Genomic DNA, 119,986 nt, shown 5'->3' with positions numbered 1-119,986 from the left:
TTTGCACTTTTTTAACACCTTTCCATTCCACTGTTCTATTGCCTATCATGTCGAAATTCATGGGGGTTTCATCCATGTTTCTGATATTTGCCAATGCAAACTGGTGTTTATGCCAGTTACGTGTTAACAAACTGGTGAAGACTTACAACTTTATGATTAAGACCTTTTGGTAGTTTCTGGGCAATTTTTGTCTTTTGTCGTAATATCAGATTTTTCCTGTTCATGAAATGGTTGCACCAGCTGACTGTAGCCTCCAAATCAGTTCTGAGATCTGGGTGTGACTTGGCCCACTGCAGTGCAAATGTTCTTATTTAATTTCAGATGACTATATACCAATCTTGCCTCTGTTCACGCATCCATTCTACAACGTGATTTTCCAATGAGTGATTCCTTTTCTCAATGAACATTGCCTTTTTGGTATTTTTCTTGGAGTCTATTCTTTCTTTCTCCAATCTCATATACATAAAATTTTCTTGCAGCCGTTTCTCTATCACTTTCATCTTAAAGCTTACTTCGTACTTTCATCATGAGTTGTGTTGTTTCGATGGACCCTCCATGATAGAATTCACTTCCAGCCAATGCCCGGCAAATCAATCCACACGATCTTAGGGGTCAACTTATGCACCGGTCAACAGGCCAACTCAGGCATCCAGAAAATTTGGGTTGAATTATATGCCAGATATACCATAAAAACCTTAAAATGAGGCTGAAAAATAGGAGTTGACTTATATGCTGGTCAACTTCTATTTATTTTAAAAAATGGCTTTCTGGCCATTATCACTGAGCATAAACTTAACCAACCAATCATTTAAATGAAGAAACGCAAAGGCTACAGATCCTAGAATCTTGAGCAGATTAAGAATTGCTGAGGGGAACTCATCAGGTCAGAGAGCAACTGTGGGTAGAAGTGGTCAGTCAATGCTTCAAGACAGAACCCTTTATCAAGATTAGGATTTTTTTAAAAAGGTAAAGATCCATATATAAAGGGGGAAAGATGCTGTGGGGGAGGGATCCAGAGGTGACAGGATAGAGGTGTGAGATGTGGAGAGACAAGTAGAAGGAGAAATCATTGGAAGGGGAGGGTGGGAAGAAGAGATATATATATGTAAAATACAGGAGTAGGTAAAGAAGAGATGGAAATAATTGAATCAGATGGAAGTGGGTAACCTCAAAATAGAAACCACAATATTCATAAACCTGTCCTAGAGGAATATGATGTGTGGTTTCTCAAGTTTACATTCAACCTCACTCTTATAAGGGATACAAGGGAAGATCAGGGGCTGGGTAGGTCTCACGTACAATGGACTACACTCTACTTGTTTGATTTAGCTCATCTCCAACAATACTGGAAAAACTTGATGTCACTTCGAATAAAGCACCAAATTTAATTGTCACTCAGTCCTCCAACACAAGTGATAATCCATACACTTCTAGCATACCGTATCTGCAGAGGTTTCAACCTTCACAATGCATGACAGTAACTCGCTATGGCGTTATTAAACAGTAGTTCCATAGAACACTACAGCACAGAAGCAGGCCCCATTTTTTTTTAACCTAATCTACAACTTTGGCCATCTGGAGCTCCAAGGACGCAGAGATGTTGGAATGCCCCCATCTTCAAATTTCCCCCCAATTTACAACTAACAATTTAGAGAAAATATTGCCCTCTCTTTACTTTCATTGAATTTAAATATCAGACACCTTACCCAACAGTATATTCACCATGACTGCAGCAATTCAAAAAGGTGGCTTACCACAATCTCTTCAGGAGAAATTAGCCTTGCCAAGGAAACCCAATAGTCAGTCCACAGTGAGCTGCCATTATTAGTCTATAAGTAACAACTATGGCTATCCTTTAACGGTTCAATAAATCTCCATTCCACACAAAGGCTGCAGTGCACAGAGATTAACAATAGTTTGCTTTAAAGGTGTGGCAGATATTTCTTAGCTTTAAAATTTCTCATATATGAGCACTTGATCGACCTTTCCCTTGATGTCGGCTGGTTGCCATGGCACCAGACAGCTCTGCTTCTCTCTGGGATGCAGATCCAGGTAAACACGAATCATTGCCTTTTTCTTCACTCAACTTCTGATCTTCCAGGTTTTCTTTGTGGTGTTGGATAGACTCTTCCTAATTGAAACCAAGGCTAATAAGCCAAACGTTCCAGTGAACCCAAAGATCTCCTCATATGCTTTCAACTAAACATTTAACTTATTGTATATTTTCCAATATCTGTTGTCAAAAGCCTTCTTACTTTTTGGCATGGTGAATCTAGATTCTATTATAATTCCTTCAGAAACCACCAAGTTCTGGCAATGATCATTCATTTTCCCTGCTATATTCCAGATAGAGCAATGGTCAGGAACTGCTGTTAATTAGTCATGTGCCATCATGGCACCAGCAAGCCACCGATCATGTTTCCAGAATCATAGGGAACAACCCAGTAAAGGTGAAGACTGAATTTTATTCAGAACAGCTATATTTCTAACCACATGGGGATGAAATAAACAGTAATCTACGGTCCTGTTGCTAGACCTGTATTTGCAATTTTTTAATTAGAATAATGAACGGGAGATTCCAATGTCAGCATTTTCTTCGTCCTAATTACTTAAACCTTGATAAAGAGACATACTTAATGATGCCAGCTCTGTTCCAAAGTCTCATTATCTTGTTTCAGGACCACTTTAATCAGTTTTTTAACCTTCATTGATGGGAGGCCAGCTCAAATTATTGTCAATGTGCTAATGAGAAGCACCTGGTGCACTAGAATGTGCAACTCTCTCCCCTGCCTCTTGGACTTCCCAGAACCCAAAGATTAACTGAGGTTACATCTAACAAGAGGTGGAGGAGAGGTCACAGGGCTGAGGGTGGCAGAACCTGTTGCAAAGCTCAGAACTATGGTATCTGAAACTGCAGCTAGACATTCAAAAGGAGCAAAGGAGGCAAAATTAGCATATGGTGCAAGGTGGCAATAAAACTCTGGAACAAATAGCTGCCGAGTGTCACGAAAATTCTAGGTTAAAAAAAAAGGTGCAATTTGCTTAACGATTCACCCCTTTTTGTGTGTACCTCTGTCCATGTTCCTGTCACTCTCTTCCTCCTAATGCCACACTGACCTTTAGTGGGCACAAGAGCAAGAAGCCAAACACTGATCACATAATTGGTAGCAAAACAATTGAAACTGCAAATGGTGGAATCTGAAATAGAAAGAACTCAGCTTTCAAAGTATCCCTGACCCAAAACGTTAACTGGTTTCTCTTTCCTTAGATGCTGGTGGACCTGGCTGAGTTCTTACAGCTTTTTCTGTATTTGGAACTGAAATTACTGTGCGTTTAAATATCTGTGCAAACCTTACCAAATTGCGCTAGGGTAAGCAAATTCAGAATCTGTACACAGTCTGACAAAGTGAACATGAACTGGCTGCTCGTCGCCAATTAGCCCTTTCCTTGAAATTTCAGTTGTGGCCGTGCTCAGGGTCTTGAATTCAGATAACTTGTCATTGAATATTTATGGCCTGAAAATGTGCCACTTGTTTTTTTTTGGTGGCTGAGTCCTTGGGCTTATTGGAAATAGGCTCAATCAGAGGTTGGAGAGATTCCAGAGTGGCAGTTGGGAAAATGGATCGAAAGACTAAAAAGGAGATGAAAAAACTTCTTGTGATTGGCGCCTCTGAAGACGAGGGTTTTTATTAAGGTGGAGTCATGGCTTCACGAAATTTTCTGCTTTGTTCCAGAAAGATAAGGAAGACTTAGTGGAAAATAAGCTTTAAGCAAGGTTAGCAGAGTGAGGACTTTTATCTCTGGAGCAAAGAAGGTCTACAAGATTCTGAGAGGCATGGTTAAGATGGACAGCCAGGGCTTTTTCCCCAAGGCAGGTGTAGCAAACACCAGAGGACATGAGTACAAAGTTAAGGGAGGAAAGTTTAGAGGAGACATCAGGGGTAGGTTTTTTCACACATAGAGCCATGGGTGCCTGGAATGCCTTGCCAGGAGTGGTGGTGGAGGCTGAAGCATTAGGTGCTCTCAGACAGGCAAATGGATTAAATAAAAATAGAGGGTTACGAGGTTTTTATTGGTCGGCACAACATTGAGTACTGTATTGATCTATCTTCTAAAGGGTGGTGCATGGAAAATAATGTCTTTGTGTTTATCCAAGAAGCAGAAACCACAACCAGGGATCAACTCTGACATGCCAAGGGGCTTTAGATTGAGTGGAATAAAATTATGAAATATACCAAAGAGTGTATCAGAAAAGCATGTTTCCATTTGTCTGGAACACATCGATAAAATGTTGAACACATCTGTAGGATAACCCTATACCTCCATTTCTGTACTGTAAGGATTACCAGGTTTGACGTTCAACCCTTCTAATTCAGGATTGTTTTGCAGTTAAAATTTAGTATCGGCTTCCATTTCTCGCGTTCAGAAAGTTGCATGTTAATAGCTGCATCAGTTCACCAAATGAAACCCAGGGGCGCACCACTGGACATAAGTCTCCAATCAGAAAAGTAACCATTCACTACTCTCTCTCTCCTTCCACTCAGCCATTTTTGAATCCCAAGCTCTTCTTAGATCCCATGTGATTAAATCTTCCAAACATACCTGCCATGTTGAACCTTACCAAATGGCTTGCTACAGTCCATGCCCCTCACTTTACAAAACTAGAGCATTCCTATTAAACCTTTCATAAGCTGAAATGGCATAAAGCGAAGACCCGTTCATTACTATTGGGGGCTATTTTCGTAAAAGCGAAAACCCATTCAAATCCTTTCGTAAAAGCAAACACGGCTTTCTTCGTAAAAGCAAATTTTCATAATTCGAGTACCTGTATTTTTAAAGTGGGGTATACCTGTATACAACATCCACTACCCTGCTCTCATCAGTCTTCTTGGTCACCTCTTTGGGAAAATTCAGATTTGTGAGAAAGAATTTCCCAAGGACAAAGCCATGCTCTAATCAGCCTCTGCCTGCCCAAATGCTGGTAGATCTTGTCCCTCAGAATTACCTCATACATCTTTCCCACTATTGACATCAGGCTCACTGGCCTGTAGTTCTTTGGCTTCATCCTGCTCCCTTTTTTAAATAACGGCACATTAGCCACCCTCCAATCTTCCAGCACTTCACACGAGGCCAAAGATTATATAAATATCTCTCCCAGGACCTCTGTAATTTGTTCCTTTGCTTCCCACAGAGTGTGAGGATGGACATGATCAGACACCTTAAAGCTGCCAACACATGTCCCTGTCACTTCATACACAGTCCAGGATATTGTAGCTTGTTTACTTCAGTTCCTTGGCTTTCATGATCTTCTCCTCAGTGAAAACTGATGAGAAATATTGATTTAAAGTCTCACTCATCTCCTATGGCTCCATGCGAAGATGATCATGTTGATCTTTAATGGGGCCAACTCTCTTCCAAACCACCCTTTTACTCTTAATGTAAGTAAAGTCAGCACTGTGAAACTAATAATGTAAGGCACCAGTGTTCATAACTACAGCTTTTCTATTTCATTTCTAGTGACTAGTCAACATAAGAAAGCTGTAATATGCTGGGCAATGTTAGTTAAATAGGAAAATATGAAAAAGGTTTCAACATATACGTGTAATATAACACTTTCTAGAAATTCCAACCAATAAAGAAATTTTGCACTTTTCAAATTTTGCACAATTCTGCATTTCAAATTTCAATCTCATTTATCTTTTTCATTATTGTCGATACTTACTTCTAATAAATCTGAGGGAATAAACAAGATTGAATAACTACCTAATCACTACAGGCAATCATAGTGGGGTTGATATTTTCACAAATCTGAAGTCTACAAGCAGATAAATTCATAAAAGAGGCTGTTTTTCTCATTTTATTTTTATTAAACAATGTTAGAAATTTTATCATACAAGATTAGAAGTTTATTGTTCACATAGTGGTCATGGTCAAACATAATTACTGTTCCACACTCACTAACAGTAAACACACAAGTACTTTAGATGACCTTTATGTAATGCAATGTTCTTTCATTTCTGCACATAATGTAATAACTTGTTTCTTCATTAATTGTTTTTGAAGCTATTTATTTGTTAATTTCCCCAAAAATGGACAAGAATATTTTGTCTTGAGAGAGCATAGAGATGAATAAAAAATAATTCTGGGAATTAAAAAGTTCAATACTTTCATTCATGTACACTTTAATATCACTAGACAACCTTTTTTTTCAAAAGGTTTCCTTCCTGTAAAGAAAAATGGCTGAACATAAAGATAATTTCAAATTTGCTGTATCAGTAGGAAGTTGGAGAAACATTAAATTTTTTTATTGAATGTAGCAACGTTTAATCACATAATGATGCCGACACATTGCGTTAGTTCAACTGACCTAAAAAATGTTTGGCTACTGATTTTCATTTGTACTCAGCATCTGATGCCTCTCATGTCTGTGTCGAACAATAGTCAGCCAGCATTAATAGATTCCAGTTGCCCTGATACTGCTTTTCCATGGTCGCAATGTCCTGGTGAAACCTTTCACCATGTTGGTCACTGACTGCACCAAGATCAGCGGGGAAGGAGTGCGAATGCATTAAATGAATTTTCAATGGCATTTTACACTTCATGGTTTTGTAGGCTTGAAGTAGACTTAAAATATGACAGGGAATCACAAAAATAGGTGATTGTATATCTAATAAAAAGGTACATGATCTAAAATCTTTAGGTGATTTTTATAATCACCATCCCAAAATCCATAAAATACGCCCAAAAGTGTTCAGGAAGTAATATCTTCACTGTTATATCAACCAGCTATATTTGGACTTTTGTTTATTTATCGTGCGAAATTGATACCAGCACAAATGCAAACACCATGAAAAGCTCTCAGAAACTGGCAGAGGGAAAAATCGAGTGAAGTATTTGTACAGTAGATCTGGTGAGAAGCCAGGAATATTACTGTGCCCACTGACCCTCTCCATATTCCCTGTGTCTGAGTATTTTAAACGTCATGAGGGAGTGTGTTAGCCTGTTGTGAACAGATTGGAAGGGGTGGGATGGTGGGGTTAGGAATTTCCACTTGGCAGGAACTCCTTTGGCAGCACTAATTAACTATCCCACCATATAATGCACAGTGGATCAATGAAATACTTAAATAGAGTAAAACCCCTGTTATCCAGAATTCAAGCAACCGGCAAAAAAAAAGAGGAAAATAAATACATTAAAAAATTAAAATAAGCAAGATAAAACAAAAATTTGAATAAAAGTTTAAAATTATAAAAGTAAACGTTCTCTGAAGTAACATGTAAACCTTTGGTGAAGATAGAAGCAAATATTCAGCCAGCGGAGAGCCTTGGTCATGCTTTGCTCGTAGTAGCTGTTCGAATACAGTTGTGTGAAACAGGAATGGTGTCGCCCAGGATAAAAACCTGGTTGATGCCCCTCACCATTGGGGTGTCTCTCTTAAAGTGTTTTCTTATCCCTGCTTAGTAAGAGTTGTTATCCTTATTAGTATATTATTTTATATATATATATATTTTAATAAGGCTTTATCTGTAAAGTTGGGGGGGGGGTGGGTAAACTATCTATAGTTTTTGTTCTTCTTCCAGGCAGCTCCTTGGAGGATAAGGAACCTGAAGATGCAATAAAGGTTAAAAGTTTTCAAAGAATGTAGCTGAATATAACATAAAAAGGTTAAGGTTTATATATGTAAGTGGAGTTTGTTCAGTGCAAGTACAGTATAACATTTTTGTCTTTTAAACTGTTTATTCTTAATGCAGGTGTATTAGTTAAACAATGATAGAGTGAGTCTCAAGCAACTGGAAAACTCACTTATTCGGCATCAACCAATCCCCCATACCAGAGGTTTTACTCTATCAAATTTCATAATAAGGATACAAATGCCACACACATAGAATAAACTTGGACCCTAAATCATTGAGGACAAAAACAACGGCTTAAAGGACTGAAGCATGGTTGACAATGTTTAGTATGCAAAAGGTGAAGTTAAGTTCTTTGAAAGGACTAATACACAAACCCATTGAACTGTAGTTTCTAATGTTACTTGAGGTACACACTGGTATGACACACATGACTTTCCATCAGTATCGGTGCCACTAAGGAGAAATTCCCTCAGATGCAAGGCTTTATGAATCCCAAGCCTTCCATGTGCTTGTGAGCTGTTGAGTAAGAATCAAAAAATTTGAAACACTATGGTGAATTACATGTAAATTGGAAGTCCTCGATTAAAACAATTGTCCCAAAGAGTGAGTTTGGATCTTCTTTGGCTCTTTTTAGGAACGGTGGGCTGGGGAGGGGGGGGGGATGGGATTGTAACTGTCACCAATTACAGGACCTAATAGCCTGAAAACATCTGAGATTGGTAACTAAGCAGGCTCAGGACTGGTCAGGACTTGGAGGGGAACACCAGGTGCTGTAGGTTTCTGTGAGGGGCACTTGACCAAGTGGCGACTCTCTGACTGCCTTACGGTGGATAAAATTTAAAATTCATTCTAAATGTAGAATAATAATGGAACCTCTACCTTTACTTTTATCTCTGGTGGATAATAGGTGACCATGGACTTGAAAACTGAATGATGCTGAGAGCACTGCCCACTCCCTACCAAACATTAGGCCTGGCATTAAACGGTGAAACTATTGCAAAAAAATTATAATCTTGGTGGTAACTGCCCTGACGATGACTCAGGTAAGGAGGCCCTCTGACTTATGGTCAAGTGTGCAGTCCTCCTGCTTCTCAGAACTGCACTTCCAGTCAAAGCACCACGTGACTTTCAAACATCGTGTGTAATCTCAATTGTTGCTGCAGCAACACCAAGCATGCATTGTACATTGATTAATGTTTCTCAGTGTCCTTCATCTGTAAGCTTGAGCCACAAAGGTGCTAATCACATTTACTAATTAGATTTCAGCTTCCAACATTGAATTGTGCAAAAAATGTGTAATATAATAACATTTCTAGCTAAATGCAGAATACGTTATTTTTGATTCTTGATTTCCATTTAAACAAAATAAAATAAAGTGGGTCAAAATATAAAGAGAAAAAAAGCAATAGATGTAAGTCATTAGTTACACCTTAGCTGGAGGTCTGTGACGGTTCAGACCATCATAAAGAAGATTGACTCAGAATCAGAATTTATTGTCATTGACATATCACAAAATTTGCCATTTTGTGGCTGCATCACAGGGCAAACATTTATATAAAATAACCTTATGAGCCAATGCAAGAAAAAAGGAAAAAAAAACAAAGTTAGTACCATAGAACCAGACAACTTTACAGCACATAAACAGGCCCTTCTAGTCCACGCTGAACCATCTTGGCCTCATCCCTATGGGTTTTTTTGTCGAGTATCTATGGTTCATTGTTCAGTCGGGAATCTGACGGCAGAGGGGAAGAAGCTGTCTTTGTGTCGTCGAGTGTTCATCATTAGGCTCCTGTACCTTCTTCCAGGTGGTAGCGGTGTGAAGAGGGCATGGGGTGGGAGGATAGAAGCTTCTTTCTTCATCCCGGCCTCTTGAAGATGTCCTCAATGGAGTGAAGACTGGTGCCCGTGATGTCGCAGGGTGAGTTATTTCTTGTCCTGAGTGTTGGCACGCCCATACCAGACTGATTCAACCAGTCAGAGTGCCCATTGTGCCTTCTCCACCATTCAATCCATCCAACCTTGCCTTAAATACATTTACTGGGGTCACTTCCACTGCTTCAATGGGCAGAAAATTTTACAGATTCACCAGTCTCTGGGAAAAGCCTTTCCTCCCCATTTCCATCCTAAAACAACCACCTTATATCTTGAGGCTATGTAGCAGTGCCAGACCTCTTGTTAACCAAGATGCCTCAAACCTTACACAATCAATGAAGTCTCTGAGCAGGGACAACAGAAACTATCGGCACTCACCCAAGAAACTAGAAATCCACATGAGGCAAAGGGGGAATTGACAGAGAAAAATTGCTCGATTTACATTCGCAACCAGCATTCTTCTCCCCAACGCTTCACAGGAAGCCATGCAATGGTCACGACTGTATCCTGTTGCAAGCCACAGTAAGTAGAATTATGTTTGGATTAAATCTTTGTGGGGGAGATTACAATGGAAATTATCTGACGCTGATGTTTGACTGTAACTGCATTAGCCTCTATCTTGATTTACGTTTTAATTTTTCCCATTGCTGTCAAAGGAAACTGCATCTAAACCTTGCTTGTTATTAGGAAATTGATTTTTAATAAAGTGTACGATTCCCTTTTTCTTAAAGGCATATTCTCATATTTGGAGAACATAAAACACAATTTAATAAGTCATTTGGAAAAGGCACAGTCATGAGATCCCATGAAGGGACCAGTAGTAATATTTTGACATTGAGCTGATTTCCAAACCTTCTGGGGTGGGGTGGGGGGGGGGGGGGGGGGGGGGATGTTCCTTTTCCTGGGTCAGCTCTGTTTTAATTAACTGAACACAATTGCCCGTATCTTAAAAAGTGCTTCTTTACAGACAATCAGCCCTCTCATTGTGTGGAAACGTTTGCATGTTAATTGGTTAAAAAAATTAGAAGGGTGACGTGTTCTAAAAAATGAAACTACTGGTTGAAGAGTCCGTGACGTTCGATGTGCACTTTAAATTTCAGCTCCATGTTGTCATTGTGGGGATTGTATTGGTGGACTCTTCGAACCCAGTGGCTGGATTGCAGCTGGTCTAATGCTCTTTTGAAGAATCGTTTTGTTTCTGCCTGCAGTTCAGTGGGGCTTTCTCTTCCCCCTCCCTTTCCCCCACCCCCCAACATTTGCTCTTGGGTTTTATTTGTAAAGGGTTTTTTTGTGTGTGTGTGAAGAGATCGGGGGGAAAATGACTGGGGAAGAAGTCAAAGAACCTAAAGAACAGCAGGAGGTCACTGAAGCAAAAGAACCCGAGATTTGTTACAAAGCCATTGTGCTCAGTGGCGTCGGGGGTTATGATAAAGTCAAGGTTGAAGTCAAGAAGGGTGTCCCAGCGCTCAAGTCCGATGAGATCCTAGTCCGGGTTCAGGCTTGCGGCTTGAATTTTTCCGATTTGTTGGTCAGACAGGGTGCGTTTGGGAAACACCATTCCCTGGGCACCGAATGCGCCGGTGTCATTGAAGCGATCGGGGATCTGGTGATCGATAGGAAGGTAAGAGGGTTCGCTCGCAAATCTCTCTCTCTCTCACACACACACACACTCTCCCTCGCTCTCTCTCACTCTCTCTGTCTCTCTATCTCTCTCTCTCTCACACACACACACACACACACACACACACACACACACACACACACACACACACACACACACACACCTCACACACACACACCCTCCCTCGCTCTCACTCTCTCTCTCACACACACTCTCTCCCTCCCTCCCTCGCTCTCTCTCACTCTCTCTGTCTCCCACTCTCTGTCTCTCTCTCTCTCACACACACTCTCCCTCCCTCCCTCGCTCTCACTCACTCTCTCTGTCTCCCACTCTCTGTCTCTCTCACACACACACACACTCTCCCTCCCTCCCTCGCTCTCACTCTCTCTCTGTCTCTCTCTCACACACACACTCTCCCTCCCTCCCTCTCTCTCTGTCTCCCACTCTGTCTCTCCCTCTCTCACACACTCTCTCTCCCTCTCCCTCGCACACACTCTCTCTCTCCCACTCTCTCTCACACACACACTCTCTCTCCCTCTCCCTCGCACACACTCTCTCTCTCCCACTCTCTCTCACACACACACTCTCTCTCCCTCTCCCCCCTCTCTCTCTCCTTCCTTCGCTCTCACTCTCTCTCTCCCTCCCTCTCCCCCCCCTCTCCCCCCCCCTCTCCCCCCCCCTCTCCCCCCCCCTCTCCCCCCCCCTCTCCCTCCCCCTCTCCCCCCCCTCTCCCTCTCTCTCTCTCTCTCTCTCATCTTCCCAGTCTTTTTTTTAAACAGCTGCTTTGAGGTGGAGGAAAGCCCTGCTTGGCCAAGAGGGAAAACCGCCGCCGCCCCCTTGTCTTCGTGGTCGAGTTGCCTGCGGAGACGTTCGGCCCTGAACCCAGTGTGACTTATTCGCCGCGTGTTGCTCGGCCCTAACTTCAAATGAAACGTGGACAAAACTTTTTAAAAAATTTCTTTCGTTACCTTCTGCCCTCCTCCCCTCCCCAAATATGTCACCTGGTCACGTTCCAAATCAGTGTCTGTGCTCCCAGCACGAAGCCCTTTCATTGCCGGCGGGGTTTGAAGGGAAAAGCCTGCGTTCCGCGGAATTGACTTGCATCTAAATCTTCAAAGAAAAGTGATAGATGAGCGTTGAAGTATTAAGAAAGTTGTTAAAGGAAAGTGGGAGACCAGATGTTCTGAAATGATACCACTCCCATTTCCTCTCTCTTGTCTAACGGGACCTGGTCTTTGTATTTTCAGCCCCTGTCCCGGTATTTCTGCGAAAGTCTCCTACATTTGGTGCCCTTGTCTTTTTTTCATACTTGTGTCCGAAATGTTCAAGCTCTGCCATACTTCATTCCTTCACCACCCCCCCCCCTCAACCACCCCCCCCCCTCAACCACCCCCCCCCCCTCAACCACCCCCCCCCCTCAACCACCCCCCCCCCTCAACCACCCCCCCCCCTCAACCACCCCCCCCCCTCAACCACCCCCTACCCCTTTCTCTCTCTGGTCGAACAATTAATTTGCTTGGTTTTTTTTTAATCGTTGTTCAATTTAATTAACCTGGAAGGGCAAAAAGGGGCATTTAACTTGCTGTCTGGAAATGAGAGGTTTCCAGTTTTTGAGCATCTTCTGGCCACTCCCTGCAGCAATGCGTTTTTCTCCCCAGAGCATTATGAACGGTGCCTTCGCTGTCACAGGGAAAATGATTTCCACCCCCTCCTCCCCCCACTTGTTGAATTCGTCCTCTTTATTTTCCTCTGATTACTTCGTTGGGTTGGTATGTTGACTCCTTCCTGCTGCATATCTCTGTGGATGTTTGTATCATTTCATGGCCCAAATTGCAGGAATGGCAGTCAGGCAAAATAACCTTGTGGCTGGCTTTTTTTCCCCCAGGGCAGAAATGGCTAACACAAGGGTCACATCGTTTTAAGGTGCTTGGGGTGGATGTAAGAGTTATTTTCTTTCCCCTCCCCCCCACCATCCCACTGACTGATGAGCGCATGGAGTGTGTTGGCAGCAACGGTGGTGGAGACAGGTACAATAATTAATAGTATCAGATCACAAGATGTAGGAGGAGAAGTAGGCCTATTGGGTCTGCCCTGCCATTCTAATCAAGAGTTGATCCATCTTTCCGCTCAGTCCCACTCCCTGGCTTTCTCCCCAAAATGATCCACTGGCAATCTCTTCCTTAAATGCACCCAAGGACCTCTCTTTCTCAGCCGCCTGTAGCAACAAGTTCTACCGACCCGCGACTCCCTGACTAAAGAAATTTAACTGCTTCTCCGTTTTAAATGGATGCCTTTTATCCTGAAGTAATGCCGGCTTGTCCTAGAGTCCCCTCCCATGGGAAACAGCCTTGGGATATCTACTGTGTTCAAGCCTTTCAGCGTTCAAAATGCCTCGATGAGATCCCTCCTTGACCTCCCGTACTCCAACGAGTACATTCCAAGAGCTGACAATTATTCCTCGAATGTTGACCCTTTTGTTCCTGATATCATTCTAGTTGCATTCAACTGAGGAAAAAAAGGGGAGTCGTGCAGAAGGAAAATTCTGGACAGTTGTTAGAGTAGGTTTTGGGTGGCAGATCATTGTGTGCAGATTTCCATGTCCCATTAATGGGTATTGAGGTAGTAGCAGTTGTTGGGAGATGTGCCTCAATGTTACAGGTGGGTTTCGAAAGGGAAATTCAAAGGAGAGTAGAGCTGAGTTTGGGGGAAGAAATTTACAATGAAGTAACCTCCATGGGGCAGCTCCTGCACCTCCTTGTTGTCATTTTTCGTGACCTTCTGCATCTTAAAAAAATTAGCACTGCACCACTGGTTGAGAGTTTAATTGCATTAGATTGAGTTTTGGAGGGATGAGTTATGAGTCTAGAGGTAGTGGAGGAGCAATATTCTATTAAGAGATGACAGCCACTTACTGAGGAAGACTTGGTCTAGAATAATATGATATTGACTGTTGGTTCTCCTTGTTATTGCCACATATCAGTGATTAAAGTTTAGTAGCAAAAACCTAGCTATTTTTCACCTTGTGCCTCCAGTGTCAGATATGGCATTGGGTGAAGATGTCTGCCGTGCTGCTTTGTGGATAATGAGCAAGGAAGAAAAAGGTTTAAATTCATCATCTAATGTTCAGAGTGAGCTAGCAAGGTTCTCATCCACCTGTTGTGGAATGGGCATGTGAACATTTTGTTGGTCAAACCTTTCAAAATGAAGGGAGGGAAAGTACTGGCCCATCAAACCTGATCCATAAAGTAACCTTTACACTATATGGCCCAATATCTTGCCCCTACACCATCCATGCTAAAGTTGTTAATGTCAGAAACTATACTTGAGATTTCACTTTTGCTACTAATTTGTGGAAGATAGTTTCAAATTATAGGTGACATCAATATCTAATTTGTCTGCTGTTTTGAACACTCATGCAGTTCTATTTGAATGCAGTTTGATATTTCTTTATGCGTATTCACACAAACTTTCCTTGAGGATGAATGATGTTAATAATTTAACTATGGAGTGTTAAATTTTGTATCTCCTCTTGGCCTCTTCAGTATTTATTATGTTCCCTTATTTGAGGAAGGGTGAAGATGCTTTGGAACTGTTTGGAGAAGGTTTGCTAGACGATGCCTGGAAAGGGTGGAGGTGGACAATCTAGGCTCGTATCACCTGGAATCTAGAAAATTAAGACTGGACTTGAATGAAACAAGTTTGAGAAGTTTAGACAGGATGGATATTAGGAGGATCACTTGTACTTAAAAATATACAAGATGATCACCAATTTGCTGACCTTATTGAAAGGTTTGAAGAACTCGATAGACTGCTGTTCAGTTTTATGTTGCCCACAATTTTAAGATGGTATTATGTTTGGTCTACACAATGCAATTGGAGAACTGTTTGGAACTTAATTCAATACATAATGGTTTTTATTACATTATAAGGAAGAATTTTAAAAACTCAATTACTTTGACTCACTCCAGTATTAGTGAGACTGGGCTCTGAGTTGTAAAATGTTCCAGTACTTTTTTCACTTTGTGGTTATTGGTAAGATATGAGATTGAACCAAGGATAGTGGTAAAGCTTCTGGTGGCTTCATGTGTTAAGCTAAATGTGGAATGGTCGGCATTCTAATGCTGGAGAAAAGGTTTCATTAGATTGGTTGGGTATTGCTGAACCATTAAAGTCCTGAATATTCAGAACAGGAACATGATTATTTAAAAACCTACATCGTGATCTTTGAGTAAATTAGGAAATTTTTTTCTTTTTGGAAGACGAAGTGTAAGCTCCTTGATTCAAGTGTGCCTTGAGATAGTGAAGTTCTTTTGGATTCTATAACGTAATTCAGGTTGTACCCAAGTTGCCCCAAATTTATTCCATTTGTATTCTCTATTTTTGAAAAGTGTATAATTAAAGTGGCACAGTTGGCGAAGCAGTTAGTGCCACGCCTTTATCGCGCTAGCAATCGGGACTGGACTACGATTCGACCCCCACGCTGTCTGTAAGGAGTTTGTACGTTCTCCCCGTGTCTGCGTGGGTTTTCTCCAGGGCTCCGGTTTCCTCCCACTGTACAAAAGCACACCGGGGGTGTAGGTTACTGGGGTGTAAATTGGGCTGCACGGACTCATGGGCTGAAATGACCTGCTACCGTGCTGTATGTCGAAATTTAAAATTTAAATTTAGTGACTTGGAAGAGGGACAAGATGAAAGCTAGTCTTGTATTTTAATTTCATATTTCTATCATTTGGCCCCACAAACCACCTAATTATAGGCTCATTGTTGCAAACGTGTGCTGGTGTAAGATTCTGAAAAAAATCTCCACAAACTCAAAGGGGATAGAGCCAGTATTGCTAACGCCAAAGTCGTTTCTAAATGTGCAATGGGGTGCAGCTGCTTGGAGGCAGGGCACTGAGAAAATGAAAAGAGCTTTTCTATTTGCATAAACACTTGCTGCTTCAGGATGCTGAATTGAGATGAATTTGCTTTTGGGGGCAGGGTGGGGTGAACTTAACTGTTTTCCAAAACATTTCCTTCTATAGTCTTGTCTGAGATTAGCCTTGTGAATTGTGAATGACCATTTTATCAGTCACTGCAGGTTTATTGTAACTCCGGGCTATAAGTGCTAGTGTTAAATGCTGCTGTCTGGTTTTCTAATGCGACTGATTGTGTCAGATTTGAGTTCAATTATGTTGTACCATCTACAAACAAGCCAATAAAATCAGAATTATGGTTTTCAGACTGCAGACATGTAACGACACAATCAAGGAAGTTTGCCGCTACACGGGCCGTCTAAAAAGAAGCGTGCAGGAATTTTGAGTCAATTCCTGCCCCACGATGTATCCTGCAGGACCCCTACAACTTTTTGGAGGAAGCCTGCAGTGTAAATTGTACTGGAAAAATTAGTCGTCGGTCACCCACTCGACTGCACGTCCAACCACCGGGACTGTTGCACTCAGGTCCTTGCAGCCTAAAAAGGTGCCCAGTGTGAACGGGCAGTAATTATGGTTTTTTTTCCTGGCATTGTAGTCTAAAAACCCGAAATGAAACATTGAAAAGAATGTGGCTTGCATTCTTTCCCCAGGCACATTGTGAACTTTCCATCTTGGGAGTTTTGAAAAACTTACCTGGGCTATCTCAATGTAAAAGAAATGCTGTTACAAATTAATCCCAAGGTCCACCACATTGGCTAAACTTAATGGTTAAATGTTGGTATCTGTTTGATGTAGCTCATGTAGACTGTTGTCTTTACAGTCCATTCTCTGATCTTGCCTCATGGGGTCTCTGAAGAAGGACCAGTGGTACCTGGTTGGAGATCTTTGGAGATCATCACAAAGTTTGGACATTGGGTATTGCTTTTCTGTGCACTTTGCAGCGAAACCACTGACTTTTTAAATGCTGCCTTGTGGCTCTTTGAATAAATATGTGTGGGCAAAGTTGTTTGAGGTGTGTGTGACAAGAACAAAAGGTTGGTAATGACTGGAGCAGACTTGTGTCCTTGGATTCTGATGGATGGATGGACGCTACAGTTGTGCACTAACAAATATTTCAGTCATAAGCCTAGTACTGCCAATGTGTTCTGAGGCCTCTCACTGGTGGGAGGAATCTGGCTATGGGGCAAATTTGGGAGCCAGAATTGTAAGAGATCAGTTAAGTATGGATTTTATAGGAATTTTAATCCACCACTGCATTTGATAAACATTTAAATGTAAGGAATTGCTGCTCCAGGTGCTCGTCCTGAGCTAGTCTACAACAGTATTGCGCAGGAACAGTACAATTCCCTGTGTGACAATTGTCAGTCAAAAGAATTGGAGTATTTCAGTGATGCGAAGTAGCTTGGAAATTTCCATTCAGGGGACCCCCACCTCCCCCAATAATTTATGGTTGCAGATCCTAGAAATGGGAATGCAATTGAAGTCTGATCCCACCTGCTTAAACACCATAGAGAAGCCCATGAAGAAGAAGTCCCTATGCTGATTCTTGGGCCCCCATCCTAGTCTCCAAGCCAACAACTGCCCTGACTGTTTCCCTGGATCACTGTTATTTTCTTAGCGGTTGTTTGCCAAGTCTATTACCTAATTCTGGTTGCTTCTTCTTTAGGTTGGTGACAAGATCATTATGATGAATATTGATGGAGGTCTTTGGACAGAGCTGGTGGTAACTACAGTCAATTGTACATACTTGATGCCTGATGGGATGAGTTTTCAAGAAGCAGCTGCTATCTCGGTCAATTATGCCGCAGCGTACATGATGATCTATGACTATGCAAATCTGCGTCCGAATCAGAGTATTCTCATCCACATGGCAGCTGGTAAGAGCTTTTGTTTTACCTTGGTTTTGTCTAAGTGTATTAAACTATAATCTCAGAGTGTTCCAGAGATGTCCAATACACATACAGGCTATTTAGCTGACTGAATCAATGCCGATCCCATATTTATTCCAAATTTTTCTACTCTCTTCATCTCCAACTCCTCTGCTCCACTCTCCAAATTCCACCTCTTTACAAGGACATATTACTATGGCCAATTACCCTATCACGTCTTTAGAACGTGGGGGAGAGACAGATCTAACCAAAGGACACCTATGTGGTTCAAGCACATTTATTCAGTCATCACAAAATTGTGACATCCTTCTGAGCAACATACAGGAAGAGTTTCTTTGGTAATTTTTGAAATTCCCTTTGTGCTTTTTTTTTCCCCTCCCCACTTTCCGCGCTGTCTAATCTGACGAACATTTCTGGCATTTTTCTTTTTATTTCTCAAAAGCTCTGACCTGCATCTCACAGCTTTAACATCTTGCTTGTTTTGTCTCTAATTGCTGTCATCAAACACAGGGCCCTGAATCTAATCCAGGTCACTGACACCATCGTGGCTTTGCATTATTTGCTGTTTCCATTCTTTGTCGTCTTTCTGTAACTTAAAACTATATTTTCTCATCTTTCCCAGTTCTGAATGATATTTGACCGATAAAGGTGACTCTCCTTCTCCACACCACCACTCCTCCATCTTGCGCTACCTGACCAGCTGAATGTTTCTTGCATTTTATTTTTGGTTTTATTAAAATTGATTTTTACATTGGTGTGCTAAGCTGATGGCTATATCTGCCTTGCATATATTAAAACAATAAAAATGTATTATAAAACTGTCCAACATACCTTAAAATAACAGCACGGTATACCCCAGTCGCCACTTGCAACAGTTGACTTACAATAAACAATCAGCCAGGATCCAAGGTGCATTCTGATTACACTGCCTGGACAGGCCAATCACAATAAACCTTGTAGTGACCAATTACCGGTACTTTTAAAGACAGGGAAAGTTTTTACTCCTTCAAAAACAGCATCACTCTCTCTGGGTAAACATTAATTTCCAGCGGCTGTAAAACCTCATTGCCTCCAACAGAAAAACAGATATGAAGCTAATTTTAAGATGGAAGTGGTAGCCAAGGCCCACCACGGTTGTGCCGCTGCACATGAATACGGTGTAACCAAGTAGATGGTAGGAGCAGCAAGCTCTCAGCCATAAGGGCCAGACTTGGGGTAGTCTGATACAGCAAGCATGGCTCAAAACCTGCACTTTACATGGAAATTCTTGGGTTGTCGTACACCAGTCGTCATCTACACAACATGTACAATCATTTAAATTTGTTTCAGTGATTTCATTCAGACAGGCTCCACCGATAGTTTGAAAATGGTCAGTAACGACTTCTAGGAATATATTTGCACTCTTGTTTCCTGCTTCTAACTTCTTGCCTGGCAATAATACATCAACATCATTTATCTTCATTTTAAATTCACAACTTGGCGATTTTTACTTTTTCCAATTTTTCAACGATCATGGTCTGTAGATGCATACAGAAAACAAATGGTGATTGATGTTTTCCTCCAATATCAGCTGTCAGTGGTTTGCCTCCAGGCATTCAGTTGTATAGTGGGTAACTTCTTTCCTCGTGAACTTTACTGTTAACTGATAAGACCTAGCTTTGTTTGTGAAATGTACAGTGTATCTATTTAAAATCCTGGTAGAATTTGAAAACGGAGTCATTTCTGAAGATGTTGCAATTTGCACGCAGCAAAATGGTCAATTGTGAGGTTGACCTGAAAAGTTGGATCCCTTGCCACAGATGGCCTATTGAGTATTCCAATAATGTTCTGATTTAATACAACTTCAGGCAAACTCTATATCATTTTTTAATTTCTAACAAAGTTTGAATGGTCCAATCTCCACACACGTTGCGAGGCAGGAGAAAATATTTGCACCGAGATTCAATGGGTGACTCACTAGTGGTTAATATAGTACAGTCCCACTTGAGATGTACGGGAGTCACTTGCATTCTCAATGTAATGTCAACATTTGCAGAGTGTTCATTTAAAAGGTAGTAATCCATTAGAGATACTTTCGTGTTTATAAAATGAAAGGGTAGAATACAGGAAGGAGAAAATATTTTGAGGAACAAGTTAGATGTTTAGTGGGATTCCAGGTATGAGGCCATTTCTGATCAGTTTGTTTTGAGAACATAATTGTGTAAGCCAGCGTGGAATGGAGCAATCCAATACAGACTCTCAAATTGGGGGGAAAAAATGAAACTAATGTAAAAATTCTATTAGCATATGGGTGTGCCTCTTGCTGCCTGCCTACAATATCTCTGCCTGCTGTGCCACAGTGTTTTCATTGCCTTGAATGCAAACTCCGAACCTGAGATACCTCTGGTCAATCACTGCAATGGTAAGTATGATAGAGCATTTAGTAGGAAATCCACATTCATAGCGGGATCTATTTAAAAGGAATAGGCCTGCCATTTTAATTTAGATTTTGGTTTTGACCAACATTTTGACAGCTTTGGTTAAGGGAACAGGGCTGTTCCTGTTGCCTAATACATGGGGAAAGCATATTTTGGTCTTGCCCACCTAATTGTATTGCAGAAGGATCAGATGCCACAAGGAGCCCCCCCTCATCCCACCCCACCATCATCCGAAGTTGGCTCCAAGTTTCGCATTGAAGAGCGGTACAAGATCTGAGGTCAATAAGCTGACTCCAAATTATGGTCTTAAAAGATAATAGGAGAAGTGTCCGGTGTTTAATCACCAGACAACGACTGGAAGATCTAAACATTATCTCGACTAAGTAGGATGGATGGTAATCCATCACAATAATGGCTTCCATCAAAGGCGAGGAACCAAATTCTGATCCTAAAAGGTATAATTTAGTATGTCACGTGTTCATCCATCAGCTTTGCTGCCCTATTGTGTAAATGGGCTGATACCAATCATGGCAGCAGTGCTGGGAAAAGGTCTTTCCAATCTTGTGCCAATCATTCCAGCAACATTTCTCCTATCTCCTCTCCTCCTACATGCCCCATTGATTATTATGGGGATTGTTGATGGACAAATGGAACTTTTAGCTTTTAAGGTTGTTTAAAATCTGAAAAGATTTGGCCTCCTATCAGCTTCTGGTAATAGCCTGCCAAGTGTTAGAGAGGGTGTGAGTTCTACACTAAGCTTGCTGTCTGGACCTGGATGCCACAGTTGGGTCTGCAACACCAATAAGAGCAGCCCTTTCTATCCAACCCATCTGTGAACAGGCACGTGGACACTACAAAGATCTCGTGCATTGCCTGAAGGCCATTATTTGCTGGGTTTTTTTGTATGTGACTGAAGCACTTTGTTGCCTCAATGAGATTACTGGTGCCCAATACTACCATTCATAAGCCACTCTATTAAGACACCAGTTGGCAACTATCACTTGGAATTGCAGAAAGAAAGAACTTGGAAGATGGAACCTGGTTGTAAGTGAATACAAGATGGAAATTCTGACCTAATTGCATGTTCCAGCTGCCAAATTATTTTTAAGGACATCTTGAAATCTAGGATGTTTAATCGGCTTCAGAAATTTGTTCCCTTGAAGGAATAAACTTAAAAGATTATAGATTGTATAATTTTTTAAGGTAAACCTACACAAACCAAGATGAGAACTTCAACAAAAAAGATCTCGAGAGCCAATTTAATTTTTTTTTGCCTAGTGACAGTTGGTCATTATGGATTAAGTGTTTTGTTTTCAGACATGTTCTTGGTCATGTGCCATTAGTTTTTCCTGACCCTGTGTTTGCTCCAGAAGTTGTTCAAAGCCACGTTAAAAGTTGGTTATTGCAAAATTAATGGAGCAGCAACTTGTGTCGAGCAAATCTTTCTTAAAGTATGGTCATTTGAAAAGGTGCCCCTGTCGTCGTCTTCTAGTCCTAAAAAGTTGTGCATTACCAGAGTTTTGAGTTGCTTGTAGGAAGGAGACTAGCCTATATTTTGGGTTTTAAAATTATCAATGCCCTAAAACTCTTGTGGAGATGAGTGCAAAAAATAAAAATGAGCAGATATATCAATGCAGTCTTGAGGGAAATTTCTTGTTGCTTTTATTTTTCTACATGGAATAATTAAACCAAGCCCATCTGCTCTTGGATGAACACTACAACTCCCAAGCCTCTGAGCAGGGATAATTAGTTGGTGGAGACCCAACCAAAATCTGCCCTTTACAGGAGATGACCAAGACAGATCTTTTGGCTGTTATTATGATACTGATGTTGGAAATTTGCAGAAGACGTGTCCACAAGAGTGAACAAATGTTGAGTCAACTGTTGCTTGTGAAGGGCTTCAAGACATTATAAAACTTTTTTTGGCTAAATCTCTGTTTAAAAACTGATTACATATTTCCACAAATGGTTTTAAAATGGTCAAAATTGGATGGGAACATACTTGACTCCCAATGAGCCTTCATATGACAGAGAGTTGGGTAATGGCCAAATTATTTTTAATTCCATTGCTGATTGTTCCAGTTTGAAAACCTCGTCCCACATTCCAGTTTTTTTTTTAAAGGTTCTACACCTCCTGAGGGATGTTTGGGTGTTGTGAAAATGGTAGAATGAAGTGTTAATATCCTTTCGTGAAGAATGAAAGGATTTCCTTACCAGTAGAGTATTTTCTGAGGTCTGAATAGTTTGACCAAGGTTTAGGTTATCTAATTGTTTAAAACCAACTGACATGGACTATATTATGCTGGTACCCAGTGGCAAATCTGCAGCCAGTTTTAATTTGAACCTGATTCCAATTGTGCCTTTTAAGCCAAAATACATGAGCCTCATGAGTGACTCGGAAGGGTGTGTGTCTGTCCATGCTTGCGGATTTGTTGGGTTTCAGCTTTTGTATCTGAGCATTCCCCACTTCACTGAAATACTGAACAGCCTTTTCAAGACCAATAAACATTGTTCCCATTTCCATCCCATCCTTGCCAAATCTATATTTTTTCCTAAGTTCTAAACTTTTGGAATGTTTACAACTATGATACAAAAAAGTGAAATTCTGATCCAATGTTCTTGTATATTGTGATTTTTGCCATGTTAAATTGTGTTTCAAAGATCTGCTGGAAAACATATGAACATTTGGGAATAAAGGATGGGTAGTGTCTGCACTCCTTATCTTAAAGCTTGAGCAGAACGTTGACAATCTGGGTTTATGTTCAATAAGTATCTTTCTTGATATCTGTTCATCAGTTTGTAATATTGATCATCTTGCATTGCTCATTGCAGGTGGTGTAGGGATTGCTGCAACACAGCTCTGTAAGCTAGTTCATGATGTGACTATTTTTGGTACTGCCTCTCCCTCCAAACACGAAACTATTAAAGAAAATGGTGTGGCTTACCCAATTGACTACACCACCTTGGATTATGCTGAAGAAGTTCGCAAGATTTCCCCCAAAGGTAAAGGGGTGGACTAAGTGAAGGTAGTTCATTGTCTAATTTAAGTTCAAGTTGATATGTAGACTACCTCTTTCGTGCCTATCGATTTTTAAATGTGCCATCATGAAAAGCATTAAATAGAACAATCGACGTGCAAATCCCCGTATCTGTGGGTTTTCCCAAGGGCTCTGATTTCCTCTCTCCATTTGAGTTAGGTTCATTGGTTGTAAACTCGGCAGTACAGACTTGTGGACTGAAATGGCCAGTTACCGTGCTGCATGTCTAAATTTAAATAAAATTTACATTTAAAGATACAAGTATTAATACATGCGTTCCATTCTTGCCATTATCCTTTAAGTTTTATTGTCCATTGTGTTTCAGCACATTTGAGTAAGTACTCTTTGTAATGCTAGAACTAATCAGTGTTGCTGTGATGACAGTGTACCTGCTTTTCTCTGAAGGTGTTGATATTGTCCTGGATCCTCTGGGAGGAGCTGATGACTCTAAAGGCTTTGGTTTGCTCAAGTCATTGGGGAAACTTGTCCTATATGGTAAGCTACCACTCTGGAATAACACAGCGAGTTATTGCTACATGGAAACCACATCTAAATATTTTCTTGATGCTGGTTTTGTGGTTTTACCATCCTGGCACTCCCAAATGTATTGCCTCTTGTGGCAGTGAAGAAAATGAGGCTGTTTGTATTGAGCCACTATGAGAGAATTTGGCAATCTTGTCCTTGCAGCCCAAGTGACTTAACACGCAAGTTTAAAATGGTGGAAATAGCATTTTTTTTATTTCTCTCTGTGGGAAGGCAGAGGAGAATGGTGCTTCTAGTTTCTAGAATTTTGTAAATATTTGATGTTGGCATTCTTTGAGACTAGTGAAATTTTAAGTCGATGGCTATAATTTTTCTTGTTTTTATTTAAACCAGTATGTTTCCACATATATGAATAAATGCTTTTTTGTAATACTAGATCTAATTATCTCAGATTTACTGTATTTGTTTTTCAGGCAGATATTACAGTGGGATTTTTAAACTTCTTGTCTTGATGGCAGAACAAAGCAGCACCTAGGTCATGATTACAATGAGCTGTAGATAGAAATATTTACCACAACATAAAACAGTAACGTACCCTATTCACATTGTCAATGTAGTTTTGACAAATTGGTGCATTCTCATTTAAATTTATCCTGATTATTGGGGGAGGGGGGGAGAGTGCACATTCCACATGTACCACTATTTTACTTTTGCTTTGCATAGAATTGTTTGATAAATTACTGGATTATCTATTGTCTGGGCAGTTGTATATCTCCATCTCGGCACACGACACTTGATTGTGGATCTGGGCACTGTCCAAATGGATGGCACCAACACCAAATTCTTCGGTTTCTGCTAACCTGCTCTCCAATCTCCCTCCCTTCCCATTTGTCTTTTCCTTGGCTCTCTGCCCCTTTCCTTCTCTATAATCCCTCCTCTTTCCACTTGTTGCTCTGCCCTCCCTCCCTGATCCACTAGATCCATTAACTCTCTTGATATTCAAAAAAAATCCATTTAATATGATGACTGAACTTGCACTTGCATTGATCTCTTGGGTAAAGAATTTTGAAAATGAGGTTGCTCTGAGTGAAGAAATTCATTGTGGTCTCCTCCCAGAGTGGTTTTTGACAATCGATCCAGAAGATATGTCTAGCTATCTATCAAGGACTGAAAATGCTGTGGCTGGGAATGGGAGTTGCTTCTCCTCTTCTAAACTCTAGCAAGCTCAGCCCCAGTGTGTTTAATTCCTCCTTAAGGAAAAATTTTACCCCCCACCCCCCGAACCTTCTGGTAAAGGAAAAAAAAAGTTGGATGGATGTCGTGAATCTTTTGTTGAATTCTCTCAGTACTCTATACTTGTGTAAGGGAGGATAGTGTAAAGTTATTTTTTTTACACCTCGTACAGTAAAACCTCGTTAGAATGTGGTAGTTGGGGTCCAAGATTTCATACCGTGTTACAGCCGAGTCGCGGAACAGATGCATATACGTCATGATTCAGGAAGCAGAAAAACAGAATACTGTGACTCAAACCCTATAATAAGACCTTTATTACCTTTAAACTCCACATATTAACATACACATCTTGTAAATGAGTCCTAAGAGTCCATTTCTGAGCTTGTGGCTGTTAGCCACTGTTAGCCTGGCATCCTAAAATCAAGGTTTGGGGTCCACAGACACCCGCGCTATAAGCGATTCTGCGGATTAACGAATCGCGTTCTAACGAGGTTTCACTGTACTTCCACCTTCCCTGGAAGGAAGGCCAACATTCTTTTTCCCTTCCTGTTGACATGCTATACCTCCATTAGCTTTGTGAAAGGACCTGATCTCTTTTCAATCTCTCAGCATTATTTGTATATTTTTTAAAAACTTCCCTTTCTATTGATACCTAAGCAAATGAACTCTTTTTTTTTCATGCATCTGCTCCATCTTACAAATTCCTAACAACATATCTGGATATTTTACATTTGGTCTCTCCCATACAAATCTTTGCTCTTGATTGTGAACAGCAGGGGTATCAGTAATGCCATGCTGAGTAAAGCCCCCCCCCCACCACCACACACCCCTTTGTTTGTTTTTTACCCCTCCCCGTAAATGACCTTTACCCATGGTAGTGTTCTTCTCCCCAACTGTGCTCTATTTAATTTTTTTTAAATTATGAAAAAAAATCTAGAAATTATATAATTTTCTTGTGTCAGCACATTTAGCCTGTTGTCTCAGTTCTGAAGAATCCCATTCACCCCCAATTCTCTGTAACCTATCCTTCAAAATCCCCATGAGCTTTTCTTCGTCCCTTGTTACCTCCAACCCCTCAAATTTCTCAAGGACAAATAGCATATACCCATGTAAATGTTTTGGAATGAAACTTTCAATTATGTTTGGAATGTTCCTTCTAAACATAAATGGTATTCTTGTCTCCTTCTTTCCTCCCACCCCTTCCTCTGATGTTCACTTCCAATAAAAGGTGGCTTGGTTGTTCAGTCTTGAGTATTCTTGTCTTTTTAGCACATGAGGTCTAATGCACCATCCATGTTTAATAGCAAGAATTCTATGGGAGCTGTTTGCAAAGTTCTGGATCTGCCAGACTCAACTCCAAATTTCACTGGTTAACGATGGATTTAGTCATCGTTTGGAGTAAGAAAAAATCTGGATCCTCTAGTGGACCCATTTTATTTTGCAGAAGGTGGACATTGCCAGACAATATTTATTGGTAGTCTTGACCAGCAAGTATATTTGATACTTGTGCTGTTGAATAGGAATGTGCAGTTTAGTTTCAATAATGAGGAAAACACTGACTTGTTTACCAGTCAGGGTTTAATCTGGGACCTGCAGGTGGTGCATTCTCATTTGGTGTTTTCCTGATGGTCGAGTTCAGTGTGGGAGGTGTTGTAGAGGCCACGGACTGAATAGAATTTGGGAGCCATTCATCCTAACTGACATTCTTTTCCTTTGCTCTGAATTTGCCATTACAAAACCTCTGTTCCTGTTTGCTTAAACACTTGGCTACCGGAACTGTTTTCTACAATTGGGCAGGATTTCCTAAAGCGAAGAGACTTCAAGTATAGGCAGGATGTACGCTGTAAAATGTGCAAGTTTGAGCTTGAAATATTGTATCTGGGACAGACTCTGAAAGAGATAAAAGTCAAAAATTTGTCTGATTTCTTTGTGAGTTGGGAGAAGGCCTTGTGGTTGTAACCAAACACTCTGCTGGGTATTTCCTTGCAGAAATGTTAGATAAATGGCAGTTTATCCATTCAGGTTTGGTCTGTGTATACTACTTCAAGTTTACAATTGGGTAACTCAAAGGCAGATGATTAGCCATGTGCTTTTTAAAAATCAATTCAACCTGAGGAGATGATGGTGGTTATCAATATTGCGAAAACCAGCACAGCCGCAAGCCTGATTTCCTCCTGACCTAGCGTGGAAATTTTACAAAAGCACCATCTAATAACTTCCTTTGCATCTGGCGTTTCCTCTGCAGGCTTAGCCAACATTCATGTGGGAGGGGAGAGATGGGATTGTTTTTTTTTAAATACACAAAAATGATAGGAAAAATGTGGACTGGGATTTCTGCAGCCAGCACTGTATTTGATTCTATGCAAGTGGTTGCCAAAGCTATTAAATTGAATGGCAATGGGGAGAGAAACTTTATATGCAGTGAGGGGTGAAAAATGTGACTTCTCTAGTTTGAAAATGAGCCAGGAAAATATTTCTCAGACAGCTGTATGTGATATCTTCAGTAAAGTTGGGATTTGTGCAGTTTAAGATTTTAAAACAAAAACTTTTACCGAAACTTTCTGAGAGAAACTACACTGATAATGGAGAGGGGGGAAAATAAAAATCACCAAGTGACTCTGAAAGAAGTATTTTGTAGTTAAAGTATGACTTGTAATGGCTTTAAATTTGATCAATGATGTTTTAAACTTTCAAACCACAATGCATACTTCTACTAGCCAAATATTTTTGGGGTGTTCCATGTTCGAAACATGCTGTTGCTTTCCATTACCAATATACTGTCCTTTTTCCAGGATTACCGAGCGTATTTTTTTTCCATGGTTTGACATGGACATCTGTTTTGCATCTAAGTGAGAATGTGACCTGCCTTTGAATCTCTGGCTCCTAATGTTAACACATTCTCCAGTTACTGAATCATGACTCTTGAAACCAAAGCCATTTATACTTGGTGAAAGTTGTATAGTGGCCCAATAATCTGATTTGATATCTATCTCAGAATCCATTTTGCACAGTCTTGGCTGGCTGTACATTTTTTAAAAAATCTTTCTTTCCATTTCTATTCGCATGCCACGTTCCTATATGATCTTTCAGTGGAGGATTCAGTTGAGGGTCACCAGAGATGAAGAAGTTAACCTATGAGGATATATTGAGTCATCTGGGACTGTACTTGCTGGAATTTAGAAGAATGAGAGGGAATCTTAAGAAACATATAAAAGTATGGAAGGCATAGATAAGGTGGAGGTAGGCAAGTTGTTTCTATTGGTGGGGGAGTCCAGAACTAGAAGACAGAGCCTCCAGATTAAGGGTAGAAGATTTAGGATGGAGATGAGGAGGAACTGCTTTTCCTAGAGGGTGGCAAATCTGTGGAATGTGCTGCCCATTGAAGCAGTGGAGATGACCTCAGAAAATATATTAAGACCAGGTTGGATAGATTGTTACATAAATAAGGGAATTGGAATGGGGGGTGGGGGGGAGGGGTGTGGTTGGTGGTAGACAGGTGGGTGGAGATGAGCCTATCAGCAGGTCAGCCATGATCTCATTGACTGGCAGAGCAGGCTCAATGAGCCGGATGGCCAACTCCTGCTCCTCTTTCTTGAGTCTTTAGCTGAATGCTGCATTGAACTCTGGCAGTCCTTCAGCTGTAGATGTTCATCAGTGCTATTGGGCAAAATGGCTCTGATGCTTGGACACAGTGACAATGAAGGGACTGCAAAATGTTTCCATACTACAATGGTATGAGCTGCATTCCCTGTATCCTTGTGGTGAGAAATCCATTTCGGAGAATTGCCAAGTAACCAAATTGAATTTAGGTGGCTTTGCAGTGGCTGATGTTTATCCTTCCTTCAGCATTGAGCTATCTGGTCAGTTCCTTGAGCATAGCAAGATTTTGTTTGCTGTATTTCTAAATTGGAAGAGTGAACTTCTGTATTTCTCAGTCTGGAAAATACAATTGGAGAGTTGAGGCATAAGGTGCTTGTAAATGCAAAGGTGTCTTCTGGTTATCTGGCTTCAAGCATTTAAATTCCTTGTTAAATCCCACAGTGACAACCTGGAGCCACTACTGGCTCTTGGTGAAATATTTTGGGCATGAATTGTCTTTAGCACCTGAACAGACTAAGTTGTTCCCATGGATAATTTGACCTAAAATAAATTCGTGGTTAATTCATGACGTCCCTGGGACCGTTTGGAGGTAGGAGATTTTTTTTTTAAAAATGTGACCAGAATAAATTCGGAATTGGGATTTGTTTGACACTCAATATCTTAAACTTGGCACGTGAAGAATCATTGAAATTCTGTTCTTTGGAGAGAATGGATGACGTGAAAGTTCATGGCATTACATTACCCACCTCCCCTCTTCCACCCCCCCCCCCCCCACACTGCTCCACAGGAACTCGTCAACACGTGATGCTTCCAAAAAAAATCTCCATTTCTTGGGGACAAGCCCACATGCAAGAAATCTTAAATTTAGTATTAAACTCTGGTCTTAATTATGATTGAAAGTTGACATTTAATTTTCAAGAGGCTTGGAACAACCATCTACAAGTCTTCCAGTCTCACCATTTTACTGGGAAATTTGTTGCTCTAGCCTTGACCTTATCATCCTGTCACAAAGATCTACCCAGCTCAGTCTGCTTTTTGGCTGCAGAGAAGGGGTCCTGCCATAACTCCACAGCCTGGCTCTGATCCAAAGCAAAACAGATGATTTTTGCCTTTGCTTGGAAGTGTGTTAATGTGCCACTGTCACATTTCAGTGATCAGACTAGACATTTTACAATGTCAATAAATGTTGCCTCCCAAGGGAGAATGAATAATGAAAATCGAGAATATTGGGAGTCCCATTTCAAAAACTATCCTAATGTTCCTCTGGAGAAATTGTCAATGTCTGAAATGTGATCTCTTTATCAATGCAGTCCACCCCAGTTAATGTTGACACTGTCATTGTCCTATTCCTTGCCCATCCCCCTCCCCCCACCATCCAATTTACCCCCATCTATGCTTTCTCTGACCTTGTCCTCGCCCGACCAAACCTTGCCGCACTTCGGTCATTTATCTGTTTATAACCAGATGCTTAGGAAACCTACACATTTGAACACACAAAATAAAACTAATTATACTAATTGTTTCCAATTATCCATTTTATTGGATTACCCCATATGTCTTGAACCTGACTTGCAAAATACTGTGTGGCAATCAACAGTGTGACCTAGATGCTCAACTTCTACACGTTTTTTTTTAAAAGTGCTCTCTGTCATGCTACTCAATAGCACATGGAGTCAGTGTTTAGTCCCTTCTCTTTCTAAACTATTTGAAGCTGACTTGATCTTCAATCCTGACATTGTGGTTATGTACTGGATGTTCCAAGCACAATTACTTGCATATGAATCTAGATTTGTGAAAGTGCTGCATTTGTTCTTCATTAATACGAGGAGAATGACATAGTGGAGGAGTAGAAGACTGTTCGTGGCAGGCAGACAAAGACCGGCCACATTGTTTGGCTGGGAGAAATGTGGAGTGGTTTCTAATGCATTTACAATGTTTACAGAGTGAGATTTTGCTTTGCAATGTGTACATGGACTGCAGTTAGCAACACTCGTCAGTGGTACAGCATGGAAACAGGCCATTCTTCCCATGTCTGCATTGGCCAGTGGACACCCAACCACATTAATGCCACCTTCCAACTCTTGGCCTTTTAAGTCTAGATGGTTTGAGCGCTTGTATCTACGCTTGGTTACTGTCAGAAATGCGGTTTCCAATATCTCAAGCAGTGTGTTCTAGGTATTTGCCATTTGGGGAAAATATCCTCCTCCTGCTTCCCTCCAAGTCTCTTGCCCTTTGCTCTAAATAAGTCCCTGATTTTTTTTTCCCTCAAGATGAAAAGTTTCCTGCTGTCTATTTAGAGACCATAAGACTTGATGGCCCATCCATCGTCTGCTCTGCCATTCAAATCCTGCTGATGTATTTTCCTTTCAACACTGTTCTCCCCATAATCTTTGACACTCATTAATCTGGCCTTCAAATGGCATGTCATCTCATGAAAAATGGAATGCGCTGAATGTCAATAGACTGGGCAAGGTGACTGACTGGGATCCCTTGGGTCTTTGTGTTGCCTTGTTGTCTCTCAGTGTTTTCATTGATTCTAAAGTGATTGTATTAAATGGTTTTTTTTAAAATCAGGTTCGGCAAATCAAGTGACTGCACCAAAACGCAGTTCACTAGCTGCAGCAAAAGTTTGGTGGCACAAGTTCAACATTGACGCCTTGCAGCTAATAAACAGCAACAAAGCTGTGTGTGGATTTCACCTCGGCCGCACAGACCCTGACCATGTTGCAGAAGTTATTAGAAAGCTGATTTCACTGTACAAGGAAGGGAAAATTAAGCCTAAAGTGGACTCTGTTTGGTCATTTGAGCAGGTAAGCAAGTACAATATCACCTCCCCAAGTCTGATAACATGGTAACATCTGCATCTCCATTAACTGTTTTGTAATGGTCTTCATATGACATGAGTGGGGTTTGGATCCCAAAGTACAGTGAAACTGATCTAGCATCATATTGTAAGGAAATCCTTTTGGACTGGCTCGCTCATTAGTCCAGAATGTGGGCAATCAGGCTTGCAGCTGGGTTTGGACTGGAACATTGCCTTGTCTACCCAGAGCTGATATAGGGCTCTAAACACCAGGCTATGGCAATGTGGGTAGATTAGCAGCTGGGGCCAGGCTTCAGAGTCCTCTTCAAATCACTAGGTTCACTGAAAAATAACATGAAAGTTTGCAGGTGGTGTGATTGTAGTAAAAACACACAGAAATGCTGGAGGAACCCAGCCGGTCTCGCAGCGTCCATAAGAGGTACAGGTACACGATCCTTTATCCGGACATCTAAAATCTGGAAAGCTCCAAACATCCAGCAAGTGGGGACCAGCGGTTGGGGGAAGGTGGTGACTGCCGGGCAACCGAGGGACCAGCGCTTGGGGGAGGCGGCCGAGGGACCAGCGCTTGGGGGAGGCGGCCGAGGGACCAGCGCTTGGGGGAGGCGGCCGAGGGACCAGCGCTTGGGGGAGGCGGCCGAGGGACCAGCGCTTGGGGGAGGCGGCCGAGGGACCAGCGCTTGGGGGAGGCGGCCGAGGGACCAGCGCTTGGGGGAGGCGGCCGAGGGACCAGCGCTTGGGGGAGGCGGCCGAGGGACCAGCGCTTGGGGGAGGCGGCCGAGGGACCAGCGCTTGGGGGAGGCGGCCGAGGGACCAGCGCTTGGGGGAGGCGGCCGAGGGACCAGCGCTTGGGGGAGGCGGCCGAGGGACCAGCGCTTGGGGGAGGCGGCCGAGGGACCAGCGCTTGGGGGAGGCGGCCGAGGGACCAGCGCTTGGGGGAGGCGGCCGAGGGACCAGCGCTTGGGGGAGGCGGCCGAGGGACCAGCGCTTGGGGGAGGCGGCCGAGGGACCAGCGCTTGGGGGAGGCGGCCGAGGGACCAGCGCTTGGGGGAGGCGGCCGAGGGACCAGCGCTTGGGGGAGGCGGCCGAGGGACCAGCGCTTGGGGGAGGCGGCCGAGGGACCAGCGCTTGGGGGAGGCGGCCGAGGGACCAGCGCTTGGGGGAGGCGGCCGAGGGACCAGCGCTTGGGGGAGGCGGCCGAGGGACCAGCGCTTGGGGGAGGCGGCCGAGGGACCAGCGCTTGGGGGAGGCGGCCGAGGGACCAGCGCTTGGGGGAGGCGGCCGAGGGACCAGCGCTTGGGGGAGGCGGGCTGGGCAACTGGAAGGGGGTGGGGGTAGATACTGCAGCACAATTCGGGTGGGCTTTCCGAAATATGGAAAAATCTGAAATTCGGAGCACACTGTCCCCCAGGGGTTCCGGATAAAGGATCACGTACCTGTACAATGTTTCAGGCCTTTCTTCCTTGAAGGGCTCGGGCCCTATATCTTTACCTCCTAAGGGCGCTGCAAAACTGGCTGATTTCCTCCAGTGTTTCGGTGTGTTTTCACTGGAAAATGTATTGGTTCTATGCGATTATGTTTCAGTATTATTAATAATAATAAATTTCAGTAGACCAAAGAATCCTGCTGGACTGATACTACCAAAATCCCAAGAATGTCTATGTGGCCACAAGATTGTCACAAGAACCATTTGTACTGTACAGATGCCTTGAGCTGCTTAATTCAATGCCACCTAACTTCTGGTGGGGGGAATAAATGTGTTCACTTGTGTCAAATGAAGATCTAGTTGGATCAAACTCCACGATGTTGTCAATGTTGAGCTGTAAAGTATTCAAGCTCTGAAAAAGCCTTTGTTCTTTTATTTACAGCTCAGAAACAGCTGGATTGGGACTTGCCTACTTATAGTCCCCATGCTACTGGTTTTGCAAATGAATGATCCAGAGTAAAAGGCTAGAGTGTGAGGAACTATACAGGACAGGTCATTTTGCCCAATGCTTTTGGAGCAGATAGCTACTTGGAAAAGCAATTTACTTGAAACTGATGCATTCCAGATCTCAACATGTTTATTTTAAAATAAAAGCTACGGCGAGTGAAAGTGATTTCTTCTTGATCAAAGAAAACTTGCCTGTTTGTGAACACCACTTCCACTGTTTACTCCCTGCAAGTTGTTTAATTTGTGTGACAATTTGGAATCTTTTGTGTCTCCCTAGATCAGAATTTGCTTGGTTGGCCCCAGCTTGAATACTTTGAATGCAGTGATCATAATTCAGTCTTTCTAGATTGATAAAAGGCACCATAATCAAGGGCCTGAAATTCAGTTAACTTTTTCTGGAGAATGGCACTAAAAAAAAATTGCTTTGGTTCTGAATGGAGCTGTGATTTCTAGGTTGAATCACTTGTGGATATTTTTTCTTTCGTAAGACTATATCCATCTCCAAATCCTATTCCGGGGGCGCGCATTATTAATCACCTCTGGAATAGAACAATGAAAGATTTCCTTGTAAAGCAGCCCAAGCAGGACCATCTGATCTAAGTGGCTGCTTTAAAGAAATGAGTTGCCTTTCAACATGCATTCGATGAGGGCATTCCATGGGTATCCAGTGGCACTGAAGTTTGCAGTAACAGGCTGGTAAACGTTTAATGCTGCAGATTCCCAGGTTACATGAAGAGGGTTTCATGTGGGCATGTAAGCACACTGTGTGGAAGTACAGAACCTCCGGATCAGATTCGAGAGTGCATGTTTGATCTTCATGGGGATAAAAAAAGTATTAGTGAAAAGCATTAGATACTTGTTTTTCCGTTCGAATTTGCCCTTGCTGCCCTCCACTTCTCAAAAGCAACTCTAAAATATTCTGGAAATAGCAGCTTGATCACGTTTCTAAGAAATGGCAAGCCCGTTGATCTCCGAAAAGAGCCCAATCCTTGCCTGTCTGGTTTTGCCCTTTTATCTCGCTGTGGTTTTAAACGCCAGAATAGAATTCAACATTCCATTTGCACTTGAAAGTAAATAATGGCTGCAAGGTACTTTGGGAAATGCTGATAATGTAAAATGTAATCAAGACTCAATCCAGCTGCTACTCCCTTTATAACAATCTGTGTGGAAGGCAGAAATCTGCATGAATCATTGTTTGGCTGTGTTGTAAATGCAGCTAAATGCACTTTTTTCAGGGTTTTAAAGTCAGGAAATCTGCTCTGGAGAATTTCAAATCTTGGGGCAAACTTCACTAAAGCTACTCTTTGCAGCTCCTTGGCTCAGTGCACCTGTACGGCTTGTGATATTCTGACTAGGATGAGTTTTTTTTAAAGTAAGCCCAGGTAGAACAGAAATAGGACCTGCTTATTCTTGGTAACGTGGTTGTGCTGGGAATCTGGAAATTAATGATTAATTTAAAAATAGTGTCCATTGAGATACACTAACTAAAGCAGTGGTTCTCAACCTTTTTCTTTCCACTCATATACCACTTTAAGTAATCCCTATGCCCTAGGTGCTCTGTGATTAGTAAGGGATTGCTTAATGTAGTATGTGAGTGGAAAGAAAAAGGTTGAAAACCACTGATTTAATCGTACCTCATTGACTCGTTATGTGCACGGTTTCATAACTCCAAAGGAAATAGGCCATTGACAATTTTTCTCAAGCAAAATATTTCAGTAAGAATTGGGTCTAGAGCAGTGATTCTCAACCTTCCCTTCCCTCTCATCTCCCACCTTAACCAATCCCTTACTAATCACAGAGCACCGATGGCACAGGGATTACTTAGTGGCGTGTGAGTGGAAAGAAAAAGCCTGAGAACCACTGGACTGAAGCATAACCTCTGTCTAAAACTTCTAATATCCCATCATCATTGATTTATAAAGTATAGAAATATTTTAATTAGGTTTTTTTTCCCCAAAAAATTCATCTTCAATTTGGTATTCATGCAGTCATTCATTGCTTTGGTCAAGTTTATACCCTGAAGTTGGAGACTAACATCCAAAGCTTTGAGCTGCATAAGGAAACATGGCAATGTTCTGTTGACTTTAATCAGAACTTCAACTAGTCTTCAGTGTTAGGTGCACACAAATGGCTTGCCCCTTCATCTTTGCTAAAGGAGCATAATTGAGCCATGTGCCCTAGAGTTGCAAGGCTGCAGGTGTGTTGGTTTTTTTTTAATCATAAGAAACATTTGTGTGAAGAGATCTGAGCAAGAAAAAGCAGTAAGCGTGCTAATAATGCAATGGCACGTCAGGTTCCAGATCTAATAAAGTGGCTCTAAATTAAAGTGGTGAATTGTGCTTCCACTTCTGCCCTTCACCCTCAGCCCATTTTAAAAACCTTGTGTGGCACCAGAATTTGGTCTCTAGAAAGAACGCAGAGCGATTGGGTTGATACCAGGGTGCGGTGCTGAGGTGAATGATTTGACCATTGAATGGTGGAATAGACTTAAGAATCCAAAAGGCCCGCTAGTCATCACTTGTTCTCTTGCCTCCTTCAAGTGAGACTTCATCCTCCCTGAGTGAACACAAAATAAAATTCCAGGTCACTGAATTCATCAAATTGACCATCCTTTCAAAATACCATTGATTGGCAATGTGACCTCTCAACTTTCTCCTGATGCTACTTGACATGAATATTCCCAACATTTTGTTTGGTATTTCTATCATCTGTAATGTTTTACAGTTTGATTTATTCTCCCTTGGCTTCCTGCTTCAAGGGCATTTTTTTCCTTTATTCTCCCCCACCATATTTGTGTCCATCTTTATCTTCCATGCTAGCTGCCAATATTGAAAGCAACTACAGATGGAGATATCCAATTTGTCGATAATCAGTGCAGTTTGACAGCTTTAATTTTGTTGCGTGTTGCTTTTTAAAAGAAAAACATTGATTTTTGTTAGCTTGGCAGTTTGCATTCATAGATCTAACAGTATTGAGCATGACCTTGATCACAAGCTTTACCCTGGTTAAAAAGATTAATCTAAATTTTCATTTTATTTCTATACCTTCTAAAGGTTCAAAGTCACTCTTTCCAGATCCAAACAAGTAAATATTTGTTTCAAATACTGCATTAACTTGAATACTAGTGCACAAGCATGTAGAGTAACATCTGGTTTTAAAATCTAATAGTTTGTATAAACAAAATCTACTATGAAGCCAAATGGGTTGATTGGGTTTTTTGCTGAAAGGCTTTCCAATGTGCTTCCTTGAAGTCTTGAACAGATCTGTGCATTGTATTTTAGAGAGAGGAGAGACAGGAGACTTTTTGAAGGCAAGATTCATGCAGTCCTCAAAAAAATATTTTAAGGTGCTTCTCAAAATAATTGCTGAATGTGAATAATTGGACTCCAGCAGTTGTATGGGTGTAACCTCTTTAAAAACTTGCATTTTTAAGAATTGCAAAGCATTTAGTTTCCTGTGAAACTTGTGTATTTAGTAATACAGGCAGTCCCTGGGTTAAGAACTTGCAGTCAACTTGTGAACTTGCAGTCAACTGTCCGCCCTTTTAAGTTATTTACACGTAACCATGCTTCCTTCCTAAGTGTAAATCCAATGCAAGAAAACCTCTATTGATGCTTTCTTCAAGAAATTTGACTGACACTAAATTAGAACAATATGTAGCTCTTCCAACTTATCTATAAATTCGACTTAAACAGATTTGGGAACAGATCTTGTTTGTAACCTGGGGACTGCCTGCACTTCAATGGCATAAAAGTTTTAATGGTGTAAGCAAAATGAAACTTGTAAGCCACTTTAAAAAAAACAGCAATTGAGTAGTTTCATGTACTTGTACTTTTAATTCACACATGCTTCTCTAGATTAGTGCAAGCCTTTTTAGTTCAGTAACTTGACCACTGCCACGTTAACTCGGTTTTCTTTTTGAGAATGCAAACTAACATGGAGCAGGAGTATTGCACTGAAATGACCATTCTAATTTGAGGAATGTTCACCAGCTGTAAATGCTATTTGTAGATGTGTTGTCTGTAGTTGAACATTCATTGGTTATAATGGCCTGTTTGATTATAAATGTTCTTTGCTTGGGATTGTTTCAATACTAGGAACTTGAGGTCAATTTCCGGCTATTGTAAGCTACATTTCTTTTTTTGGCAACACACCCCTGATTTGAAGATATTTAAGCACAGATCTAGCATGACACTCTCCTTCTGCAGAACAGGGGTGCCTTTCTCTTCCAAGAGATCAAGGCCTCAAATGCGCACTCTAATTGTAAAAGACCCCAATTTCACTTTCAAATGGCTGGGGTTTTGGAGAGAGTACTGGTAGTTTGCTGTCTAAAGGCTTTTTTGTAATGCTCATACTATTTACAAGGTTCTTTTTGCATTCTGGCCAACTTAGTTTTAAAGTCCTCCAATTTCCTCCTCCTGTCTGTCCATCTCCAGATTTGTTTACTTTGCAGCTCATTCCTACAGGAAAGAAATCCAAAGGGATCACAGCAGGCCACTGATATGGACCTGTACTGGGAACTGTAGCTATGCTAAGGCCATAAGCCATTTGTCCTCTAAGGGAAGCCCAGTGCGAGAACAAGTAACTTTGAAGTGTCCTTTTGCTATTTTGGAAGGTGTTCAATTTTCAGTGCCTTAGTATCCCACTTTAAAGCAAATGGAAAGGTGTTTTGAGGCCTGCTGTGGTGTCAGACCTTGATGGTGATAAAGGTTAAAGAGCAAATGGTTGTCCGCTATTCTGGAGTTAACTCTCCGGTATGAGTTAAAAAGCTGTGCACTGGTGTCTTGGGCGTCCTCCTGCAATGAGCAGGTTTGCTTTGGAGTTTGAAACAAATGCTTAATGTTAGAACAGACGGTTTTAAACATTTGGCAGTTGGAAGGAGCAGTTTACCGATGTAAAACTCCATTGTGCAGACCACTGAATTTAAAGTATCTGGTGTTTTTTAGGATTTGATCCTTTCACTTGGCAATCTCTGCCTTTTAAGTCCATTGTTAGTTGATTGACAGGTTGGGGGAAATGTGTATTGACTCAGTGAAGCTATTAACAAATTCTATTCATGCTTCCACTATTGGCATTAAGCGTATGGGACATTCATGCGTTTAGAATCTGGGCAAGGAAATCTCAGCAAGACCAATTTAAATTGAGCTTTCTAATTTCCTGCCATTCCCCCTACTCTCATTAACTTGTTTTCTGGTCAGATTTAAAATGATTTCATTTTAACAGTTCTAATAAAAATGCTTGTATTTTGTCAGATATTCCCTGATACTATTGACCCAATTGGTACCTGTTTCTGTTTGTGTTCAATGACAACATCTGGTGTTGGTTGTCTCTTCTAATTTATCTTGACCTATCATTATGAGGATTTGAGAGCAGCTAGTACTTTAATTAACCCTTTCTTAATTAGCTTTGTCCTTCCCACACACCTAGTCATTTAATCTTTATCATGAGCTAATTCAAGTGCCCTTTCCTCTCTGTGACCTACGAATGCCATTGATTTCACATCTGTCATAGACATAACAATCCTTGGGCCAATTTAAAAGCTGAAAGGAATTAATTTCTCATTTTTTGGAGCTGCAGGAAATGTGACTTTTTTTGTTGCATGTGGGCCCTTGAAGTCTGATTCTGCCCATTTATCATACAGCTGCAAATCAAAAACGTTGCTCCCTTGTTACGTCCAGTGACCTGAATAAGTACGCCCTCTTATCCACTTTTGTCTCTCAGTTTGAATGAAGAGACTGCAGATGCAAGGACCTCAAGCAAAAGCAGAGCTGGAACTTTTCTCTTTGGAGCGTAGAAGGATGAGAGGAGAGTTTCCTGCCGGAATTTTCTCACACTTTGAAGGGCTCAAGCCCGAAACGTTAGTTCTGTATCTTTTACCTTTGCTACATAAAGATCACTGTTGGACCCGCTGAGCTTCTCCAGCACTTTGTGTTTTTACTTCAATCACGGTGTTTAGAGAGTTTTGTGATCTACTTTTAATAGAGGTCTACAAGATTATGAGAGGTATAGATAGGGTGGACAGCCAGCACTTGTTTCCCAGGGCAAAAATAGTAAGTTGTGGTGCCTGGAAAACCTTGCCAGTGGTGGAGGATGAAACATTGGGAGCATTTAAGAGACATGTAGATGAAAGTAGAAGGTTATGGGTTGGGTGGGTTTAGTACTTTTTCTTAAAAAAAAAGGAATATATGGGTCAGCACAACATCCAGGGCCGAAGGGCCTGTCCTGAGCTGGAGTGTTCTTTGTTCAAAATCCAATCTACTGGAGGTTGAGCTGCACCAGTGGGAGAAAAAGAATTGTCAGTGTTTTGGGTCGGAACCATCATCGATCTGCTGACTTCAGGATTAAATTAGTCACTTAAATTTGTCCATGCCATCTTCTATTCTTCTGTAGATGTTGAAAGCTGTGGATAAAGTAGATCCTTCCCCATGGTGAAAGAGTCTAGGACAAGAGGGCACAACTTCAGGATTGAAGGATGTCCACTTAGAATAGGGATGCAGAGAAATTTCTTCAGCCAGAAATCGGAACTGTGTGGAGGCCAGGTCATTGAGTGTATTTAAGACTGGGATCGTTTCTTGATTAGCCAGGCCATCAAAAGTTGAGGGGAGAAGGCCGGGCAGTGGGGCTGAGTCGCCTATTTCTGATCCAATGCTTTTGGTCTTAATCGGTGACCTGAACTTTGTCCTTTTATAACACTCTTCATGTGCTTTTTTTAAAAAAAACTATCTTTTGACAGATTTTGCTGAAAAAGCCTTTATGGATCAAGATTTCCTTCCTGAACCTTGCTGATACTAAACTCACTTTCAGACCTCTTAAACATTAGCATTTTGCCATTTAGTTAGAATGGTAATGTTGGCAAGATCACTATTGCCAGTCCTTTCTTGCTATTGAAGCTGGAGAGTCAAGACCAAGAGGGTCAAGAACTTCAAATTCCTGGTGTCAACATCTCTGAGGATCTGTCCTGGAGCCTCCATGTCAATTCAATCACAAAGAAGTCTGGCCAGTAGCTATACTTTATGAGGAGTTGGAGAAGATTCGGTAGGTCATCGAAACTTCTACAGGTGTATGTGAAGAGCATTCTGGCCAGTTGCATCATTGTTTGGTACAGAGGTGCCAATGCTCAGGACAAGGAGAAAAACATGGGAGGGTTGTTAACTCAGCCTGCGACATCACAGGCACCAGACTTCACTCCATCAAAGACCTCTCCAAGAGCTGGTGTCTTAAGAAAGCAGCCTCTATCCTCAAAGATCCCCACCACTCAGACTATGCTCTCTTTGCTCTGCTACCATCAGGAAAAAGTTCAGGAACCTGAAGGTGAACACTCAGTAGCACAAGGGGAGCTTCTTCCCCTCTGGTATCAGATTCTTGCATAAATAATGAACCACGACACAGCCTTTCTTCAACTTGCACTCTTTTATTTACTTTGTAGGATGGTTTTTATAAATGTTGGCGCTGTGATGCTGTCACAAAACAACTAATTTTGCAACCTGTTTGTTGACAAACAAATTCTGATTCTGAATTGCTGAGGATCTCCCAATGAGGGTAATCTGACAGACTTCAAAGCTTCCACATCCTTCCAATGCAATTGAGATGGGATCTGTGGACAACACCCCAAAATGTAGCCAAACCAAAGTTTTGTACAGCTATAACTTGACTTGGATGTCCAAACCTGCCAAGCTCCTCCTTTGCCGCTCAGAGCTGTTTTTTTTGCAAACTTTATTTCTTTGGCTTGGCTTCGCGGACGAAGATTTATGGAGGGGGTAAATGTCCACGTCAGCTGCAGGCTCGTTTGTGGCTGACAAGTCCGATGCGGGACAGGCAGACACGGTTGCAGCGGTTGCAAGGGAAAATTGGTTGGTTGGGGTTGGGTGTTGGGTTTTTCCTCCTTTGCCTTTTGTCAGTGAGGTGGGCTCTGCGGTCTTCTTCAAAGGAGGCTGCTGCCCGCCAAACTGTGAGGCGCCAAGATGCACGGTTTGAGGCGTTATCAGCCCACTGGCGGTGGTCAATGTGGCAGGCACCAAGAGATTTCTTTAGGCAGTCCTTGTACCTTTTCTTTGGTGCACCTCTGTCACGGTGGCCAGTGGAGAGCTCGCCATATAATACGATCTTGGGAAGGCGATGGTCCTCCATTCTGGAGACGTGACCCACCCAGCGCAGCTGGATCTTCAGCAGCGTGGACTCGATGCTGTCGACCTCTGCCATCTCGAGTACTTCGACGTTAGGGATGAAAGCGCTCCAATGAATGTTGAGGATGGAGCAGAGACAACGCTGGTGGAAGCGTTCTAGGAGCCGTAGGTGATGCCGGTAGAGGACCCATGAATCGGAGCCGAACAGGAGTGTGGGTATGACAACGGCTCTGTATACGCTCATCTTTGTGAGGTTTTTCAGTTGGTTGTTTTTCCAGACTCTTTTGTGTAGTCTTCCAAAGGCGCTATTTGCCTTGGCGAGTCTGTTGTCTATCTCATTGTCGATCCTTGCATCTGATGAAATGGTGCAGCCGAGATAGGTAAACTGGTTGACCGTTTTGAGTTTTGTGTGCCCGATGGAGATGTGGGGGTGCTGGTAGTCATGGTGGGGAGCTGGCTGATGGAGGACCTCAGTTTTCTTCAGGCTGACTTCCAGGCCAAACATTTTGGCAGTTTCCGCAAAGCAGGACGTCAAGCGCTGAAGAGCTGGCTCTGAATGGGCAACTAAAGCGGCATCGTCTGCAAAGAGCAGTTCACGGACAAGTTTCTCTTGTGTCTTGGTGTGAGCTTGCAGGCGCCTCAGATTGAAGAGACTGCCATCCGTGCGGTACCGGATGTAAACAGCGTCTTCATTGTTGTATTTTGCAAAATACATGTAATAATCCACTACAAAATACAAATAAACTATTGACTGCATCCCCACCCCACACTAAACAAAACAAAACACAAAAAAAAACTCCCCTTCTCCCTCGGAGCCTTTTTAAAAAAAAAAATGTATATTAAATGTTTGGTGTGCCATTTACTTAATTTCTATAGTCATATATTCTAAATACAAACTCCACATATCAACGAAGAAAGAATAATTATTTCGTAAATTATATGTTACTTTTTCTAAATATAAACCTGATTGCATTCATTATGCCATCTTTGCAAACTCAATTGTACATAATTCTTCCATGTAACAGCAATACATTTTCTTGCTACTGCCAATCCTAATATTAAAGAAAAGCTAAATATGGTTTAGTCATTTGTAACTCTATAAAAGGCACATTAATATTAAACACATCAATGGATCCAATTGCAAATCTATTTTGAACAAATCTCTCAAAAATTTTATAACTTCCTCCCAAAAATATTTAACTATTTTACATAACTAAACTGAATGTATAAAAGTACCTTTTTGCTTCCTGCACCTAAAACACAAGTCTGTTAAACTAAATCCATATCGCTTCAATTTTTCAGGCATCAAATATAATCGATGCAAAATATTATAGTTAACCATGTTGGACTTAACATTAATTAACTTTGTAACACTATCTACACATATTTTAGACCATTCTTCCCATGTCAAAACATCCACCCAGAGCTCTGTTGCTACTTTCAGAGCCCTGTCGACTTGCATTCCAAGTTCCTTCTGGACATCACTGCTCCTAGCGTATATGTTTGCAGTTAACCTCCCAAAATGAATTGCCTCGTTCTTGCCTGGATTAAACCCCATCTGCATTTCCTTCTGGTCTGTGTCTTGCTGTATTCTTCGACAACCTTCACCTGTCCTTTTCTTTGCTTCATTACCTTTCAGGTTAGACATCTGTTGTCGTATTAAAGATGAGCATTTTGCCTAATTTTTGTTCCCCTGGCTATGAAGATCGTGTCCTCATGTCAAACTATTTGCATTATCTAATGATGGATTTTTTTTTTGTGTACTGTTTTATTTAGAGATAACTAAATCGGTTTAATCCATTAAATGGTCCTTCAATCAACGCCAGTCAATCTATAATTTGAATCCAAGTGCTTGTACAGTGATGAGCTCTGGTTGAACTACTCTAGTTGACTGTGCCAACTAGAACGTCCAGATCTGTTCTTTTTTTACATAGAACCTGCATGATTTTTCTGTTCTGAAGTGTCTCCCTACTTCTGGGAGTGGCCATTCACACAGGAACGACCAAAACTCCAATTATCTGTACCCCACTGCGAGTTTAGTCAGAATACCTGAAGTGGGATAGATAAGGAGGCTGCACATCCTATTCATTGGCCCGTTGTTCACGAATCACCTGCAGTTCGGTTTAGATTTCAGGCGATCCATGAAAACAGCTAGATAAAATGTTGGAATGGAATGAGTCCTTATTCCTGCTCCGATCTCTTTTTTTTTTACACAGACTGTGGTCTGTGAAATTGGGAATAATTTCCTAGAGTGCAACGGCTCTCTATTTTTATATATAAAATAATTGTCTTTTGGCCATCAGTATATATGTCACTAAACTGATTTAAATCTACTGTTGCATTTCACTAATTTGTTTTAGTTGGTATTAATAAGACCATTAGCAAGATAACCTGGCTGTTAATTTTGTTGCCAATTTTCTTCGAGATCATTAAATATTTGTTTCCTGCGGTATGCTCTAATGGACGAAATGTACTCCAAATCAGTAAAAATTTTAATCAAAGCAATGTCATTTTTTTTTAAATGATGTGGTGAGTAAATTCTGCAGCTTCTCAATTCTGTTTTGGTGTAGGGTGCCATCAAGTGGTGATTTTTTTGACAAAGACTTCCTACCAGACGAGCTTAGTTAGTTAGCATTGCTTTTCCAGGTCTGTGTCACTCAATATAAAATGCAAAGGTTCCAGAGCACGCTGTGGATCTTGCACAGATCTTTGCTTGCAATTATAATTAGAGTTGAAATAGTCATTGCATATTCAAACACTCAATTGTAGGATTGTTTTGAGTCAATTGGAAAATGTGCGCTTTGTTGTACGGTTCTTTAAAGTATTTGGATGCAAATTTGTATAAACACCCAGTTTAAGGACTGGTGATAAAGTACTAATTATCATAATCCCATCAATGTTGCTTTGTTTCAGGTAATCCACTGTGCAGTTGATGTAATTTGCCTGCCTCAGAAGGAAAAATGTGCTTGTTTTTCTAATTATGGCATTGGAAGAATTTTGACAGTTTTGGGAGTGCCCTTTTTGTCCAATATTTAACTCTTATCACAGCTTTGTTTCCATTGCAGTTTTGATTTTAAATTTGGAGTTCATCCCTGTTCTCCAACAGGAAAAGTAGAGGGATCAAGATGACATTTTTGTTCCGACTTTAATCAAAATTACTTCAAATGACTTGGCATTGCTCCTCCAATTTCAAGTACCTAGTTTTTCATCTGGACACCCTCCAGCTAGATGGCATTAACGTAGACTTCTCCGGTTTCTGTTAGCATTCTCTCTCTCCTCCATTGCTGTCTTCTTTACTCCAGTTCACCAACCCTTCCCTCTCCATTCTCAGAGCCATTCCCCTCCCCCCCTTTTTATTTTTTGCTGGTATGCCCTCCCTCCCTTATCCACCTATTACCTCCTGTATGTATTCTTGCTCCTGCCCTGCCCCCCCCCCCCATTTGGTTCTGGCACCTGCCTTGATGAAGGGCTCGTCCAAAATGTTGGTTATGTATCTTTGCAAAAAAACATAGATGGTTTGACTTGCTGAGTTTCTCCAGCTTTGTGTTTTTACATAAATCGTGGTGTCTGCAAACTTTCATGTTTTAATCTTGGTACTTAAAATACGACCATTGATTTAGCAAAGCAACTAGAGTGGTATTAACTGCTTTGGTGGATCAAAGCTGGCATTCCAGTAGGATTTGTTTCCTGGTAAATGAGCATCTGCACTTGTAATTTTTAACCAGAACGTATTGGGATTAATGTTGCCATATTAGTGTCCATTCCTAATTGCCCTTTCTCTTCCTCTGCAGGTTGGTGATGCTATGAAGCACATGCAGGAACACAAGAACATTGGAAAAATCATCTTGGTCCCTGAAGTCAAGACAACTGATGCCACAACTGGAAATTAAATCTGTTTCTAAAAGGCAGGGATAACCTCATGAATTAGCTGAAATTCCTACTTTTTTTTGACCTGGAGATAAACATAGTTTGAGAGCTGTACTTGGGAAGTGACCCCCCCCCCCCCCCCCCCCCAGACTGATTTACTCCTGCAATCAGTTTGTTGCTTTTGACACTGTTACAATCAGTGGGTTTTGATTCCGTGACAACCTTGTATTTTTCCATTGTATGTTAGCGACTCCTCCCAAAAGTTCAGTCAGAAACTTGTTAAAACCATAGAAAATTGATTTGCAGAAATCTGCATTTTGTCCCTTTTTTTCCAGATCACTGCTATGAATAGTCCTTGTCCCCCTATGTGTAGAACAAGTTATAACAGGGGTCCTTCAGCTAAAGGCAAAGATTTAGCCACTAGCTGTAGACAGCATGCATTGGGTAATAGTGAAATTACTTTAAGCCACTTTTAATTGAAGTTGCTCCAAACGGTTCTAGAGATGGCAGATTTATCGTCTCTGCCGATGATTTCCATTGAACTTGGTTACTTTTCCCCACAAATGCAAGATTCTGCAAAGCATAAAACAGGGTTGGAAGTGATTTCTCAGCTGTAGGTTTGAACCCAAGGGAGAGAAATTCTTTTGAACCTGCCATTTGATGACCACTTGTATTGGGGTTATGCAAAATTCTTAGCCAGTTGATTTTGGCTTTACAAGTAAATGATGAATAGGAAAACTTGGGTATTAGATCTCTGAAATTGGAACCACTTAATTCTTGAATTGGTTTATCTTTGCATTAGAAGCTATTTGACCTTTGTCAATTAGAACTTTTAGAACTTTTGACGGGGCACTGAGACACATTCTGACAGAGGTAAAGCTGCCAATACCTGCATGATAGAATGTTCTGGAATAGTCGAGTTAGAAAGCTACTCAATTTCCACCCCACACAACCCCCCCCCCCCCACCTTTGTTAGTTTGGTGCCTGTTGTGTTCAAAGATGCTGTCCAATAAATGCAGCATGAGAGAACTTGCCAGGTTTCTGTGCAATAGTTTAGCATGGTGGCCATTTTAAATCAGATTCAACTTTTATTGTCTGGTTCCAAAATAATTCTTATTTAAAAACTCCCCCCTCCACCTTCCATGTGAGGTGCATGGGACGAGGGATGGAGAAATGTGAAGCAAGTGATTACAAGACTAGTCTAGTTCAGCCTTGTCATGTTGACTTCACTAACCAACCTTGGGATAATAGCCTCCAAAACCTGACTGATCTTGGAATAGTCTGACCAATCTATTTTGAAGCCAAATACAAATTTGAAAACACCTAGGATGACCTTTTCCAAGAATTGATAATGTGACACCAAGCTGATTCACTTGATTTGAAATGCCAAGACCAATGTGAATTACTCAATTTTCATCTCTAGTTTGTAAGTAGCGTTTCTTTTGGGGCTGAGATTCCACTGGGGGTCAGTAGCAATGTTGCCTTTGTCCTGCACCAGAGCCAATAACTTTTGAGACAGTGTACCAATGGTATCTGGGCATTTTAAACTCTGCCTATTGGAATAAAGCTGGAAGCTATGTATCACACAGTGGCTCTTACTAAAGACTATTTTTATTCTGTAAAGGACATTTGAGTATTTACTTTGTACCCAGGTCTGATTTGTGTCACTTTGCCTTTTGAGCTCAAGTATTCTTAAAATGTGTATTTTTACTGGTGCCATATACCTGGGATAACAAACTGATGCAAGCTCTGCCTTTCAAACCATTGTTGCCATGCAAACTAGAACACAGTTTAGTGCCTTGTTTTGTCAGCTAGTTTAATTTTCATCTTTTTTCATTGTGATTCTGCAGTTGTTTATTCAGATTCCAAGATGAAAACCTGTTTTAAATGATAAATTTTCAATATATCCATTCATTGTATTAGCTTCTCTACACAAGTTTCCAAATAATGGAGCTGTTTAGTTCTACCTTTTTTTGGAGGGGTGGGAGAATATGTAATGACTTGGCTTAACTATGTTCCTTGTATAGTAGTATCTGGACTCTACAAGTGCCACATTATTTAAGTTCATTGCTTCGCGAATATGTGATTGGATCAGCTTCTTTTCCAAGTGACTGGGAAAGCAAGTGTGGTGCCTAGACACTTATCTGATTATTGAACCTGTGAATTTTGTTTCAAACAATTTGCATTCATTGGAATGTTGTCCCGAATTAATAATAAATTGTTTACACCAACAGGAGCCTCTTGCATGGAAGTCTGACATTTCCAATAGTTAGCTAAAGATGGACTTGTCTGAGCTGACCTCGGCATTTCATGTGTATCGTGGACTTCCATGACCAAATGTTTAGTCCAGCAGTTCAAGGGTAAATTTCAAAAAATCCAAGTGTTCTATTAGTTTACAACATAAACTGATCTACTTCTGGATCCTGTTGGTATTTGTAAGGGGAAATAGAAGCAGTGAGAGGTAGCAGAATGTCTCAATGTCTTCTGTCCCACCGCTTGTGTTCGGTTTAGAAGGGGAATGTGCTTCAGATGGGTAATCTGTAATGCTGCACTGTCACTGTGGCCTTGTACATGCCTTTTGACTACCTCCATTCTATTAATTTGACATCATTATAATGTCTTGGAAATTTCACAGATTTAAATCCTGAGGTTTTGTACTGACAGAGGGGAAAATGCTTCAGGTCTACAATTGTTCAGAAATAGCTGGGGACCCAAGAGCTTTTTCTTGCTTTCCTGCCCTGTGAAACAAGAAGTTTGGTGGCAAGGTAGTCACTGAACTCGCTTAAACGTTCCTTTTAATTGTTGCTGTCATTAAACTTCTAATACTCTTGATGGAATCTGCCATGCTGCTCTCCTGTTTTGTGTTGGTCGAGTGAGAGCCATTCTACTTTTGGGTGATCCTTCACTGCCCCATCCAGTGGAGAGATTACATTTGACTGTAGTAGATAAACTTTGCTTCTAGTGCTTGCATTCCAGCTAAGTTTTGGTTTTGGGAGGGTATAATAGAGTTTGTCCTTGGAGGTTATAACAGGCCAAGGTTCCTGATATTGGCACAAGAAACTCACTGGGCTCTAGACCTTACTGAAGTCAGAACTTCACCCCTGTCCCTAAGAGTGGATAAGACATGGGGGGGGGAAGCTTGATGGATTGACATCTATGGGTCAACTACGTTGGTGTTTGAAAATCCACGTGATACACAATTGAGCCCGAGCAACTACTCCTAATGACTTGTCTTCTCAATTTTTTTTTAAAAAGTGTGTCAATTTGACTTGAAGCCAAGGGACCCAATGATTCTGAATTGTCTGAAAAGCAATGATATCAAGTATCCAGTTCAGTGGTTGATGTCAAAGAGAAGGATTATGAAGGATATGCCAATAAAACTCCATTTGTCTGGATCTAAAAGGGCCAAGTCAGTCTAAGTGTGGATTGTGGAAAACCTGCCTTTGATTTACAGTTGCAAATCCTCTACCTGTTTGATCCTGTATAAACTGTAGCCTGCTGAAGATCTTGCAGTAATTAATTTTGAAACCAGATGAGCTCAAGGAAGAAGCCTATTCCGTATGCGTAGGGAGCCTTGGACTGGAAGTAGAGGGGTATTTTCTTGATTTGAGAAGTGCCCATTGAAATTTATATTGTGTAAGGGTCCTTGTTTGCAAACAAGCTGACCAAAATGTGTTTGGCTATTGAATGTTTTGAACCAGGTTGATCCAACAGTTTTTGGATTCCGCTACTGAAGAAAAAAATTCTTGTCCTTCAACTTGAGACCAACAATCAGATGTTTCCTGCTATAGAGTCAGAGGAACATTGTTATTGAGTCTGCCATTTAAATTCTGCATGACACTGGTGAGAGAACAGTCATCAGTTGCTCCTTCAGTAATAAGGCACTTATGGGGGAGGAGGGGGAGGAGAGGGAGGAAAGTAGTTTGGAGCAGAAACAACTTGACGGAGTTTGATAACTAAAGGCTGTTCTTGTATTATATCCTGAATTAAAAATAGCGTTGTTTATCTTGGGTACAGGAATTTGACCCAGTTTTTGTCTATGTAAAAATGCAAACTTTATTTAAATGTGTAAACTGAAGGAAGAGAGCAAATTCTTTGCAGAAGTTCAGTGTGGTCTAGAGCCACAAAAATACCATCTTCAGTGATTCACTAAGGATCATTCAAAGTCTTGCCTCTTAATTTGTATCACCATCATTTTGTTTGAGGGCTTTGGTAAAGACTGTTTAATTCAAGACGGTGAAAATAAACATTAAATTTCCTTGCAATGTTTCAGATTAGTCCTAAAGACTGGGCGCTCCAGGTCCTGCCATTTTGTAGAATTTGCCTTGTCAGGTTTATGACTATTGGTGTTTTGGTAACGTTGTCTTGTTGCAGAGGGTGGGAGGAGACTACAATCTCCGTCAATGGCTGTCTTTTTGTGAAGGATGTTGGTGGATCCCTGTCCTGCTGACTGAGCCCTTTCCACGTTAGCTAACTGGTTAATTGCCAGTTCAAAAGAGCGTTTTTGCCATTCACACTAGACCAACGTTAATCGGTTCTCTGCGCCCTTTCACACTCACCACCTGCAGAGCAAAGGGGCACCTATCCTCCAGTGGTGACGTCCTTCATACCCCCTGTCCTGGGTGAACCTGTACGCCGATTCAAAACGAGCCGGTGATGATGCACCTTCCCTAGGCGGTTCATCCCCAGGGTGATCTGATGTCTGCATGCCAGTTTAACTGGTAGATTAGCAGTTAATTACTGGGTTAAAATGCCAGTGTGAATGGGGATGCAAAATGGTGGCTCTCTTCTTGAAGCCTTGAACCCCTGTGTTCTATTCCAATGCTGTAATTTTCTTATTGTGGGATCACCATAGTGCAATTATTAAACTTCTGCCATGCACAGTATCAGGGTTCTAACGTGTAGCAACAAATGGCTGAAACCTGCTCTTGCATTTCTCTCTGGAGTTGCCAATTGAGGTGACAGCAAAATGTATTTTTTGGGTGAGGATTTTGCTGGCAAGTCGAGTATTTGTTGCCCATCCATTTGTCTTGATCTTGCAAGGTAGTTGGTTCACTTTATAGCCTGTCCCATTTATTGTAGTTCTGCACATAGGCCAGATGCATCCAGGAAGGACTTTTCATTAAAAGCAATGCAAAAACTTGTGTTTGACCTAAGAGATGCAGATGTTTGTCTTCACAACTGTCTTGCTTCAAGAAAAATACAAATCCATGACTTGGTTGATGCAGTGTGGCATGACAGTTCCAAGATTCAGTCTCTGCATCTTGTTCTCCCTCTTGCTGAATAGAAACTGTGTTTGGAGAATAGAGATGAGATGCTTTGAGATTAGACTTCAAAAGGTAATATTAGCACACACTTGGCAATGATTTTGCAAGCTCAGCTGGTGAATTGTAGAAAAGATTTGGAGTACAACCACATTCAAACTCCCTTGAGTGACGAGTAATGAATCATGAATTAGTCATTTTTTTTTCCCTGTTTGTTGTTCTCAGAGCAGTTTTCATTCTCAGAGCAGTTTTCAATCAATCTCAAATGTGCAGGATGTTAATATTCTGATTTTTAGGTTGACAGCATTTGCAGTTTAATGATTTTGAAAAAAGTAATTAGTCTGATGTTGAATCTGGCTTTAGAATGTAGCTATCATCTAACATGTTCTGGCATTGAACTTGAAAGAATTTAATGGATGTTAACTTTGATCTTTAGCAATTCTGATTTGATTAAAAACATCCATTAAAAGTTTTCCAAATGTTTAAATCATAAACCTGTTCGACTGCAACAGTTTAAAGAATAATTGGACATCACTTTGCAACTGCTAAACTAAGACTTCCTTAGGAAATGTCTCAAAAGGGTGTTTGCAACTGTAAATTAATTGAAAGCGAGAACTTGTCATTTGCAGGAGGGAGAGAAATGGGTCAAATGTTAACTGTGCTTGATTTGATGTTTTAACCTCATCAAAAATTGCTTTTGTACGTGTGAGGCGGTTGCTGTTTAGATGGATTCTACAATGAAATGTAATGCTGTTTATGCCAGGTATTACCATATGCCTTAAATGTTTAATAAAATGCATACCAAAACACAAGGATTTGCTGTTTATGTGTAATTGATGACCTCTTCTAATTTTGATTCAACATCATTGAATATAATACCTTGGCGTTCTCACTAGAAGCAACATTCAAAATCCAAATGGCTGAGGTGCCCATTTATTTTTCCAGTTTTTGGAATGCAGCACGGTAACAGGCCCTTTTGGCTCACAAGCCCATGCCACCAAAATTCTCCAACTAACCTACAAACCCCATGTATTTTTGGAGGGTGGGGAGGAAACCGAAGCACCAGGAGCACGACCACTGGGAGAACATACTGATGGGTCACTTCATGTAGTAAAGGGCTTGTTGTGATATGTTGAGTTGGAGAATGGTTTTATTTGTCTCATCAGAAAGCACTCAGCCACGTGGGCCAGCCCTTGTCCCGTTCTTTAAATCTGATCAGCAGACACTGAGTAGTACAAACATAGAGCTGTGTTACAATGGGTTTATTGCAAACTGCTTTCAAAGTTACTGAACCTTCATGCTTTATTTTGCAAACTTGCACTATTTTTGGTATTGTTGCTACGTTTCCCCTGCCTTTTTCCAAAATCTATGATGGAAGTAATTGTCAAGTTGGGCAGCAGCTAGAGCAGAGGTTCTCAAACATTTTCTTTCCACTCACTTTAAGTAATCCCTCCGCCATTGGTGGTCTGTGATTAGTAAAGGATTACTTAAGGTGGTATGTGAGTGGGAAGGGAAGTTTGAGAATCACTGCTCTCGACCCAATTGTTACTGAAATATTTTGCTTGAGAAAAATCGTCAATGGTCCATTTCTTTTGACACAAAACGAGTCAATTAGGTACAATTTAAAACAGTGTTTTTCAAACTTTTTCTTTCCACCCACATACCACCTTGAGCAATCCCTTAAAGTGGTATGTGGGTGGAAAGAAAAAGGTTGAGAACCACTGATCTCGAGAACTGGTGTTTTAGTTGCAGATAAAATTGCTTTTGGAGAAAGGGGATGGATGGTGGGGAAAAGAAGGAAGTGCTGAGTGGACAAATCAGCCATGATGAGCCCAGCATTGCCAATTGGTTCTGACAGTGGTACTAGAGACTCCTGTGCATCCATAGTCTTTGTCCTATAGACTGTGCTCCCATCCTATTTTAGTCTAAAGGACTGTTTTCTCTCTGCACTCCTTCATCGAGGTATTACAATCCCTGATAATCATCCATGTAGTTCTACTTCCTTCCCCCCAAACCCCCCCCCCCCATGAAAAACCTATCCAATTGAATTCAGTCTGTGCTCTTGTAGGAAGTTTTTTTTTCTCTGTTCTAATGCTACTGTGGGTGGGCAAGAGAATTTTGATAAGTCAGGTAAAATCCCCGGTATCCAGCAACTGGAAAACCAACAAACTCGCAAAAAAAAATCAAGGAAATAAATAATTTTTAAAAATACAAATTCAAATAAAAGTTAAAAATTGTAAATGTTTTCCAAAGCACACACAACTCCCTGGTGAAGGTAGAGCAAAATTTCAGCCAGCAGGGCAACCCAGTCGTGCCCCTGCCCGCAGTGGTTGTTTGAACAAAGTTGTGTTTGAATAAAATGACGCCACCCAGGATGAAGAGCCAGCCGATGCCGCTTGCCACTGGGGTGACTCCTTATCTAGTAAGAGTCTTTATTAGAATCGGGTAAAAGTGTTGGATGGGAGGGAAATAATGATGGCGTCAGTGATCCAGGTTCAAATTTAAATTTTTATAAGATAAGGAATTACCTGATTAAAATTAACTTTACATAATTAAGGACTACAATATTTTTTCAAATTATTTTTCACCATCTTTTAAACTGTTAGACATTGTAACAGTGTGTCTCAGGGAACCTGAAAATACCCATATCCACAATTCTTGTAGGCGTCGGATACCAGGGGTTTTACTGTATTATAGACTTAAGTGGTTTTGATCAGAATTTTTTTTGGAGATAATACAGTACCAGCCCATGAGCAATCACTGCACCAATGTGACCGATTAACACACCAACCTGTACACTTTGAGGAAACTGGAGCACCCAAAGGAAGCCCATGCAGAAACGAGGAGATTTGGGCCTCGGTCACGAGCATTACATTGTTCAAATTAAAGTATCATTGCACAAGTATCTATAAAAGAGATTTGCTTTGGAAACTGAGGCAATATCCTCAACTGGCCTTCTGCTGGGATGCAGTCATTGGAAATCTTGCCCATCTTTTCCTTTCCCGACCCCAACATTTTTGTTAGTGATTTGGGAATCTCACAAGGGGGAATTTAAGGTACATGAACACCCATAACATAGGTTACAGTCTAGTCCTTCACTCTATTTCTCACCACCTGCTTAGTCAGTCGATGACCCAACCACTCCTTCCAGTAAAATGCTGTAGTGTTTCCTATGTGGTCTGTACATTAATAAAACTGAATGTTCATTTGCCATCTCCTTCCCTTTATACTGGGTGACCTTGACCTTTCAGTTTCATGTCCCTGTAATTCTGACCTTTTATGGACTCCTGCAGAATTTCAGGACAGAGTTGACCCACGGCACAGTTTAGCGCAAGGCTGTTACAGCGCAGGTGACTGGGATTCAAATCCGGTGCTGTCCGTAAGGAGTTTGTACATTTTCCCCATGTCTGTGTGGGTTTCCTACAGGTGCTCCGATTTCCTCCCATCCTTCAAAAACATACAAGATTGTAGGTTAATTGGGCAGCATGGGTTCGTGGGCCGAAAGGGCCTGTTACCGTGCTGTCGTCTAAATTTAAATCTTACTGGCACATTGTGGTGGAAACCGTAAAACCGACTTATTAATTAGAAGCATAGAGTAGGAGGAGAAACAAACAAGGGACTTATGAAATACAACTACACTGATCTATCCCTTCAAGTGATCTTGTTTCACAGAAGGCTATCAAGGACGTGATTTCTAAGGATGCAGATTTGAATATCAGTGTTGCACGAGTTGATCTAGCCATTTTCTATGAAGGCAGGTCCTGGAGTATAGCATTACAAGGATGACCCCAGAAAATCAAATCTGACAAGAAACATTTAGAGGCTCGCTTGTCAAGGCAACAAACTGAATTAAAGTGAATTGAGGGCAGGTGCAAGCATGATAAATGCCTTCTGGGTCCAATGGGATGGAGCAAAGCCAAACTGAGCTTGCCAAAAAGCACCACATAACTGGCTTCTGGTTGCCATATTTAACAACATCGGATAGCCAGCTATTCCTCACGAGTCAATGTCCAAATCGTTCATTGCTTCAAACTTCTCTCATCTAATTACAGTGGATCCAGATATAGAGTAGATTCCCCATTATCCAGGGATGGCCAGATGCTACATCTGCAAATTTTCCGGTTGTCCGAGACACACTGTTACAACGTAACTAATACACCTGCACTAAGAATACACAGTTTAAAAGACTGCAAAATATGAAGTAACTTGGAAAAAAAATCAGTACAGTAGCATTTAATTATGTAAAGTTTGCTTTAATCAGGTGATTCCCATAATATGCGAAGTTTAAGTTCTAATCCCATGCTGCTGTCGTAATTTTAATCTCTCCCCACTCCCCCACCCCAAAGTTTGCAGACAAAGCCTTACTCATACACCTAATACGAATAAGGATAAAGAATCTTACTAGTCAGGGGTAGGGAGACCCTTTGGCAGAGTCACCCCAGCGGCGAGCAACCTCGACTGGCTCCTCATCCTGGGCGTGCCATTTTGTTCAAACAGCTGCTGTGGGCAGGGCAAAGCCGGGTCGCTCCATTGGCTGAATGTTTGCTCCCATCTTCACCAGAGGGTTGTGTGTTTCTTCGAGGAACACTTACTTTTACAATTTTAAACTTTTAATTAAACTTTTATTTATCTTATTTATCTTTTAAGTATATTTCTTTATTTTACTAGCAGGATACCCGGCGATGCCTGGGAAATGAAACACTACATGTGTTGACGACATGGTTGAAACAAAATACCCAACACTTGTTGTCTGCTCATGGAATGCCTGGCGGCATCAGCACTGAGGTGGGCTTAGTGTTGATGCTCTGTTTCCCGCTACCTGCCCCTTGTTTGTCTGGAAGCATCAACATTGAATCAAGACTGATGTTCCTCTGGTGTCTCTTGCTTTCTCCTTTGTCTAACTCTACAGGCTTGTGAAGATCTTCTGCCAATGTTCTTTGGGCCCATATTGAACTGTGTTCATTGGTGAACGGCACTGTAACTCATTGAGGTGTCCCTGGTGCAAGTTCATTTTTTTTGGAACTTCATATGACTTTAAAGGCATCAAATGTTACCACAATTATACTAAACAGTAATGCATGTCACCCAACCCAACAATTTCCTCTGCAACGAGATTTATTGTATTTCTACCATTTATGCCATTTTATTGGATGATCCAGAAATTTAAAACTTCCACCTTAAAAGCAGTGGTCATCCAACACAGAATATAAAATTCCCACTTCGACGACAAAGTCACAACACTGCTGCCATCTTTCCACTGGCTCCGATGCAATCTCACACATGCCCTGTCTCAATGGTTTTCCGACCAGGTCGATGGCCGTCAGCTCTGTACAGGCTTTTAACAGCCTGTTAAAGGAGTTGACAGTGGATTATTTCAAAATATCCAAATAAAATGTGACTCTTTAAATGACCATTTGTTATTAAAACAGTGTGATTTGCTTTCAACAGCCAACCACTGGTGAGCAGTAAGTGCCAAATTATTTTTTTTTGTGGGGGGGGCTGGTGTCATCTTATTCAAATGGTATCGCTCAACATTTTAGGTGAAAATTCCGAGGGTCATCCTAAACCACGGCATTTGGGGCATCTTCCCCAAATCTGATGGTTGTTTCTTTCTCCACAAGTACCAATTTGTCCTGTTATTTACCAGCATTGTCTTTAATTTCAGTTGTTTGGCATCTGCAATATTTTCCTTTTGTCCCCATCTACACAACTATGAGATGCAGCAAAAGGACAGAGGGCCTAATCATCGAACTCTAATGGAAGAATTCAAAGTCTGCTTCCTCCAGGAAATCTTTCCACGAGTTAGAGGATTTATTTTTGTTTCAATCTGAGTAGAATTAAAATGTTTACCTGTGATTTTTTTTAACCACTCTATCTGGTTTATGCAAGCATCAATATCTTGTTAATATTTATTTAAAATAGTCAAAACAAAGATTCACTAAAATTAGTCCATGGAATGCTTTAAAAATCTGGAAACAACTTCTGTCTTTTTAATCTTTAAACTACAAGCATAGGATCATTCAAAAGCCATTCACCCAACTGATCAACCACTCAGTATCAACAGAATTTCAAAAGAGAAATCATGCGCTGAAATAAACCTGCAGCAGGTGAAAATGTTCGCCAGCTGGGTGATGGAGTTCTTCTGACTTCATCGAAGCCCATACTTCTCCAAAACTGACAAAACTTTCCGAAAGTAGCCAGGGTCGGGATAGCCATTCCTACAAACAAATGAGAGTCCCTTCAGGTTTAAGGAATTTGTTTCTAAAAATGAATGAAAAAAGCTGCAAATCTAAAACAAAACCAGAAATACTCAGCAGGTCAGCCAGCATCTATGGAGAGGGTAAGCATCTCAGATTAGTCGCCCTTCATCAGAACTGTGAAAAGGCAGAGAATTTTTCTTTTAGTGATAGGAGGGAAATAAGAAATGTGTTTGGCTGCTGGCCAGGAATGTTGATGCTCCAGCTATGCTGGAGAAACTCTGCAGGCCAAACGATGACTGGATTTTTCTTTGGCTTGGCTTCGCGGACGAAGATTTATGGAGGGGTAATTTCCACATCAGCTGCAGGCTCGTTTGTGGCTGACAAGTCGTATAGCAAAGATAAAGGTACATAACCAAAGTTTCAGGCTTGACCCCTTCACCAAGGTATGAGAAAATGTAGACAGGCGCTTCTTTACAGTATTTGGATGCAATTTATACAAACGCCCAGTTTAAGGGCTAGTGATAAAGCCATATTGTCATCACCTATACAATTTCATTTAGCTTCATTGTGCGGTTGGCGTAATTTGCCAGGAAAATCTGCTTGTTCTTCCAATTATGCCATTGGAATAATTTTGACTGATTTGGAGTTCCTTGATTTTAAAGTTGGAGTCCATCACGGTTCTCCAATAGAAAAAGTAGAGGGACCTTTGTTCCAAGTTTGATCAGTTACTTCAACTGACTTGGCATTTAAAATTGGAAGAGGAATGCCTCTGAACTCTCCAGCCAGATGGCATTAACATGGACTTTGCCAGTTTCTGCTAGCCCACTCCCCATTCTTCCTCTCTCTCCTCCATCCCTCTGTCCTCCAGCTCTCTGCCCCTTCCCTCTCCATTCACAGAGCCATCCCTCCTCCCCCTGTTTGCTGGTGTGCCCTCCCTCCCTTAACCACCTATTACCTCCTGCCTGTGGGACTGAGCTCCTCCCCCACCATTTTGCTCAGGAGCCTGCCTACATTTTTTCATACTTTGATGAAGGGCTCAAGCTAGAAACATTGGGTATGTACCTTTATCTTTGTTATATAAAGATAAACTGCTGAGTTTCTCCAGCGTTGCATTTTTACCTCAACCAGGTGTCTGCGGTCCTTCATGTTTTACTCCTGTTGATGTAACAATTGCTTTTAATGTCAACAAGTCAGGGTTGAGTGAGTGTGGTCAGAGGAATGTGCTGGAACTGTGAATTGTTGGAAATGAATTGAGTGTGGAGTTCCAATGGCTTTTTTGTCATTTTATATGCTTCATATTAATTTGTCTCGGTTATTGCCACACGTATTGAGATACAGGCAGTCCCCAGGATACGAACGAATTCCATTACCTGGGTCTGTCCAAGCTGAATTTGTGCATAAGGCAGAACAGGTACAGTTCTTATTTAGCATCCATGAGATAACATTATACACACATGCAAATTGGGGAACGGTCCATTCATAAATACGAGTTGTTTGTATCCCGGACATTCGTGACCCAGGGACTGCCTGTACAGGAATCGCAGGTTTGCAGGTGCAGAAGGCTATAAATGGAATGCTGGCCTTCAGTACTAGAGGGATTGAATTTAGGAGCAGGGAGGTTATGCTGCAACTGTACAAGGCACTGGTGAGACCACATCTGAAGTACTGTGGGGAGTTCTGGTCTCCTTACTTGAGGAAGGATTTACTGGCTTGGGAGGTGGAGCAGAGGAGGTTCACCAGATGTATTCCAGGGATGAGGGGGTTAGCCTGTGAGGAGAGATTGAGTCGTCTGGGGCTGCAGTTGCTTAAATGTAAAAGAATGAGAGGAGATATTAGAGAATTGTCTAAAATTATGAAAGGCATTGTAGGTAAGTTATTCCCATTGGTGGGGGAGACCAGAACTAGGGGACATAGCCTCAAGATCCAGGGGAGTAGATTTAGAGCGGAGATAAGGAGGAACAACTTTTCCCAAAGGGTGGTAAATCTGTGGAATTTCCTGCCCATTGAAGCAGCGGAGGCGAAGGTTGGATAGATTTTTACATAGTTGGGGATAGAGGGGAAAAGGTGGAGATGAGCCTATCAACAGATCAGATGGCTGCCTCCTGCTCCTATTTCTTATGTCCTTACTGTGATAAAATGTGTTTTTTTGACCAGTCCAGCTAGTCATCCAACAGCATTTAAAAAAAGAATTACACCATTGCAGAGAGAGTCCGTTAGACCAGAGCAAATACAACATTATCCTTCCCTCCAAAAGCCAAAACAATTTAAACATGAAATAAAATGCAACTTTGCAATTAAAATACGGATTTGGGCTGTTTTCATTTTAGATTATTGAATAAATTCAAATGTTCTGTTCATAATAAATAACTATTACAAGAGATGCAGGAGGATCAGAGCCAGCACCACCAGGCTGAGGAACAGCTTCTTCCCACGGGCAGTGAGAACGCTGAACGACCAAAGGAACTGCTCACACTAACCACCTGAGACTCTCATAGTTACAAAACAATATTTACTTATTTGTATGTATGTTTACTTGTCCTGCATATGTATTGTTTGTCTGTATGTGTGTTGTGCATCTATGTGTTTTGCACAGAGAACTGGAGAATGCTATTTCGTCGAGTTGGACTTGTGCAATCAGATGACAATAGACTTGATTATTCTTAGCAGGAATTTGGCCCTCTCATAGTTATTATTTTCTCTCATTCTAACCAGAATCAGGTTGATTAAGTCTCTGCCCCAAATGATCTCTTCCATTGAGATCCAGTACCGTGTAATTTGCATTAACCATCTTGTTAAGTGTCATCCAGGGAGTAAACTAAGACTGATCATAGAAGTTGACTTACTTTAGTTTACCCCCGGTTGTGGCTGTTTTGTGTGGAATTTCATTCCATGTCACCTGGGCTGGTTTTGAAGGAAGAGATTGGACTTTGAAGATTAGGCCTCTTTTAAATGCTTTCTGCAGCAATAGTAAAACCTTCCTTCCATCAATAGAGTCAGGCAAATAGGCTTTGAACTGCCCTCCTTTATATGGTTCTCCTGGGTTTGGATCATCTTCCTTTAAAAGAGGAAAAACAAAGCATCACACTTTTAGAAGGAGCTGCGGAATTTGGTTTATTCCTTGCCACCTCCTGCCAATGAATCAAGGAGGATTTTTGTTTGACATACAGCAGGTTAACAGGCCCTTTTTGGCCCACGAGCCTGTGCCACCCAATTACACTCAAGTGACCTACAGTGGGAGGAAACCGGAGCACCCGGAGAAAACTCATGCAGACATGGGGGAGAACAACACTGGATTTGAAACACATTCACTGGCGCGGTAACAGCATTACACTAACCGCTTCTGCTCAGGAACATGGGATAGTTGTCACACCAGCTCTCACTTGGTCTTAGTCCAATGACGAGCAATTCCAAGATAATTGGAGATCAAGCTCTGGGCTTCTTTGCCCTCAGCTTTCATAATCCCAAATGTTCCTTCTCTGCTTTGACTGTTCATGGGTGAGACACCTAGGAGTCAAGGCAAGTGGTGTATGTCTCCAAGGATGATTTAACCACATGGTTGAATCTTTTCCTCTGTCCAATCATTTCCCACAACAGAGCTTGGCCTGTCAGTTTTGGCAATGTCTAGTGCAGGCCGTGTAAATGACATTGGCCTGCTCCTCATAGTTGACTAAGTATAACTGGGCCTCGATATTAGGTATGCTGATTTGGAAAAGGGCTCTGAAGTTGATTTGCTTTTCCTTTTACTGAAATTGGGGGCTATGCCCACGGATACTGTTAGGTCTGCTTTGTTCATGAATGAGTGAGACAAACACCAGACTGAGTCGAAATCAGGGTTCTTTGTTCTTTATTACCGGATTGTAACACTTGCAACTAACAATGTTAGTCGGAGAATGCATTCTGCCATTATCAGCAAAATGGTGATTTTTTATACCCTTGGATACGTGCTTAGAACATCATCATATCATTACTTGTCCAATGACTAAAACTGTTGCTATCCTTTCCCTGCTAGCTTCCTGCCTCTCAATCCATCAATGTCTCTCTTATCTTGTAAGTACAAGGATGCATTCACATCTTGTTACAGCCCTGCACAGGGTAACTCCTTACACATTCCCATCTCATGATGTTTTACCTTACAATACCCATGGTAGATGGTCCCACTCTCAGAAGGATATAGCAGGGAACAGATCACCCCTGACACTGGGCACATTCGGAATGACCATGACTTTATAGAGCTATTCCACCTCTCCTCTAATTTCTCTCTACCCGTCTTTCTCTCTTTTCATTAGTCCCTCCCAACCCCAATATTTTCTCTTGTCCTGAACTAATCCTGCCTAATCCAAGTGCCTCCTAACAGATCCAATAACCCTGAAAAAGGCACAATTGAAGACCTGGCCCTCCCTCCCTAAGATGTGGTCTTGGGATTAACATCGGACCTTCCAATGGGTCATCTACAAGGAGCGCTGCAGTGGGCCCATGACTAAAATATTTGCTGATGCTACTACAAAGAAGCTTCAGCAGAGCACATGAATGTCTAGGCCTTGGTGGGTTTAGACATGCATACAGCACGGTAACAGAACCTCCGGCTATCCAAATACACCCAATTCTCCTCAACCCCCCTGTACGTCTTGAAGGATGGGAAGAAACCCACACAGACACGGGGAGAATTCACAAACTCCTTCCAGACGGTGCCAGATTTGCTGGAACTGTAATCGTGTTGCGCTAACTGATTGCATTCCTAACAAATAACTGAAATTAGTAACAGGCTCTCAGCACAATGCCCCACTACAGTGATTCCATGTGAGTGGATGAACTAAAAATTAAGGTCATTTGTAAATAGTGTGGGCAGAGACCATGATTGAAAGGCAAAGGGAAAGGAAAAGATCGTCCACAGAAGACTAATTTTCCATTTCCTATTTTCCCCTTGCACAAACCCCCATTTATTTTATGACTGCTCGAAAGAAGCATTGGTGGAGTGCCAGTAGGGTTATCACAGGATAGAATGATCTCTGCCTGAAACCTTGGCTTTTTATCAAGCACAACTCTTCACAGAATTATTATTTTATTGCAGTTTACAGAAATGAAAGCACTAGACCAGTGGTTCTCAACCTTCCCCCAGCCACCCCCCCCCCCACCCACTCACATGCAACCAACCTTAAGTAATCCCTTAGAGCAACAATGGTAATAGGTGGCATGTAACTGGGGGGGAAATAAAGGCTGAGAACCACAGCCATAGAGAAATTGGGAGGGAGGAGTTACTTAAATAAGACCAACAAGTTGCCCTTTATTTAACAAGTAGCCTAATCCTTCTTAACCACGCCAGGGTTCTTACCTTTTGGGAGCCATCAGGAATGTCGTAGGTTATCTGCAAAGTCATGTCTTTCAGAAAGCCACTTAACCCAATATTCAGAACTGCACAACTCATCGTTGGTGCACACGGGCTTTTATTTTTAGTCAGGGTAGTTTCTGGACCACAGGCCAGACAGACTTCCTGATTAACTGCACGACATTCCTTGCACAAAGCTTGGCCACAGTCCTCCTTTGACAACTTGCCACCTTTCCCGCAATTGCAGCATTCACTTAATTCCTTTGCATCCATTCCTATCGCCGGACTTCTGTAGTGACTCTGCAGAGAGTTCCTCGCGGATTTGCTTTCTTGTGCCTCAATCTCATTTCTCTCAGTTGGCTGCTGGATATATTTTGCTTGCATTTGGCCTTTTGAAGCTGGGGTTGACTCGGTGATATATTGACCATTTTTTCTTTGATGCGATGACAAGGCTGACATGTCAGTGGAAGGAAATATTGGCAATGACTGCGTGCCGCCTTCCACCCGATTGCGAAGGGAGGGGCTCTCTTTATTGCACCAATGGCTTTCCTTTGTTAGTCTGTTTGAGGTCAGATTGAATCTATCAGGCAATGTCTTCCTTGTCTTAACTCCTTCTACATCTCCAATCTGCTTGATTGCCCTCTGACATTTATAATCACCTTGATCTTGAAGCAACTCAAGCCCACTCACTTCCTCAAGAGTTTTTGGAGATCTCTTCTGATCCATAAATGGACTGTGTTCCTGCCGCAAATTTAATACAGGGCTATCCCTCTCATTTGGATACTGTATCTGCTGGTTCCAAGACTGCTCCTCACCATCTGGCAGAGAATTACAAAGTTTAGAACTCTCTGACGCCTTCCAGTGACCCATGCTCTCAGTAAATTCTTTCTCCAACTGAAACAAAGGCGGTTCTTCTCTTTTTGCAGGTGTTTTCAGAATGACACAATCCATATGGGAATCTAGCGTTTTGCTGTCTTCAGGCTTCCTGGCCAACGGAGCCCTACCCAATGATGTCAAATCTGCAGATCTGGTGCATTTCTCTCCCTCTGTGTCCTTCAGCTTTTCTGTATCAAGTAATGGATGCTGATTGGACGCTGAGATGGACGCCGGGCCCATACGGGACATGTCTTCCAAAAATGTGTATTTTAACTCGGGTTTAAACGTTTCTATTACTTTCAAGCAATATTCATATGTGCCAATAATGTAGAAACCAGCCTTGGAAGCAAAAAATTTTACTTTGGGGAATTTATTCTTGAGTGAACATCTGAATTGCTCCATATTTTTCTCTGGGCTAGCTACTATGCCAAGATCCTCATAAGAAAGGAACTGTTGAGTCAAATGCTTCATGACCAATGTGTAAAGGGACAAAATGTCTTCCTTTGCAGCTATGACATTGTCCCAATTCCTTGCTGTTAATTTCAATGCTATAGTATCTCCCAGCAATTGTTCATTAAAAGTAACCTCAGTTCTGATTCTGATCTGTCTAATGGAGAGATCATGGATGTCTTTAACATAGGACCATACAACTGAATCTATTAGAAGCTCTTCTGTGACAGGAACTCTTTCTGTCAGATCTACTTCAGAGGGCTTTTCTTGGAAATTATTGGCAGCTTCTAAGGACCGCTTTGATTTCAAGCGTCCAGAGAAACTGTTGGTTTTTCGCAATGATGCTTTGCTCGACCTTCTGGACTGGTTCGTCTGCGTGGTGTCCACCACTGTATCTCCCAGGTGAAAGAGAGTGCCTGCTGATGTTTCAAAGTGGCATGGCTTTACAGGGCCAAGTGCTTTGTTATGTTGGTCATTATTTGGACAAAGACTAGAAGAATCTTCATCGCCCTTGAACAAAATGTCACTGGCTGTTTTGTCAGGGCTTTTCAGGAGCTTGGCCTGATTGGTTAACAGAGAAAAATCTGTGGGTGTAACCAACTGGCCTGTTCCAGTGGTGGCTGCCTTGTCAGCATTAGTACATATTTGAGTGGTAGTGGTACTGTGGTGGGGAACTTGCTGCATTTCCCAACTCTTGGTGTCCATCAGTAAACCTTTTGCCTTACTAGAGCCTGTCATCAGTTGATTAGCTGTCTGGTCAGGCTTAAGATCTAAATTATCCTTAGCTACTCTGCTTCCCATCATAAATGCATTGTCAACTTCCCGTTTACCATTGAAGGTTGGAGCCAATTTGTGATCCTTTCTGACATCTGTCTTTGGAGATTCTCCCCGTTTAAATGAACTGCGGTCCTTCAATTCTCGCAGAGAATGAGGTATACTGCTGCTACTAGCCGAGTAATCTTCAGGAAAGCTACCTGGAGTAACATGCATTTCTCCCTGAGACCTAACGCACAGTTCTTCCTTCAAATCCTGCAGATGCTTCTTGGCTAAGGAGCAATCATGTGATGTGCCTATTAGATAAAAACAGTCAACATCTTCATTGAAAATTATTTGGGAAAATTGTGCCTGGAGGCTTACACAGATCTCTTGCAGCAATTTTTCGTCAGAAGTTATGCTTTGCTTCATGACCTGCTCTTTGCGAAGTATGGACTGAAAGCTCTGGTAGAGTTGAGAAAGTTCATGATGTGCTTGCTGCAGCGATGTTCCTTTGTCCAAACAGCCAGAGGCTGCTTGCAAATATAACATGGTGATACTGTCTTCCGTTATATCCAATACCTCCACAAGGTTCTTATGCAGGATGCTTTGATACCTATCTTTACAAAATGTCTGAATATACAGATAAATATCATAATCCATCAATAAAGTGCAATTCTCAATAGGGCTTGTATACAGTTTGGTTTGCTGCAAATCTGTGCCTCTCTTGTCAGTCCCACGAACAGATTTTTGCAATTCTAAATCATCCGCCTTAGCGTGACAATCTGCATTTGATTTCCAAGAATCTTGCCTAATGCTGTTTGAAGTTTTGAATGCTGTCCTTTCTTGACCATCGCACAGTTGGTCCTTAGTTTCATCAGAGTTGGTGGTGCTTTGGTCAGCTTTTAAACTGAGTGTGTGATGAATTTCTCCAGTAATTTCCTTTATGTCAGAGAATCTTCCATCCACGATGCACCGCTCTGCTTTCTGATCAAAGGTAAATTGAACACCTTTATGCGTCTTCTGAAAATGTTGCATTAACAGTTTCCCACCAAAGAGTTTTCCATAATCTATTGTCACAGAAATGTGGGGGATGACCTGTTGTCAAAATAAAGATTAACAGTAATTAGTATCCATTCTCCTTCTTTCTTCTTTGGCTTGGCTTCGCGGACGAAGATTTATGGAGGGGTAATGTCCACGTCAGCTGCAGGCTCGTTTGTGGCTGACAAGTCCGATGCGGGACAGGCAGGCACGGTTGCAGCGGTTGCAAGGGAAAATTGGTTGGTTGGGTGTTGGGTGTAAATAGTAAACCTACACAGAGACCCAAGATATTTCAGTTTTCTTTAAATTAGACCATTGGTTCTCAAACTTTTATTCCCCTCTCTCATACCACCTTAAGTAATCCCTTACTAACTTATGCCATAGTAAAGGATTACTTAACGTGGTATGTGAGTGGAAAGAAAAAGGTTGAGAACCACTATAGGGAGGGGGGACTTCCTCCTCTTTTAATGAAGTGAACATATCTCTTATTTTGAAGGGGAAAGAATGAACTGAATGTACCTCTTATAGACCCATTTCTTTACTTAATGTAGATATGAAGATCTTATCTAAAATTTTAGCCTATAGAATAGAGAATATTTTACCATTAATTATCAATACTGATCAGACAGGTTTTATTAAAAACACTCATATTATCATATACATTGACTATTGAATATAGTACATCTTCCCTCTAACGAATAAATGTGTGTTATCGCTAGATGCCAAAGAAGTCTTTGATCGGGTTGAATGGGAATATATGTTTGCAGTTTTAAAGAAATTTAATTTTGATCCAGTTTTTATTAAGTGGATTAATATATTATAATATATTTATGCTCCATGGCTTCAATGCACTCAAATATGCAACAATCAAATATTTTTAGCCTTTATAGGGGAACTCGACATGGTTGCCCTTTGCTTTTTGATCTTAGATTGGAACCTTCAGCGCAGCTTTGTGGGATACTAGAGAATTCAATGGTATTTTCAGAAAGAAATTTGAACATAAAGTTTCCTTATTTGCAGATGATCTTTTATTATATATTTCTAACCCCGAGACTTCATTACTAACCATATTATCACTGTATGCTCAATTTAGTAAATTTTCTGGGCCTAGAATAAATTTTTATAAGAGTGAATTACTATCCATTAATGGATCTTTGACAGTTTACGCCAATTTCCCTTTCAAAATAGTTAAAGATCAGTTTAAATATTTGGGAATTACAATTTAAAAGAGTTGCAAGAATTTATTAAAACAAAACTTCCTTGGCCTAATTAAACAGACTAAACAATCAACAGAATGGACATCTTTGTCTATGTGAATGATTGGACAAAGCAATTAGAATGAACATTTTACCTAAATTTTTGTACATGTTCCAATCCTTACCAATTTTTGTTCCTAAAACCTAATTTGACTCATTAGATTTGATTATTTCTTCTTATATGTGGCAGGACAAACAGCCTCGTAAAACAAAACTTATCTTCAAAGAAATAAAAAGCTTGGGGGCTTGTCTCTCCCAAACTTTAGATATTATTATTAGACAGTTAATATATAAAATGTATTATTGTTATTACATTTTGATACCTTAGATGATCACCCTGCTTGGGTGGAAATGGAATTGAATTTTTCAAAAAAAGTTAGCAGATTAGACTCTTCCTTAGCTTTCTCATTTTCAAGATTAACAGATAATCTGATTATGAGACATAGATTATGGGTATGGGCACAATTTAGAAGATTGTTTCCTTAGTATTTCCATCTTTTTCAGCCAACTAAGCTGGATGCAGGTTTTAGAGAATGGGTTGGACTGGGTATGAGGAGACTTTGGGATTTATATATCCAAGTCAACTTTGCATCATTTGAACAGTTAATTAGACCTTGCAGTACTGATTTGAGTCCATTTTATTTTAATAGCATACATTCTATCCTTATTATGACAATTGCATTATAAATTGCAGAATCAATATTTAAAATGGAAACTATCCATTCAAGCGTTTCACACTCCACCCAAGGAATTAGGAACAAAGTTCTAATTACAATCTTAGAAATTTACATAGCCTAGTTGTTTTTATAGAAAGGGGCAATTAAAAATGACATAATTTTAACAACTTTAAGTTGTAATCCTTTATGATTCAATTAATTGAACAGTAAATAGTCATTTTAACAAATTATCAACAGTCAGCATACATAATTCGCTCTTAAATTTGAAAAGATTCCCCAGCAACCTGGAAACAACACCTCACAAAAGAAACCAGGAAACCTTACACTACATAACATTCTTGGTTTTCATGAAGATTTTCAATATTTATCCTCAAGTAGAATAAATAATAAGCTATTGGTATTTTTTTGAAAGTATTTATAACATTTCTACTGAAAGTCCTGTATATTCAGAACTTTCTTTTGTATCATACGTATAAAATCTGAGCCTTAATTTGGCACCTCACATGTGAAACATAAAAAGAAAATCCGTATGAAAATATATGAATAATTCTTCATTACCTCATCAACTTTGATCTCAGTGTTGACAGATTTCACTTTTAATTTGTACTGTTTCCCATTTATTTCAAGAATATGATTCTCAACTTGGAGAACTCGTTGAGCCACTGAGTAAGGAATACAAAAAAATTACAATTAAAATCTTAAATATAGAGACTTGCTAACATTGCCAGACAGCTATTAAAAAACGGCCTCAAAAGCATTGCAGTTCCACAGTGCCAGTGAACCAGTTCAATTCTAACCCCTTTCGTGCAATTAATTTTTAATTTTTTTAAATTTAAACATGCAGCACGGTACCAGCCCCTTTGCCTCATGAGCCAATTGATCTACAAGCCTGGTACATTTTGAAGGATAGGAGGAAACCCATGCAGACACAAGGAGAATGCACCAGATTCAAACCCCAGTCACTGGCGCTATATCAGCATTGCACTAACTAACCGTGCCTCCCTATTTTATTCCCTTCAGAAAACTATTGTTAAATCCACTTCTCCTGCATTGTCCTTGTGTTGGCAGCTCCTGCACCATTTCTGAACAATACCAGAGAAACCTGGTGATAGCTGAGGTTACAGCTATGCCACTAAATGCAGCCTAAAAGAAAACCTGTTGCCTTGAGAGCTAATTATGGATTGCCATCTTAAAACATGCAAACAATAGGGTTGAACTGGATTGAGCAGCAGTTTTAAAAGGGGATCAAATAATTGCATTTAGAGGATGAGTCAGACCACTTTTGGAAAACAAGTTGCAGAGGACAGGATTGGGTTATTTTGTTGTTAATCAAGCAGGATTTCATCCTGCTCTTAGTGACTGAGATTAATTCATGTACATAATAACTATCCTCCACTTAAACATCCTCCTCTGGAAACCACACTACTTTTGCAGTACAAAGTTGCTTTAATTTCCGTTTGCTCCAGTTTTCAAAGGGAATCTGTTCTGGGGATAAACTGATATAGATTGATTGCTGAGTTGTTTGGCACGTTCTCATTCCCACTCATGGTGCCGTAAACACCAAGTTTCCTTTTACCGACTCTTAGTCCGTCAGTCTGTTGCATCTGAGCAAAAACGAGGGTGTTTTTCTCCGAGCAATGAAGAGAATTCCAAATGCAGGAGTCGAGAGCAGGACGTGATTGTAGTTAAAAACACAGAAATGCTAGAGAAACTCAGCAGGTCTCGCAGAGTCCACAGGAGATAAAGATATATGTGACAGAGTATATAGGTAGGTTTTTGGGAGATAAATTGGGAAAGGTCACATACAAACACTTTAAAACAGATCTTATTTAAAATACTGGAGCATTGCACCATGGTAGACGTATCGGCTCCAGAGCTTTTGCAAGAGCTTTTGAAGAATGCTCGAGACTTCACTAATGGATTGTTGTTTGCAAAAGGCAACAGATGAAAGAGCATGCAGGAACTGCTGCTGTCTGGAAGAGAACTTGGTGTTCTGAGAGGGTCATGTGGCTTTGCAAGCAGAGAGAGCCAAACAGGTTTTCTCTCGGGGACAGCGAGACACACACACACACACAGATCACTTGTACAGTGTTACAGTCAGCAGACAGCAGCTGGGTCTAGAACAGGACAAACTGGCAAACTTAGGGAAAGCACAGTTGTAAGACGGTCTAGTCAAAACCCTTGTGTTTCATGTGGAATAAGGGAAACAAGAAGGAACTCTGTGGTGACCTGAAAGAAAAAGGTTATCATCTGGAGGACCCTGAAGGGGCAGGTTTTGTCAACAAGACTCTGAACTGGCTGATTAAAAAGGAACAACAAATCTCTCTCTGAAAACTGACAAGAACCTTCCTGAGCGGTAACCATTTACCTTTCAAGCACCAAAGCCTGGTGAACTTTATACATGTTAAATTCTGTGCACAGTATAAGAGTTGCCTGCAACCAGTGAACTTGGAGGAGTGAGAAGTGAGATTGGACTCTGAACCAAAGAACTTTTCTGAACTTACACACACATGTGTGCTTAGAATTAGAAGGGGGTTAAGTTAGGTTTAGTAAGTCAATAGAGATAAGTTAAAGTTTGATTATATTTTCATATTTAAAGATAATTAAAAGCAACTTTTATTTAAGTAACCATTTGCTGGATGAATATTGCTGCTGGGTTTTGGGGTCCTCTGGGCTCATAACACTATAAAGAGAAAGGTTTTCCATTTTGCATCACCGGGCAGGCAGCATCCAAACATTCGGCAGTACTTCCGGTGAGTACGACCCGCGTCATTACAGGGGCGGGATCCCCCTTAAACTGCTGGGTACATCCCCCTGCAATATAAAAGGTGCTTCCAGCACCTTTGCCCCAGTAATCGCACCTGGGTCCCAGGAGAGATACCCAGGTGCTGCAGTTTAAAAGAGGCCAATAAAAAGTGTTGGCTGTATCAAAGTGCCCATAACATTTGCAATTTGATTCAAGAACCTCCACTAGACCCTGCCATTGACAACCAAATTACTCTCCATATTTCGTTTTGATTCAAGCTTTAGGAACCACCGTTCGCTTTATCAGAGGTTGGCTAATGTTCGTTCCTCTTTGCATCCTACCTTCTTCCTCATCAAAAATTATATAAGCAGATGAGAGCAACTGATTCGGGAACACCACGTCGATGACTTCACCTCCTCCATTCTTAGCCCGCAAGAAGTGGATTGTGAGTTTATCTTCAAGACTCCTCTTTGGAACACCCGTGGGGAGATTAGACACCAGTATGGTTTTCTTCATTTTAATCTGAAGCAGAGAAAGTTTAAGCACAAAAAGTTTCCAATGAATTCTGCAGTCCCTTAATTGCGGCAGTGACTACAAAAGTGCTTCAGTGACTGCAACTCATACAGCAACTTTCACCAGATATAAAAGGTGCCACCAAACACATCACAGGCAAAACCTCCCCATTATCCAAACATCCTCAGGGAACGTTGCTGTCAGAGAGGATCACGCCATCCAGCACACATTCTGTTCTCGCTGCTGCCATCAGGACAGAGGTGCAGGTGCCACAAGACTCGCACCACCAGGTTCAGGAACAGCTGCTCCCCCTCCAGCGTCAGACTCCTCAACGACAAACTCAATCAGAGACTCATTTAGGGACTCCTACTTGTGCACTTTGTTTTTATTCTCTCTGTATTGCACGGTCAGTTTGTTTACACGTGTACTTTTGTTTTGCACTACCAATAAGTGGTAATTCTGCCTTCCCCTCAGGAAAAAGATACTCAGGGTTGTAGGTGATGTCATGTATGTACTCTGACGATAAATCTGAAATCAGAATCTGAAAAAACAAATTGTCTCTTTCTGTCTTCTTTCATCTGGGGTTCTGAGTTTCATGCAGCCAAAACTAAACTTGGAGGTGGGTCTGAAGTTATTGCTGGAAGTGAGGAAAGGCCTCAGATATCACTGGGGAGAATTGGCTATTGTTAAACCTTCTACACTTGGGCATCAAGTATCTTCTGGAGAGTTAAAATCAGGGATCAGGCATTGATTCTCCATCCCCATCACCCCACTGTCCATTCACATAAGTGGGGGAGGGGGATAGATTGGCATGCTCTAAGATACACCACTGATTTAAGAGCTGATCCCCTCAATTAGAAAATATGAATGAAAAAAAGAGAATTTTTTGACTGCCCTGCAAGAGGATATCAGTGTCACACTTGGTTGGACTGGATAAATATTTCGAATTTTTCACAGGCCATGAACGAATCAGATGGATTACTGGACCTACACAGTGGCTGTCACAGCATCAGATGTCCCAGAGCTTTCTGTGTTTGTTAATGTCTTCACTGAACATGCAGCCAGTGTTAATGCAGGAAGTACTGCTGCGCTCAATTTGAACACAACAAGATCTCATCAATTGCAAATCTCTAATAAGCAGGTGACCTTTTGAATTCAAAACCCACCACAGGGGTTTGAGGATTTGAATCAGGTTGACAAAATTCAAAGTATAAAGCTGGGATCACATCACTTCTGAATCAGTGGGAAACTCTCAGTCGAAGTGTTCACTCCTAGAGTTATCGAAAGATACAGGCCAGAATCAAGCCCATTAGCCTATCGATCACCCATTTAATGGATTAATGGGAGGGACTGGGAAGAACACGGGTGACTGGGCTTCTGAACTTTTTTCTGTCCTGCAACTCTATAATTCTACATCACTACATAACACGAGTACCCCAACAAAAAGTCATGGATTTGCAACCTGCTGAGTGTGAGGTCAATAATGTCCAAGACTGGTGATATACAGGAAGTCAAGGGGGACTCGCCAGCTAGGGTGGGACTTGCAGGCCATTACATCCTACAAGGTGAAGCCTAACCTCATAAATGGCTATGATGCCTCACCACCCGATGTGGGTGCTAATTAAGGATGAGCTCCAAGTCGCATTGACTGAATGGGCCCCTAGACTAGAAACCCACAAAGAGTCCTCTCCAAATCTCTTTCCCCCATCAATGTATCCATGGAGAGTCCTTGGAAAGTGCAGAGCCCTTCTCATTTCTCAGGAACCACCACCCTATGAAGGCAAACATCAATGAAGAAATTCACCATCCCCTCACTGACTGCTTTTGACTACACATGGAAGTCAAGACTCCAGGTCTGGTGCAAGGATAATGTCCATGATGCAGGAGAGCGCCTCGCTCTACTGTTTGCTTCCACGCACCCTCCAGCCACAGTACTGGCGTGAGACTGCGCAGAATTCTCTCATTCCTCTGGAAGGATCAATAACAGTCTTCCTCCCAGTTCTGGGTGAATTGCACCTTCCTGAAACACAGTCCCTAGGATGGCAACAGATGTTAAGAGTGCAAGGGGAAAGGTTTGGGGGATCCCAGAGAGGGGTGGGAGTCTGGAAGCGGGCTCAATTTTAACCTTCAAGGATTTGGATGGGAGAGGTCTGGTGGGGCAGGTCAGTGGGACTAGGCCGACTAGAAGGGCCGAAGGGGGTGGGGGGGGCTGCATTTCTGAGCTCTGAAAGCATCCATCAAAAAGCGTCACGCCCGCTCTGACTTGCAGGAAGCCCCGTCCAAGCGGAGAAGGAACCGGGCAGCAAGATCGTCGAGTCTGGGCGTGGTGGCCGGGGGGGGGGGGGGGGGGGGGGGGGAGACTCAAAACCCCCCCAATGCGGAACCACACACACAATAGCTGCGGGGTGGGGGGGGGGGGTCGAGTCACCCCCCTCCCCCTCCCCCTCCCCACCGACCCAAGGGACCACTTAGAAGAGAAGCCGCTTTGGATGGGGAGAACGGAGCCCGAGACTGAGGCGGCAGGGACTGTTCCACCCAGCCCGGGGTATCAGGGCTTCCCGCTGAGACGAGCACTTCCTCGATCTAAATGCCAGCGTCAAACGACATGGCTTGAACCCCCCACCACCCACCACCAAAGCCCTCCGACTCGGGGGGATAAGGGGGCGGCTCGCTGAGGGCTGTCTGCATTTTGCTACGAGCCAGGCGATGCTTCTTTGATGCCATTTGAAATTAACATGGGCCTCTGCAACATGGAAATTAACCAGGCCACCCGCGTCCAGAGCAAACCCCCCCCCCCACCACGTCTGTGCTGCATTGGGTTCAGGGTGACGGCTCCTCTGTGCCTTCCACCCCCCCCCCCCCCCCTCCGCAGAAGGATCCACTTGCTGCGGTCGGAGCTTTCGGTTTTGCACCCCCCCCCCAAAAGATTCCTGCAGATGTTGCCCCCCCTACCCACCCACACACACCCCCCCCCACCCACCCACACCCCCCCCCCCCCTACCCACCCACACCCCCTTCCCGTGGAGAGAAGCCCCGGGGAGCTCGCTGAATGGTTTCTATCGAACTCCGCCAGCACAGAGAAGGGACCGAGTCCTACCTCCGTCTACCCCGCCGATCCGCGTTGAAAACAACCACCACCAAAAAAAACCCCCCGCTGCGAGATGAGCAGATGCGAAAGTGAAAGCGGATTTGGCTTCAGCTTTGGGTCCCATCGACATGAAGTGCCTCCCCAAGTTCGGACAAACACCGTTTCGATTCTCCGCCTAAACGTGGGCTTCGTCGTTTACCAATGCTGGGGCAAGGAGCACCGGTCAGGTTTGCAGGGCCAGGAGCTCTCCCCTCTCCCGCGGCCAGAGTTGCCGAACTCTTCCAAGTGTTGGCTTGGGAATCTTCTTGCATTTTAAAGCCCGGTAAAGCACCAAAGAGAAACATTCCCATATATATAGAGAGATAGATATAGAAAGGGTCTTCAGGGTTAGGGGACGATTGCAGCCAGGCAATGAGACCCCCAAGGGTAATTGTGCCTTGTGAGATGGGACATAAACTCGCTTAAACCTGTGGCAGGAGGAGTCGAAGAGTAAAACAATGCCAGAGAAACTCACCAGAACAAACCTTCATCAAGGTAGGGCAAACCCTCATCAAGGTAGGGCAAACCCTCATCAAGGTACGGCAAACCCTCATCAAGGTACGGCAAACCCTCATCAAGGTAGGGCAAACCTTCATCAAGGTAGGGCAAACCCTCATCAAGGTAGGGCAAACCCTCATCAAGGTACGGCAAACCCTCATCAAGATAGGGCAAACCCTCATCAAGGTAGGGCAAACCCTCATCAAGGTACGGCAAACCTTCATCAAGGTAGGGCAAATCCTCATCAAGGTAGGGCAAACCCTCATCAAGGTAGGGCAAACCCTCATCAAGATAGGGCAAACCCTCATCAAGGTAGGGCAAACCCTCATCAAGGTGCGGCAAACCCTCATCAAGGTAGGGCAAACCCTCATCAAGGTAGGGCAAACCCTCATCAAGGTAGGGCAAACCCTCATCAAGGTAGGGCAAACCCTCATCAAGGTAGGGAAAACCCTCATCAAGGTAGGGCAAACCCTCATCAAGGTAGGGGAAACCCTCATCAAGGTAGGGAAAACCCTCATCAAGGTAGGGCAAACCCTCATCAAGGTACGGCAAACCATCAAGGTAGGGCAAACCTTCATCAAGGTAGGGCAAACCCTCATCAAGGTAGGGCAAACCCTCATCAAGGTAGGGCAAACCCTCATCAAGATAGGGCAAACCCTCATCAAGGTAGGGCAAACCCTCATCAAGGTGCGGCAAACCCTCATCAAGGTAGGGCAAACCCTCATCAAGGTAGGGCAAACCCTCATCAAGGTAGGGCAAACCCTCATCAAGGTAGGGCAAACCCTCATCAAGGTAGGGAAAACCCTCATCAAGGTAGGGCAAACCCTCATCAAGGTAGGGGAAACCCTCATCAAGGTAGGGAAAACCCTCATCAAGGTAGGGCAAACCCTCATCAAGGTACGGCAAACCATCAAGGTAGGGCAAACCTTCATCAAGGTAGGGGAAACCCTCATCAAGGTAGGGAAAACCCTCATCAAGGTATGACAAACCTTCATCAAGGTAAGGCAACCTTTCAACAAGGTAAGAGAAAATATAGGCAGGAGCTCCGTGACAGTTTATGAGAGTAAGAGAGGCAAATCTGAAATCTGGCACCAGATGAAGTAGACAGGTGAAATATCAGGCACATTTCACCCCGCGGACGCTGTGATTGTAGTAAAAAGACACATTAAATACTGGAGGAACTCGGCTGGTCTCACAGGAGGTAAGGATATATTTACAAGATATATATAAAAACAGTCCTTAGAAGTGAAGCAACATTTCACTTGTGGAGGAACACTTGGCCTCCATGTCAGGAACATTGTGGATTGACATGTGAGCTCCCTATCTGAAACTTATTCAGAAGTTGCATCACCTGCCAATCAATGTTGGATTCCGGCCACCCATTAGTGCACACCTTACCATTGGCTCATTTAAATGACTCGCTTTCATCATTAGCCTGATGCCCAGCTCTGAACAGTATAAAACATCAATGCACACCACATTTCTTTCTTTTTGCGTCTTGGTCCAAGTCCCTGACATTGCTCACCAGGTTGCTGCTGTGGACGTGACTGGAGGAGTCAAGGATAAGGTGTGTGCTGCACTTATAGAAAGTGCTTGCAGAGAGCCACATGCCCATTGGTACAGGGAATCAAGAGTGTGTTTGAAAGTCCCTGTCTGTGAAGTATGTACACGTGCAGGAACATGTAGAAGATAGGTGGCCACTGGTATTGGAGTCCAGTAGTAGTAGAGTAATTAAATATCACTTGAAGTCTTCCCCTGTTTGTCTCCAATAAAGTTACCTTTATTGTAACATTCATGTCCAGACTCACCTCTCTGTGACCCCCCCCCCCCCAATCTCTGCCCATGATCTCATGCTCTGCTAGAGCATTGGAGGAGGAACACCTCATCGGTTTGAACTCTTCCGGTTTCTGTTAAAAGTCCCCCTCCCCTTTCCCTCTGTCGCCTTTCCCCCAGCTCTCTCTCCTTTTCCATCTTTTCACAGACCCAAAACCAATTCTCACCTTTCCTCTGATCGTATCCAATTCACATCTTTTGTTGGCTGGACTCCTCCCCTGGCCAGTCTTCAGTCTCTTTATTCTTGCACCTTCCTGTTCTTTGCTTATTCCTTGAAGAAAGGCTCAGGCCCGAAATATTGATAATGTATCTCTCTCCTATGTACACTGTGAGACTGGCTGTTCCTCCAGCATTTCTGTAATACAATCTGCAGACTTTCATGTTTCACTCAGTAAAGATAAAGATATACAGGGGCTCTTCGACTTACGACGGGGTTACATTCCGATAAACCATCATAAGTGGAAAAGTCGACAAAGAATACTGTACATCATAGCCTAGCCAACCTTAAATGTGCGTAGAGGGGGATGAAAAGAGCCTATAACTGGGTAACTTTATCTAAAATAAAGCCTATTTTATAGTCAAATGTTGAATAATTTTATTCCACACTGAAAAAAACAATAACCAGTAACCATCACCACTATGCGGCAAATTGTGAAACTGCAGAACTAAGTGATTACGAACAGGTATTTTCATTAGAATGTGTATCGCTATCGTAACTTCGAAAAATCGTGAGTTGAGCCATCGTAAGTCGAGGAGCATCCGTATTACTGATGTTTCAGGCCTGAGCTCTTCTTCAAGACAGCCACTTCACCCAATCCCACTCTGAACTATTCATCTTTAGAATCCTACACAGTTCCAGTTAAGTCTAATCTCACCCTCTTATTTGACACAATGCAGTCCTCATCAAGGGTGCAATAGAGGAGAGGGTCATAAAGATCAAATTCTACCCTTCTGGGTTGAACTAGGCCAAGTCCTAGAAAAAGATTATAGGTAAACAATTCGTGCAGAACCCAGAGTTGTTCCTGTTAGGAAGCATAATGGACATAATACTTACAATGAACGTCCAAATTTCAAATCCAATTCATAATGATCACATTGGGGCAGCGGCCAGGAAGTGCATAGTGGTTCCCTGGAAATCCAATTCCTGCCTGAGCATTACTTGCCGGAACATAGAAATGCAAAACTTAAGAAAAAAGTATAACATCTTTTTGAAAATTTGGCAACCATACCTAAATTCCATAGGAGCACAGTTATAGTGTGGACCATCGTGCCTCACCACCCTACCTTCCCCGTCTGACCCTTAATCAGTGGTCCATCCCATCCCAACCAGGAAAAGTCAAGAGAAGAAAACAACCTGAGCACTGACTGTCTTGTCGTGACAAACCATAAAATCCTGATATATGTTTCATACCTTTATTGTGAGTGTCTTGAATGTTGTGTGTAATTGTGGTTAGTTAAGTGTTAAATGTTGAGGGTGGGGAGGGAGGGGGATGAAAAGAGCTTGAACTCTGCAGAAAACTTTCGATAAAATTGATAATTGTAAATTGTAGTCAATACTGATACTGTTAAAATTGACACTGATAACATTGATATCTGAATTTAAGTTTGGAAAATTGTAAATAAAATATTTTTTTTAAATTCTTGGGTGTCAACATCTTTGAGGATATGTCCTGGAGCTGATCTGATGATAGACTCATCTCCACCTTTCCCCATATCCCTTAATTTCCCTACTACGTAGAAATCTATCCAACCTTGTCTTAAATGTATTTACTGAGGTCGCCTCCCTGCTTCAATGGGCAAGAATTCCATAGATTTACCACCCTCTGGAAAAAGCAGTTCCTCCTTATCCCAGTCCTAAATCTACTACCCTAAATCTTGAGGCCATGTCCCCTAGTTCTAGTCTCCCCCACCAATGGGAACAACTTATTCATTTTAATCTTATCTATGCCTTTCATAATTTTATTTGTTTCTAGAAGATCTCCTCTCATTCTTCTAAAATCTATCGAATTTGGTTCCAGGCAAATCAATCTCTCATTAGCCAACCCCTTCATCCCTGGAATCATCCTGATGAACCTCCTCTGCACGTCCTCCAAAGCCAGTACCTCCTTCCTGTGATTGGGTGAAAGGAAGGTAAAATTGAATGAATTAAAGGAACATTGGTGCAAGGCAACAAGCTGCATAGGAAGCTGCAATTGCAAACACCCACCTCTTGATAGAGTCCCTTTACAGACAGCAGGAAGGGGGAAAGATGCTTTGGTATCTATTCCGGTTCGCCCCAACAGACTCGGCAATGAGACCACAAATGAACTCAACTCTTATCTGCTTAGTGTGGACTGCCCAAAAGCTGCTGGTTTACAGAAGGATGAAGCATCCATGACTTGGCGCTGTTGACTAGCATAACTCAAGGTCCAGCACATTCTGTGGGATTTCCCAAACCAGGCATGACCTTCCCACAAGAGCAGCAGTTGCTGGCATTAATGAGAAAGTAACGCAAAGCTGGAAGGACTCCGTGAAATTTGATAAAGGGCCCCGAACCAAAATATTGATTGACCATTTCTCTTCACGGACACTGCTGAGTCCCTCTGGCTTCTCATTGCTCATGCCCAACCCACAGAGACTGTGGCCCCTGTGTTTTCAAGTCAAGTTTATTGTCATCTGATTGCACAAATATCATCAATTCAGTGCGGGTCTCCCAGACATAACACACATGCAGACAAACAATACATATGCAGGACAAGTATTCATATAAATAAATAAATATCAGTGTCTTGGACGGTTAGTGGGAGCAGTTCCTTTGGTCGTTCAGCGTTCTCACTGCCTGTAAGAAGATTTTGACATCTCCAACAAAGTTCCTCTGCACTCAAAGTGGGTGGTGTCCTGCGTCATGTTCTCAACGGTCCATGAGGTTGTTCAATCTATGATTGCTTTTACTGAATATATTGATTATAATATTTTAATTTGTTACCCAAGTTTGTTTGTCTATTACTATGGAAAGTATTTTCTGAAGTATTTTTAAGACATAGGCAACTAATTCTCTACATTCAATATACAAATGCAAGGATTCTACAACACAACCTCTGTTCAAAACAAACAAGAACCTTTATTTGTACGAGTCCTTTAACCAAATGTTCCAAGGCACTTTGTGGGAGATATGCGACCAAAATCGGAGATCGAGAAACAGAAGGAGATACTGGAATTGAATGTCTAAGGATATTTTGGATTTCTAATGGTGCCCACAAATTCAATAATTAATCAGCAGAATTTTTTAACGTTAGGAAATTGACATTTATTAAAGAGATGTAACATCTACCAATTCAATGTCAATTTGGCAACACTCCAGAAATTTAACTGGGCACATTTTGGCCCTGATTACCCTTGCATTCCCGACTACTCAGCAGTAGTGCCAGAAATAACATTGATATTCATGCAATGCTGGATGTCTGTGAGGTAACTCCAATACTTTGATGCTTTGGGAATTACCCCCCCCCCAGGCATGAACTGAAACTTGACTGATCCACTCTTAATCCACACCAAGGCCAATGCCTTGCCAAGGCAATCTACAATTCCACAATCTCCCTAAGGCCTCTCTGACTCTCCCAAGACACGGTCGGTGCCGAGATGCTGCTCCTTCATACGCTCGTGGCCATCGCTTGCTGTCAGACCCACCCCTGCCTGCGTCACTAGCTGGCGTCAAGCTTCATTAGCGCCCAGCTTGACATACAATAAGAACACAATAAAAGCAGCGCTTTTGGTTTTCAGTTGCTACATCAGAGGGACAGAGGAGGTTTACATACACTCCCCAATTTTATGACTGTCAAGACTATGCCCACCTGGTTACCTTAATGTCCTCCTCTCACACTCGTTCTGGCACTGACCCCGTTAACAAGATCTCTCATGAAGTCTCCAAAGTCCTTATACTCCCATGGTCGCAGCCGTTTCCCTGGCCATTGGCTTTTTAATCACAGGCACCAAATCTTTCAGGTGATCACCCCACCTCATTGACCACAAATCCTGGTCCTTCCAGACTACCCACATCTGTCCCAACTACAAGACCCTGTAAAGCATTCACAAATGCATATGAACGTAGCTTAAATTCATCAAAAGTGGAAGCAAACTAATGACATTTAAAACTTTAAAATAGAATGTTACATTTTGCAGAATGCAGTGAAAACAGAACGTTACAGCACAAGTCCTTCAGTCCATGATCTTGTGAAAATCTATGTATGTGTGTAGTATCTAAACATTACAGAACGTTACAGCACAAGTCCTTCAGTCCATGATCTTGTGAAAATCTATGTATGTGTGTAGTATCTAAACATTACAGAACGTTACAGCACAAGTCCTTCAGTCCATGATCTTGTGAAAATCTATGTATGTGCGTAGTATCTAAACATTACAGAACGTTACAGCACAAGTCCTTCAGTCCATGATCTTGTGAAAATCTATGTATGTGTGTAGTATCTAAACATTACAGAACGTTACAGCACAAGTCCTTCAGTCCATGATCTTGTAATAATCTATGTATGTGTGTAGTATCTACATTTGCTTATGACATTAAATTGAGTGGAAAAATCAAATTGTGTAGAGGAGACAGAAAGCTTGCAGTGTGAGAGAGATAGGTTAAGTAAGTGGGCAAGTGTCTGGCAAATGGAATACGGTGTTGGTTTCTCTGAGGCTATGCACTTCTGAAGGAAAAATGGAAGATCAGATTATTAATTAAATGGCAAGTGATTGCAGCAGGCTGTTGTGCAAAAGGACTTGGGAGTGCTGGCGCCTGAATCGCAAAAGGCTAGTTTGCACGTGCAGCAGGCTATCCGAAGGCAAATGGCATGTTGGCCACTGCAAGAGGGACTGAGGTTAGGAGCAGGGCAGTTATGCTGGAACTGTACATGGTATTGGTGAGGCTGTATCTGGAGAACTGGCTGCAGTTGTGGTCTCTTTACTTGAAGGGGTGTACTGGCATTGGAGGCAGTGCAGAGGAGTTTCATCAGGTTGATTCCAGAGATGAGGAGGTTAACCTATGAGGAGAGATTGAGTCGCTGTCTCTGTACTCATTGGAAATCAGAAGGAGAGGGCATCTTATAGAAACATATAAAATTATGAAAGGAATAGATAAGATAGAAGCTTTTTCTACTGGTAGATGACATGAGAACTAGGGGGTATAGCCTCAAGATTCAGGTCAGAGATGAGGAAGAGCTGCTTTTCCCAGAGGCCTGTTGAATTCTCTGCCCATTGAAGCAGTGGAGGCAACCTCAGTAAACATGTTTAAGACAAGTTGGGTAAATGTTTTGCTTAATAGGGGAATTAAGGGATATGGAGAAAAGGTAAGTAAGTAGAAATGAGCCTATTATCAGATCAGCCACGATCACATTGAATGGGGGTGCAGTCTTGACAGACTGAATGAGTCACTTCTGCTCCTATTTTTAGTTCTTATGTAAACCTCCACTACAACCATTTAATCTTTCCCCACCTTACACCCATGTCTTTTTTTTTAATGTAACCCACTATTTTTAATTGCAATTTTCTTGACCCTCTTATACATTCAGGGTAAACAAGGATACTTGGAGAACAGATCCAAGTTTAACGATGTCCTGCATCCCTCTTTGAACCAGTCCACCTTCCCAACTCGGTCTCTGATGAGGTAGTGCAAATTGCATAAATTGCCAAAGGTCCACGAACGAAAGGGTTCTCGTATGAAGAACATTTGACAGTTCTTGGCCTGTACCTGTTGGAATTTCAGAGATTGAGGGGGATGGCGTTGAAGCATTTCGAATATTGAAAGGCGTGGATGTAGAAAGATGATTTCCCATGGTGGGAGAGTCTAGGACAAGAGGTCACAACTTCAGTATTGAAGGACATCCACTTAGAACAAAGATGCAGAGGTGTTTTTCAGCCAGAGAAGGTGAATCTGTGGTTCTTGTTGCCACACGCTATTGTGGAGGCCAGGTCATTGAGTGTATTTAACACAGAGATTGATAAGTTCTTGATTAGCCAGGCCATCAAAGGTTATGAGGAAAGGCTGGGCAGTGTGGCCAAGTGGGAAAATGGGCAGAATTGATGGGCTGAATAGCCCATTTCTGCTCATATGACTAATGATCTTAATTACAGACCTGAGGGAGATTACAATTAAGAATTATACTGCATTCGCCAGAATTAGGTGCACCCAAAAGTCCATTCCTGTAATTAAAGCATAACCACTAGTCCTATGGTCTACCTTTATAACAATAGCTAACAAGGAAGGTTTCAAAGCAATTATTGAGGGGTTCTTATTTGGGCTTCACAATTGGCAATATATTCTGATTCAGATCCTCTGCTGTCTCATTTTGTTCATTAGGATGAAGAGATGCCTAGCATTACAAAACAGTGCAGCTAGAGATACATCATCTAATAGTACCTTTAACATTACAGAACAGTACAGGCCCATCAGCCCTCGATGTTGTACTGTCCTGTATATTCCTACCAAAAAAATACTTATCCCTTCCTACCTTATAATGCTCCATTTTTCTTTCTTCCATGTGCCTGCCTTAAGAGTCTCTTAAATGCCCTTGTTTCAGCCTCCACCACTATCCATGACAAGGCATTCCAGGCACCCACAACTCTATGTGTAAAAAAAAACCTACCCTTGATGTTTCCCCTAAACTTTCCTCCCTTCACTATTTTTTTAAAAACTTTATTTATTCATTCAAAAAACAAATAATATGACATATACAGCAATTAAACATGAACTTTTTTTATATATATATATATAAAAAAAAGAAAAAAAAGACCCCCCCCTCCCCTTCAGCCAACTCTCCTAAGGAGAGCCATAAAAAAAGAAAAGAATATTAAAAAAAGTTAAATATAAATATTAAAATCTAATCAATATAAATTGAAATGTAAATATTCTGAGTATAACAGCCACTTATTAATTAAAAAATTATTATTATCATGTGAAACATACGTAATTTTTTCCATTATTAAACAAATTTCATCTCATTATGTCATCTATTAATATCAATCATTTGTTTTCTTTGGCTTGGCTTCGCGGACGAAGATTTATGGAGGGGGTAAAAAGTCCACGTCAGCTGCAGGCTCGTTTGTGGCTGACCAGTCCGATGCGGGACAGGCAGACACGATTGCAGCGGTTGCAAGGGAAAATTGGTTGGTTGGGGTTGGGTGTTGGGTTTTTCCTCCTTTGCCTTTTGTCAGTGAGGTGGGCTCTGCGGTCTTCTTCAAAGGAGGCTGCTGCCCGCCAAACTGTGAGGCGCCAAGATGCACGGTTTGAGGCGTTATCAGCCCACTGGCGGTGGTCAATGTGGCAGGCACCAAGAGATTTCTTTAGGCAGTCCTTGTACCTTTTCTTTGGTGCACCTCTGTCACGGTGGCCAGTGGAGAGCTCGCCATATAATACGATCTTGGGAAGGCGATGGTCCTCCATTCTGGAGACGTGACCCATCCAGCGCAGCTGGATCTTCAGCAGCGTGGACTCGATGCTGTCGACCTCTGCCATCTCGAGTACCTCGACGTTAGGGGTGTGAGCGCTCCAATGGATGTTGAGGATGGAGCGGAGACAACGCTGGTGGAAGCGTTCTAGGAGCCGTAGGTGGTGCCGGTAGAGGACCCATGATTCGGAGCCGAACATTTGTATCTTTCCACGTACTAGCAATACATTTTTTCGCTACGGATAAAGCTAAATATACAAAAGCAAGCTGAAACTTATCTAATCCCAAGCCTTTCAGAGGTTGCAAACTACCCAATAAAAATACTGTTGATCTAAAACTATTTTAATCTTATACAGATATTCTAAAAACAATTGAATTTTCTTCCAAAAAGATTGTATATGTATACATGACCAAACAGCATGAAAAAAAGTTCCAACCATATCACCACATCCAAAACACAAATCTGATTCATTAAAACATTAAATACATCAATATAATGTGCCTATACTCAAACATTTAATGAAGTTATGGATAAAGAAAAATAAAATAATAGGTTCTAGGGGTAAATTATTGGCTTTGACTCCGTTGTATAATAATCAACTTATTTCTTTTTCAATACATAATCAAAGTTTATTGCATTGGAGATTTAAAGGTGTGAAAAATTTGGGAGATTGTTTTAAAGAGGGTAAGTTTTTATCTTTTAATCAGATGAGGGAAGATTTTGGTATTGATAAGAATTCTTTATTTCTATTATCAAATTCGATCTTTGGTAAAATGTATGTTTGGTAGAGAGATGATTTTACCTAAAATTACTAAATTTGAGACTTCTCTTATGAAGGTACCAGAGAAGGGATGTATTTCATTTTTGTATCAAATATTGCAGGATGGTATGGATAAAAAGGGTTGGGATAGATTTAAAATTAAATGGGAAGCGGATATTGGTTTTACTTTTTCTGAAGATGATTGGTTAGATATCTGTTATGATAGTATAACTAGATTGATCAATGCACGTTATGCGATGATTAATTACAATTGTTTACCTCAATTATATTTGACACCTCCCTTCACGTTGTACACATTGCTATTCCTGCCCTGGGAAAAAGGTGCAGGCTTTTCACCTTATCAGAATCTAGTAGACCATGATCAAGTCTCCTCTCATCATTCTTCCCTCCAAAGAGAGATGTCCCACTTCTACTAACCTTTCCTCATTAAGACCTATTTTTCAATCCAAACAACATCCTGGTAAATCTCCTCTGCACCCTCTCCATAGCTTCCACATCCTTCCTATAATGAGGTGACCAGAATACTCCCCCAAGTGTGGTCTCGCCAGTAATTTGTAGAGTTGCTACTTGATCTTTTGACTCTTGAACTCAATCCCCCCGACTAATGAAGCCAAGCATTCAATAGGCCTTCTTAACTATCCTATCAACCTGGGTGGCATCCTTCGCAGATGTATGGATTTGGACCCAAGGTCCCTTTGTTCCTCCACACTATCATGTATCTGACCATTAACCCTAGCTCTAATGCACCAAAGGCAAAAGGCATGGTGGCTCATAACAGTGCCAGGATCATTGGTTCTAGAGAAAATGGTTTCCCTCTCAACTTCAAGGAACAGGAAAGACCTGTCAAGTTTTATATCCATCAGATGAAGGAGAGAACTCTATATTTATTCTATTGCCTTCCCCCAATCAACATCAAACCACCAGTGGCCATGCACAGGAATTTAATTTCAAAATATTTTGAACGAGCATGTTAAACAGGTGCAGTTAAACATGTATGTGCACACACCTAACATGCTTGGTGAGTATAGGGAGGAGTTGGGTATATCTATTCTATTGCTGGTTCGCTGCACACACTTTTGCTGAGAACTCCAGTTGGGAAACAGATACGCATTCAGGGTGCCTAAAAATCACAGGAAGAGAAGTTGGTCATCCTTAGCTAACATTCAATGCTCCAATATTAAAATCATGGATCTTCAGATATCTCCTCATTGTCTTCCTCAAAGCAAGTTATTGCACTTTTCCCCTCAGGGATGTAGATAATCGCATCCACCTCCCCACCTCCATTGCTGGCTTTCTGGAAATGAATCTGCAAATAGTCTTTAAAGTTCTCTTCATCCAGTATGTCTGGGATTCCAGTAAGCAGCACACTTTTTTTAGAAATAATCTCGCCTACCTGAAAGTAAAACATAAAACAAAGCAATGTGAAAATAATCCAAAGTACAACAGGAATTGAAGACAAGGCAGAAGTATTCAGTAAGACAGGAAGCATTTGTTGCGGAATGTATCCGCAGGAGTGAAAGTAACTCGAATTGCATGTCTTTACTGCCATGTTGCTAATTTGGGTCCACATCCAAATAACCTATTTGTACCAAATGTGTTGGTCTCTTTCTAACTAATTTGCTGGATCCCTTTCACAGCTCTGTGCTAATACTCAATTGATGAACAGGTCAAAAAAAGGAAGGAGGAAAAGACCACCAAGCGCACAAACACACACATGCATGTTCACATTCAGTGCCCCATACACACATGCATAGAAATGGATGCATGTGACCATATGCATGCATGCACGCACACACACACACATGACTCAGGATGGCTCATTAAATGGAAAATGAGAGTGGCAGACAAGATATTGAACAATAGGAAGTAGGATCACTAACAAAGCAACCCCTCCCTCAAATTAGCATAGATTTCTGAACTCAACCTCTTGAAATGGGGATTGAACCTAGAACCTTTGGCAGAGATCCAACTTTATCAAATCTAATCAGCTGTAACAATTGCAGAGTTGGGGAGTTGCATGAAACCCCTATTGTTTGCAGACGGCCATAAAACTCCACTTTTAAATACCTATCAGAAATATATTATATTTCTAATTGCTGTCTGTTCGAAGTTTAAAGACTTTTTTATAAAATGAGCAAAAGGCAAATGACAGAGTAAGATTCCATACCTTTATGCGCTCAATTTCACCATTAATAAATGGTGATACTTTCAAAGTTGCAGTTTTGTCAATTCCTCGAAATGAAACCTGATGAAACCCTTTGTTTGTCAATTTCTCAGAAACTAGAAAGAATGAAATGATTAAACAGTTGAGTGTCCAGGTAATGCATTGCCTCAAGTAATAGTAATTCCTTTTTTAACATCTCCAAAATCCTTCAGGTATTCCTTTCCACTTTGCTCCTCATTCAGACAACCAGTGAGTGGATGGTGGCCTGAGGTCAAACTGCAGGTGGCAGTGAAAGAGGATGCTCGGAGGGAAATAACCACCCACCTTTCTCTTCCTGCATCTGGGGTACCCAGTGTTTGACCCAATGTTTCCAGCTGTCTGAAAGATTGTGTCCAGTTCTGATTACCCGGCTATGGTAGATGTAATTATAAATGAAAAAGGATGCACGCTGAGAAGGGACCTTACAGAGATTGATACAATTATGACAGGTGCAGATAAAGTAAATAGCCATAGTCTATTGCCCAGGGTAGGGGCACAAAAAGGGCACCTTTTTCGCATAGTGAGTACAGTGGTCCCCGCTTATCTGCGGTTTCACTTTCCGCAGTTTTCAGTTACCCGCGGCCAACGAACGTTGTCTGACCAGCATTCTTTTGTGTGCAAATTTGAGTCTGAGTCGACAGGAAGAATTAATTCTTCTGAATCGACAGGAAGAATTAATTCTTTCAATGACAAGCTTCTCATTTTAGTAGATACAGTGAAGGTCAGAATCAGAACTGGCCACAAAGATTTCTGATGTACCTCAGATTTCCAGCATTTGTTTGATCTTCAGAGAACATGTGGCCTGTTTATTTAAATGTGCTTTGTCTTAACTGGCTACCAGTGGTTCGCAACCTTTTTCTTTCCACTCACATACCACTTTCCGCTCCGTAAATGGTTATATGGTTAAGTAATCCCTTCCGAACCACACAGCACTAATGGCATCCTATGCTATGGGTGATGTGGTTAGGAAGGGATTACCTAAGATGATAGGTGAGTAGAAGGAAAAAAAAGGTTGCGAATCAATGAAACTCTAATACTCGACATTAACTTGCATTTGCGTAATAGATAAATATTGGGAGGAATTTGGTAAAATTAGAGTAGGTTATATACATACACACATTTTAAAACAGATCTGTGAACCAAATAACTTTTCTTAAATTTACACACACATCATTCACATGCACTTAGAATTAGAAAGGGGTTAATTTGGTTTAGTTAAGTATAGAGATAAGTTAAAGTTTGATTCTATTTTCATGTTTAAAGTTGATTAAAAACAACTTTTGTTTTTAAAAACTACTTGTCTTGGTGAATGTCTATTGCTGCTGGGTTTTGGGGTGCTTTGGGCTCGTAACATTTGTATTAGAGGTTTAACATAGTAAGACCGTCCAAATGGGTTTAGAAAAGAGGTATAGAGGAATACATTGTGTAAACTAAACTGAACTTAAATAAACTCTTAGCAGATCCTCATTGGACTAATGTATTAAATCACAGTCTCTTACAGAGCTAGTGGGCAAACGTGAATCTAAACAAAGTTGAAGGAACTTTGAATAAGTGAAATGCTGCACACATTGAAGGTTAATGAAATTCAGCAGCGCTCAAGCACCAAATTTGTGGACAGTTAGAAGGAAATGATTAATAACAGGAGGGATATCTGCATTAATTTTCAGACGACATTTGATATCTTACTTCCTTCCTCAACAAAGGTAATCACCACATTTCCAGAATCTTCCAACATCTCAATTTTGTCCACTTCCCCTCCGTTGTTCCTGGGTTTGCTGAAGTGGAGTTCTAACTTGTCCAGAAGCTGCATGGTTGGAAGAAACTTCGGGATTTCTGAAATCAGCACACAATGTTTGGAGACCTGGGTTTGAATCTGCAGGAAGAGTTCATCCATTTCAGTGTCACGGAGACAGATGGTAGGTTTCGTGCAGACCTGAATCATAACCATCCAAGCTAAGCTCAGGAGAGCTCTCAATTTAACGTCCATTCCACAGTGGCTGGACCCTGGAGATACCACAGTGTAGCTTGTGGCCGAGTGATATCAACTCGGTCAGGGGTGACCAAAATATGGCCCCCAGGCCAACTGTGGCCTGTTGCCCATTTTGGCCCCCTCTAAGGGGTCCATCTACCCAGTTTGACTGCCGTGGCTCTGTGCAGTTGAAAACTGCCGGGCTTAATGTTGTTTGGGCCATGACTCCTTACATTTTTTCCTGTGTTTGGCCCACAACCAAGAAAAAGTTACACCCCTGCTGTAACTACTTTGCAAAAAAGACTTCTGACCTTATCTGCGCCCTTCATGATTTTACAGAACCCTTTAAGGTCCCCCTTAGCCTCCTACGACCCAGGGAGAAAGTTCCCGTCTATCCAGCTTTTCCTTCTAACGCAAGCCCCTGCAGTCTCTCTCATGCTTTGGTGGGAATCGGCTGTCCCTCCACTGGGTGGACGATCAGCCGGCAGCAACCACACTTACTTCAATTTCTTCTACTGTTGGCAGCTGCATGGGGCGAGCTTTTATATTTATTGAACACTCTCCAATTTCAATCTTGTGATTCTCCATCTCCAATATCTTCCCAGCAACTGTAATAATGATTCAAAAACAGAAAATGGAAAGGCAAGCCATTTTAACGGTTCCATTGTCATTACAGGTAGTTCCGGACAAAACAGAATGGGTGGAAACTTCTTCTCGGTCATGTGGTGGAACCACTGTTAATATGTTTGTATGTGTTTGGCTGGCCTGCCCCTTCCTGATTGTACTTGTGGCTCTTCCCCTTGATTCCCCTAATAAAGGCAGCAATGCCATAACCCCTCCCTTCCCCCCCCACATCCCCACCCAGAACAAGCTCTGGTCTCGGGTCAACAATATGAGATGTGCTTTCTGTTTATGGTAATAAACACCAATCAGGTAACTTCTAGTCTTTTGAGCTATTGACAACGCATCAGGTCACTTGTGCTAAACATATAGTGAATGTCTGTGTACTACAGACAACTTCACATTACAGTAACATTGAACATAGAACAGGCCCTTCAGCCCACTTGACTGTGCTGAACATGCTACCCAGGTTCAACTAAAACTCTGCTGCTCGTACTTGATATAAATCCTTCCATCCCCTTTATAGTTGTGTTTATATAGAAGATTCTTAAACTACTATTGCATCTGCTTTCACCACTGCCCATGGCAGCCTGTTCCAGGCACCCACCATTCTCTGTGTAAAAAAAAAACTTGCCCAGCACATCACTTTAAACTCCTCTGCCCTCGCCTCAAATTCATGCCCTCTAGTATGTGGGAAAAAGATTCTCTCTCTCTTTTGAATGCCTTTCATCATTTTATAAACTTCTATCGGGTCTCTCCTTGGCCTATAATGTCTCTGAGAAAGCAACTCCACTTCAATTGAAACAAACTTCAGAAGCAGCATTCAATAAGCAGGCCCTGATTAGTACAAATGAATTTCTAATCCTCTGTGATCATACAGAATACTATCACCAATGTATACATTTGTATATATTTACATAGAGTCGTAGTGATTGGCTGAGAACCATAGCCACACCCACTGGCAGGTCCTAACCAGACCCAGGTCAGTCTGGACTGGTCGACCTCGATGTAATACGCTCCAGTCTTTTGCTAATAAAAGCCTTGGTTTGACGTGCTACATCCTGAATGCAGTAAAACTCTGTTAGCCAGGAGTTCGTTTTTTTGGAAACCAGTTCAAAGTTGAAGTTAGGACTTTGGTGATATGGTAAAGGTTCACACAGGGCATTTATACTCTTTGAAATTTGACAGAATTGGAAGTTATTTCATTGGTACATTCAAGGTTTTGCCAAGGCTTAACAGATGCTGAGAATCCGTATCCTCAGGAAGGAAGATCAAGAACCAGGGACCATGGTCTCAGGGTAAAGAAATCGGTTATTTAGGACTGAAAGGAGGTGATGTTTTTAAACTCTGAAGATGACAAATCTTTGGAAATCTCAACAAGCTCGGGCTGAGGATGCTTGGATTTTAGTTGCGCACGCATAATAGTTTTCAACACCATCTACAAATGAGTCAGCATACTGTTAGAGATTGATGACTTGGCTGAATGGTGCACCAACAACAATCTTGCACTCAATGCCACCAAAACTAAGGAGCTGATTGTTGTCTTCAGGAAAGGAAAGCCAGAGGTGGACAATCTAATGATCATTGGTGGAGAGGGTGAGCAAGTTTAAGTTCACTATCTCAGAGGATCTTTCCTGGGCCCAACACACCAATGGCATCGTGAAGAAAGCAGGTCAGCGCCTTTACTTCCTCAGGAGCTTATGGGGGTTTGGTATGACACCAGAAAGCCTGGCAAATTTTTACAGAGGTGTGGAAAGTGTGCTGACCAGCTGTTTCACCGTCTGGTACAGGGACACCAAACTCCCTTGAGTGTAAAGGCCTCCAAAATGTAGTGTACACAGCCCAGCGCCTCACAGGCAAAACTCTCCCCACTACTGATCACATCTACAGGGAACTTTGTTGTCGGAACGTAGCAATAATCATCAAAGACCCAGCACCTGCTCTGTTCTCACTACTGCCTACAAGAGGTCGAGGTGCCACAAGACTCACGCTACCAGGTTCAGGGACAGCTGCTACCCTTCCACTATCAAACTCCTCAATGACAAACTCAATCAGAGACTCATTTAAAGACACTTAATTGATTTTCTTTTTTATTGTCTCTGTAATTCAGGTCAGTTTGTTTACATTTGTTATCTGTTTACAGCTCTTTATTTGTTTACATGAATACACTGTGTACAGCTTTTTTTGCACTACCAATTAGTGTAATTTTACCACGCCTGCAGGAAAAAGGAATCTCACGGTAGTATGTGATGTATTCTGACAATAAATCTGATATTTGGATATAGAGATAAGTGGGAAAATGGAGCACGTGAACAGTCCCAATCTTATTTAATGGTGAATTAAATTTTTTTACTTTCTTACATTCTCATGTACTTAATAGGAAATCGAAGTATCACTCAAACTGACTTGGACTCAAAGGCTTGATCAACCCATCACTCCTCATGCTCAATAACATGCTCAACTGGAGTCAGTTTGGAGAACACTCCAGTGAATAACCGTTTAATCTTGCTCACCAGAATCCAAATTAAAATGACACTGCTGGTCATTAATTATGCATAATTGGTCCCTTATGCCCAATCTTCCTGCTGAGGGAAAAAAAGTGTGTTACCTTTGACATCATCAAACGTGATTAATGCGCATCCGCCTTTGATGGGATACTGAATTTTTGGCTTGACGTCAAATTTTACTTCCTGCTCATTGTCTTTTATTTCTTGGCCAGTGAAAACCCATCTTTTCTCAGGCATGCACGATGAAATCTGTAGAAAGCCGGCATGTGAATGTCATTGACATGGAAAACAAGAGCATGGTACTCGGAGTAAAAGTATATTCTTATTAAACAAGATTAGAAGATGACTAAGACATACAATCCAATATTAATGACTGGGATTCTCCAAGCTGCTCCTCTTGAAGAACTCCTTCGCTACAAGATGGAAGCCTTCTGCCTGAACAATTTCCACATGCCCTTTGCTCTGCCCTTTCTATTGTTGCCTCTACTGTTCCCTCTTGCCGCTACCCACAGTGAACTCAAGTGGTCATTCATGGGTTCACTCAATGCAAGTCACTGCTAAGAGGTAAGTATTTTATCCGATGCTGTCTCTGAGGAGCTTGTATGTTTTCCCCATGTCTTGCATGGATGCTCCACTTTCCCTACAAAAGCATATGCAGTTTATCGGTTAATTGGGGTATTTGAGTGGCACGGGCTCATGGACCAGGGCTCTATTACTAATTTTATATTTAAATTTTATGCGAGCACCTGATGCAATTGTTCGCTTTCTCTGGTGGACATCTAACAGAATGCTATGTCCGTCTTACCTTAAGCTGCCATTCCATCTTTGCTTTCCGCTCATCAATGTTTGCTAAATTCTCCTTTATGGTATCCTGGTCCTTGATAGCAATCTCAATTTCTTTATCTATGTCCTTCAATTTCTCCTGTAGAAGAGCAATAAAAGTAAAAAATCCTTTGAGGGTGCTTGAGGCAGAAGGGAGAGTAGTGAGCTCAGGATACAAGCTTCTCCCTTAGATGATGCAACAGCTGTATCTGACAGCGACTCAGCATTTTCATTCTGCCAAAAGTAACAAGTAGAAAGTAATCCCAAAATCTCAGTTGAGCATGTTATTGAGCATGAGGAGTGATGGGTTGATCAAGCCTTTGAGTCCAAGTCAGTTTTAGTGATACTTCGATTTCCTATTAAGTACATGAGAATGTAAGAAAGTAAAAAAATTTAATTCACCATTAAATAAGATCAGCAACTGTATTGTGGATGGTGAGAGTCATGTGGCCTCTCCATCTTGAACCTGGTGGGAATGTGGGTTGTGGAAGATCTCGTGACCTCTCCATCTGGAACTTAGTCGGAACCCACATCGCCTGCCAATCAAGCTTGGACTCTGCCCATCCATTCATGCCCACCTGACCACTGACCCCTTTTAATGATTAATTGGGCTGGACCTGCAAGCTTTACTGCATTATAAAATCCACCGCTGCTGTATCACTTTCTCCTTTGCTCTTCAGCCCAGAGATAAACCTTGCTAAGGCAATGCTGGAGGAGTTGTAAGTTCTGCACTAAATAGGGATCAGGGCTATTGTATACTGTTGTAGCTAGCACCTGTGCTGTGCCCATGTTAAACAAGGAATGACAGGTAATGTAGTCTTTGGTTGTGATAAGTCTGTATAAACAGTGGCTAGTATCAGTAGTGTTACGTCCGATGTGACAGGGTTGCTTGTAAGAGTGTAAACAGTTAATGGTATCAGTCCAATGTGACTGGCTGCACGGTGTTGTGTGATTGAAAATGTTTGCCTGTTATCCCTGTTGCGACGTGTTTCAATAAAGATTACTTCTACATTCAGCCCGTGTCCAGACCAGTTATTCTTTGAACACGCCGAACTATTCCCTTCTGACATAACAGCAAATGAAAGGCATAAAAGCAAAAGTTGAATGCACCCAGCGGGTCAGGCAGCATTCTCGGGGAGAAATGGTCAGGCAATATTTCGGGTCAGGATGCTGAAGAGGGTGGAGTTAAAGTGGATATTGGCTTCTTAGCAGAGATATATTTAGCATGCATTCATTCAAATACTGTACACGAAGGTTACATGCCATGGGAGTATGCCACATCAAATCTAGAGGAGGAACTTAACATTCACAAAATGTTTCAGGCTGACTCTATTTCCTCAGGAGTTTGCGGAGATTTGGTATGACATCAGAAACTCTGGTAAATTTCTACAGGGGTGTGGTGGAAATTGTGCTGACCCGCTGCATCACAATCTGAAATGAAGTCCACAACACCCTTGAGTGGAAAGCTCTGCAAAAGGTAATGGACACAGCCCACCACATCGCAGGCAAAACCCTTCCCACCTTCGAGAACATCTACGGGGAACACTGCTATGGGAGAGCAACAGCAATCATCAAGGATCCACACCACACAATGCACATCACAGGCTCTGTCCTCGCTGCTCCCATCAGAAAAGAGGTCTAGGTGCCACAAGACTTGCACCACCAGGTTCAGAAATAGCTGCTCCCCCTCCTCCATCTTACCCCTCGACCACAAACTCAATCAGGGTCTCATTTAGGGACTCTTATTTTTGCACGGTATTGATTTTTTTTATTCTCTGTGTTGCAGTTTTTTTTTACATTCACTATCTGTTTATTTGTTTACATTGTTAAAAGCCCAGAGGACCCCAAAACCCAGCCGCAACAGATATTCACCAAGACAAATAGTTACTTAAACAAAAGTTGCTTTTAATTATCTTTAAACATGAAAACAGGATCAAACTTTAACTTAACTAACCAAACTTAGCCCCCTTCTAATTCTAAGCGCACGTGTATGTAAGTTCAGAAAAGTTCTTTGATTCACAGACCAATCTCATTTCTTATTCCTCCAAGTTCACTGGTTATTCTTAACCGCTCAGGAAGGTACTTGTCGGTTTTCAGAGAGAGATTTGTTGTTCCTGGACAAAAACTGATCCTTTTTAATCAGCCATGTCAGTATCTTGGCGAAAAAACTTGCCCCATCAGGGTTCTCCAGACGATAACCTCTATCTTTCAGGTCACCACAGAGTTCCTTTTTGTTTCTCTTATTTCAAGTGAAATATTAGGCAGCCAGTCCTCTCCTCTTGCATGAACCACAAGGGCTTTGACCAGGCTGAACTAAGCACTCACAACCCATCTTCCAAATGGGGTTTTCCACAAGCTTTCCAGCTTGTCCTGTTCCAGTCCCAGCTGCTGACAGTACCACTGTAAAACTGATCTCTCTCTCTCTCTCTCTTTCTTCTCACACACACACACACACACACACACACACACACACACACACACACACACACACACACACAGAGAGAAAAAGCTGTTCAACTCTCTCTGCTTGCAAAAACCACATGACCCTCATAGAACAGCAAGCTGCACTCCCAGACAACCTGCAGCTCCGAACTATTCCTCCGATCTCTTTCATCTGTTGCTTTCTAAAAAACAACAATCCATTAGTGAAGTCTCTTGGGCACTCCCCAAAGCTTTTGCAAAGGCCCCCAGGAGCCGCCCCATCTGGCTTGAGCAGAGCTCCAGTATTTTAAATGAGATCTGTTTTGAAGTGTTTGTATGTGACCTACACTAAAAAACCTTCCCCAATTTATCTCCCAAAAACATATCTATATACACGATACAAACACAACATAATCTGCCACAACACTTTTTTTGAACTACCAAAAAGTGGTAATTCTGCCTGACCCTCAGGAAAAGAATCTCAGGGTTGTATGTGATGTCATGTGTGTACGCTGACAATGAATATGAAATCTGAAACACTTTATCAGGACTGGCTAGAAAGAGGGCAGATGGCCAAATAAAAAGTGGGGGAGGGGGGTGATGGGCAATCAAGTGACACCATGAGGCAGTAGATTGGAGTCAAAAGGCTTTTGTTAGCTTAGACATTAGCTGGGGCTCTGAGAGCATCTGGCCTGGATCCAAGCAGGAAGTGATCTGGGGTCAAGGCCTTGGGTTGGGATCTTTATTAGGGAATCTCCTGGGAGGAGTCAGAGGGAAAGGTGGTCCAGGCCAGTACATACAGTTATTACAGAGGTATACCTCATACCACCACAGAGGGCAAGGGTGAGGAGAATGAGCTGGCACATGAATGGTGAAGATAGGTGGGAGAGGAAAGAAATGAGGAAAGAAGGGCAGTAAAAGACCTAAAATCTGGACCGCATGGGGAATGGGTTGGTCTGGTTTTCGGATTTTCCGAATTCTCGGGCAGTGCCTCTGTGGCCCTTATACAGTGCGGGCGCGAACACACACAATGCATGCACGCCAAAGCTGAGAGTTTCCACGAAATCTGGATTTTCAGGTAATCTGGATTTCAGGTGAGAGTTTCGAGAAGTCTGATTCTCGGGTGATCCACATTTCTGGCATCCGGATTTTTGGACTTTTAAATTTATTTAACTTTTAATTTTGACATACAGCACGGTAACAGGCCCTTTCAGACCACGAGTCCGTGCTGTCCAATTACACCTAAATGACCTATAATCCCAGTATTTTTTTTCTCATTTCGAACTGTAAAAAGCTGGGAGGTGACGGGGGAAGAGGCAGAGGGCAAAGGAAAATGTACCCTGGTGGTAAGACAGTAGATCAATGACTAAAAGGGAAGGAGATGGGGAGCTAGAGCACAGAAACTTTCTTCTATCAAGTCTGCCTTAAAAATCAGAGGTCTGAGCTTTGTGCAGGACTGAGCTCCTGATGCGGGTCTCCACCTCGGCTTCGTTGACCTACAGGATCAATATCTGACATGAATTTTAACCCCAAACCCGCTGGGCCACAGGACCAGGCTTCACATGCGGGTCTCAGTCTTGGCCAACGTGAACTTTTTCCCTGAACTCAGCGATCTACAGAACTGAGCTTCAGACGCCGGTTTCTACCTTGGCCTCTGTGACCTACAGGACCAAGCTCCTGGCTCTGCGGGCCGCATGGGCCTCTCTCCACCCCATCCGTCCCAACCCTCCCTTGGACCCTTCCTGCGCTCCACCTCCTGATCAACCCCATCTTCCTCCCCTCCCACTCCATTGAACCACCCCTAACCCCTGGCTGGTCCTCATCATCCCCTCTGACCTTCCACTCTTGGAGACCTAATGCACAATCCTCAGTAGAGGCCTTAACTTCTTCCCCCTTTGCCCACTCCTTAACAAGTTCCACCCACACCATGATGATGAACTCTTCTTTCGTTGGCTCAGTCTCCAAGCTCCACAATTCTCCACCCCCACTACAGATTCCTTCTCCTACTTTCAACCTTCCTTCCTCCTTGACCCGCCTTCTGCCTGCTCTGTACTTTTGCATTTTCAACTGCCACCATGACATCAACCATATTGACTTCACTACTCCCCTCACTTGTTCCAATCTCACCCTCTTGGAATGCCTGGCCCTCCTCTCTCTCCGCATTAATCCCAACCTCCCTATCAAATCCTCAGACAAGGGTGGCACTGCTGTGGACTGGAGCACTGACCGCCATATGGCCGAAGCTAGGTGACAACTCTCAAACATCTCCTCTTACTTACCCCTCCAACAGGGCCCCACCAAAACTCATCAAACCACTCTATCACGCACCAACTCTGAACTCATCATTTCTGGTCACCTCCCTGGCACAACCTCCAACCACTTTGTTTCCTAACCCCGCACCACCACCTACCCGAGATCCACAAACCCAATTGTTCCAGCAGACCCATCGCGTCTATGTGCTCCTGTCCCACCGAATTGGTCTCTGCTCAACCTGACTCTGTTTTGTCTCCCCGATCCAGTCCCTCCTCACCTACATCCGGGACACTCCACATGCCCTCCATCAACAATTTCTAGATCCCTGAACTCGATCGCCTCATGTTTACCATGGACATCCAAGACTATGCACTTCCAATAATGAAGACCTCAAAGCCCTTCATTTCTTTCTGAACAATAGAACCAAACAGTCCCCCTCTACCACCACCTTCCTCCACCTGGCAGAACGTCTTCACTCACAATAATTTTTCCTTTGACTCATCCCACTTTCTCCGGGTTAAAGGGGTGGCCATGTGTACCCACATGGGCACCAGCTATGCCTGCATTTTTATTGGCTACATGGAGCAATCCATGCTACGAGCCTAAACAGACAAGGCCCCTCAACTCTTGACTATTTTGGTGCTGCCTCATGTACCCATGATGAGCTCGTTCACTTCATCCACTAAACTGCCAACTTCTACCCTGACCTCAAATTCACTTGGTCCATCTCGAGCAACACTCTCCCTTTCCTCGATCTCTCTCTCTGTCCCCTTCTCAGGAGACAAACTCTTGACAGACATCTTCTACAAACCCACCAAGTCCTACAGCGACCTCAACAACACCTCTTCCCACCCTGTCCCCTGTAAGGATTCCATTCCCTTCTCTCAATTCTTCTGTCTCCATCGCATCTGCACCCAGAATGAGAACTTCCATGCCAGATCATCAGAGATGTCCTCCTTCTTCAAACAGCACAACTTTTCCTCTATCACCATCAACTCGGCCCTCACCTACATATCCTCAATTACACACACATCTGTCCTGGACCCCTCCACTCCCACGTGCAACAAGGACTGGATTCGTCCTCACCTACCACCCCACCAGCCTCCACATCCCCCACATCCTCTTCTGCCGTCTACTACATGAACCCACCACGAGACACATATTCCCCTCTCCTCACTTCTGCACCTTCCGCAGGGACTGCTCCCTCCATGACTCCCTGCCGCAGGGACTGCTCCCTCTTGTCCACTCCTCCCTCCCCACCAATCGTCCCCTTGGGACCTACCCCTGTGACCACAGGAGATGCCCCACTTGCGCCACACCTCCTCCCTCGCCACCATTTGGACCCAATGGCTTGGATCTCCCAGTGGCAACTCATTACAATTCTCCATCCCTTTCCCTTGCTGACATGTCTTGTCCATGCTCTCAAGCCCTGCCAGACTGAGAACACCCGTAACTTGGAGGAACAACACCTCATCTTCCGACTGGGCACCCTCCAACCAGATGGCGTTAACATCGACTTCTCTGGCTTTCATTAACCACCCCCCTCCCCACCATAGCCTTTCCCTTTCTCTCTCTCCATCTCCTTTTGCACAAACATAATAAATTCATACTTTGTTCCTTATCACATCCAATTAACAACTTTTGTTGGTCTAGATTCCTCTCCCATTGTTTGAATTCTGAGATTTCCTACAGTGGCTTATTTCTTAAAGAAGGGCTCTGGCCTGTAACTTTTTTTTGTCTCCTATCAAAGTGGTAAAGACCGGATGAGTTCCTCCAGTATTTCAGTGTGTGTTCACTAAAATCACAGCATTTCCAGACTTCCCTGTTTCACTCAGCACTCATTCATTCCTCAGGTTGCACAGTTTGGAACACTCAAATTAAATCTATCCTTCATCATAAACCATTTTCCCCCATATTAACCTTTGCTCTACATATTCATCTGAGAGGTAGCAGAAGAATTAACATATTATTGTTATCTTATTTCATACATATGAAGACAAAAAAGCCTAGTTTTGTAAGGAAGAAGAAAATACATTCTGTTCTATTCAAATCAAGACTACTGAAAATACTTAGCAGGTTAGAGAAATGAAAGGTCAACAGTTTTAAATTACAGAGTAAGTATGGAAGGACGGAGAGTGTTAAACATCTCTAATAGGATGGATTCCAGAAGAGATGAAGAGATTGAAAGGGACAAGTGGCGGTGGTGCAGATCATAACGCAAGATACATCTGGGAAGAGGAAATAGGAGAACATCAATAGAATCTATAAAATAAAATTATAAAATTATCACACAGTACAGCAACAGGCCACTTCGGCCGATGAGTCCGTGCCACCCAATTTACACCCAATTAACCTACACCCACTGTACGCGAGGGAGGGAGGAAACCAGAGAGCTCCCCCCAGGGAAAACCTACACAGACACGGGGAGAACGTACAAACTCCGTACAGACAGCGCAGGATTCAAACCCCGGTCCCAATCACTGGTGCTGTAACAGTGTTGCGCTATGTCTTCCTACTGTTTCAGCCACGTTTTCCACTGGTCCTAATCATTAAACCAACCTGTTCCAATCACCAGGTTGACAAGCACCATGCACAGAATGAAGGTCACAACATTTCAGCATCTTTCACTCTATATAAAAATAAATACAAATTATGGAAATGCCAACCTGATACTTTATGTCCTGCATGGAACTTTCCATTATGTCATTCCAAAGGTTTTGTTGATACATTTGAATCTTGGCATTATATTCTGCTGTCACCTTTCCAACTTCAAGTTTTGCTTTTACCAAGTCATCCTTGTCCTTTAATATAGAATTATATTTTGCCTAGAAGGAATTAAAAAATTCAATGCTTTATTGCAGAACTCTTTTTTCAGCTGGAAGTAGATTGGAAATGTGCAAATACAGTAAAACCCCTGATATCCAGCATCTACAGCGATTACTAGATAAGTGTATATTCCGGTTGCTTCAGACTCAATTTTACAATGCCTCGTACAACTAATACACCTTCATTAAGAATAATCAGTTCAAAAGACAAATGACAAAAATACCATACTATCCCTACACTGAACAAACTTCATTTGCATAAATATTTTAACCTCAATAATTTATTTTCAATCATGTTCTTCAAAAACATTTAACCATCACTGTGTCTGCAGGTTCCTCCCCCTCCCGCTCAAAAGACGAACAATTACATAACAGATAATGGCCCTCCCACCACTAAACAAGATGAAGCTTCTGACCAGGGTGACTTTTACTAAGCAGGGTTAAGGAGACACCCTTACGAATGCCTAACAGCATCTACCAGCTCTTTATCCTGGGCGATGCCATTGCTGTCACCCAACTTTATTCAAAGAGTTGCTATGAGCAAAGCACAACCAAGACATTCCACTGACTGAATATTCGCTCCCATCTTCACCAAAGGCTTGTGTGTTGCTTCAGAGAACATTTACCTTGACAATTTTAAACAGCATATTTTTTTACCTATTATTTTGTTCTTAACTACTTTTTAAAATTTATTTTCCTTGATTTTTTTTTGCCAGTTGCTTGGATTCTAGTTACCAGGGGTTTTACGGTATTGAAAAAGTGCAAATTATTGTGATGGCTGCATAAACCATGTCAGTACATAAAAGTGCTAAAATTCAGACTGCTTGGGGATTGGGTCAGTCTAGATTTTCAAGATTCTCGAGCAGTACTTTTAAAATTAAAATTTAAAGAGAATAAAGAGAAAAGGTACATTTTGATTGTATTTTATATGAAAAAAATGTTATGTTTATAAACTAAGTTTAGAAAAAATCCCAAATTCATTCATTTCTGTGACTACTGTGCATCTGTGGCACTTATGTGTTTATGCACTCAAAAGCCCGCTAAATTTAAAAGTTTGAGAATTTTCAAGAAGTCTAGTTTTTCAGGTGATTCGGAGTTCTGGGATCTGGATTTTTGGGCATTCACTGTATATGCATTTAAAAATGTCAATTTGTAACTTTGCCGGAAATACTGAACAAATAGAGATTTTCTCAAACCCCAAGGTAGTCATACTCAATGTTTTTAGACTGGAATTTCAGGAAAATCGCTGAAAAAATTAACATAATTACTGCCCATGTTATCGTTTTCACTGGGCACCTTTTTAGACCGCGAGTATCTGAGTGCAGCAGTCCCGGTGGTTGGACGTACAGTAGAGTAGATGACCGACGACTAACTTTTCCAGTACAATTTACACTGCAGGCTTCCTCCAAAAAGCTGTAGGGGTCCCGCAGGATAAATCGCGGGGCAGGAATTGACTCAAAATTCCTGCACATTCCTTTTTAGACTGCCCATGTCGCGACAAAATTCCTGGATTGTGTCATTATGTGCCTGCAGTCTAAAAACCATAAATGACAATTATAAAAATAGCACTTCACTCTGACCTTGCACTTTTCTATTTCTGATTGCAGTACTTGCTGCTGGGAGGCACTATTAGTGGACTGAACCTGAGAATCCCTGAGAAAGCCCTGTAGAAAAGGAAAGTCACATTATAAAGGGCCAAGCATTACAAAACACAGTTTGAAATATTTATAAATATCATTCAAATTTCTGCATCAGACGTTTATAAGTTCAAGGTTACTGACAAGTTGCATCTGAAAAAAATTTCTTTAAAAATTATTTTATATAATTTAAATAAATGTTTTCATCTAAATTAAAAAAAACATTTATAAGATGGTGACACACGATCAATTTCACAAAGCCTGAATTAATCGAAACTGAAGGCTTTTATTTGCAAGAGATGGACGGCATCCCTGTGTTGTTCGCTCGCACTGACCCGAACTCGAATTGGGGCTTGGGGCATGACAAACTTTATGGGGGAGAAAGGGGAGGAGTCACGAGCCAGCCAGGAAAGGTCAGGTCATTTACATATAATTAATATGTTTACTAGTCGTTTCACTGCAGATGGCAAAACATATTTCAAGCTACAAAGTATTAATAAGGAACATCAACCAAACAATTTTCCTGGGTTTTTTTCCCCTCTGCCTTACTTCCCTTTTATTTCCCTTCTTTAGTTCTTACTTATACATTATCTTTACATCTTTATATGTAGTTTGTTGTCGTTCTTCGTTCTTGTTACATCTCTTCATCTTTCTGTCCTGCAGGTGTTCTGCAAATTCTTGTGCTTTCTCCGGATCTGAGAACAGCCTGTTTTGCTCCCCCCGGATAACTATTTTAAGCACAGCTGGATATCTTAACATTTTTATTCTTTTGTTTTGGAGAATTTCTAAATACCTTTGGGTATAAAACAATGAGCCCAATTCTTGAACTGCAGCAGTCACATTACAATGAAATGGTCTGAGGATAAAGTTACAAAGTTATGTGGTTTAAATACAGTTTTCTAGACCCAGCGATTTTATAAAAATAGGTTTTTTTATTTATAAAATCGGCTAGCATAGTGGTTTAGTTCAACGCTGTTACAGCCCCAAGTGTGAATCCGGCGCTATCTATAAGGAGTTTGTACTTTCTCCCTGTGTCTGTGCGAGTTTCCGCTGGGTGCTCCTGTTTCCTCCCACCCTTCAAAATGTGCAGGGGTTGTAGGTTAATTAGGTGGCACGGGTTTGTGGGTCGGAAGGGCCAGTTACTGTGCTGTATGCCTAAATTTAAATTTTAAATTAGTTTTGTAATATTTTATTTATCATTTTAACAATCAACAACCATACAAAATACACATCAAGAAAACTCACCCCTCCCCTCTGTGCAAGTCCAATTGAACAGAGAAAAAAAATCCCATCAGTGCATACAGTAAAACACAGAGACATGATAGTACCACAATGTTAATCCTTACACAAGTCTACTGGCTAGTCAGTAGCGATCGTTACCCAATGGAAGCTGTGAAGTGCCTATATGTTCTGAATAAGGCTGTCAGATTTTTAGGAAGGTGCTATATCCCTTTTTAAGACTATAAGTGATCTTTTCCAAGAAGAATGCAGCTGTTCATTTCTGAAGTCCACCTATCAATTGATTGGGGAGAGAAAAGTGAAAAAAATTCCTGAGCAAAAGGCAGAAATTTCAAATAAAAGTGAAATCAGGGAACAGTTTTGCATGCAGTTTATTGGAAATTTTATCTCTTGAAAATGAGTGGATTCTGGATCAAGTGAAATTTTCGAGACCGATGACAGATTTGGATCATGTCAGGATTACAAGAATATGGAGCAAAGGAAGTTACATTAGGTTGAGGCATTGATTGGCCATGATCCGATTAAATGATGGGACAAACTTAAGAGGGTGAATTAATTGTCTGCTCCTGCTCTGAGGCATTCCTGACTACAATGGTGGGCAGCTAACATGGCCTGTGAAGTTTTTGCATTTTTACACTCTCTACCAGTTTGTTCCTGTAAACAATCTCTCCTTCATTACAGTATAAAGTCCATTTAAGCAATGGCGATCCTATTGTGTGAATGCAATAGACTGATTCCGGGAAGAAGGGAGATTGAGTAATAATGTTATAAACTCCTGTAGTTTAGAAGAATGCAAGATGTTTCGTAGAGGCTCTTTGACAGAGTTGATGGCATTCCTTTATGCTGGGGTAGTTCAGGGGTAAAGTGTTAAGTGTCTGGACACTTTAGACCGTGTGGAAACAGCAAATTATATACCTTTGGAATTCCCCACCATTCTTTCTCAGCGGTTGAGTAAATCCAAGGCTGAGATCGATAGATTTTTTAATGCAATCAAGATCTATAGAAATCAGGTTGGAAAGCAGATTAGAAGCACAGAATAAGAGATTATTAAATCAAGCAAGTTTGACATGCTCCATAGCCTTCGCCTGGTCCATGTTCTATAGTTTCAAAAACTCACCCAGTCATTTTTAGTAATTGAGAACTCCATGATGACCCTCGATTATAAACCTGTTATAAAAAAAGAGTTTCATGTTAAATTTCACCAGGAAATGAACAATATGCTGATCCATTTGTGGATATGAATGTAGTCCAGGGAATAAATTTTGATTGTTTTGATACCACAGGTATCAAGAATAAAGCAGACCACGGACTTTGCAAGCACAGTATTACTTTCATCAATTTAAATCCATCTTCACTGTTTCCTTTCCAGATCAGTCTTGACAGTTCTTTTCATGATATAAACAGTTATAGGTGAGTCAGCAGGCCTCTATTTACAAGTTATTCTTCATCCATGATTCTCTTTCTTCCTCTTGCTAATCTGTAGCCCCTTTCACACATGCATCTTGTCCCAGGAATTAACAGCCAATTGGCTGGACAGATGGTCAAGTGTGAAAGCAAAATAGTCTGAATGCCGGCGTGAAACGATGGCGTTTCACGCCGGGGGATCTCAACCCCTACTCGATGTGCCAATTAGCCTAGTGTGAAAGTAAGAATTGTATTCTAGGACAGACAGAGAGAGAGAGAGAGAGAGAGAGAGAGAGAGAGGAACATGATAGCAATAATGGACAATTTATAAGCAGCAAGGGAAAGGTTGTAGCACTATTGCACACAATTTATAAAGACCATGGGAATTTATAAAGACCATGGGGAGAAAGCAATGGCGGACCTGCCCTCCCTGAATTCAGGAGGCGTAGAAAAGGCTGTCAGCACAGCCGCGTGCACAGAGGGATTTCTCTGCTGCACGGGCACGTCCGCCATCAGATTTTCCCCATGGTCTTTATAAATTGTACACGATAGCGCTACCAACTTTCCCACGCTGTCTATAAATTGTCCGCCATTGCTCTTTATTGCGCGCATGTTCCCGTGGTTATAAAGGTTTATATAGGTCAGCACAGCAAAAACAGGCGAAGGGCTCGCACTGTGCTTAAAGCTTAATTATGTTATAATTAATTTCGTTTAAATACAAGATGATAATACATTGATCAGGATTTAGGGCAGGTGAACCATCGCTCAATGCCTCATGACGTCACTGGTAGAAGGTAGAACAGTCCTATCCCCGGGGATGGCTGGCGATGGATATGAAAGTGTGCAGTGGAATGCCCAGGTAAAGTGGTGAAGTACAACACAAAAGTCTGCAGACACCACGGTTGAAATAACACAATGCTGGAGAAACTCAGCAGGTCAAAAAGTGTTCTTATGTACGGTAGCAAAGATAAAGAAACATAGCCAACGTTTAGGGCTTGATCCCGGATCAGGAGCCCCCTGCATTTGGAATGCACCAGCTGGTTGTAGCCGGATCGCTGGGAAGTCTCCAAACTGAATGGCTCAGGATCAACCCAAAGGTCGGCATGGAGGAATCGGGCCGAATTGCCTGCTTGGTACGGCTCTCTCTGAAGTTGTGGCTCGGATCTTTTTTCTGTTTTAAGGAGATTTTAAACAATGACAGAACAAAGCAAAACTTTCTCTGAAAACCAAATTACAAACTTCGATTTCTTATGGGATCTCAACACTTTCACTTTCGATTTTATTTTATTTGGGACACGAACGGAATTATTGGCTCTGGGGATTATTGGGTCCCCGCAAGAGAAAATTTGCCAAGTCGGTGCAGGGCACAAGATCCCAGACTGTGACATTAAAGCCCCCCCGTCCCGTCCCGCCCCAGTTTACAGGCACGACGTACCCATGTAGATCAGGCATCCCTAACAAATAAAAGACCTTGTAAATCGGGATTTGGTCCCAAATGATTGGACGTTTTGAGAAACACAGATCGAAAACTCGGAGACTTACGCTGAAACCCACCTCTGGTTCAGTCGCATCGACCTGAACTTCACAAGCGCTCCAGAAAGTGAAACTCACCATCTACCTTGGACGATTGCAATGAGTCTCGGGAGCGCACAGCCACCTCCCAGTCCAACGCATCAGTGGAACCCCCCCACCCCCCTTCAGGGTCACCAATCCGATGGATCAACTTCAGACAATGGTTGGTTTTGGTCAGGACCTTGCTCTGCCCCAAAATTATACTGAATAAGAATTTTATGGTCATGAATAAGCCACGAAGTTTGTGGGCAAGCATTCATCTTACAGAGAGAGGAAAAAAATCAATGGAAATAGTAAAAGCACCTTTGGTTCATTGATCATTCGGGAATCTGATGGTGGTGGGAATGTGTCCTATCCATGAGGATGGGAATTAATGCAAAGCATCTTGCTTTCCAAGATTTGGCTGGAGCCAGGACTGGGAAATTAGTCATGGTTTCCTGTTGGTCATCAATCACAGAGAAAGAATCGGTTAGAAAGCCACCCGAGGTCCTCCTGCTTAGGGCTTATTCACATGCATTCTATAGTTTTGACACAAATGGAACAATTGACCAGGTGAAATTTCCCCATCAGTTCTCCTGGCACTCTATCCTTCAAATACACCCAAATCCATCTCATCAGGATTTATTACGAAATTAGGTTCGGCCTTGGCTGAGAGTTTAGGCATCTTGTTTAATTTGTGGAATGCTCATGTCATTTCATATATTAAAAATAAACCTATTTAGCAGAAAATAACCCATTAAAAAAAAATCTTTAAGGAATTGACTGGTCTTCTGCACGAGTGTCACAGTCTCCCCTCAAAACAAAAACTACTGCAGCACAGAACCGGGCCCTTTAGCCCATCCAGTCCGTGGAGAACATATTGGCTGGCTACTGTAAATTTTCTGCAGTGGTACATCACTGGGATGCTCGCGGGGAAATATAGGCAAATGGGTTCACTGAGAGCTAGTATGAACTAATTGGGCTGAAGGACCTCTTTCTGATGTTTTCAACCATGCTTTGATAAAATTGGCATAGATGATATTTTAAACATATTAATTTGGACAGGCTAACAATTTACTCTAAAAAGCTGGAAAATTACTTTTTAAAAGCACAGGTTTACCCATCTGTAAAATGATTTGTGGATTCCAAAGCTGATGCCATCCATTCAAACTAGTGTAGGAATTGAGAGCATCTACCTTTTTCCCCGACTGCTTTCGCCTATTGCTCACCTGCCTGTCTCCCAATGTCACCCCTCACCCTCCCTCTGCTCCATCTTCCCATCATCTCTCACCCTTCCACCCGATTCCTGTTTCCTGCTATACATTTTAAAAATTTAGACATGCAGCCCTGTAAGCGGCCAATTTGGCCCCACGAGTCTATGCTGCCAAAATTACACACCATTAACCTCCACCCCAGTATGTTTTTGAAGGGTGAGGGGAAACCGGAGTCCCCAGAGAAAACCCACACAAACACGGGAAGAAAGTACAAACTGATAGCGCGAGATTACAATGGTCTAATTCGTGCTCTTGATTAGGCATAGAAGGGCAACATTTATGGTGGGGAGCTGGCTGATGGAGGACCTCAGTTTTCTTCAGGCTGACTTCCAGGCCAAACATTTTGGCAGTTTCCGCAAAGCAGGACGTCAAGCGCTGAAGAGCTGGCTCTGAATGGGCAACATTGTAACATAATTACTGAAGCATCATGTTTGAATTTGGTCTTAGAAATACTGGCATACAGAAATTGTTATTTGCAATGTACAAATTCAATCTCTCCAAATCAAACCTAAAATATTAACAATGTAACCCAATTGTAATTACAGAACTTGCTTTATAAACTGGAACACAGATTAAGATGATGCAGTCTTAAATGTCAAAGTAATCAAATAGCTAGAAGATAAATACATCACAGAAAAAGTACCGTATATTTCAGTATAAAAGTCGTGAAACCCTAAAGAAAATTCTCAAGGATGTGGTCAACTTAAACACTGAATACACTTTTGAAACCTTAAATTCACCAGATTGACGTCGATTTGGCGTACAAGTCGATGCTGGAAGCACTTCCCCACCGCTGGGCACCACCATAACCGCTCCTACCTGGGAACCTGAAGTTGCGCGTCCTTGCCTGGAGTGCTCCCGCCAGGAGCACGATGTCACCGCTCCAGCTCCGTGGACCGTCGTCACTACTGCCTGGTGGGGGGGGGGTTCTCTTTTTTTTTACTTAATTTACTTGTTACTTGTGATTGGGATGTTTTTAAAAATAGTTCCTGGGAGGACTGGACAGCCTGAAAAAATTGGGGTCGACTTATATGCCAGATAGAACATAAAACCATTAAAATGAGGCTAAAAAGGTTGTGGGGGGGGGGGGGGTGGTGGAAAATTGACCTATTGGACACCCAAATACACTTTAAAAAATTTTTTTGAGTAGCAGTCAATTCCGTAAGATGGGCGAGGGAGAGTGTCAAGATGAACACGGGGTGGGGGGGGGGCGGGGGGGTGCAGGACATTGGGAGCTCGATCATTGGTTTGGACAACCACTTCCTGAGGTAGCCTAGATTCATGCAGTAGAGATACGAGACCGTCATTAGGACACCTGGAGACATTTAATGTCAGCTGGTTTGTGGATATCCTCTCAGAAAATACAACCAAGTCAGGTAATATCGACAAACTTGGGAGACGTGAATGAATTCTATTGGGTATAATTTTCAATGATTCAGCAAATACTTGTAGTGACATAAGGCCTCACACATTTCTCTACTCTCTAATGCTTCTCCCTTACCTTCCAAACTCTCTCTCTCTCTCCACTTCACATCTTGTGTCCCATACTCCATTATCTCTGGGCTACATCAAGTGTGTCCTGCATGGCTGCATCAGTGCAGTATGGTTGCTGCAGAGAAATGGACTGGAGGTGAATCTGCAGGACCATTAAGTGACAGAAAGGATTATCACTGGAATCTCCCTTCTTCTCTCCTCCTACCCCCCCCACCCCCACATCAACATAATCTAATGGGATCATTGTCTGAAAAAGATGTGTAAAATCCCCTTCCAACCTGCACACATCTTTCAGCTGGTCCCAATGGAATATATAGGGGTATTGGAGCCAGCACCACCAGATTGAGGAACAACTTCCCACAGGCAGTGAGAATGCTGAAGACTAAAGGAACTGCTCACTCTAGCCATCCAAAACTTTTATATTTTCAAAACAATATTTATTTGTATATATAAATACTGCATATGCATTGCTTGTCTGTATGTGTGTTCTCTGGTTATGTCTGTTCGTTTTGGACCAAGGACTGGAGAGCATTGTTTTGTCGGGTTGTACTTGTGCAGAGGACAATATATTTGACATCACCCCTTCCCTTTAGTAGTAATAAAAGGTGTGGACCAGAGACAATTTTTAAAAAAAACACAGAAATTCTACTATATTTCTGTAAGGAAGACCCATCATTAAGATGGCTTTGGTTGTTAACACTGAAAGGAACAAAGCCAGCATTTTTCCAGGTCAGTGTTGGCATTGGAGAGCAAGGGGTGGGACATGTAACTCAACAGCGCATCTAGTGTCACGTATAACATATTTGACAGCATGTTAGACCCATTGTTTTTCCCCAAAAAATATTCCCCCGGTCTTGTACGAGAAGTTGAAATTAGGGTGATAATATTAAAGCCAATAGTCTTCACACTGGTCATTGTGTCGAGAAAGTGTCAGGTTTGTGAGTCAGGCCCGGACTCAGGGTTTGCTATCAAACTTTAATTTTATTAGCACACTATTAATAGAACATGGGAAAATAGTTTTGTCTGGGTTTTACTCAACCGTAAATACACTAAAAAAATCCACTTACACATCCTTACCCGAGTTGGTCCCAGAAACAGCGTTTTGGGGCTAACTAGGTCTGCTGCCAGAAAAAAAAGCTGGGACTGCAATTCCCCCAATTCCGTGTGCTTTTTTTTAAAGACAGCAAGTGTTCCATTAAAAGAGAGCAAATGTCCCAGAATGAAAGGGCTGTGTAAAAAGCACAACTTGGTGACTGCATTTCTACTAATAACCTACTGAATTCCACCAGCATCTTTATTTGCTCAAGATTCTAGTAGCAGCAGCTTTGATGTTTCACACACATCCACTGTTGCCTGCTAAAGGACAAGGGAAGAAACGGGACCCAAAAATTTAAATAAGGGTGTTATATTAACTATCGACAAAGCATGGAGATCCTTCCCAGCACCCACCAGGGACTCGGGTGCCAATCATATTTGTTGACAGAAAGAGGATACAAATCACCCATTGGCACAAAGGCTGAATGGTCTTTTCATTAAATCTGGTAAATTCCCCGAGGTTCAACCAACGTTCAGATAGTTTGAGCTATCATACTATCACTCTTTGGCTTGGCTTCGCGGACTAAGATTAATGGAGGGGTATTGTCCACATCAGCTGCAGGCTCGTTTGTGGCTGACAAGACCGATGCGGGACAGGCAGACACGGTTGCAAGGGAAAATTGGTGGGTTGGGGTTGGGTTTTTCCTCCTTCGTCTTTTGTCAGTGAGGTGGGCTCTGCGGTCTTCTTCAAAGGAGGTTGCTGCCCGCCGAACTGTGAGGCGCCAGGATGCGCGGCATGCAAATTCAACTGTGCCTATCAGTGGCACAACTGAAAAAACTGCATCACATAAAATGCTTTACAACTCTTAAAAACAAGCCTTTATTTTAATTGTACACCCAATATCCAGCCCCATGAGAGGGAATATTAGGTTTTGGGATGCAAATATTCAATTGATGTTTAAATCTACCATCTTGTGTTTAGAGTTATAGTTGTATCATCCCTGGAATAACTTCCACTTCCCAAATATACCGATGACTTGTGAGATACAATTATGTGGATGCTTGAAGCTGCAAATAGATATTCAGCTGTAGAAAAATGACCAGTCACCAATTATCAAGTCAATAGAGATCCATCAAATTGTACTACAAAATTAGCATTTGATTCCTCTGAGGAATCATTTCCTTTCACCCCAACTGGCCCCATTAAATTTGTCAGTTTACAGACAATATTAACTTTGTAGCAGCCATATTCCGAACTGTCGCCAGTCGGTGGAAGTGTGCACCCGCAGGCCGGGTCGCTGTGTACTCCCCTGGGCAACGGACCGCGTAGCTCCATGAGTAGCAGCACACTGGACTGCTATGCCTCTTTCTAGAGGGCGTGGGGCTCCCACCAGGTTTAAACACACCAGCCCCACAGATTAGGTAGCGGCAAGCACATGGTGACATCATCCCCATCCCGTGGAGCCCAGACCGGGACAGGTATAAGAGGGGGCCGACTCAAATAAAGAGTCTTTTGCCGACTAACCTTGTGTATGTGTATTCATTTTGTAGCTCTACCAGAGTAGTCGCTACAACTTTTACTTTTCACAAACACCGAATCAAATCAAACTGGGTCTGCAGACTTTCGTGTTTTACTTCAAACTAAATGTTACAACGCTGTTACAGCACCAGAGATCCAGGTTCAAATCCAGCGCTGTCTGTAAGGAGTTTGTAAGTTCTCCCTGTGTCTGTATGAGTTTCTTCCAGGTACTCAGTTTCCTCCCACCCTTCAAAAATGAACCCGAGACATAAGTAAATTGGGTGTAATTGGGTAGCATGGGCCGAATGTCTCAATTTATAAATTTAAAATCGTCCATTGGGGTAAATATGCGGTCAAATTTATTTATCGATCAAATATATGAAGTAGAACATCTTTTGACTGATGCAGAAAACATTGACCAGATAAATAAATTTCCATTGCTCAGTAATAAATGACACGAAGACTCAAAATAATTTAAATGAAAATTTATTTATTGTGATTCACAACTTAGAATCGGAGCTTCTGGAAGAACCATTTGTTTTTTCCTGTCTTGTACCTGCAGCAGCATAAAGAGGTGAATTAGCATTTCCCCAAAGGTTGGAATTCTACAATTTTGTTTTCACAAAATTAAGTATCCATACTTAGAACGCTGGAAAAAAATTGTGTATTATTATAAGTTGAAGATGCTTCTTACGTGATCAAACAAAGATTTTCTCCACAGAGAAAAATTACATTAAACTTAAAACAATATCAATCTCGTCATGTTTAATTTTCCCCAAGTACTTATTCAGAACGTATCTCACAAGATAAAAATAAAAGGTGAATCAGGAAAGCTTGGATTTAAAATACTTGTATTTCAAGAACTATAGGTCAATGCCAAATAACCCACCATTCTGCACTTGCACCATTATCTATCTGACAGCTAAATTGGATCGTCATTGTTATCTTAGGGAAGAACATTTCAATTATCTAATTTACAACATGCTGATCTACAGACAAGAAACGGTTAAATATTCAAGGCATTAGTGAATCGATCAATTAGTGAAATCAGAAATTATTGGAATTAACTCGTTGAACGGTGTAACGACAACAACCCTGCGCTCAATGTCAGCAAAGCCAAGATGATTATGGACTTCAGAAGGAAGTCAGGGGAACACGACCGAGTCCTCATCGAGGGTTCAGGAAAGAAGAGGGTCAAAAACTTCAAATTCCTGGGTGTCAACATCTCCAAGGATCTGCTCTGGAACTTCCATGTTAATGCAATCACAAAGAATATTCACCAGCGGCTATACTTGGTGAAGTGTCTGAGGCAGTTCAGTACGTCACTGAAGACTTCTACAAGTGTACTGCGGAGAGTATGCTGGCTGGTTGCATCACTGCCTGGTATGGAGGTGCCAACTCTCAGGACAAGAATAAACTGCAGAGGTTTAACAGCCTGCGACATCACAGGCACCAGACCTCACCCCATCAAGGACATCTACTTGAGATGATATCTTAAAAAAAAAAACAGCCTCTATCCTCAAAGACTGCCCCCCCCCATCACCCAGGCCATGCCCTCTTCACTCTGCTACCATCGGGGGGGGGGGGGGGGGAGAAGAAGGTACAGTACAGGAGCCTGAAGGACAGCTTCATCCCCTCTGCCATCAGATTCTTGAATAATCATTGAACCTTGCATTTTTAAAATAGTAATGTTGTGACATGGTTCATAATTCTGCTGCAAAACACTGAATTTCATAACCTGTTCATGATGATAAATTCTGATACTCTAGTAGGGGGGGGAGAATCACCTAAAAAAAATTTTTAAATCGCACCTGCACCATAATAAAGCTGTGTTACTTAATTATCACTAAGTTTTTATTCTAATTATAATTCCTCTTGTAGATCACAGTTAAAATATGCACAACTCAGTTTTTAACAAATCATTATTTGCAAGAAGTCAATTAAAATATTCATTCAACAGCGATATTTGTGGAATTGAACAATCTTTTAAAATCTTTTAAAAAAAAACCCACTTCCAGCCTCAAATTAGACACTGGTGGTTGGCTAAATGAACACAACTTTAAATAGGTCATATATTTTGGGACTTTTGTCTTGACCCCACACTAGTTTTCATACCTTTCTTCGAACTTTATTTTGGCTTCTCGTCTGGCTTTACGTTTCAAAGCAGGATCTCTAAAAACATCCTTGTTCACAATGGTCTTATCCAGGGGAATGTCAACTGAGTACCTGAGGATAAACAACAATTTATAATTACCAACAATTCCAAAGCTCAGCAGGACCTTAAATGGATCCATTCATCGTGTACATAACCCAAGACAGGTAGCTGTGGCAGAGTGCTGGTAGTTCATGAATTTGGATGCCAAATCAAGTTCAGTTATTTTTCTTCCTATTTGTTAGCATTGGTTCACCAATTTAATTTAAAAAAAAGTCAATTTGGTGCAGAATAGAGGTGGAGAGGCAGCTGTGAAATCATACTTCAAGGAGGAAGCAAATACCCACTAAAAGGAAATTGCAGGAGGAAAACATGAGGTTTGGTGTAACTGTCATTAGGTCAATTCCAATGAATCAAGGCAACAACTCTTGATCAACGTGATCAATAAGCATGACCATAAGCAGTACCAATTACAGCTAGCAAATAATTTTAAACACAATGATTTAGGTAAATGGATCCAGAGAACCTCCAATTTTGAAGTTAAACATAGAAACTATCACAAGGTTTCAGAATAAACAAAACACTTCCAAAGGTTCAGAGACTGATTTGGCAAAACAAGGCAGAAACTTGCTATTTCGTAGCGTCTGCATGCTCCTTAGCACTTCGTTCATCCAGGAGTCAAACCTCATTCCTCTCACTCCCAAATATGAAACGTGCAAAAATACCAGCTGCTTCTTTCCTCATACAATCCCAAAGATATAATTGCAGAGGCAACTTCAATATGGACCTCCCTGATCTATTCAGTGATTTCAAACTAATAGCTCAGTGGCTGAAATATGGGAGGTGTTCCATTTTCAGACCAATTTCTGATCACAAATTCAACCAGAATAAAGCCAGGAAACATACAAATCAAGGAGGTTTTCAAGCTTCACTATATGAAAACTATGTAGTAGGCAAATCGTGAAATCCAAAGGATACAGGCACAGTTAGTTCTGCCCAAGAATATTTCCTGAAATCACACATGCTTAGGAGGTTTGTTTATGCAAGACTCAATTAATAGATCAAGAACCAAACTTCAAAGCACCTGGTAAAATATATCAGCTAACCTAATTTTCAATAACCCTTTTAAAAAAAGTTACTTGAGGCCATTTTAATTGAAAACTCATTCACAGTGTTCAGGTAAATGTTTGCAGAATTATAGATATCGACTGTCTACTGCAATCATAGTCCATAATGATGGTTGTCGAAATTTACAATGCTGGAGAAACTCAGCAAAGATAAAGATACATAACCAAAGGCGTGAGCCCTTCATCAAGGTATGAGAACCCCAAAATGTTGGTTATGATCTGCTGAGTTTCTCCAGCATTGCTTTTTTACTTCAACCACAGTGTATGCAGACTTTTATGTTTTACTTCTAAGATGGTTGCTTTTATAATTTCCATCATCTTCACAGCATGTTTACAATCAATGGAAAAGAAAAGCACTTTACATCTACAGTATTCCCAATGAAAAAGAATCCAAATTAATACTTAGTGCCCTAAAATATTAAACACCACCATATTTCCTTCTACAAATCACATAATGAACAGCCTGCAGAGTTCACACCAACATTTAACAACCAAAGTTGAAATTATACCTTGATGAAGGGTGAAAGCCTGAAGTGTTGGTTAAGCATCTTTAGTTTTTGATCTGCCGAGTTTCTCCAGAATTGCGTTTTTACTTGAAATTAAATTTACAAGTTGGCATTTTAACTTTCTATGAAAGTAAGCAGGCAGCTCTTTGTGGAATTAGCATTTTCCCACTAAATTATCCTTCTCCATTTAAACTCAAGTGGATTCAATGTGGCATTTCCAGAAATCATGTGCGTCCGAGTTCTCAACACCACCATTTTTCACTTTGATCAGAATGACACAAGTGGACAAGTTTAGTACCTACTGCTGAATTTTAGATAGTTTTGAGAGTTCAGGTATGGAACACCAAGTTAGGGAGAAGGCGCAATGATGAGATGACAAAAATAAAAACAGTGTTAACCATCAGAACATTGTGTCCCTCTTCATTTGGCTACGTGCACTGTCTCCGGCAGGGAACTTTTCTCTCCCCACCTATACCTCTAATTCACAATGACAGATAACCAACAAATTTTGCAGGTGACAGTGAAAAGATGAATACAGTCTCAGATTAAAATAGAACTTCATACCTTACCCCCATCCTATGATAGTTAATGACGTACAGAAATTCTGATGGGCTGTTGTCATGCTATTCAACGTAGCTGCCATTAATTACACTAATCCAATTCTAAAAAAGCTCCAGCTAAGAGATAAAGCCAGCCTGCTACCTTGAAATATGACCCCCCCCCCCCCCCCCCATTTCCATTTCAATTTAATCTTTCTGCCTAGGAGTAATCTTCTAACCCAAAAGACACTTGAAACAAACACTGGATGGAGCAGCAGAAAAACAAGTCATACGATGTTATGAAATATGTTTCAAAACTCACCTGGTTGGCATCAGGTGGTTATAATTGTACACTTTTACAAAGGACTTGATTTTGGATCTCTTGGCCACCTTCTTCTTACCCATTTTGGCAGTCACTTTTCGAGGGTACCGATCAATACCAGCAACAAGGGCATGACTGTAAGGCCGATCAGAAGTCCCATCATCAATGTTCTACAAGAGAAGCATGTGGTTCTTCAGCACAAAGACAACAGTTACCACTAAGAATAGTTGTTTCTGGGTTCACAGGATTGATGTACTGATTCCAATAACAGAGTACAGTAAATCCCTGAAAACAGGATTTTCCTAGATGTTACAAATCAGAAATGCTTGAAAGGTCTCCAGCTTGAAATGTTGACCTTGTTCTCTTCATTCAGATGTATCCGACCTGCTGAAATTTTTCAGTATTTCGCTTTTACTTTAGATTTCCTGCAATTTCAGTTTTTACAAATTTTTCTGACTATCAAGATCAAGCCCAAAACATTGGGCTATGTGCCTTTGTCTTTGCTAAGTAAAGTACACTGTTTGACTTGACAAGTTTCTCCAGCACTGTGTATTTACTTCAACCAGTGTCTGCAGGCTTTCATGTTTAACTTCATAAAAGATCAACAGGTCAATCAGAATCAATTGTCATGAACAAGTCACAAAATTCGGTGCTTTGTGGCAGAATCACAGTGCGAACATTCATACTATGAGCCATCGTAAAATATTTTTAAAATTTTAAAATAATAGTGCACGAAAAGTAAGGAATCTGATGGCAGCGGGGAAGAAGCTGTCCTTGGGCCGCTGAGTGTTCATCTTTAGGCTCCTGTATCCTTTTCCCTATGGCAGCAAAGTGAAGAGGGCACGGCCTGCGTGGTGGGGTTCCTTAAGGATAGAAGCTGTTTTTTTAAAGACACTGCCCAATGAAGATGTCCTCTATGGAATAAAAGTCTGGTGCCCGTGATGTCACTGGCCGAGTTAACAATCCCCTGGAGTTCTTTCCTGTCCTGCGAATTGGTGCCTCCATACGAGGCAACCAGCCAGAATCCTCTCCACAGTACACCTGTAAAAATTTACTAGAGGCTTCACTGACATACTGAACATCCTCTGACACCTCACCAAGTATAGCCACTGGTGAATCTTCTTTGTGACTGCATCAACATAGAGGTTCAAAAGAAAAAATGTATATCATGGCTAATGTGATTTATGGTGTGAAAAAAAAAAATTTAAAAAAAAAAACAAACACACATAGAGGTTCCAGGACAGATCATCAGAGATGTTGACACCCAGGAATTTGAAATTCTTGACCCTCTCCACTACTGAGCCCTTCTTTGTGATTGCATCAACATCCATTTTAATGGAATACTCAAAAGTGCTGAAGAATCACAGCAGGTCACGCAGCGTCAATAGGAGCAAAGAGTAACTAACTTTTCAGCCCTGAGCCTTTAGTCAAGAATGAGCAAAAATTAATAGGCACCTGAATGAAAAACGTGGGGGAGGAGAGGAGGGAGGAAGGGGCAGTAGAGACTAGCAAGTAAGGTCTAGGTGCATGTGGGTGGGAGGGTAGAAGAGGGAAAAAAAAAGGCTGAGAAATTATGGGGAAGGGGTTAGCTCCCTGAATGGAGAGGGAAGGGGTGGGGAGCTGTATGAAAGGACAGAGGGATCTGAGATTTCTACTGGTAATCTCCAACATAACTGGCAGAAGAAGACAATGATCAATATAAATCACTCATCGTGAAGTCAGTCTAAGCTGTTCTCAAAAAGCACAATAAGGCATCACTGATGGGTAATGATTGAACCCAATACCAATCTCTCTCTCTCTGACATAGTCCATTGCCTTCATCTCTGGTCCATCTTGCCCTTGTTTGTGCTACTGCCAATCATCACATACCTGTAGAGCACGTCAAAAGAACCAAAGACTTGTTGATCCAAACCAAGGCTTTTATTAACTAAAAGACTGGACCATATCACAGGTTGGTCGACCAGTCCAGAATGACCTGGTCGGGCGAGGAGCAGATCTGCCAGTAGGTGGGGCTACACTCTCAGCCAATCACAGTCATCCTACATTACCATCTGTTCATCTGTGCATATACACATGGGTGATAGTACAGATTCTATCACAATCCCTCATGTTCAAAATTCCATTTTCCATTCTCCCCATCATCATACTTTTGAAAACTGCACCCACACAAAAGATGAATTAATGCCAGAGCAAAGACATTCTCCAGTTTAACAGTAACAAGAATGAAACCACCTTATTGGGAATTCAGCATTACTTAACAAAATATTCAGTTAAGTACCTCTTTTATATAGATTATCAATGCCTTAAAACTTTGGACACTGTATCCTGGTTTTCCAGGTCGGTCAACAAGCACATATACTCCATGTCAGTTTTCAGGGACTACCAACAACCCCATATCCTGGTTCTCCAGAACTGATTTTATACCCAACCACACTTTGTACTTTGATATTGTAAAGGTTTACTCATGGACCCAGACCAGAGTATATATGATGAAACTTTTAAAAAATGGCTGGAGTCCTAAGAGTTAAAGTGATGTTATAAAAGTCTTGTACTTGGCTGCAAAATTACCATAATAAGATGGCCAAGTTTTAATAAACATTAATGAAGTTGTACCTTTACAATGACACCTTTGCGTCCAGCATAGCGACCAGCCAGCACCAGAACCACCTTCCCAGGTTTCATAAACTTCCCCATTCCTGAAAAAAAAGATAGATTGTGTTAAAAAAGTTAACACATCAAAATAAATAAATAAAACTACTGGGGGGGGGGGGGGGGGAGGGAGCAGTAAACTCTTCCAGTGCCAAGGCTGAATTGTAAACCTGCAAACAACTCAATGCACAAACCCTAGACCAACACAGATGAGATTCAAAGAATAACAATCCCACACATCTAAATTACCAAACTAGACAAATAGCCGTTTAAGGCTGTCAACCCCCACACTTCATCTCCTATAAAATCCTTTGAGAGAAGCTGAAACGCCACAGGTGTGAAATCCTCCAGCAGATTTTGCTCAATCACCCCTACTTTTATTGGTGGGGTCCCATCAGGAAGTGATCCCTCTTCCCCCCCCCCCCCCCCCCCCCCACCCCACCCCACCCCTTGGCCAGGACCCCATACGGCCGCTGGTCTCCAACACCCCACGGTTCAGGACCCGGGCTCAGCTCGCATGTGGATGCGGGGTGAAGCCGAGGCCCGCTCATGAAATTCCTGCCCGCGAGAAGCCCCCCACCCAGGGGCCGTCCGACTCCGGGGGGGGTGGGGGGGAATGGGCGGCACGGGCCTGGCCGCAGGTACCGCTGCCTCCGGGACTGGTAAGGCCCGTCCGAACACCAACCCCCTCCCCGGAGGGCAAGGCTTCCAATAAACAGCCGGGCGCTTGAAGGAGGCCGGCCCGCTTCTGGTCCGGGAGCGGAGAGGACGATGCGGGGGGAGCAGGGAGAAGGATGGGGATGGATTACGAAGGGCGGCGTACCCACGGTTACTGTTCAATGGCCGCCGCCCACGGAAGAGGAAGCGCCGCCGGCCTCGCTGACCTTTGACCGCGGTCCCAGTGACGTCACTTCCCTTTCCGACAGGCACCGGCGCAGTGTGCTCTGTCTTGAGTTTTCCAGCCGTGGGCAGACGTCACTTCCCTTTCCGGCAGGCACCGGCGCAGTGTGCTCTGACTTGAGTTTTCCAGCCGTGGGCAGACGTCACTTCCCTTTCCGGCAGGCACCGGCGCAGTGTGCTCTGACTTGAGTTTTCCAGCCGTGGGCAGTGGGCCGAGGGCAGGGTTGGATCGGAGGCGTCAGCGCCTCGACTTCCTCAGGAGCTTGGGGAGGTTTGGTCTGACACCAGAAACCCTGGCAAATGTCTACAGAGGTGCGGTGGGAAGTGTGGTACCGGGGGGGGGCACCAACACCCCTGTAACAGGGGCTCATCTAGGGAAGGTGACGCCGAGGGTAAGCACTGAAATTGTGCCCCCCCCATTAAAACTTGTTCAACCCTTCACCCCGCAACCATTCCTCTCTGCCGCCACGACGTCCACTTCGCTTTCCCTGCCTGTCCGAGGCAAGCTGGGAGGCTGAGGAGTGGGCACCCCATCACTCCGGGATCCACACAGCAGCGGGCCCAGAGGTGCAGAACTGCGGGAGCTCACCAGAACACCACTCCTGCACCTCAATGGGCCGCTTCAGGGCTGCTCCAGCACCTCGCCACGGTGGCTGAATGTGGGAACAATGGCCATCTTCATTACCCATAATCCCCCCACACAGCTGGAACCGCTCTACCAGTACCAGGGAAACGCAGAGCAGTTCCAGCTGCATGGGGGATTATGGGTAACAAAGACCGTCATTGAGCCACCGCTGTGGGCTCGGGCTG

At 42.0% G+C, this 119,986-nt stretch overlaps 4 protein-coding genes across 10 annotated transcripts; 1 reads left to right on the top strand and 3 right to left on the bottom strand.

Moving 5' to 3' along the window:
• The first annotated feature begins 10,609 nt into the window (after positions 1 to 10,609).
• Positions 10,610 to 51,523, top strand: vat1 (vesicle amine transport 1). 3 transcript variants are annotated; one of them, XM_069907319.1, is made up of 7 exons: positions 13,097 to 13,154; positions 16,864 to 16,958; positions 17,710 to 17,920; positions 23,182 to 23,352; positions 23,793 to 23,882; positions 31,278 to 31,513; positions 45,372 to 51,523. In XM_069907319.1, exons 1-7 carry the CDS (start codon positions 13,112 to 13,114, stop codon positions 45,468 to 45,470), a joined length of 945 nt encoding a protein of 314 aa, XP_069763420.1. In that variant the 5' UTR covers positions 13,097 to 13,111; the 3' UTR covers positions 45,471 to 51,523. The 3 variants fall into 3 exon arrangements, with proteins under 3 accessions (XP_069763419.1, XP_069763418.1, XP_069763420.1); XM_069907318.1 differs by lacking the exons at positions 13,097 to 13,154; positions 16,864 to 16,958; positions 45,372 to 51,523 and adding exons at positions 10,610 to 11,127; positions 33,393 to 33,604; XM_069907317.1 differs by lacking the exons at positions 13,097 to 13,154; positions 16,864 to 16,958 and adding an exon at positions 10,613 to 11,127.
• On the bottom strand, positions 33,279 to 73,896 carry LOC138747761 (uncharacterized). Of its 2 annotated transcripts, XR_011347647.1 has the most exons (7): positions 73,644 to 73,896; positions 70,375 to 70,555; positions 67,846 to 67,949; positions 62,241 to 65,411; positions 59,755 to 59,966; positions 56,810 to 56,929; positions 33,279 to 34,270 (listed from the first exon to the last, which is right to left on the bottom strand). XR_011347647.1 is itself a non-coding variant. In XM_069907315.1 (6 exons), the coding sequence occupies exons 2-6, from the start codon at positions 70,547 to 70,549 to the stop codon at positions 56,860 to 56,862; spliced, it is 3,732 nt and encodes a 1,243-aa protein (XP_069763416.1). In that variant the 5' UTR covers positions 70,550 to 70,555; positions 73,644 to 73,896; the 3' UTR covers positions 56,680 to 56,859. The 2 variants fall into 2 exon arrangements, 1 of the variants encoding a protein (XP_069763416.1); XM_069907315.1 differs by lacking the exon at positions 33,279 to 34,270 and having other exon boundaries at positions 56,680 to 56,929.
• An 11,235-nt stretch (positions 73,897 to 85,131) lies between these two features.
• Positions 85,132 to 105,772, bottom strand: ifi35 (interferon-induced protein 35). 3 transcript variants are annotated; one of them, XM_069907314.1, is made up of 10 exons: positions 105,720 to 105,772; positions 103,822 to 103,871; positions 101,409 to 101,492; positions 99,670 to 99,828; positions 92,313 to 92,429; positions 91,609 to 91,756; positions 88,881 to 88,987; positions 88,097 to 88,283; positions 86,375 to 86,487; positions 85,132 to 85,600 (listed from the first exon to the last, which is right to left on the bottom strand). In XM_069907314.1, the coding sequence occupies exons 2-10, from the start codon at positions 103,849 to 103,851 to the stop codon at positions 85,391 to 85,393; spliced, it is 1,155 nt and encodes a 384-aa protein (XP_069763415.1). In that variant the 5' UTR covers positions 103,852 to 103,871; positions 105,720 to 105,772; the 3' UTR covers positions 85,132 to 85,390. The 3 variants fall into 3 exon arrangements, with proteins under 3 accessions (XP_069763415.1, XP_069763413.1, XP_069763414.1); XM_069907312.1 differs by having other exon boundaries at positions 105,663 to 105,759; XM_069907313.1 differs by having other exon boundaries at positions 105,651 to 105,750.
• A 5,679-nt stretch (positions 105,773 to 111,451) lies between these two features.
• rpl27 (ribosomal protein L27) lies at positions 111,452 to 119,206 on the bottom strand. Of its 2 annotated transcripts, none has more exons than XM_069907358.1 (5): positions 119,100 to 119,206; positions 118,241 to 118,323; positions 115,628 to 115,797; positions 113,097 to 113,207; positions 111,452 to 111,537 (listed from the first exon to the last, which is right to left on the bottom strand). In XM_069907358.1, the coding sequence occupies exons 2-5, from the start codon at positions 118,319 to 118,321 to the stop codon at positions 111,489 to 111,491; spliced, it is 411 nt and encodes a 136-aa protein (XP_069763459.1). In that variant the 5' UTR covers positions 118,322 to 118,323; positions 119,100 to 119,206; the 3' UTR covers positions 111,452 to 111,488. The 2 variants fall into 2 exon arrangements, with proteins under 2 accessions (XP_069763459.1, XP_069763460.1); XM_069907359.1 differs by having other exon boundaries at positions 119,104 to 119,169.
• Positions 119,207 to 119,986: the final 780 nt, after the last annotated feature.

The sequence above is a fragment of the Narcine bancroftii genome, chromosome 12, assembly GCF_036971445.1.
Source record: "Narcine bancroftii isolate sNarBan1 chromosome 12, sNarBan1.hap1, whole genome shotgun sequence".
NCBI lineage: Eukaryota > Metazoa > Chordata > Chondrichthyes > Torpediniformes > Narcinidae > Narcine > Narcine bancroftii.
The sequence above is the reverse complement of the archived record's forward strand: the minus strand, read 5'-3'. Positions and strand labels throughout refer to the sequence as shown.

Coding starts and splice junctions, on each gene's coding strand:
- vat1 (XM_069907317.1), top strand. CDS start 10,825: ATGACTGGGGAAGAAGTCAAAGAACCTAAAGAACAGCAGGAGGTCACT. Junction 17,921..23,181: donor TCTCATCCACATGGCAGCTG/GTAAGAGCTTTT, acceptor TGCTCATTGCAG/GTGGTGTAGGGATTGCTGCA. Junction 23,883..31,277: donor GGGGAAACTTGTCCTATATG/GTAAGCTACCAC, acceptor TTTTAAAATCAG/GTTCGGCAAATCAAGTGACT.
- LOC138747761 (XM_069907315.1), bottom strand. CDS start 70,549: ATGAAGAAAACCATACTGGTGTCTAATCTCCCCACGGGTGTTCCAAAG. Junction 65,412..67,845: donor CTGAGATCAAAGTTGATGAG/GTAATGAAGAAT, acceptor TTTTGACAACAG/GTCATCCCCCACATTTCTGT. Junction 56,930..59,754: donor ACAACCGGGGGTAAACTAAA/GTAAGTCAACTT, acceptor ATTTGTTTGTAG/GAATGGCTATCCCGACCCTG.
- ifi35 (XM_069907314.1), bottom strand. CDS start 103,851: ATGGAGTTCTCAATTACTAAAAATGACTGG. Junction 101,493..103,821: donor CAATTACTAAAAATGACTGG/GTGAGTTTTTGA, acceptor CCTTTTCTACAG/GGCTTTCTCAGGGATTCTCA. Junction 92,430..99,669: donor TGCAGGACATAAAGTATCAG/GTTGGCATTTCC, acceptor GCTCTTCTACAG/GAGAAATTGAAGGACATAGA.
- rpl27 (XM_069907358.1), bottom strand. CDS start 118,321: ATGGGGAAGTTTATGAAACCTGGGAAGGTGGTTCTGGTGCTGGCTGGT. Junction 115,798..118,240: donor GCAAAGGTGTCATTGTAAAG/GTACAACTTCAT, acceptor CTTCTCTTGTAG/AACATTGATGATGGGACTTC. Junction 113,208..115,627: donor AACCACCTGATGCCAACCAG/GTGAGTTTTGAA, acceptor GTTTATCCTCAG/GTACTCAGTTGACATTCCCC.